At 38.5% G+C, this 139,222-nt stretch overlaps 1 protein-coding gene and 1 non-coding gene across 2 annotated transcripts; one reads left to right on the forward strand and one right to left on the reverse strand.

Annotated features, from left to right (window-relative positions):
- Window positions 1–38,781: 38,781 nt before the first annotated feature.
- Window positions 38,782–115,270, reverse strand: SLC15A5 (solute carrier family 15 member 5). Its single transcript, XM_002918716.2, is given in 9 exon segments — window positions 38,782–39,372; window positions 44,107–44,215; window positions 62,480–62,608; window positions 71,350–71,538; window positions 85,392–85,578; window positions 90,102–90,322; window positions 100,659–100,828; window positions 110,704–110,926; window positions 114,910–115,270. Coding segments are annotated over 9 exon segments (1,737 nt in total). The 3' UTR covers window positions 38,782–39,224.
- Window positions 59,289–59,395, forward strand: LOC117796868. Its single transcript, XR_004621571.1, has one exon. It is a non-coding gene; the product is annotated as a U6 spliceosomal RNA (small nuclear RNA).
- Window positions 115,271–139,222: the final 23,952 nt, after the last annotated feature.

The raw sequence follows: 139,222 nt of genomic DNA on the forward strand, positions 1-139,222 counted from the left end.
TGTGAAGACAGAAGTAATGGAATTGAGGTTGGGCTCATAGACAGTGGGCTTGATATCAAGGATGATGATTGTGATACTGTGACTACAACAGCCACTGCCAGCACGAATAACTATATGCTGATAGTTTACCAAGTATTCCCTGTCATCTCTGTTAATTCTCATTAAAAAGTCGTAAAGTACTTATTCCATTTTACAGACAAAAGCATACACTCAGATGAATCAAGTCACTAGTATAAGGCCATATTACAAGTAAATTGACTTAGCCTCTATGAATCCACATCCCCTGTCACTTTGTATAAGATGATTGACCCTTTATGTCAGGGTCCCAGGCTATCAGGGTGCTGTGCAGAGTGGCCCGGGGGAGCAGAAATTGTTTCTGGATAGTCAACAGCATTTACTACAGGATGCCTTGAATTGTTTTTTTACGTATGTGTGTTTTCTTCCTTATGAAGTGAAAAACTCCTTGAGAACAATGAACTTGACCTTATTCTCCCTATTCATTGATACAGCTTCAAGGGCAGTATTCGTACCTGCTAGACTAGACAAGTACATTTAGTAATTATTAGTGTTCTAATAAAAATATTGACTAAAAGTTTGCTTTCCATTCAAATAGCTAATTCATGAATTGCTGCCATTTCTTCCCTCTCTAACAGACATATGCAGATTTCACTACTAAACCCATTTCTTTTTCATGCTACTAAATCCCTCTACTGTACCCTATGACCAGCACATCACAGCAAAACTCTTCAGGCAGGGAAGTTCCTGAGTGTGGCTCCTTGCTGACTTGTCGCCCATCACTGTGATCCTCTTTTCTCTCCACGTAGCATGTGGCCTATCTAATGTGCCATACGCTATCCCATTTCTTTTTCTTGTTAGCTTCTCCATTCTTCATATTCTTTGAACTTTATATTTCAAAACTAAATATTTAGCTTATTAAAGGAAGGAGAGACAGAAGGGAAAAGTGGAAGGTTAAAGAGGAATGAGTGAATGAGACAAAAAATTGTTAGATTTTAAAATGTAACTTGTATTTCAAATTAAATTGCATGTCTCATTTTTAATGACTATAAACTTGCCCATAGAATGGAAGCTTAGGTGAGACCAAAGTGTGAGCGCAACGCCTGTCTTTGGCGCTTATGAAGCTGCTTCTGGCAGTATGGAATCTGTCTGGCTCTCCAGTCATACCAGACTCTTTCTTTCCTGGCCTAATCTTTTTAGAAACCAAGTAGGATGGGCTTCAAAGGGGGGGGGCAGCTGAAATTGGCCATGCTGAGATTGAAGTCTTACTCAGTAGTTCTCGATCAGCAGGCTATAACGGAAACATCTTGGAAGCTTTGCAACCCATCCGGCCCACTCTTCCTCTCTCTAATAAGTTATCAGAATGCTGAGTGGGGTGATGATCTGAGCCGAAGGCAGACACTTAACCAACTGAGCCACCCAGGTGCCCAACTAGATTTGTGACTTTGAGTGAACTACATAACCTCTCTCTCCGATCATCTTATTCTCTCATTTGAAAAATGTAGTTAATAATTCCTGGAACACTTAGACAAAATTTGCTGAAATATGTGCTAGACCTGTCTGGTAAAAACTAAAGAACACTGATAAAAGAAATGAAAGAAAACCCAAATAAGAGCAAAGACATATCACATTCATAGATTGGAAGATTTAACGTAGTTGAGAGTAATTCTTTTCAAATTGATATATAGAGTCAATCCAATATTAATAAAAATCTTATTGTGAGTATGATTTTTATAGAAAATGAGAAGTTGATTCTAAAACTTATAAGGAGATCCAAAGGATCTGAAAGAGACAAAAACAATTTTGAAAAAGAGAAAGGAAGATGGAGAACTTAACACTACCTTATTTTAAGACTTACTGTAAAACTCTAGTAACCAATACAGTGTGATCTTGGCATAAGGCCATACAGATCCATGGAACAGCATAGAATCCAGACATATATTATCAATTGATTTTTGACAAAGGTGCCAAGATAATTCAATGGGAGAAAGACAGTCTTTTTAACAAATGGTGCTGGGAAGAGTGCCTGTCTGTATGGGGGGAAAACATGAAGCTCTGCCCTTATTAACTGGAGATGGAGCATAGATCTAAAGACAAGTGGTAAAACATAAAACACCTAGAAGAAAACGTAGAAAAAAATCTTTTAAACATTGGGTGGACAAAGATTTCTTAGGACACAAAAAGCATACAAGAAAATATTTAATACATTTGACCACATCAAAGTTAAAAGCTTCTGTTCTTCAAAACACACCATTGAGAAAATGAAGAGGAAAGCAACCAAAAGAGGGAAAATATTTGCAATATCTAACAAAGAACTTGAATCCAGAATCGATCAATTACTCTTACAACTGACTAGGAGACAAACAACTCTCCAAAATGAGCAAAAGATTTGAACAAAAACTTTTAAAAAGAATATGTATAAAGGCATCTTTACATGTGAAAAGATGCTGAACATTGTTATGTATTAGGAAAATTCAAATTAAAACAGATATGAATACAATTTCACACCCACCCCAGTGGTTAAAATGAGTAGTAAAGGGACACCTGGGTGGCTCAGTTGGTTGAGCATCTGCCTTTGGCTCAGGTCAGGATCCCAGAGTCCTGGAATTGAGTCCCACATCAGGCTCCTTGCTCAGCAGGGAGTCTGCTTCTCCCTCTACCTGCTGCTTCTCCTGCCTGTGAGCTCTCTCTCTGACAAATAAATAAATAAAATATATTTTTTAAAAAGGGTAGTAAAGACTGATAAAAAGACTGATAATTCCTAGTGTTGGTGAGGTTGTGCAGCAACAGAAAAAATAAAAACAGGAAGCAAAAACAAAAACCAGAAAACCCCAACCTCTTACTTTGCTGGTAGGAACAAAATATGGTACAACCACTTTGGAAAACAGTTTGACAGTCTTTATAAGGTTAAATGTACACTTACCATATAACCTAAAACCCCACTCCTAGGTATATGTCCAAGAGAAATAGATGACCACAAAATGTTCATCATAAATGCTCATCGTAGCTTTTTTGGTAATAGACCCGAACTGGAAACTACTCAAATATCTCTCCACAGGTGAATGGAAAAATAATGGTGTGATAGCCATACAATGGGCTAGTACTCAACAACCAAAAGGAATAAACTACTCATACAGCAACATTGAGGAATCTTAAAAGATAATACTGAGAAAAAGAAAACAGACACAAAAGAGTTTGTACTGTATATTTCCATTTAAGTGAAATTCTAGAACAGGCAAAAGTAATCCACACGACAGAAATCAGGTCAGTGATTGCTTTGGATGGGGAAGGGCGAAGGAATTGACTTAACAGCAGTCCAAGGAAATATTTTTGAGATGTTCTATATTTTAGTTTAGATGGTGGTTACGTGATGTTTTCATTTATCAAAACACATCAAACTCTACACTTAAAATATATGCATATTGTTGTTTAAAATTATATCTCAAAATAGTTGACTTCAAAAAAAGCCCGCCTCCTATAATTGCTGTGAGAAAAAAGTTATACACATGTGATATAATATAAATATATATTATATAAATATATAGCAAGTGTCTTGCATAATACAAAATGAATACATGAAATGTATATTTAGTCTACTCTTTACAGTTGTCATCAGGACACTCTGAATGAAATACAAGAATATAAGCTATGATCATTATAAAGTGCGAGCAATTTATAGACAGACTTTGCTAAAACAAACAAACAAAACCCCACACAAATTAGCAAAGCAGTATTTATTTAAGTTCTTCGCTGAAAGTTGGTCAACATTAGTAAAAAAAAAAAAAAGGTTTATTTGTCCTTTTTAAATTTTATATCATTCTAGTACAGTTAACATACAGTTTATTGTTAGTTTCAGATGTACAATATAGTGATTTGACAATTCCACACATCACCCAGCGCTCATCACAACAGGTGCACTCCTTAATCCCCATCACGTATGTATGTATGTGTGTGTGTGTGTGTGTGTGTGTGTGTAGTTTGTATATATATATATATATATATATATATACACACTACAACTTCTTTATCCATTCATCTGTTGATGGACACGGGCTGCTTCCATAGTTTGGCTATTGTAAATAATGCTGCTATAAATATAGGGGTACATGCATCCCTTTGAATTAGTGTTTTTCTATTTTTTTGGTAAATACTCAGTAGTGTGATTACTGGATCGCAGGATAGTCTTGTTTTTAACTTTTTGAGGGCTCGCCATACTGTTTTCCACAATGGTTGCACCAGTTTGCATTCCCACCAAGAGTACAAGAGGGTTCCTTTTTCTCTACATCCTTGTCAACATTTGTTGTTTCTTGTGTTTTTGATTTTAGCCATTCTGACAAGTGTGAGGTGATATCTCATTGTAGTTTTGATTTGCATTGCCCTGATGATGAGTGATGTTGAGTATTTTTTCATGTGTCCATTGGCCATCTGAATATCTGCTTTGTAGAAATGTATGTTTGTGTTTTCTGCTGATTTTTTTTAAAAAATTCATTTATTTGAGAGAGAGAGAGAGTATCTACACATGAGTAAGAGGAAGGGACAGTGGAAGAGAGTCTCGAGCAGACTTCCTGCTGAGCACGGAGCCTGATGTGAGGCTTGACCTCATGACCCTGAGATCATGACCTGAGCCAAAACCAAGAGTCAAACACTTAACCATCTGAGCCACCCAGATGCCCCCTGCTGATTTTTTAATTGGATTATTTGTTTTAAGAGTATTGAGTTGTATAAGTTCTTTATATATTTTGGATACTAACCCTTTACTGGATATGTCATTTGCAAATATCTTCTCCCATTTGGTAGGTTGCCTGTTAGTTTTGTTGATTGTTTCCTTCACTGTGAAGATGCTTTTTATTTTGATGTAGTCCCAATAGTTTGTTTGCTTCTATTTCCCTTGCCTCAGGAAACATATCTAAAAAATGTTGCTACGGCTGATGTCAGAGACATTCCTGCTGGTGCTCTCTTCTAGGATTTTTATAGTATCAGGTCTCACATTTAGGTCTTTGATCCATTTTGAATTTATTTTTGTGTATGGTATAAGGTGGTTCTGTTTCATAGTTTTGCATGTTCCCGATCAGTTTTCCCAACACCATTTGTTGAAGACACTGTCTTTTCCCCACTGGGTATTCTTTCCTTCTTTGTCAAAGATTAATTGATCATAATATTTTTCCTTTAGATGCTTCATTTTGAAGAATCTGGAAGATATCCTTTACTATGCATTGGCGCCATACCCACACTAAGCACATGAGTGTTATGACATCAGGTACAGATGGACCACCAGAATGAAGGTGGGAAATTGGAAGTGGGCCAGTAGTAGGAAGTGATGCTGGACACCTTTGTGAGGCAGACTCTGAATGAATTAGAAAGCAATCTGTCCAGAAAAATAGGGTTATGGATTCGTACCCTCTTCTGGGTTCTGTACGTTTATGATAGGCTAACAATAAGATTGTCCTGAATGTGGTAATGGACTTGACTCATGTAGCTTTCCAAGTACTAAATGATCTTAGATTTAGGCAAAGAACACAAACGTACAAAATGTTTACAGGATAGCTTGAAAAATATTTGTAGTTTTAATTGTTCAATGTTTGATATATTTTCAGAGTTAATTTTTCTAGTTAAAATCATCTAATCAATCAACCACACACCAACCAACTGCAACATAAAAACTAGATGCTATTTTAGGCTGCAAAGATAATGGTCTCTTCACTAAAATGGCACAAGCTGCATGACTTTGGACATGTTGCTTCACCTTCTGGAGCTCATTTTCCCCAACTTTCAAATGGCTCTTACCTTATAATACTTCTGTGAAGAGCTAATGCACAGATGGTACTTAGAACAAGATCTAGCACTTGGTACATGTAAATTAAATGTGAGCTACTAATTATTACTAATTCTTTCTGGGAGACTAAGGTGGAGATTTCTGTGTGAAGTAGGAGGCTGGGCGAGACGATCTCTAAAATTTCTTCTAATTCTATTGGGAAACATCCTTCTTTTTAGAGGCTTACAGATCATTGTCTTGAGTGTGGAATTCTCTTCCATGAAGACTTTGAAACAGTAAGCCCATCTGGGTATGATTTCACATGACTTACCAGGCTGGTTTAAATACTTGCACAGGAAACTGGCTTTTCTCTCCAGCAAGTCCTTAATCCATTGTTCCTGGGTCATTTTTCATCTGTGATATTCTCAGAGAGAAAAAGAGTAGGACACAATACCTCTTTCTGTTGTTTTCCCAAGCATTGTACAAAAGGGTGTAGTTACATGCTATGACAGCTTATTAGAACATATTGACTAACAATCTAACATAGAAAATTCTTGGGTCCCTGGGTGGCTCAGTTGGTTAAGCCTCTGCCTTTGGCTCAGGTCATGATCCCAAGGTCCTGGGATCGAGTCCCATGTGGGGCTCCCTGCTCAGCAGGGAGTCTGCTTCTCCCTTTCCCTCAGCCCCACCCCCCTGCTCATGCCTTCTCTCTCAAATAAAATCTTTAAAAAAATAAAATAAAATACAGAGATCTCCGCTCAACTATTAATTAATAAGTACTTATAGAATGTATGCTATGACATAACCATTATGTGAAGCATTGGAAACATACTCATCATTTAAAATCCAAGTTAAATACTATGTAAAAAAAAAATCTGATCCGGATGTGTATCATGACCCTTGGCTGTGTTACCAAGCCCCTCCAAATTAATGCTTTTCTTTGTCTTGGACTCAGCCAGGCAGTGCTTCTTGTCTCCGTTGGGGTGAACTTTGTCTTGGCTAGGAAGCCCTGCTTCTGGATGTAGTTGGGTGTTGGCAGGAGCTGTGGGTGACTGGGCCACATCTCTCTCATGTTTCATCAGACAAGCCTGGGCTTATCGTCACTGCAGAATCTGGGGTTTAAGAGAAAGACGCCAGAGCCTAGGTTTAGAACATCATCCTTTTCACCAAATTCTGTTTCACCAAAGCAAATCACAAGTCCAGCCCAGGTTCAAGACTTGGGGAAACTGATTCCATCTCTTCAGGGGAAGATCTACCAAGTCACATTGCAAAGAGCACAGATACAAGGGAGGCCAGTGTTTGGGGCCGTCCATGCAATCTATCCACCACCAGATGCAAACACCAAATAGATGAGAAGTGCTAGTGTAACCCTTTTAAAGAGGCAGACACTCTGCAGGACAGTGTAAGAGATTAACCATATTCACTGTACAAAGCTGCTCAGAACTAATGGAAAGGTAAGCCACACTGGGGTTCTGCCAACCTGACTTTTTTTTTTTTTTCTCAGCGTTCCCAACAGATGTCCAATAAGCTGACAAATATATAACAATTTTAAAACAGCACATGATATCAATGATAAAATTATAGTGTCCAGAGTAATTTAACTGGAGGTGTCAGAGTAAATAGCCAGCAGTGTGAATGTTCTAGAGGTATGCCGATTAATTATATAGTATGAGAACCAGGGACTTCTGTTTACAGACAAGGAGTTAAACTCTCACAGCAGCGCTAGAGAAGACTTTTGAATTAATGGCTAATTTCAAACAAAGCATTTAATGTCACCACTTGAAATGTTTCAGTAATAATTCAAATGGTCTAATTCTAAGCCACTTATGATTAAATTTCAAATATGCTAAGGTATTATTAGACATTTATGGGAAAAATCATTTTTCCCCTGCAAATTAAATGTTCTTCTGTGACAACGATTCAAGTTATGATGGGGGGAGTCCCTGTTTCCTTTTAATTATAGCCCAAACACTTACACGGATAAAGCGGAGCCATTATTAACGAAGTGCAAAATATCTCAATATCTATCCCTCTCCCCCTCCCCCTCGGTTTTCTTTTTAATCCCATAAAAGCATCTGTCTTTGATTTCAAGTGGAGTACCCGCTGTGCAGGATGCAATGCAAATCCAATTTGTGTGTAACAAAACCAAATGGGCTGAAATGAACTCTGCATTTTAAAGATGTTTTTGTTTAATCATTGCCATCACTCGTCTTTAATGAATGCATAATCAAGTTAAACTTCAGGCAAGAAACGGAATGGCTCTTCTTAAGACAGAGAAAGCGAATTCCTGTGATATCCCTCACCACCGATCTGCCTCCTATTCCTGTGTTGGCAGGAAGAAAATAAGAAAGATCTTCAAATGCGTCTTACGGCAAACTGTTGAGAACCATGGCGTGAATGGCGGCACTGCTCATTTTTTTCTGCTTTCTTCAGAAATCATTATGATTATTGTTTAGAGCAGAAAGTGAGATGTGAGATTCCTGGATTCTCATTTCATCCTCCCCTTTTCCACATCTCACAGAAATGGGAGGTGTAATAAAGTGCTCTGGGAGTTTGGGGTAGCATTTCTGTGTCACACACCATCCAGCCTCAAGGTTGGTATCTAATTAGCTAAGTAGAGAGTTTCTGTGTGGTAGTGAAACTTCGGTGGTTCTTTCTTTTGGATGGAGGGAAGCTACTACAAAGACCTCAAGGTGTCAGATCATTTTTGTATCGTCTAACACTGGACAAATAGATCAGTGACAAACAAGGAAGTGGTAGGAGGGAATGTTTCATTCATTTCACAGATGGGAAAGCCAAGCTTGAAATGTGCACTGACTAAGGCGGGGTCGCACGGTTAATAAATGGGAGAGTCCGAGCTGGAACACTGCTCTCTCGGTCCTCAATCTTTCCAGAGCCATCCTGAAATATAACACTGTGTTACAGTAAAGCAGAGATGACAGACATCAAAAAGGGAATACGTAGAAGACTCGTTAGGTCCGTGTACGTGAGCTTTGTATTTAAGGTGAATGAGGGTGGCGTAGGGTTGAGTGCATTGTATAAATGTATACTTTTTTGTTGTCAAGCAAAAATCTAGGGATTTGTGAGAGTGCCAGAAAGCAGCACTTCATTTCTTCTGATTATTTTTAATGGTGAAGAATTAGGATTGGCTTTATTTATAGCTGAGAGTCTCCATGGTAGGATTTCTAAAACTCTGAGACGGGCAGTTTGAACACCTGCCATTATGTTTGAAATTCCAACATTGCAAGTTATTTTTATGTGATAGAGCATTGCCTCCTTTAGGGAAAAATTCATTTGGACCACTAATACTGTGAACCAGCATCTGTCCTTTACCCTTACATTTCCAAAGATTCATTAATTTCCTTTCTGATTAGGAACATGTCCCTGGGAGCAGCGCCCTGTGATTGTATACCACGATGGTTTGATGATTGATGGGAAGGTTAAGTAAGGTTGGAGAAATGCTTACAGGCCAAGCCTGTTAAGACCCGTGGTGACTATTGTGGAAAACCAGGGGATGGACCAACCCTGACAAAACCGCAAAGCTAGATGCACTTATCTGCAACTTTTTTGAGGGCGAGTGCTCGTCGGTTAAGCCGCTCAGAGGGCAGATACAACGATGCGATGCGTGTTCCAAAGATTTGGTCTTAGGACTTCCCTTATCCTTGTCCTTGATCTGTTTATCTTGTCCTCCACTTATACGGGTTCTATTCAGATAAGGATATGAATGTTGAGTTTTGAAAGGTATTAAAATTTCCCATGTGACGGGAGGAAAAATTATAAGCATAATAATTAAACTGCATTCTAAGGAGAACAATATGACATGATATTTTTTATTGACCAAACTCTTTGATCCCATGACAGAACAGCACCAAACAGCTTTCAATAATATTGTTCTAGAGAGGTTAAAAGACACATGTGTTCTCTCCTCACTGAAAAAATTTCAATTCCCACATTGTGCTCGCTGGTCAATGAGACCTCTTCACCCCTCTAACTTTTGCATTTTTTTTTCCTACTGCCAAAAGGAAGACTTCTTCAGTATCTGTATACCTTGCACATGCAGAGGCCAGAAGGTCAGCCATGTAAATGGACTGAGTCAAACAGCTTATTATGTTCAGAATCTTTTTTTTTTGGAAGGTAATGTCGTCCCGTACTTTGCTTTAATATGCTAGATCATTTTGAGCAGCGGACTCTGACCCGGGTACCAGAAATAAATTTATTTGGGGGAGATATACTTGCCCGTTGAACTCTAAATACAAGTAACTGGCTATCAAAGGATCCCGGTCATGAGAGTTTAAAAATAGTTAAAACCAAAACTCTTTAGCATTCTTTGCAGTACAAGGGTTTATATCAAATCCTAGCGTATCATTGTAGTGATAATTCAGCTGTTATCAACCTAGGTGGCCACTGGATGTCCCCACTCTTCCTCAAATGCAGCCAAGGCATCCCTTAATTGGCAGTTACAAAAACAATGCATTTTGCAAGGAACCTTTAGAAAGATCCTGCAAGAAGAGTTCTGGTGTGCTTAGCAGCCTTGTTTGCCCCTGGCAACAGCAGGGTGGGCTAGAAATGGTGACTTAGAGACTGAGTTGAGTGGAAGGAATTCTCTGGGTCATGTCACTCTGCGTCATGCATATTTACTTCCGTGTCCTCTTCAGTGACTAGCTTTTCTAAAAAGCTTTAAAACAGAAGTAAGTCTGTGGATACTTCTATTATAATTCACGCAGGTGAAACAAGTATGACTGGGGAAGGGTGAGAACATGGGAGAGTGCCAACCTTGCAAAATACATGAAAAACTGCCTCCTGGGAGTGCAGGATAGCAAGCCTAGGACATTCTTCAGCACAGTGGAAACTCTGAATTTTGATCACTCAGTATTCTGAGCAGTTGGACCAAACCAGGTAATGGCTATAGGACAAATGACTGCACTTTAAATTTGGAGTTAGGACACCGGGATTTGAATCTTATTAGTAGCTCTGTGCCATTGGACAAGTATGCTTTGTTTTTCTGAACCTCTCCTGTCCTTGTTTGTAACATGGAGAGAGTAGTCCCGTCTTCAGATTTGTTGAGAGGCTTCAGTGACATTTTGTATATATGAAGGAGCCCAGGACATAGTGCTTACAGAATAGATGTCAAACATATTAGAAATTTGAGATGCAATGAAAAGTTGAAAAAGGACTTTACATCTTCAAAACACCTAGGTCTAGTTAAACTGGAAAATAGAAGGATTTAGTTTTACTTCCAATATAGTTTATGATCTACTTGGAATTAATGAAAATTTGTTTCACCACATCAACTCTCCCTTTACAGTGGCAGGGAGGGAGAATAATGCAAGCTACTGATGCTTCACCTAAACAGAAAGGCCTTGGAAAGTAGAACCCTCTTAAAAAAAAAAAGTGCTGTGGATACCTTGTTACTTTTCAGGATTTTTTTAGAGAGGGAAAGGCAGGGCAAATGAAATGAGGTGTGTTTTTTCTTTTTTTGTTTTTTTGTTTGTTTGTTTGTTTTTTTAACTGAACAAGAAGCTGAAGCACAGAATGCTGCTCAAAGTTGAAGAAGGATTTTGCACCATTAATCGCATGACTGATGCGGTAGAATTTACGTTTGTTCTAGAACCATGGTCCGAAACGTTCAGAGAATTATGGAAAACTGGGAATTTTCCTCTCTGAACAGGGTTGGTAAGGCTCCCAAATGAAGTCCCGTTTCTCTAATTCTCTTCTACCACCAGACTCTTTTATTTTCATTTAGGGGAAACAATAACACTTGCTTGTAACTAAGGAGAAGTCCTGGCACACAGTTCCTGCTGGGAAAACAGTATTGGAGCTCATCTACAGGGAGACGCTTTCTCATGCTCACTTCCAAGCACTGACTACCAGGCTACTAATTAGTATTTCTCAGAGGAAGAAGCTGACTCTTTTTTTTTTTTTTTTTTGGTTATGTATTCTCTACAATAATACCAATGTTTCTATATAGTTTAGCCAAAAAAAAAAAAAAAAATCGGAGAGTATTTCTGTCATTGGCAGCTTAAGTAAAAGTTATTTCGGAGATACTGTTTGATTTGAATGACTGAGAGTAAGATTCAAAGGCTTTTGTTAGCTTTGGTTTGGTTGAGAGTGATTCTAAGCTGCTGAGAGGTTTGATAGTTCAGGGGTTAGGTGGGTGAAGAACTAATACTTCTCAGGGTTTGTGGCCAAGGTACAACTTTGTAAATTGGCTTTAGTTATCCCACTGACAGGTGTTATTTGCTAGAGAGACAGAGAGCAAGAGAGAGAACACGGAGAGGGAGAAGCAGACTCCCCACTGAGCAGGGAGCCCGATGCAGGGCTTGATCCCAGACACTGAGATCATGACCTGAGCCGAATCTGACTGAGCCGCCCAGGTGCCCTGCCATTGAGAGATTTTATTGACCATATTTTATAAAAAGAATCCACCCACAATGTAACCTTGCAAGGTGCTCCATAGAATGAATTACAGTCTCTGCTACCCTTAAGATCTTCGGACCTAAGAACCAGACGTGAGTTAGCCAAGAACTGGAGTAAGTCTCACTGACGTTTTCCTTTTTTGGAAACTAATACTAGTCTTGATTATTAGTTAGGCATTCAAGAAATGCCAATGGAAAAAAAAATAGTGCCCATTACAAATAAAAATGATGCCCTTGAAATTAGTTTTCCAGTTTGGGTAATAAGCTTGACTTTATCTATCCACACTGTTTCTCCCAATTCCCCATATTGTTTAGCTGTTTTTAGTTGGGAAGAATGCTGAATAAATAAGGAAAGGGTAGAAGTAAAACTGCCAAGCAAAGTTGGCTCTTCTGTCTGAGAAGTGAACTGCAGTCTAATTAGCTCTAACTAGCTGAGCTAACCAATCATAGAAGTCTAAACTGAGCTCAAACTTTTGTATGTATCAGAATCATCTGAACAGCTTGTTTAAAGCACAGCCTTGGGCATCATCCTCCAAAATTTTAATTCAGTGGATCTACGGTAGGACCGAAGAATTTGCATTTTTAGTGAGGACTACTGTGATTCATCCTCAGATGGTTCTGGGGCCAGACTTTGAGGAACAATGGTAAGTGATACCCCAATCATTTGAATTCATTGGAAGCTAGTTAGGATGCAATGAAGAAGCAAAGCTTTACCTTCCTTCTAAGGGATGGGGAAACTGAGGGAGAAAGGGGACAGGGAGGAAATGTAGCTGGCTAGATGACTGTAGTGTTGATTGTGAAAGTCATACATCCTGGAAATGTATGACTTTCTTTTTTCATTAGATAACTACTTCCCATTGTCCACTTGCGACTGCCCACCACATATCCCATAGAGTTGCTAGGAGGAGGACGTGGGAGAGTATAAGTGAAGGTGCTCAGAACAGTGCTCAGAACTAAAGCCTGGCCCTTAGTAAGTGCTTGATAAAAGTTAGCTATTACTACTCTTGCTTCCGATTCAGCGCTTTTCTGGGAAGGAAAGGGGATGCAGGTGGAGCTGGGAAAATGAGCTCACGCAGAATAGAAGAAAAAAAATCTAGAGCTTGTGAGCTCTTAAATTGTGCCAAACCATTTTGTCACTAGATTTCAGTTATTTTAAGATAAGATATCTCTATCTTGTAAACTTGTCTGTATTTTAACTACATTTGCAGTATTTGTTTTTTATTTTGGTTTTGCTTTGCTTCTTGGGAAAGTCCTGTGTGAAAAGATTCTAATGCTGACGTAAAGAGAGCAGTGCCCTAGAGCATTCATTCTTGGGCTTGCGGGGGGTCTCTGAAGTAAAATTTTGCCTATATGTACTTACGTGCTTTTGTGGATACCGGGTAAGAAATTTTTGTCTACCAGATTCTGGGAGAGTACTGGGATACCAGAAAGGTTAACAATCATCCCCTGAGAGCCAGCTTACCTGTGACCTTTTCCTGACCTCACTTTCTGTGACCCGAGGTGAGTGGTTGTCAACCAAGGGCAGCTTTGCTCCTTGCTCTGGGGGCACATGGCAATGTGTTGAGGTAGGTTTGGTTCTATAAGTAGTGGGTGCTACTAGCGTGCATGGGTAGAGGCCGGGGGGCTTGCAAAAAATCCTGCAGTACATAGGCAACCACTTACAATGAGCAATTATCTGATCCGAAGTGTCAATAGTGTCAAGGCTGAGAAACCTTGTCCTAGAGGTAAGATCAGCAGAAGCCCAGCTGGGGATTGGACGCAGATCTGGTGAAGCCGGGTTAAGTGAGAAGCAGCAGAGCTGGGGACAAGGGAGGTCGTCACTCCTTTCCTTTTGAGCTATTCCTTTAACAATGGTATGGGCTTCCCATCAGCACAATGCCAGATGCCAATGGCAGCTAATCTTTGTTTGGGTACAGGATACTCCTACCAACACTCTCTTTGGGCCTTCATGACTCGCAGCTGTGGGGGTACACTCCCGCCATGTCGTCTTACCACTTACCCTGCTCATAGGTCAGGTATTAGGATCCCTAGAAATTTGGATGTTTGATTCAGAAGCAGGCAAATTTTAATTTCTTCTTTTGTAGTGTAGCTTTTATCAGGGGAGACATTTCCTCACTTGGGTAACGGAGTCCCAATAATAATTAGCAGTAATTGAGATCCAGGTAGGAACTTTCGTAGAAAGGCTGACAACTCAATCACTCACACTGGTGACCTGGGGACTAGTCTCATAGGTCCTTGTTTAGTCACATGAATGAAGAAGAGGGAGGCAGAATTGAATGAGATTATTGTTAGTTTTCAGGAAGCATTGCATTTGTTGTAAGCAGTTGGAAAACTATTTATCTGGACTAAATGCCATGAGCCAAATACAACACACACACACACACGCACACACACACGCACACACACACATGCGCGCGCGCACACACACACACGCGCGCGCGCACACACACGCACACACACACACACACACGCACTCCCACTTTTCTTAAGGAGAATCTGAGCTCTACCTAATTATACACTGAGATCAGAGGGTCAGCAGGATTATTCTTTGAATAATATATAGGTTCTGTCTAGTAGCCTGGGGACAAGATCACATGTGTCCCAGTCATGTCCCTAGAGTGTCTTTGCGTGACTCTTACTTAACTTTCCTTCAGTTTCTCCATTATTAAAATGACCTAAACCTTTATTGTTTTCTGTTCTGTGAAAGCTCTCCCATACCTCTGGAGAACTACGTTTGGAGGGGAGGCTAACATCAGAGAGAGCTGTGAAGTTTAGAGAGACATGAATTTATTAGCATTCTAGAGTCATATCCTGGTTTTCTGGGGGAAATAGAGTAAGTGTGGGAGAGAAAATCATTTAGACAATGAGGACATCCTTTTACATGGATCACAGATGAGAAAAAAATTCAGTGGGAAAAAAAACCCTGAAAGAGCCAGGGTACCTGCCATGGAAAATAAGATGTAAGACTTTGGCTTTGTCATATAAACCTGGGGAATAGATGCCAATCAAAGTTCACAGAATTTTGACAGTTTCTCTCTAACATTCCTCAGGAGAGTACAGAATAAGAAGTCATCTGGATTGATAAGGACAAGTTTTCCATAATCCGGGACAAATGTGGTAGATGCCAAAGCTATAAGAGTGTCAGTAATCTTTGCCCTGTTGTTCTTGTGATTTTTCCATGAGGAGACAAAAGAAAGAATTATCTGGATTCTAGTTCCAGCTTTGCCACTCACTAGCTGGAAAAAAAAAGGTTCTTCATATGCCAAGAAGAATCCCAGACAACTTTCTGTGACAGAAATTTCTATGAGAGGGGTGCCTGGGTGGCTCAGTCGGCTAATTGTCTGCCTTCGGCTCAGGTCATGTGGGATCGAGTCCCATGTCGGGCTTCTTGCTCTGCCTCCCATTCCCCCTGCTTGTGCCCTCTCTCTCTCTCCGTCTCTGACAAATAAATAAATAAAATCTTAAATAGAAAAAGTTTCTAAGATAAATAGAGTAAAATTTCTGTAATCCATACCCCTGGGGCTCCCCAGTTTTAAACAAAATCTCCAGCTTGGACCTTCCCCTGGCTGAATTTATCATGAGCATTATTTACTGCTATAAGTCCCAAGCTTGAGTCTACACTGCTGTCACTCCAGGCAGTAGGACACATCCAATCCTTTTGGCAAAACCTATAGACTCACTAGAAGCCTGTTTGCATAGAGGCCCATCAACATTTTATATTCTCTGTCCATGGTAGAAATTCTTGAAGAAGAGAGTGCTAGACACCCAAGCTTGCTCTACTAGCCTTGGTAGTGGAAAAGGTTTTGAATACATAGTGGTGTCCATTATTTTTAGTTTCCTGTTGCCACTAGCAACTCCATGAGACCTAAGGGTGCCTGGCTGCTCTGCTTTGGTATTTGAGAGACAGGGTAGAACACAAAATGGGCAAGGCCTTTGGTAGGGAACAGAAGTGGGGCTTCTGTGAATTGAGGGAGTAAGAATACAGAATCTGAAAGGCTCTCGCAGAGTTACATTATCAGGAGCTGTCAGGGTACCCAGGGGCTCTGACAAGGGGATCTGGCAGTGGTGATACCTGGAGTGGTCCTGGGGATTCTGGGAAGGAGGACTCTTATGGTTAGTGGCCTCACTGTGGGTACAGGCTGCCATTGTGCTAGTGAGATCCTCTTGAGGGGCTTTTTAGGAACTATGTGTGTATGAAAGAGATGTCACACTACAGCGTGTACTCCATGTGAGGTGGAGAAGCTTCTTCTGCGAGAACCTGGGAGGTTCCCTTGGGGGAGACTTTGAGTAAGGGGCAGGAGCTCCAACAACCACAGGTCCAGGGGGCAATTGTACAAACATGGTGTATAACTGTAAATGTGAGCCCCTGTTTTCACTCTCCCTCCTGCTCCTCTAATAGCACCCCTCCACACCAGCCTCCTCCCTCCAACCACCCCCTATTCCCGGTGCTGAAAAACCACTGAGTCAGAAGTGAAATCTCATGGGAAGTCTGAATAGAACTGAGTTAAGTAGTTGCAGTGCTCGTTACTGCATGTCTGAAAGCAGTTCTTACGTAATAGTTAGAAATAGAAATGCTTTCAGGGGGTTTAAGATAATTTGATTGTAAATTTTAGATGATAATGGTAAAATGCAAGGAAAATATTAAAAGATGCATCCGAATGGAATATCCTGGAATAGAACTTGTACACATACTGTAACTTCTGGGAAGAGAGACATAGCATATGGTGAGCTACACAACCTTACTTGGTGATCCTTCCTAGCTTGGAACAGAAAATCATCAACCTAACTTCTGTGACTTTTCCACGTTTAAAATCATGTACAGGGGTGCCTGGGTGGCTCAGATGTTAAGCGTCTGCCTTAGGCTCAGGGCGTGATCCCAGAGTCCTGGGATCAAGACCCACATCAGGCTCCTCCACTGGAAACCTGCTTCTTCGTCTCCCACTCCCCCTGCCTGTGTTCCCTCTCTCACTGGCTATCTCTCTCTCTGTCAAATAAATAAATAAAATCTTAAAAAAAATAAAATCATGTACAATTTCTTAATTGTGCTGAGCTTTCTACCCTGACGTCCTAGGTCAAGACCACTATAATGATCTCTAATCTTTATTTTATTTTTGCTTCCTTGCACCCTATTTTGGGTGACTATACCCCAATTTTTCTTTGGCAAACTACTCTATTCCTAACTTTCTGTACCTGTCCTTCATTCCAATGGAGTAGTTGCAATCTCCAACTTCAGAGATGGGCACTGGGATAGAGCTCTGTGTAATTAGGGAATTATATTACTCTAGTTGCAGTGATTGATTCAGAAATGGGCATATGATCCATTGGAATCAATGGGATATCCTGAGACAATCGTTGGAAGTTTTGAGAAAGAACTCTGGCTTGTTTCTGCAGCCATCTAGGAACCATGATGTAAGAGCCTGGCTGAGAGATCGTAAAGCCAACATGGGGGCAAGCAGAAGCAGATAATGAGAAAAGAGACATTGATTTTTGATGCTATCTTGAGCTTTCCATAACATTATATCAAGGGACGAGAACTAGTTTTACGTGTGTATGTCCTGTGCAGGCGCACAGGGCTCCATGCTCAGAAGGATGCTGTACTTGAGTTTTATGCTCAGCCGTCGTCTTGAAAATCTGAATGCATTATATTCTTTAACTTGTGTTTTGTAAGTGAGGTCCAGTGGAACAATGGAATGTGTGGGTGAACACAGGAATACATGTAAATGCGTCTGCTCTCCTTGCCACCCCACCTGTGTATAGCATTCATGATGAACCAGAAACACAGAATTCCAGTAAACTCCACAATGTACAGAGGCTCAGGGAGACTCAAAGCGAGTACAAGGTAAGCCTGTGGTGTCTGTGACTGAGCAGGCAGGGGGATGCTGATGGTCCAGGGAGGCATGCCATCCCTCTGAATCAGAACTCACTTAGAATGCAGAAAGCAAGCAAGGACATCCTAAAAAAACACAAACAACCAAGCAACCCTGTCAGGAGTTTTCTTGCTTGCGTATTACTTCCCCATATTAGTTAACCATTACTCTGAAAAATGATCACTAGAAGGAATGGGAAAGAAAGAGCAACTTTTAGTTCCATACTCATCAGTAAATGTAGGATGGAGTGTTGGTAGAATTTATGTGTCTCAAGAAGTAAAATAGAAATAGTTGAGTTAGTTTCTGCAGTGTTTCCACTATTCTTGTAAGATTGATATGGATATGCATGTACAGGCTATGACATACGAGTTGTGCCATTTTGGTGATTCTGCATGTGAGTTAAGTGCTCTTACATTTGCATTTAAAACCGGCATTGCACAATCTAGAGGTGAATGGTAAAATTCATGCTAATAATTTAACATTTTAATTTTTCTCTGCTTAGAATGACTTAAGTAGCAAAAAGTAAAAACAAAAATGCCCCCAAAACCTGAACAACAAAACCACCATGATAAGTTGGAGGGAGACAAAAAAGGAAAAAAAGCCTGATGTTTTAGTAGCATTTGTGGTGGTTTTTTGTTTGATTGTTTGTTTTTGTTTTTGTTTTGTTGTTGTTGCTGCTGCTTTTTGAACCAGGAGCACCACAGTTTCATTTTTCACTAGGCTTTGCCAATTATAGCCAGCCCTGCGAGGGACTGGTATGAGTTTGCTAGGGATCCTATAACAAAACACCAGACTCGGTGGCTGAAACAAGTGAAGTTATTTTCTCATGGATCTGGAGGCTACAAATCCAAGATCAAGTTGCCGTCACGATTGGCTTCCTCTGAGGCCTTTTCCTTGGCTTGCAGATGGCCACCATCTTGCTGCCTCTTCACAGGGTTGGCCCTCTGTGCATGTTTACCCTGGTATGTTTGTCCAAATTTCCTCTTCTTGTAAGGACACCAGTCAAATGGTATTAAGGCCCACTCACCTAATGACCTCATTTAACCTTAACTACCTCTTTAAAGTACCTTTCCAAGTACAGTCACATTTTGAGATTCCGAGGGGGAGGGCTTCAACGTATGAATTTTGAGGGGCTACGATTTAGTCCATAACTAGGCTTTTCAATGGCATGAGCAATAAATTTCCTTTTTTAAATGTCAGCTGTGTCAGGGGGCTTGCAGCTGGTGTATTAAATGAAGAATACGCAGAGTATGAGCCGCCGAATGAGGGGGCATCAGCTACACCCATGGGGTGGCAGGTAGCTTCCTCAGCATCTGAGCTTCCACTTTGGGGAAGTAAAATCCTGAGAGTCATTTTGATTGAAGGTGCAGTTTCAATACACTCACTCAAAAGAAATAAAATCACAAGATTTATTACACAGAAATCCCAGAAGCGGGGCAGAGTGCAATGAGCCCTAGGAGAGGGCAGTCCTCCGTCCCAGGTCATGAGCAAGCAGGAGACAGAACGGAGAAGGAAGCACCTGTTACTTATAAGGTGGTAAGGGCAGAGTTCCCTAACTTCTCGTGGGCTCAACCACAGTGGTTATTTTAATAGATGCCCTGGGAAAACCAAAGCAGGAACTTGTGGTGGGAATCCTAAGCTCAGGTCCTTATCTAAATGTCCAGACTCTGGGTGTGAGCAGGTCATACAGTAAATGCTTAGGCAGCAAAATAGTTGTTTTCTCATCCCATCAAGGTAGGTTTCAGTGTTTTTTTTTTTTTTTTTTTTTTTTTTTTTTGTCACGTAGAACTTAAAAGAGTCTAACTGAGACTGCTTCCCAGTGCAGCCTCTCAGCTCCTACTCCTCAGTATTCTGTTCTCTGTGGACAAACTATTTTTAATGCTCTTAAGAGACTTGGAGATGAGGGAAGAGAGACAGACAACGTTGTCATAAGGTGCAACCAGCTGTTTGTTAAAATATACCTTCACATTTTGTGCATGAAGTTCAGAAAATATTAGTGGTAGTAGAGGTCAGGTATCAGCTGCTTCATTCTGTAAATAGTAGAACAAAGCTTGGGGAAGTCACATTAAATCTAGATAGCTTGGTGAGCAAATACTAGAACCCACATCTCCTGAAGCCTAGGTCAGGATTCTTTCCGTTCTACTCAGTAATACTTAGCTCCAGTGCCCATGCCTAGTACTGAGATGGAGCGCATAATTTTGATCCCTGAATTGGCTCACTTGTTTGATAAAAACCTCACCGCTCAGGTGGTGTTTGCAAATTTTTTTTAAACAAATGATCATTTGAATGAAAAATGTACCAAATACACAAAAAAGGTACGAAGATCCCCGGCTAAATTCAAACTAGCAAAATATGTGCAATAGAAGAGTGTTTTCTCATTTTAAAACAACTTCTTTTATGGAAGTAATGCAAATGCATGCATTTCTCATTCAGGAGAAATCACAAATGCTACAATCTAAACTGAGATCTTTGTAGATGTGACTTCAGTTACGGTATGTGCAAGGTGATCAATAATTATAGAAGGCAACTTCTCTAAGGCAATATTGGGCTGCGGAGCCAGGACTGAGATTTGAAATTTAGAACACCCTCTACTCATCCCCTGGAGTTAATTCTACATGCAGGGCATAGACTTTGGTCTCAAGAACGAACAGGGAGCAGAAAAACACTATTTTACTTGCACGGTTTTCTAAAGAGGAATCACGTACGGGGTGGATGGATATTTTTTATTTATTGAATGTTCACAGCATTTCTTATTGGTGTCTCTAAGCAGCAGCACCTAGATCAATAGGAAGGCATAAAGTTGCAAGACGGGAATGAAAAATGAGATTAAGAGTAATGTTTGTAAAAATGCTAAGATACCTTCTTGAGAGACAGTGGAGGCTGGGTGACCGACTCTCTCAAGCTCCCCTCTCTTCTTCCATGATAGCACTGATGCTGTGGCCTCCTTAAGAAAGCTCTTTCTAAAGTGTGGAAAAATATAAGGCATCGTAGAAATTGAGACAGGGATAGAATGAGATTTCAAGGGAAATGACCATTTGGTCAAAGTTGAGGTATTTGTCACTGTCCTAAATACCTCTGACTATAAAGTAATTTGGCTTTTTTTTTTTTTTTGGCTTGGTTCTGGTTTTCCCCAAATATACTAATATATCCAAGTAAATGTTTTCATGCAAAATAGTCACCTTGACAATGCATGTATTACTACATAGTAGCCATTGCTTAAAACATCTTTGGGATTGCCTTTATTCTTTGAATATTTTCAGAGCTAATAAACATGTGTCTGTTGATTTCTGGAAACTGCCAGAAGTTTGGAAGTGCCAAGTTTGGTGAATAAAGCCATGATTTAAGCAAATCATCTTTTTTCTTTTTTTTCTTTATTGTACAATTGCTAATCAAACATGGAGAGTCAATATGAACTAAGGGAATTGATTTTCTTGTATTGTTTATAAAACGATGCTGAAGGGTTAAGAAAGAGTTGAACAATGACAACACCATAAATAGAACTTCTGAAGGTGGCTATTATGAAGGGTCTAATATTCAAGTACATCTGGTTATTTTTGCAAACACATACATATACATACAAATACACACAGAGCTTACATACAGGTTGTACTATTTTCAATTGTCTTGGTAGTGTAAAAAATATAATTTTATGTGATTCAACTAAATATACATTCCAAGACACCATTACTCCCTGGTTATAAACATTACAAACTAAGTCAATTCCGAGTTTTCTCTGTTTCTGATTGAAGCACCAACAAGTCATAATTTCTGCTTCTTCTCAGGGCTAAGGTGTGATGTTTTCGTAGTCTCATAGCAACAGTGAAGAGATAGTGTCTACTCCTTGGTCTTTACCTGTCCTGCACTGGTCTCTCCTGAGATAAGCAGTTGTCCCATTTGGTCCTGTATGCTGCTTCGTACTTCTGTGCCCCCTCAACATGACTGCAGGGTCCATTTGGGGGCACTTGTTCTCTCTTTTACTCTGTTCTCTGTTTCAGAGCTAACATCTGTTCCTGAAAAGGTGAGGAAGGAGAAAGAGTCAGTGTACCTCCCATTCCTTTTGGATTGCTGCAGACCGGGAGAAATCTTGGGCCCTCTACCCTAGGCATCCCACGAAGCCATTCAGTTCCACAGCTGCCTTCTTTGGTGGTTTGGAAAAAAAGCCATATAAAGATGTGCCTGGTGTGCAAACAGGATCCCTATGAATATTTTTTGATCCACTGACGGGATGAATGCAGATGTTGTTTCCCAGAGTTCCAGAAGGGAAATCAGGAATGTGTTTTCTCTTCTTTTGGATTCCACAAACTAAACAAAGGTTCTATTGTTTTCTCCACTCTCTTTGAAACTGTTCCTGAAGTAGGAATGGGGGGAAGAGGATGAAGCCCTTCCGAGAAACCTGGCAAGAATAAATCTAGATCTCCAAGGACTCCGTGTATCAATGTAGTCACTTGAGGAGGCTACCAAGTGTCCCACCTTATTTCGTTAAATTATACTTACCTTTTAAGGTCTAGATGAGCCCTACCCTTAATTCTCCTCTGGACTGTGTGCTCCATGAGGAATCTTCTCTGTTTTTATCATCTTCCTATTACCAGGTACTATACTCGGCATATAAGCAGCCAATATGTATCTTTGAAATAATTAATGTGAATGTGAATAACTGAACTATTTGAACCAGTATATCTGGACATTTCAGAGGGTTACTGGTATTTTCTAGATTTTGGTAGTTTAGTTATCTCAGAAGACCGGGATTATTGTCTTAGTCCCAGCTGCATCTTTACAAATCTGGAGATAGTGGGTTAAGAGGGAAATGTAACTATTCCCAAGTTAATACCCCTTATTGAGCCCAAAACTCAGGGACATGATCTGGTTTTAAGATACCATTTATTTAGCTTTTCAGATAGTTAGTTAAAAAATTTAGTTTTGCACACAATTAAGGTCCTATTAGAGTGCTTTGGGACAACTTGAGATTTAACAAAGTCAGCAATCATATGTAAATTTTTGGTTATATAACCAACAATCCATTTCTTACACTCCAGATTCCTCAGTGACCATAAATGACTTTGAAAGGAAGAGTAATCCTCACCAACTTGTACAGGGAAATCTCCAGTGGACACTTCCCACAGTGAAGATTAGGAATGGCTGGTAAATCTTTAATGGACAATTGGCTCCACTCTTCATGGGTTTATGAGAACAGCTGCACCAAGCTTACTAAATTGAAATGTTCTGCATTCTGATAAGATGGGTCAACTTTTGTCTTCCTTCCTTCCTCTCTTTCTTCTTTCCTTTCTCCCTCCCTCTCTTCCTCTATTTCTTCGTTTGTCCCCTCATTCTTTATTTTTATTTTCCTTATTACATTTCTAGTCATCCTGTCTTTAACCTAGTTAACTAGATTTGCACAGAAGTAATTCTACTTATGATGGGCACGTGTGGGGGAGAGAATAGTGCATATTTCCATTTATTTAAGCTGTGCCCATATCCAACTTAGCTGTACGTAAGAGCTAACATTTTTTAAGGTTAAAGAATACATTTCAAGAAAAGTAACAGTTGTCTGGAATTTCCTCTGGACATATACCTTCCTTTTATCAGTTACCAAAGACAGAGTTTTTTACATCCTCAGAGTCAAGACAAAAATTTATCATGTGCATGCAGTATTCCATCTTTATTAACTTAGTTAATTGCAATGAGACAGTACAGCCAATGTGAAGGGTGGGAGTTAGAAGATGTCAGTCCTTTATCTTAGATTTGGGAAAGATTATTGAACTATGGTTTTGAAATCTGGAGCTTCTTTCACTGGGGCAAACATGCATTCAGTTTTTTTTCTTATTTCCTTTCCCTTAATTTTGACAGTGAATCTTCCAAAGAGATGAAGACTGGATTATCAAGATGCATTTGTTAAACAACTAATTGTGTATGTCACTGACAGGCTGATAGCATTTATAGCACACTTAAAAAAATTGGAATATTTTAAACATACACAGAAAGAGTGAGGATGGCATTTGCACCCCGTATGCACCTTATGCGCCCAACCCTAGGTCCAACATTTGTTAACTCACAGCCAAATTTGATTGATCGCAATTTTTCCAGTTTCCCCTCACCTTAAATTATTCTGAAGAAAATATTAGACATCACAGCATTTCATCCATCTGTATTTCTATGTGGATATTCAAAATGATACAAATTATTTGAAAAAACATAACATCATGTCATTATTACACCTAAAAATTAACAGTGATTCCTAGATTATTAAATGTTGTCAGTGTTCAATTTACCTCATTCCCCCCCCCACATTTGTGTATTGAATCAGAATCTAACTAAGTCCAAACATTGAAATTGATATGATTTTTAACTTCCTTTCTAAAACTTTTACTTTGTTGTACAGGATACTGACCCTTTTAACAAATATTTAAGTGTACAGTACATTCTTGTTGACTATGGGTGCCCTGTCTTACAGCAGACCTCTAGAGCAGATTCATGTGTTTAACTGAAAGCTTATGCTGATTAGTAAGTTCCTATTTCCCCTTCCCACAGCCCCTGGTAATCATCATTCCATTCTTTGATTCTATGAGTTTAACTATCTTTGATATTTTCTCCCATTCTGTAGGTCGCCTTTTCATTTTTTGATAGTTTCCTTTGCTGTGTAGAAGGCATTTTAGTTTCATGTGGTCCCACTTGTTTATTCTTATTTTTGTTGCCTGTGGTATTCATGTCATATCCATAAAATCATTACCCAAACAAATGTCATTAAACTGTTCCCCTGTTTTCTCTTAGAAGTTTCACAGATCCAGGTCTTACATTTAAGTGTTTATCCATTTTGAGCTGATTTTTGTGCATAGTGTAAGATAAGGGTTTAACTTCATTCATGTAGATACCCAGTTTTCCTAACACCGTTTGTTGAAGACACTGTCCTTTTTCCATCGTGTGTTATTGGCATCCTTGTCAAAGATCAGTTGACCCTAGGTGTGTGGATTTATTTCAGGTCTCTCTATTCAGTTTCATTGGTGGGAATACTGTAGTTTTGTGATATGTTTTAAAATCAGGAAATCAATGTCTTGTTTTTAGTATAGAAGTCTTTCACTCCTTAATTAAGTTTATTACTAAGTATCTTATTCTTTTTGTTATTGTAAATGAGATTGTTTTTCTAATTTCTTTTTCAGATAGTTTGTTGCTAGGATAGGAAAACAGAACTAATTTTTGTTTGTTGATTTTGTATCCTGCAAATTTATTAGTTCTAAAAGTTTTTTTATGGAGTTTTGGGGTTTTCCATATTTAAGATCATGCCATCTGCAAACAAAAACAATTTCACATCTTCCTTTCTGATTTTGATGCCTTTTATTTCTTTTTCTTGCCTATTTGGTCTTGCTATGATTTCCAATACTATGTTGAATAGAAGTGATGAGAGTGGGTATCCTTGGCTTGCTCCTGATCTTAGAGGAGAAATTTTCAGTGTTTGACCATGGAGTTGGTGTTACCTGTGAACTTTTCATACATGGCCTTTATTTTGTTGAAGTAATTCCTTTCTATTTCTAGTTTATTTAGGATTTTTATTATGAAAAGATGTGTTGAATTTTGTCAAATGCTTTTACTGCCTCTTTTGAGATAATCATGTAATTTTTATCCTTTATTATGTTAATGTGGTGTATCAAATTAATTCACTTTCATATGTTGAACTATCTTTGTATCCCAGGGATAAATACCACTTGGTTATGGTGATCTTTGCAATGTGGTGTGTTGGATTTGGTTTGCTAGTTTTGTTATCGAGGATTTTTGCATCTACATTTATCTGGAATATGGGCCTGGAAATTGGCCTGGAATAATTTTCTTTTTTCTTTCTTTCTTTCTTTCTTTCTTTCTTTCTTTCTTTCTTTCTTTCTTTCTTTCTTTTTCTTTCTTTCTTTTCTTCCTTCCTTCCTTCCTTCCTTCCTTCCTTCCTTCCTTCCTTCTTTCTTTTCTTTTCTTTTCTTTTCTTTTCTTTTCTTTTCTTTTCTTTTCTTTTCTTCTTTTCTTTCTCTTTGTCTGGCTTTGCTGGCAGGGTAATTTGGCTCCATGAAATGACTCTGAGGTATTCTCTTCTCTTCAAGGACTTGAAAGAGTGTGAGAAGCATTGGTATTAATTCTTCTTTAAGTGTTTGGTGTAATTCACCAGTGAAACCATCTGGTCCTGAGCTTTTCTTTGTTGGGAAGTTTTGATTACTCCATACTAGTTATAGGTCCCTTCAGACTTTCTGTTTCTATATGACTCAGTCTTGGTAGGTTGTATGTTTCTAGAAGTTTATCCATTTTCTCTAGGTTATCCAGTTTGTTGGTGTATAATTATACAGTGTTCTCTAAATTCCTTTTTATTTCTGTGGCATCAGTTGTAATGTCTCCTCGTTTCTTCCCAGGCAGTGGCATCTACCTTACTGTGGCATTTATTGCCATGAATTCCCCTTAGTACTGCTTTTGCTGCATTCTAAAAGTTTGGGTATGTTGTGTTTTCACTTTTGTTTGTCTTGATGTATTTTCTAACTTCCTTTTTTAATCTTTTCCCTTGACCCAATGGTTCAAGAGTGTGTTGTTTGTATAGCATAATGTATAAAATTGTCGTATCATTACATTGTACATCTGAAACTAATGTAACATTGTGTGTCAGCTATACTTTAACAAAAAAAAGGACCATGTTGCTTAATTTTTGAAAATTTTTTATATTATTATTATTATTTATTTGAGAGAGGAGTGAGAGAGAGCACGAGAAAGGGGAGGGTCAGAGGGAGAAGCAGCCTCCCCGCTGAGCAGAGAGCCTGATGATCATGACCTGAGCTGAAGGCAGTGGCGTAACCAACTGAGGCACCCAGATGCCCCATATTGCTTAATTTTTACATATTTGTGAGTTTTCCAGTTTTCCTTCAGCTATCGATACCTAGTTTAGTTCTATGTGCTCAGAAAAGATGTATGGCAAAACAGTAATCTTAAATTTGTTAAGACTTATTTTGTGACTTAACATGTGATCTATCCTGGAAAAAGACCCATGTGCACTTGAGAAAAATGGTGTCTTGCTGCCCTTGGGTGCAATGTTCTGTCTAGGTCCATTTGGTCTACAGGTTAGTCAAGTACTTTAGTCCTTATTGATCTTCTGTTTGGATGTTCTGTCCATTATTGGAAGTAAGGTATTGAAGTATCCTACTATTATTGTATTCATGTCTATTTCTCTTTTCAATTTTGTCATTGTTTTATATATTTAGGTGTTCTCATGTTGGGCATAGTTGTCCCTTTTGTGACAGTTTTTGACTAAAGTCTATTTGAACTGATGTAACTGTAACCATCTCTGCTTTATTTTGGTTACCATTTGTATGGAATATCTTTTTCTAATAGACAGCATATAGTTGGATCTTGTTCTTTATCCATTCAGCTATTCTATGTGTTTTGTTGTTTGTTTCTGTAAGTCTTTTAGTTCTTTGTCTATTTTTTCTTCTCTTGTCATCTTCCTTTGTGCTTTGTTGATTTTTTGTATTGATATCTGCCTTTTGCACAGGACAAATAGGGGAGTTGAGTGGGGATGTGGTGGGAGTCTGTGTCTTTCAAGTTCTTGACAGTGACAGTTTCTGCAGTTCCTTCAGGAATGTAGTATTGCTTTTGGTTTGCTATTTTCTGCCATAGAGCCCATCCTAATGGATTCCACTTGGCCTTTCTCACCATAATAACCCTTACCCTACAGGTCAGGAAGCTAATGTGAGCATTATGCCAGCAGCTAAGTATGTCTGTTCCAATTATTCATTCTGGAACTGGAGAAATAACCACCAAATGGGCTTGGGGACCCACTGACACACTGTGATTCATCTTCTGGCACCTGTTAGTCCCTATTCTGTCTTGTGGGCCACTGTGATATTTTGGGTCTCCTGGAATGAGTTCAAAGCCAGTATCTAGTGGTCTTCCCAATATCTGATTATTTCCTTTCCCCCCACGTACAGGCACTCCGGTAAAAGGCAGTAGATCCCTTTTGGGGAAAGCTGAGAGGAAAATTAACAGTACTGCATGTCTGTAGTGTACTGTGTTTCTTTCTCAAGGGGACCTGGACTCCCTTTCATCTAAGTATTCTGGGTCTGTAAACTGGCTCAAGCCTGAAAATTGATCAAATGGCTATGACTCTCTGTTTTATGATCCAAGTTAGACTTTTGTGCACTTAACCTAGAATTTTTCTGCTTATACAGGGTGAATAGAATTTGGTATTTCATGTCTAGGAACATCATGAGATCAGCTACTCAATTACAAAAGTCTGCATGAGTCGCGCTATTCTGATTGCCACTTTGACTCTGCTGTCCATTATGGTAACTATGCCCAACCTGTCTTTGGTGGTTGAGTGCTGCCAGTTGGCTCCAGTCACTCCTATTGTATTTAGATTTCCCAATTCAGTGACTACAGTTCCCACTGTAAATTTTTACCTACCAAGAAGAGTGATCACAGAGCTCTTCAAGGATATTGGAGCTCCCTCACAAACGTATTTATAATAGTATTGTGAAAGGTATGTCTTCTGGATCCTTCCAGTATGGGTGAGTAGGTCTTAAATGACAAATCCATGCTAATATTCCAGTCTCCCTAAGCCCTTGAATCCCTTCTTATACATTAAACCAAGTCAGGCTGGGCTTTTCCGGTTTGTTCACTGTGGGCCATTCTTTGGTTCATGTTTCAGACAACCAAATGAAGAAATTGTTAGAAAGCCTTTTCTAACTTTCTGAGTTGCGCTACATGCACAATCTTGGCTTAGTGAACCCATATCAATAAATTCTACCTGACCCAGCTTTATATTCCTTCTACCATTTTCCCACATCCTTAGTGTCCATACCCACAGATATTCCCTGATTTTCTGTCTGTATAAATCAGAAAACTCATGTAGTTCTTCTGGAAGGTAGTGCATCTCTTCATGGAACACATGCTGTACCTCATCTCTAGGGGTCTACTGGTACTTGAGTATAGTTATAGGTCTAGAAGCATAGAGGGGTGATGGGGTGGGTCATGGGGATACTCAGCATTAGCTTGCAAGGAAACTGCCTCAGGGAGGCCATTACGGTTTCTTCAGGCAATGCAGACTGAGGTGGAAAGGCCAATACTATAATGGGTGAAAAGGCTGATTCCACTGAAGGTGGGGAGACCACTTCCCCTGGTAAAGATTCATCAGAATTTAGTTTCAATGTCCCCAGTTTCATCAAAGTCGTCCTAACTGTCCCTGTTTCAGTCTGCAGGATCCCATTCTTTCCCAATCAATGCCCTCACTTTAATAGTAGACACCCTGAGAAGCTCTGAGTTCAGCTTGGGTTGTAACTCAATCACCAAAATCACAGGATGGTTCTGCATTTGATTTTCAGCACTACAGAAGATAGGGGTCTCCTTTGGGGCACATCAAGAAACTCTTAGGTCATTTATGGAGTGCTTGAACAGGGAATTCAAACCTCTTAGCTCATCTTTTTCTTGCACTATTTTGTCCAGCAACATTAGGAGTAACCAGCCAATGTCATTATATTCATTACGGAGTTACCTAGTTTCTTGGTTCATGTAGGTATTTGATTAGGAGTACCCCATGCAGATGTTCTGGCTGGGTCATGCTGTGGGTTTTCAGTGTTCTCTTGATAACTATTGGAAACAGAGTCATTAGCATCTTTACATCTAGTCAGGTTAGAGAGCCAATTCCAGAAACTCTGGAACCAATTCAGAAAACTCATTCTTAATGTCCTGTCCCTCTAGAACCACTTTTCGTACCAAAATCTGTATTTGTCAGGGCTTTCTAGAAAAAGAGAGCTAATGGGATATGGAGATTAATTATGAAGAACTGGCTCACGCAATTATGGAAGCTGAGAAATCTCACAACCTGTGGTCTGTAAGTTGGAGACCCAGGGTATGATTCTAGTCCAAGACCAAAGGCCTGGGAACCAGAGGTATAAATCTCAGTCTGAGTTCAGGAGACCAATGTTCCAGCTCAGGAGGCTGGCAGGAAGGGGATGAATCCTCCCTTCCTTCACCTTTTGTTTTATGCAAGCCCTCAATGAATTGAATGATGTCTACTCACATCAGGGAAGACAATCTACTTTACTGAGTCCACTGATTTAAATGCTAATCTCATCTGGAAACATCCTCATAGACACACCTAGAAATAGTGTTTAATCTGGGCACTTTGTGGCCCAGTCAAGTTGACACATAAAATTAGCCATCACAGTTCCTTTCCATCTTATATACTGATTATCTGTATGAATTTCTAGCTCCATTTATTATTCAATTATGAGTACCAAGGAAGTGAAGACTTGCTAATTGTGTATCTGAAGAAATTCCAAATTCCATGAAGTGAAGACTTGTTATGATGAATCAACAGGGACTTTTTGTTCTGCTGAATGAGATTTCTACTTCTCAATCTTTTCTAGCTCTCAAATTGAAAGAATTTAGGGTCTGGTATCAAGGTGATTGGTATTAATGGTTAACAATTTTATTTGGAGTAAAATAAATAGGAAAGACAGAATCTTTTTAGTTTTCCTGCAATAATGGTGAGGAAAATCATATTAATTAATATATATCTGTGAATGGTTTGGGGGGTATAGAAGATGCCCAGTGAATAATTGCCGATTAAAGAGGAGGAGAAAATAGTAGCTGATTCATTTTTACTGATCATCTCTATGTCTGAGGGTCTTTGCCACATGCATTATACATGTTGACGTACAAAGTATTGTGAAGAATATGTTCTGACCCTATTTTGCATATGTAGAAACTAAGGCTCAGAGAGATTAAATGACTTGTCAAAGGCTGCCCAGCTACTAGCATGCAGAGACTTAATTCAATTCCAGTCCTGACTTCAAAGCCTATGTATTTTTTACCCTACCAGCATTTCCAATGTATAGCGAGGAAGATCAATGCAGAGAAGTATTCTCTGAGTAAAAGACTGTGTGGCTACATGCACTTAGAAAACTCTGCATAAGTACCGCACGCTAACCGACTGCGCCACTGGAGCATTAGAAAACTCTGGATAGGAAATTTGTTTCTTAGCGATTCCTAATGTATGCAATAAAACTTCTGAGAACTCCTGAGGAAATTAAATTGTTTGCTAAATCTAGCATTTGACTATGGACACTTTTGTTCTTTCATAATTCTTCGGAGAATTCACAGTTTACTGAGCGAGGCTAAGAGTCAAAAGTCAGGGAAGCTTCACTAGCTAAACAGATGTTATCTATGGGTAAGTTGGATCACCTCTTTGAGCCTGGATTTCCTCATTTATGAAATAAAAAATTGGCCAGATGTTTCATAAGGTCTTTTTTAAGTATAAATGACTGATGACCCTGATTCATTTTTAACATGAACAAAATCCACTGTGTCTTGTATAGATCACTGGCAAGTAGCCTGAAATCTCCACTCAGTTTCCTACAGGACACCTAAAATTGATTATATACAAACATGTTTCTATCCTGTTCCCCCATCCTCCTGTATTTATTTATTTCTCTATTTTATTAAGTGGCATTAATAGTCACTTAGTTGCTTGCCGGAAGCCCGTTAATGATCCTGGACTCCTTTTCCTTTGTCATAACCACCTCCAATCATTATTAAGTGTGGTCATTAAATGTGTGGGCTTCAGTGTGAGACTCTAGAACTCCCAGTTCTAGTTGTAGGAAAATGGGCATGGAGCTTTACTTCCCTGTGTCTCAGTTTTCTTATATAAAAAATGAACACAATAATTCCAAGTTTATAAAGTTTTTGTCAAAAATACACGAGATAATTAAATGCACAGTAGAGATTCAAAAAATGGGTTCTTCTTCTTATTCTGCCTTTGAATTTCTTCTGTTCTTCCCCTCTTCCCCATGCCCAGTACTGCCAACATAACCTCAGACCTCATTATCTTACAGTATTCACTTACATGGAGTCACCAACCCAGGCTAACTCCTGTCTAGTCCCCACCAATTTATCCTCTACATTTCTGACTGAGCTTTCTTTTTGAATCACAAATCTGTCATACTATTCTGCCCTTGAATCTTGCATTCCAGTCAAACAACTGTTCCAGTCAGAAGTCCAAATGACTTGTAATTTTCAGACTGAGCTGCGATGGTTCACAGTTGGTAATTTGCTTGTGCCACTTTCTGATGTTACCTGGAATGCCCCTGCCACTGCCCTTTGTTTGTCTAACACATACCTGTTCATCTTTAAACTTAAAATGTTCGCAGTGACATTTCTGGTCCCAGATGCATTTCTAGGAACTTGCTACTTCTCATGAAGAAATGGAGCCTATTACTTCTCTTTTTAAGTCTAGACAACACTTTCTGACATCTCAGCAAACAAAATCAGTGTAGGCGATGCTGTGTAGCCCCTGAGGCTTGGTCTTAAAAGGCAACAGGGTTTATGCTTGGCTCGCTTTCTTTTTGTGTGTGTGTGTGTGGGGTGGCGGCAGGGGGCACGGATGCTTGCTCTTGGATATCAGCCACCAAGCTCCGAAGAAGCCCAGAGTAGCCCATATAGAGACATAACTTGAAGAAGACCACATGGAGAGGAAGAGAGGCTCCTAGGGAATAGCCAGCATCAACTGAGGGCTGGATCTCAACCTTTCTCCCCCCCCATATATGTATGTATATATACTCAATATATATGTATATATTCTCTTTCTCTCTCTATATATATATATATTCTCTCTCTCCCTCCCTCTCTCTTCTTCCTATTTATAGAGATCAAGGTATTTTATGCATATATAGAGAGATGGTGTATATATAAATATAAATATATGTATGTATGTATATATGTGGAGATAATATATCTCACAAAATATATCTGCACAAAAATCCCTGCCTTCACGGACCATATATTCCCTATAGCTTGTGGCCATGTGTAGGACATAAGGATACTATATAGTAAAAGAGATGTCCTCAATGAAGCCAGAAGAGAGGAAAGTATCCTTTTAGATAGATTTACTCATTAATGTGAAAAATCATTTACAATTTAGCATGAATTAGAAGAGGAAGCTGGAAGGAGAGAAGCGCTTGGATTTTTTCCACCTGCTCATCTAGCCAGTGAACTTCATGGACAGTTATGCATTCAAGCTTCTTTGTAATTGAAGCCTTCTCTTGTGTGCTGCATATGGCGATCTCGGCTAGCCGTATGGGATGTGACTCCTGCTTCAAGAGTAATGCTGAAGTTTGTAGCACTCGCTGCCGTGGTGGGAAGCAGACTGTTGTTGAAGTGTTATTATTAATGAGGATTACTGCTGGACAGCTTGAACTAGAGGATAATTTATTCTCCGCGAACTTCTAATTGCAGTAAAATGGTTCATTCACTGCCACACTTGTCCGTCTTGTTTGCTCCTGTCTTTCAGGCACGGTTGGCTGCAGTGAAATAAGGCAGAGCTGCATGAGCCGCACGAGAAACAAAGTCTGCATTTCTGGAGACCCCGCGGAAACTGGTCAGGGAGCTTTCACTCGTGTAAGAGAGGCTTGGGAAAATGATGCAAAGCGGTCTGGCATTCTCACGGGGGTGATAATCAATTCATGAGAAGCAAGGCGCCTACTATGCGCACTGCATTATGCCGAAATGGGAAATGAGTTTCCAGATGGCCTCTCACTGCTCTCGCTTTTGAAGCTCACACTTTCTCTCTGGCATTTCTGCTAGAGAGCTCTTTCTCTTATTTTAAAATTTAGCATACCCTTTGCGTTCTCTCATTTTGTTTCCAGAGATTGCCTTGGGAAAATGAAAACTGCCTGTGATAATGACGTGTGTGCTTTCTTGGTAGGATCTTTGATGTTATGGTGACTTCCTCCTGATATTTGCCAAATGTCTGCCTCTCATTGATTCCATTTTTCTCCATCTTTTATCCCTGGTAGAACGACTGCCTTGCTCTTTGCATAAATGTCATTATATGCGCTCCTGACTTGCCGCTACCATGGTAATAGACATTTGTCATAGACTCATTACTGTATTTATAAGAGATTTGGTCACTTGTGGTTTAGCAGGCTTAGGAAACAACCGGATTCCCAGCCAATAAAATGATGCAAACCTGTCTAAGATGGACGATAGAGTACGGTTTGGTTACTATTATTATTTAATAGTTAGTAAGGTCTCTGAGTGGACTGGTGACGGTGTATCAGCTCGGGAAGTGATCTTGGCTGTCAAATAGCATCCATTCTGCTGTAGACAATCTTAATGAGACAGCCAGAGAGAGAGAGGGGCAGAAAGAGACCGAGAGAGAGAAGGAGAGAACAAGGCAGAGAGACTGAGTCTTGCCATCATTATCCTTGATTATCTTTGACTGTTTCAAACTTATGGATAATAGGCCTGGAGGAACCCCAGGCAATGTCTGTATAGATGCTAAGGAGGTGGAGGGCCTAGGTGACCTCAGGCTCCCATCTTGATCTAGCAATGAGTGCTTTGTATGAGGAACAGGTGGCTTACATTGTGATGTAAGGGCCACTGGGAAAGTAGCCATACAATAGTTATTGGATAGATGTACCCATTCACTGCCACAGAGCCTGAAATTCTGCCCTTAGAGTCATGCCTTTGGCTTTAAGCCAGAGACAGTAATTATTCACAGAAGGGGAGGATGGGAAGCACAAGTCAGAGGTGTTAAGAATTGCTCACTGAGAATCAATCTAGCCATTACTTACGGAAGAAGTTATATTCTTATGTGGTGGGACAGAAAAAGGTTGGAATCCACTGGGCTAAGGCATCACCTTCCCTGGAATCCCCCTGAGATTGTACAAAAATCTACTATAGACAACAGCTTACTGAGAGGCAGTATGTAGAGAGGGCTAGACCCTGGATTTTGTAGCCGGACTCCCCAGGTCTAAATGTTTACTCTGTCCATAGTCCCTGTATAATCTTTGGAAAGTCATTACCTTCTCTAGGCTTCATATATATATAATTTTTTACTTGTAAAATGGATTAACAACTGTACTTAGCTCATAGGGTTATTGTGATGATTAAATGAGCTAATATACCAAACTGTTCACTTAAAACAGTGACTTACGCTGAGCAAGCACTACAGGAGTCTTTACAATTATTAACATTTTGGGGGGTAAATTTGTTTTTCTCAAATTGTTGTTTTCCAAGGCAGTTTGGAATTGACCGTAGCACATCCAGAACATTTTGATGAAAAGAGAAGGAAAAGATGTTTTGAGCCTAAGACCCCCCCCCACCCCAGTCACTCTGGGTGGCTCTTTTCAGTGGAGGACAGTGCATGGCCTCACAAAAGCTGAGCAAGGAAGAAGAGATGTTAGAAAGACCCTTGCTTTTTGTTAACCATTTTGTCAGGGTCTCTAACCGAGCCATAATCTTTCCTCTCGTTCTTGTTTCCTTTTAGATGAGGAAGAGAGCGATTCGTGTAAGTGGTTGGGGATGAGCCTGTGTTGGTGACATTGTGAGTGCTGTTTGTTGAAGTTGCTGGCACTTTAGAGACAGAAAGACCAAGGTTCAAGTTCTGTCTGTGACATCTACTCTCTCTGTGAGTCTTGATAAATCACTTAACGTCTCAGAGCTGCAATCCCTCATGTACCAAATGGGCATGCCAAAATGTGCCGACCTCCCAGAGGGGTGGCACTAATCAGATGTGATGATACGTGTGACAGCAACCTGTAAACTGTAAAGGGTGACATAGATGTGAGTTATTATTATTCGCAGTCCTTTTAATTGCCCTGTTCTCTACCAGCAGACCTGCCTTTCAGCAGCACCTGTGCGCTGTCAGCACTTGGCCGTTGATTTTATTTGAGGGCTTTACTCGTAAGCCTATAACTGGTAATTGCATGCCGGCTTCTCGAGCCGTGGAGGTGGAACATGCCCATTGTCGGACTGGTCCAGGGAACTAATGCTGAAGCTCTCTGTTTCCATGAGACAAGGAATCCTGGCAGTGCTCGGGAGGGGGGATGCTCTCTCCTCGATTTGTGAATCACACCATATGAATAGGAAACTTTTTGGTATCATGAGCTGTTTTGGGGTGATACTGTTTCTCTGATGGTCGATCAAACAGTTTCAGAAACGACAAGAATTAGAGGTTGGCCAGGGTGGAATGAATGCTGTAAATCAAGATTACCTGAGGGGATAGGAGAGATAAGGGATTACGTTGAGTAAAGAGGTAACAAGGGGACAATATCCAAGGAGCTTGGAAAAATTTACCAACTTGCAAGAGCAGATTTCTGAGTACCACAAAAGAAAAAAAAATCATTCTGATGGAGACATTTTCACTAGCAAATTCATGTACTAAGATTATGGTTTTCTTAATTTCGTGTATCAGCTCACTGCAGTGATGTTTGGCTGCCTTGGATTGAAGTGTTACAAGAAAAAAAGGAAGAGGAAAGAGATGTCACTGTCAGTTGTGGACAGAATCAGATGGGGTCAGATCTGTGCTCTGCGGGTCACGGAAAACATTTTCAAATACCTTGCCTTTCAGGTCTCGATCATGGACAAAAATAGAGCCCAGAAGGGGCTTCTTAGGGAAGACTTCATTTTCCTGATCTTTCACAACTGAAAAATGGAGCAAATGAGTGTCTGGGTACAGACCCTTGGCACCAAGTGACTGGGAGTAAATGGAACACTGCAGGGACACAGAACTTTGCCCGCCGCTGAGCATATTACCCGAGAAATACAGTACAGACCCAGCAGGCTTCTGCAAACAACACATCCCTTTAAGTTAATTGGTGTTATATAGAAGCTGAAATGCTCCGCTTATTTACAAAGCTACAGATTTATGTAAAGCAAAACCAATTACACGTAATGCCTAAACTGTTCCAGGTGCTCAATGATAATGTTGCTAGGCTCTAGAGAAGAAACTGCAGTGTGAATGCATCCTGTTCCGAATGGAGGCATGTGTAGTTACCGCAATTTAGCTAATCACAAGTGTCAACCCCAATGTGAGAATTCCAAGCTCTTTTGGTGCTTGCTTTGGGTCAACTTTATAATTCAGTAGATCTCTTTTCATCTCTAAGGACGAGTGAAAGCATAATGAGCGCTTTTTTCTATTATGATGTAGAAATTAGGGAGATGAAGGCAAATTTTAAAAAAAACTACACACGCAACAAAATAAAACAGACCCTTATTCTAATGGGGAGAGAGACTGCCAGAGCGCCTCACTGTACTAAGGTGAGGTGTTTAAAGGTTTTCTGGTATTTTGGATGTTCGTTAAACCCAAATTGCAAATGTGGCTTTTAAACTTTTGCAGCAAAGAAAACCTCTAAGACATATCGAGGGGTTGGCCTCACTGTTTTGCCAGAGAAGAAATACAAAACAAGAAAGATTTGGAAAAGTTACAGGGCAAGAATTCGTGTATGTAAGAGCTAGTCTTTTTATTTGTCCTCAAAACAAACAAGCAAACAAAAAATTGTTTGAGTAAGAGAAACACCTGGTGCTTTACAGCTGCTCTTTTGCAATTAAAAATGCATATCATATCTAATCAAGATGAATAAATCTTTTATTGTACAGATCTAAAATATTTTAGGTATACACAAGGGAGATGCTTAATTGCAGAACCATTTGCAATCAGCTGATAAACCTACCTATCCTATCCACTGTGAACTGTCCTAGAAAGCAGTGGTGTTTATACTTTAGGGAGCACAAGAATGATTTGGGTGTGTTTGTTAAAACCACTGAGTCCTGGGGGCGCCTGGGTAGCTCAGTCGTTAAGCGTCTGCCTTCGGCTCAGGGCATGATCCCAGGGTCCTGGGATCGAGCCCCACGTCGGGCTCCCTGCTCTGCTGGGATCCTGCTTCTTCCTGTCCCACTCCCCCTGCTTGTGTTCCCTCTCTCACTGGCTGTCTCTCTTTCTGTCAAATAAATAAATAAAATCTTAAACAAAACAAAACAAAAAAAACCACTGAGTCCTGGAGAAAGAGTTGGGTTAAAGCAGTCTTTAGGAGGGGCCAGAAAATTTTCCTAAAGCAGGCGACCCTCAAGCAAACTTTGACAAGCACTGCTACAAAGGCTTGGGGCATGAGTTTTATTTTACATTAGTTTATTATTTATTTTATTTTATTTTTTTAGAGAGGGAGATACAGGGATTTGGGGAGGGACCGAGGGAGAGGGAGAGAATCTTTTTTTTTTTTTTTTAAGATTTTATTTATTTATTTGACAGAGATAGAGACAGCCAGCGAGAGAGGGAACACAAGCAGGGGGAGTGGGAGAGGAAGAAGCAGGCTCATAGCAGAGGAGCCTGATGTGGGGCTCAATCCCATAACGCCGGGATCATGCCCTGAACCGAAGGCAGACGCTTAACCGCTGTGCCAGCCAGGCGCCCCTGGGAGAGAGAGAATCTTAAGCAGACTCCACACCTAGTGTGGAGCCCAATGTGGGGCTCGATCTCACGACCTTGAGACCATGACCTGAGCTGAAACCAAGAGTTGGATGCTTGATCGACTGAGTCACCCAGGTGTCCCAGTTCATTATTTTTAATATGCATTTCCACATTTTTTTGTTTATACAGGAAGAATCTCTTTTAGAAGACGATTTTGTGAATGTATCTGAATTGGTAGCACTGAAGACCAAAAGATGTCAGTTGGGTTAGGGAATTGCTTTAAGCTTCTCTTTTTGATTTATCACTTACCCTCAACACTCGTTTCACTTTCTCCAATTTCCCTTTTTCCTTTAAATCATTCCATCATTTACCTTTATTTTATAACTTCTTCAGTATGTGAATATTCTTTCTTTGTTAAAGATCTCTATTTTAGTTAACTTTGCTTTTCAATTCAGAGAAAATTTCCTTCCTTCCTATCTTGATAGTGTAACATCAGGATCAAATACAGTAAAATCACATCAAGGTTTATTATTTAGTCAGACATAGACAGTGTATGATCATAAGGACTGGCATTTAATAAGTGCTCAATAAATGTGTAGAAAGGAGGAATGTTAACATACGATTATTTTGATTCTATTAGCACATTAAAACTAACAAATATCATTTATATTGCTCGTAGTGGCTGAACCATTATTGTAAAAAGTTATAAAATATTGTAATGTGCATGAAATTGTCCTTTTGTTCTCATGGAGTATCACAGGCTTTGAAATTAACTGTAATATATAATGTGTTAATGCAAAAGGCATAATAGTTTACTAGAGGAGTCATAATTAGTCTTTATAAATAAAGTACACAGATAATAGTCATGAAGTCCCACCCATACATGTTTGTTCTTAAACTAAAACGCGTAAGATGTTCAGCTGAAGAAAACAATGAATACTTTGCTCGTAAGACAGGTAGAGTCAAATGTAGTTTCATAGGGCTGTCTCCCAAAGATCAATACTTGGAGAAAATTCCTGCGTACTGCCATAAAATGTCAGAGACTTTTCATGGAGGAGAAGTGTTTCTTCATGATTACTTCCACTGATGTTCTGGGCGTTAAAATGATTTAGATTACAATACCTAAAAAAGAAAAAAAGAAAGCTTTTTTTAGGACCAGATGTAGATGACTTGATAAATCATTTGCTTTCTTCCTGTGCTTGTCTACCTTTTATTATGGGCCATAGATACTGGCACAACAGTGATGATTATTTAAGAGAACTGCTCACCAGAACAGTCTTTATAAAATGACAAAAGGAGTTTTAGGTCATATTAAGGTGTCCCATAAGGACATTTAGATGGCGCTCTTTCGCAACCTGCAATGAGTGACAAAGCGCGACAGACTGGAAAGTCTGAAACCCTGTCAACTTGACAATGTTCCTGGAGGCCAGGACTCAGGAAAGGCTTATCAGATGCATGAGGGCTTTGTAATTTCGGTGTTGAACCTATGTGGAAAACACCACTGTCGAAGAAACCCATGGATACATTTCTAGAATGTGTACCCTTTACCCCTGACCCGAGGAACACCTGGTTTTCCTGAGTGTCTTCTAAGTATTGGGCACCAGACTAGGGCACTATCCCCACCCTAACTACTGAATTCTCACTCTAACCCTGGAAGAATGAAATTATCCCCATTTCACAGATAGGAAAACTAAAGTTCTAAGAGGTTAAATAGCTCCTTGGGGCTCATATGAATAGTAGTTGGCAGAGTCTGGGTTTGAAATTAGAGCTCTCTTATTCAGAATCCTGGCCTTTTGGCCCTATGGTGCACGACTTCTAAAGACACATTATTTTCATAAACACCTTTGGGTAAACTTCTGGAGGATTTGAATTTCAGACTGCTTTATTCACTGCGATGTTCTTAGTGCCTCGACCGGTGCCTCGTACACAGCAGATGCTCAAAAAATATTTGTTGAACAAGAATATGGGCTACAGGTTCAGTTTTATCAAATGCATGTAAGCCTCCAAAGTTTCCAAAGTTCATTTTACCTTCTTTCCCCCCCAATATACTGCTCAAAGTAACTGTAGGAGAAGAACATGCTTTTGTCTCTGATTTATGTTGCTTTCAGTAACTGTTACAGGTTATGCACTAAAGATGACTGGTATCATTGACAAAATTAGTGCAATGGTACAACTTTATTTTATTTATTTTATTTTTTAAGATTTTATTTATTTATTTGACAGAGAGAGAGACAACCAGTGAGAGAGGGAACACAAGCAGGGGGAGTGGGACAGGAAGAAGCAGGCTCTCAGCAGAGGAGCCTGATATAGGGCTCGATCCCAGGACCCCGGGATCACGCCCTGAGCTGAAGGCAGACGTTTAACGACTGCGCCATCCAGGCGCCCCAATGGTACAACTTTAAGATGTGTTTTAAAACATTGGAGGAAGAGTGGTGTTGTTATAAAAACAAACACCTTTTTGCCCCTCTCCCTAAAACATCTGTAATATCTTTTTATTTTAGTATCTGATGTAGGATACACATTTATATTCAGCACTATAGAGATGTTTATATAATACTTTTCAGCTAAGGAAAGACATTTCACCTACCTACTTCCTTCACCCCCCCACTGGAGACCTTCACGTATGACATGTTACCATGCCCTATTTCAGATTTGATGAAAGAGGACCCTAATAAAAGACAGAGAGGGCTGTTTTTTGTTTTGCAGTGTGTGTGTATGTGTGTGTGTTTGTTTTTTGTACAAATGAAAAATAAGTCTGGCCTGACATTCACAGGTAATCCCTAACTGTACTCAGTTAGGTGATATCCCAGTGACCCTGACAAGATTTCTTTGGCTCTAGGGCTGACACTAGGATTCCATCAAATTCATGAAATTCGTGGTGGAGCTGCCCTCAGGTGCCAGCAGAGATCTGTATATTGGTGAGGATGCTGTTTCATAATAATATACTGTCCTCAAAATTTTAGGGACAAGAATGACTTGGGATTGTTCTTCTCTTGATAGATTTGCCACTGTTATCTGGCTCTGAACCCCATTGGGTTTGGTCAAAATTGGATTGTGACTGAATGTTTATTGTAATCAAGCACTATGTGATTCCTAAATGTATCTCAATAATACCGCCCCTAGAATACTTGTGTTTTCTCCTGTGTCTTTGCATACTTTCTGTTTGTTAGTGTTTGACAGTCACAATCAGAATAGAAATAAATCAGAATCATTCAGTCCTCATGATAGACACTGCTGTCCTGCTACTGTAAGTTCCATATGATTTCTTGCCTGACTTCTGGCTTGGCGCATGCGTCCCACCCCAGCGGGCAAGAGGTACCCAGGGTGATGTGTGTCTTTGCACTAATGTAAGTTGGTTTTAGCTGCTTGACCTTTACTGGCAAATTTTCCAGACTCTTTCCTTCTGATATGTGACACCTGTTCTTTCCCTATGGCGTGGTGGGTATGGTTACTTTAACTGAAGGGACTGGTTTCTTCCCGACCCTCCAGACTCAAGGGGCTGTCACAGAGCAGGTAGAGCGCTCCTCTAAGGCACTTAGAAATAGCACACTACACGAGAGAAAGTGTTTATAAACAAACACATTTGGTTTTGAATCCTAGGTGTGTGAACCTAGTCAATTTACTTACCTAGATTCTCACTTTGATTTTCTTATTTATAAAGGAAAGTGATAAGATTTAGGTAACAGAGGGGTGGTGGAGATTAAATGTTATTTGTGTGTCTTGCATGCTGCCCAAGAGAAAGAAGTGCTCAATGCTTGGAAAATTAATTTCTTCCCTTCCTGCTTTGTTTTATCCTCTCTCTCTCTTTTTTCCCCTTTCCTCAAAAAGTATACAGGAAAAAAAGGGGGCGAAGTACAGGGAACTAGAGAAGATATGCTAAGAATCAGATTTATTTCTAAATAAATTTTCTATTATCACTTAGTCCATTCTCATTTTTGGTTGCTCCAATATTTCGTGCTTTGTATAATTTTATTCTTGCTTCCTTCTCTGCACCCCACTCCACCATCTTTCACTTCTTTATAGTAATTCACATGTTCAACAATCACAGAGAAGGAATCACCCTTAAATAATTTGATTTGAGCACTAGATATTAGCTCCATGTAGACTGGTACTCCGCCTTCTTCAGTTCTATTTTTTCTAGTGCCTGGAACAATGCTGAGTATTTGGTTGAATGAGTGAATGAATGAATGAATGAATGAATGTGTAAATCCCTGAGCTAATAGATTCTGGGTCCAGTGCTAGTTCTTCCATGAATTCAGCCCATAATCCTGGTCATCTTGGCCACACCTCTGCATGAGTCTAGAAGAAGAATTAAAAAGAGGAAGCAGGGGGCATAAGGCAAAGTATGAGGCCATTGGGTTTACTGTAGCTAACATTTTGAGCGTTTTCTCATCCTCACAACAACTTCATGACACAATGACTGTTCCTATTATTTCATTTTACAAATGAAGAAATGGGCTTAGCAAGGTTAAATACCTTGCTGACGTTTGTACAGCTAAGTTGTAGAACTGGAGTCACCTGGGCTAACTTGAAAGTTTGCCTTTTAAACTACTTTATGAAAAGACAAGGGTCAGATCTTATAGTGGGAGAAAAAGTAAAAAAGTTGAGAAACTACAGGTTTATGTGAATTGGTAGATGGGCACCACTATATGTTTGGAGGCAATGGATGGAGGGGAGAGATGCTTTGCCTTCACCTTCAGTTGTCATTGATGGCTATTTTGCTACCAAGCTGAGGACATTCCTGTTGGATTCTTCTGCAAGAGTCTCTGATACTCTAATTTGGTTTTCAATCCAAGAATGAGATAGGTGTTTTAGAGAAACTATACATTGTGGGGGGTTAATTCAATAACTTACACACTGTGGAAGGTGAGAGATTTGAAAATCCAGGGAGCCATTAAGACTTTTGACTTTGTCATAATGGGATTTAAGTGCCTCTCTCTCATACTGGACAATAAGCTCCATGAGAGCAGGAGTATAATAGCACGAAACATTTATTGACTTGCTGACTTAGTGTCCTTCTAGTTTACTGTAGTCCCCATCACATGATGGCTAGTTCCAACAGAGATTTATTCAATGAATAAAAGAATGATTTAGGTAAGGGAGAAGTGACAATGATAGGATAAAATCTGACTAAATAGATAAATGAATGGAGGAAAATGAGAAAAATAAAGATCTCTGTAGTTTCCACAATGTGGTGGACATTGTGCTCGGCCCTTTACCAAAATTCATATCCCTAAAGCCCACAAGATGTTGGTATTCTTGATTTTATTTTACAAGTATAAAAACAGAGGCTCAGAGAGGTTAGACAGTTTGCTCAAAAGTACACAGCTATCCAAGAATATGTCTGTGTGAGAGAGAGGTGGGCTGGCAATGGATGGATGGTAGATGATACATATTAAACCACTGAATGGTCTCAGGTGATTGACTAAATGATTTTGCAGTTTGTTATTGACCTTGAAATGGTCACTGCTGATTTAAAGGCCTGAATGGAATCCAAATCTTAAGCATCATTAGATTTCTAGCTATTTGTTTAATGATATTTGCTTTTAATGATAATGACTCATTCATTCTTATTATCAATATGGTTATTTCTAATTCTAAAATGGTACTCTACAGTGGAGAAAAAATACCTTCCTTCAGAACATGTTTTAGAATCGAATAAAGCACTATTTTATTATAAGGATCAATGGCAAAAGTAAAGTCTAAATTGAACTTTCTTGCTCCGAATAATCTGTTAAATTTCTCTACTATGCTAATGTGTCCAGTCATGGCATACAAGATTCCCATTGGCCCAGTGATGGTTCCCAGATCAATATTTCATGGACTCGGAAATTGCTCATCTTACCACACACTTACCTTTGTGAAACACTCCAGAATCCCAGGACGTTCAACAACGTTAATGATGCCAAAAAGAAGAAGAAGCTTTCTAAATTGCCTTTGTTTAATGTGTTTGGAAACCAATTGCCTGTTTGGAACAAATGTAATTGTTATTCAACTGCAGAGTTGTAAGTTTCTGTGAATGTTTTATCATTCATACAGATTTATTCGCTTCAATAATATCTACAATAATATCTACAAAGCAAAAAAGCTCATCTGAAACTCATTGTCAAAATTCATTTAATTCTGTAATTAACAGTAAAATGACAAGTAAAGCACCCCAAATATTTTGAAGGTCACAAAATCTGAATTTGCATAACACAATATAGGTTCAGAAGAACTGAGCTATAAAAGTCACCCTGATTACGCTAATTTACCAGAACCGTGTATATATATCTTATTCATCCTTATATGTCTAGTATCTAGAACAGTGCCTGACATATAGGAATTGTTCAGTGAATATACATTGAGTGAATGAAAACTGTTTACCAGAGCCTGTTGCATATTCTAATTGTAAGGTTAGTGACATAATACATGTAGATTCCAGATGTTACTTTATTTTGACAACTTAGATAAATCCAGTATCACCTCATTGTAATATCACAGACCCTATTGGTCAAATTACTTGCAATCTCTGGTTGACATGAAGGTATTTTTTTGACCTGATAAGTAATGCCTTCAAATTAATACTTCTAAATAAGATACCCCCACTTTCTTATGATGTCAAACTGCTATATACAAAACTATCACATGAGTATATATAAAACTATTTAGGATTCAAGGCAATTGTTTTTACTTCACTGCTAGATTTTGACTTTTGCCTTGGATCTTTGCTATAATTCTCTCTTTCTTTCCATATCCAACTACATATCTATATGGATCATCTCTATTTCCACACACACTCAATTTTCCTTCAATGGGTTTGAGATACTATTATTTAATACATTATATGAAATAATGTATTATATATGGAATGCTTATTTTTATGCAGTACTTTTTAAACAATGGGATCTTAGTATTAACAAATATATATAATACCACAGAATGTTAAAAAGATTGTTCAAAAGGCAAAAATCTGTCTTTGTGGAGAGAACTTCAATTCAGTTGCAGTTCTGAATGGGCAAAATATTTCCCAAAAAAGTTATGTATTATGAGAACAAGAATTGATCTTCTTTGAGCAGGCAGATGCCAAGGTTTTGGCATTTTCTTGCTTTTTTATAGGAGCAGCTCCTACAGTGGGTTGTGAGGAGGGGTGTGGGACTAGAGCAATCAGTCTCTGTACCAATAAGACTTATCTTCAGTGCTGTCTTTGGTACATGGGTTGTGAGTTGCTTCTTGACCTAGAAAATGGTTCTTGGCCTTTCCTTTGACAGTACATACTTTTAAATGAGATTTGAATTAAATGCTCTGTTCAGGGTTGATAGTCAGCAAGTACATAAGTATGACAGCTTTGATTCATTGTGCCACTTCCCATTTAAAGCTGTTTCTCTTCTGTCATTTAACAATGACTATTATTGTGGACCAACCATGAAAATTAGCTTGTGTCTTGGACCTATAATTGAAATCTGGTATTGAGTTGAAAGCTATGTGGTGATTTCTACTTCCCTATTTTATTAATTTGTGTTCCATTACAATAGAAATGTATGGTGTTATTGCTGTATTGACATAATGCGTTCATCTGATAGGAGTAGCTTCATAGAATGTTTCCCTCTGTGTTTGCCTATTGGGTCTATGTAGCTTGCTCTGTGTGTGTGTGTGCGCGCACACACACACAGAAACTAAACACTTGATTGTACTTGAATGGGGGGAGTTGGGGTGGAAGTCAAGGTAAGGTGAGATAACATCACACATATTTTCAGGAAGAACTAAACCACCTTGCTAAGCTTATTCAAACAGTGCTATTTCCTTACTTCTCTTGAATTAATATCCCAATCATATTTCTGTCCTTTTCATTTCACATCAGCACTTTGCATGTGATGCGATTAGACCATTGTATCATCGTGTTTCTCTGGCTAGAGTAAGAGGAGTTTGTACAGAGTATGTGAAGCCTCAGAATTAACATGACATTAATTTTTCTTGGAGCATGAATTTTGGTCCATAATAAGTAATTGAAAAGGCTATCTTTTTATTATAACAAAGTCAGATGAGGGAGAAGAATATAAATTTTGTAAGATCTTAAAAGGTAAAACATAATATTTCTAAAAAAAAAATTATGCAATTGCAGCAAATACCAGCCTATCCTGATACTGCACCAGCTTGCCCTGCGCATGCCCATGTGCTTGTAACTGTCGCTGGGGGTACTGTGGTGGGCACAAATGAGAAGCGCGGTGACTTGGAATGGGCATGTGGGGTGACGGGAGGATGTCAAGCTGGAAAGGTTAGAGAAAGGCAGTGGGAATTTATTAGTAACACAAAACATTTTGTGAGTGGAGTTATTTAAAAAATAAAATGAAAGATTGCCATATAACCTATTCAAACTCCTGATAACATTTCTATAGTCCTTGAATATCATTTTTAGTGTTCAACTTCCTTCCTAATGCCGATCTTCATGCTAGCCCCATATTTTTGCCTTACTTAGCTATAATTTTACATTCCCTATGTAGCTAATTTACATGGTGAGTTCCAAGGTAAGGAGGACAGTCATCTGAATTGATAGCATGGAATACACACTAGCATCAAGTTGGACAGAGAGATACTTCATGAAACGTAAAATTTGTTTTATTAGTATAGAGATTATCAGTCTATGTAAAGAGATAGCTTTGGGTGTGAAGAGACATAGAAAAAGCATGGGCTTTGGAGGCAGAGAGATTTTGAAGTCAAATACTGTCTCCATTATTTAATAGTCTTGTTTTGGGGCATTTGCCCAATCGGACCACTTCAGCCTCGGTTTCTCCTCTCTAAAATGACAATACCACGTTTCTCACTGAGCTGTTATGAGACGTAAAAGAGGTAATAGATGTCAAGGGTTGGTCACAGAAGAGGCACTCCATAAACTTTAGATTATCACCACCCCCATGCCTTAGAAGTGGCTCATACAAAATCATGTAGCCTGAGCTTGATCTTGGACCCTTTTCCAATCAGATATTTCTTCATGTTCTTCATGTGCCATTTTTTTTTTAATCATTATCCCAGGACTGGTTGTAAAATGTTCCATTTAACATTGCCAGTTGACTCAGCTCTTAGGTACTATAACTTTATTTTAGTAGCTTATAAACTTTTATTGTCGTAATTCACATTTGTGCCATTTTTCATCTGACATTTCTAGTAGCTGATTGAAATCTGGGGCATCCTTGCAAAAGGAGACAAAGAGAAGACATTAGGTCTAGAATGGGATGAACTAAACTGCTCCGGATCTTTACTTGGGTGGGTAGGAAGGCTAATAACGCTAGAAAAAGTACATCGCATAAACAGTGGGGGACAGTAAGTGCCATATGTTAATACTCACAGTGGACCCTAGTTAAGTACTTTTTAATAGTATAACCAGCCTAGTTAGCAATGAGTGTAGGACCACTGAGTAATAGAACATTCACAAAGTACTTTGCATGGCTCAGAAGTTCTCCAAATATTTCTTGTTTAGTTAGATCTATTTGTTCATTTGAAAATCATTCGTTAAGAAGTTTTCATGTACCAGGAAATGGGCATTCCAAGTTCCTTAAGTAAAAAGAGGTCATAGATTAGTAGGGGAGACATGCAAACAGATAATTACTCTGGAGTATTAGACCTTATAGATACTAAGTAAAATGTTTCTATTTATTTTAAATTATCATGGTCATTTTAGAGACAAAAGGACTGTGGAATTATCTAGACTAGTTCTTGTATTTTACAGATTAAGAGTGAAGGTGCATATGGCCCTTCTCTTCACTACGTCTGTATCTTTGGGGTAAACACCCAGTAGTGCAATTGCTGGGTCATAAGGGTAGCTCAATTTTTAACTTTTTAAGGGACCTCCACACTGTTTTCCAGAGTGGCTGTACCAACTTGCATTCCCACCAACAATGTAGGAGGGATCCCCTTTCTCCACATCCTCTCCAACAATTGTTGTTTCTTGCCTTGTCTATCTTTGCCATTCTAACTGGCGTAAGGTGGTATCTCAGTGTGGTTTTGATTTGAATTTCCCTGATGGCTANACACTGGGTGTTATGTGCAACTAATGAATCATCGAACTTTACATCGGAAACCGGGGATGTACTGTATGGTGACTAACATAATATAATAAAAAAATAAAGAAAAAAAAAAGAGTGAAGGTGCAGAGAGGTAAACTGAGGCACTGCTCAGTAGAAGAACCCTCATCTTCTTACAACTGCACTACTAAAGCCCCCATTGATGCTAATAGAAATATGTTACTATAAACAACACAGATTTGAGTCTCACAAGGCCCCTAAGTCCTAACCACATACTTCTCTGCTCTTTCAGATACACTCCCCACCCAGTGGGAAGTCCTCCCTACCTGGCTAGCTCCCCTGTTCTTCGGACCAGCTGCCTGCTACTGGTTTCACCTCCTTCCCAGCCTTCAACACTATTCAAACAGGCGATCACATCCTCCTGCAGGACCCAAGAGGTGCCTCCCTGTTTTGTTACTATCAAGCCTGCTCTCCACAGACCCTTGTTTACTCCACTCCCAAGTGCAGCCCCATATGGCACTGTGTGGCACTTTCTGTTCCCTGGGCAGTGAGTATATGTGCCTAATAAACTGCTGTCAGTCCATCGCTCAGGTCAGGTGTCCTATTCTCAGCCATCTTACCCTACTTAGGTTGAGGATCCCTTCCACACCAAACAGGTGAATAGGAGGTGATCAGAACATGCCCCCACACAGAAATCAAGGTCCGTTCTAAACCATATAGATGCTGTTGCTCCAATGCATAATTACTGCTTGGGGGAGGAGAAGTAGCAGTTCCATATTCCATTCTGATCAGTACCCAACACCAAGTACCTCGGCTTCTAGTACCTCCTTAAACCATAAGACGAGAAGCAATGGAAGCATGACCATCAGGGTGCACCACATTCTGGTAATACAGCTCCCAAAGGAGAGCTTATAGATGAAGGCGATTTTTAGAGAGCACCCGATAGTCATGTATGCTTGAAACCGGTTTACGGTCACATCATTTGATCAGATTGTTGGGCAACCAGAAAATGGCGTAAAATTCTCACTCCAGCCAAGCAGTCTGCTCATCATAGTAACTTGGGTTTTAATGGGAGCACTTTCATGGAAGACTTTATTAAAAATATGGAAAATGACAGAGGCTAAGGGAATCCACACATATTCTGCATTGGTAAATACTGCCTCTCAGTAAATCTCTTCTTTCGGGGATGACTAAATAGAATAACTACCCTGTATTCCAGTAATCACACTACTGGGTATTTACTAAAAAGAATACAAAAAACACTAATTCAAAGGGATACATATACCCCTTATGTTTATAGCAGCATTTTTTATAATAGCCAAACTATGGAAGCAGTCTTTGTCCATCAATAGATACATGAATGGATAAAGAAGATGGTGTGTGTGTATGAACATATATATATATATAAACATTATTCATCCATAAAAAAGAATGAAATATTGCCATTTGCAATGACATGGATGGACCTAGAGAGTATAATGCTAAGTGAAATCAGTCAGTCAGAGAAAGACAAATACCATATGATTTCACTCATATGTGGAATTTAAGAAACAAAACAAGTGAATAAGGGAAAATAGGAATAAACTTAAAAACAGACTCTTAACTATAGAGAACAAACTGGTGGTTACCAGAGGGGAGGTGGGGGGTAGTGTGAGATAGGTAAAGGGGATTAAGAGTACACCGGTAAAGAATACCCTTTAATTATTATCCTTCTAAACCAACAAGTATGCTTGATAAAAAATAAGAAAGAGTCATATGAAGATTATGAACAGGATAAAATGTGACTGTCTTCTGGTATTAACATGGCTCCAAAGTTCTGTGTCCTGGTAAAGATGCAAAACATAGGAGTTAATATGGGAAAAAAATGATTTTAAAAAATTATAATTAAGATTAGATAATTTTGCTATAAACCTAAAATAAACTAAAATACTCTCATAAATTTACTAAGAAAGTTTAAGTTGTTGAATGTAAGGCACAGACATAAATGTTAATAATCCCCTATGTAGTAGTGATTATGTCAGTGAGTTGTAATGAGGGAAAAGGAGTCTGTTCATAACAGCAAAAAGAAAAAGAGCATAAAACGCCCACAATAGATATAACAAATATTCAGGATATATACGAAGAAAAGAAAATCTTACTGAATCGAATTGTTTAACACTGAATAAATAAAAAATTATGTTATATACTTAGGTGGAACACTAAAGATTATAAAAGCTTTATTTTTTTCATTAATGAACAAGGTTTACTTATTTAATTAAATAAAAATGAGATTTGGGGAAAACTGATAAAATGCTTCTAAAATTCACCTGGAAATATATACCCCAGGAAATAAGATTTTTACAAATGAAGACTAACTATAAGAAGTACGATTAGCAATAGTTGATATGTAATATATATTATAAAGTGTAATAATTAAAGAGAGGGTGATGTTAAGCTAAAATCAAGAGGCAGCTGACAGGCAGAGCCCTGAGACAGCCCTGAATCTCCTAAGAACTAAAAATGTATTAAAGTATTTATTACTGATTAGTTTCATTCCACTTATCCTATGGCAGTGGAGTATTTATGGTCTAACTTTTCACAACAAATATCAAGCTATACTGTGAAATTTGGTTATTTGAAGGAAATAAGTGTTCATCTAACACATAAGTAAAGTTCACATGGATGAGACTATTATATCCAAAATACAAAACTACTGAAATTTCTACAACCATAGATAAATGCAATGATATGAATCACAACAAAAAAGGTTGATAGATTTGATTACATGTATCAGCAAAACTTGTGCAAAACAAACTCATCTATGAAATTATAATGCTAACTTAAAACTAGGAAAATATTAGCAACAAATTTGACTATATGATAATATCCCTAAAGTTAAAAAAACCATTTAAAATAAAAAATAAAATAAAAAATAAACAGGACAAATAGGCCAAAAGAAAAAATGGGCAAATAGTATGATCAAGCATTTCATGAATGCGAAAAGATAAAAGTATTCATACCATTAGAAATTTCAGTTTTCCGTTTTGAAAAAATACAAATTAAAGTAATAATGCAATATAATTTTTGCCACTCATTAACAAAAGTCAAAATATTATTATGCGTAAGGCTGTGGCTAACACATTGAGACAAGTATTATTCTGCAGTGGTGGCATAATTGATGCAGCCTTTTAGAAAACAATTTGTCTTTACTTCTCAATACTCTTTAAAATGTTTATCCTTATTGAATGAGCAATCCCATTTTCAGGATGCTAGAAAAAAAAAGTGAGCTTAATTTTTTTTGCATGGAAATATGCTCACGATATTTTTAATGGGAAAAAAGTGGGTACTTGATATGATTTTTTTTATTGAACATACAGCAGCATTTATTCAATTTTGTTTAAAATCTCTATATAAATTTAATACTCATGCACACATGCATGCAAATAAAAAAATATTGGAAAAGAATTTACCCAAATAATAATTGCCATCATCTTGTTGGTCTTTCTCCCTCCCTTTAGAGTTTGGATTTATTTCATCATATATTACCTTTACAGCAAAAAATAATATTTTAAAACCATTTCATCAAGCATACTTTTGGAAAACTCTGACTTCCCCAAGTCACTTCTGGTTTATGATAAAACAACGGAAAAGGGTGGTTTTCTATCACAAACTACCCTTCTTCCGCAATTGAAGTATTGAATAGCAGTCTTGATGCTGTGACTCGGAAGTTATGTGCTATTTATAAAACCGTCCTAAGATATTATTATGGAAATCATAACATTCCAAGTAACAATAACCAGTCTGTTCTGAAACCTGAGATTCACTCACTTTAGTGATATGTCACTATACTTCCCACTGGAACCCTCAATTTACCAAATATCTCAAATATACATGGCATTATTTTAAGTGCTATGACATACCGCTTTTGATTAGAAGCAGATTTCTGCTATGTCTTTTCAGAGGAAGAGTCAGTCATTCCCCTTTTTACCAACACTGTTTTATTTTGAACATAATGGAACTTTGAAAATATTAAAATGTGCCTTTTGGAATCTCTTCAAATGAGAGTTGGGTACAGCGAGCCATGATTTCCCCTCAGACTTTGTTAGACCTATTTTTTAAGTTATTTTTTGTAATGCTGGTGATCTAGCAAACGTCCAGACTTGTTGAGACAGAACGGAAATGGGTTTTATACCTTCCTTTATCCCTCGCTTCACTATGTGCGAAGAAGTATGTAATTAAAAACGTGTACCAGCCATTCTCCAGGATGGACGCGCTTCTTCGCCACGGGAAATAAACTCTGGTGAAGCAAAAGGAGCTTGGGAATCAGGAATCCAGCCCTGCTGTAAGATTTGGGCAACTTATATAACTTTCTAGGTTCATTTTCTGCTTACGTGGGATGAGGCTACAAACATCTACCCCCAAAGAATTGTTGTGAAGATTTAATGAAATAATATATTTGCAAAATACATATAGCAAGGTCTGCATATAACTGACACTTAATAAATGTTAATTTCTTTCCTTCCTCCTTTCAGTAACCTGATTTAAATGCTTCATTTGAGATTCATAGCTCTCCTACCTGAGTTAATTTTTAAAACACATTAATTTTCATGATACCTGAAGGAAATAATATCTAACAACTATATGCTAACTTTGGCTTTTCTACCACTTTTTCGTATTTGTCTAATAAGTACCCAAATTAGTATTACCCTCAATTTACAGATGAGGAAACAGAGGTGCAGAGAGGCTGAACTGCCTGCCTAAAGTCATGCAAAGGAGACAGAGTAATTATTTGTCGATTGAATGGGTGAATGGAGGTTGGGCCCCAAATCTGCACATGCTTGATACCTTGCTCTCATAACAATGTCTGCATTGAGACTTTAATTTGCATTTGTACTTCTTGGGAATTGTGGATAAAAATGAAGTTAGGTTGCTGTTTCCAGGAAGGGACACTGTGTCTTTCAAAACTGTAGAGAAATCGCTGTGCATTGTTCACCTGAACTGCAGAAAGAACGAGCATGGGTGATATTTGGGATAACAGGCTTTCTTATAAGGGTGAGTTTATTCTCTTGAAGAGCGTTGGGAGGTAAAAACCCATCAAGATAGTGTGTTCTCATGATGATTTCAATGAATTATCATGGAAATGAGTTTTAGAAGAGAGGTAATGCTTTGTGATAATAGCCCGATAATGCCATTAGCTATGAACTGTAATTGTAATAGCATTAGTCAAATGAATATATCTGATATTAATTTGAGTGTCAAATATTTCTATAAGGTTCTTCTTGTTAATTAAACATCAGCCTTGGTATTATTAATTCACTTTCTGGCCAGTGCTGGCACATAGTAGGAACCCAATAGGTATTTGTGAACTGAATTTACAAGTCAACCTAGAAGTGGAGCTATTTAAAATAGTAAAATACTGGGTTTAAATAACATCACGGATATAGCAGGAACTGATTTTGCCCAGTATCTGCTTATTTGTACAGTCTGTTCTCTGATTTGTAGATTCAGTTAGCTAATGATGTAGACTTATTCATTTCAGAATTTGAAAAGATATCCACCCCCTTCTCTCTTGCATATTTGGAGGGAAATCGTATATAAGATTTGTTTCACATTACTTTAATTCAGGAGTAGAGTTTGTGCCTTTCTTCCTGTCTTGTGGTCTTTAGACCATTTAAAAATCCACCGGACAGCTTCATAACTGCATTGGACGCCTGAATGTCACTGGACAAAATCATGCTTTAGGTCCTTTGGTATCACTCTTCATGATTACCAGTACCAACTGGGCCTTCAGCACTGCCCGCAATCTTAATGGCTTCTCTTCTAAATCATCTGTTCTTGCTCTTGCGATAGCACATTCTTAGCTCCCTGCTCTAACTATTCCTCATTTTCATCCCAATCTCCTTTTGCTCTCGTGAATGGCTCGCTGCATACTTCATAAAGAAAACTGAGAGTCTGGAAAGGTAGGTGCCAGCATCTTCCCAATACCAGAACCACACGTCTGTTTGCCTGGGCACCCACCCTTCCCATTCTCTCTTCTGTGTGAGTGCAGGAAGGAAGCATCCACCCCTAGGAAGAAGTCAATCTCCCTTCTTTCTCATGCATTTTTAGCTTCTCAATCTACCAGATGTTTTCTTTCACCACTTTAATATGCCCAAGTATCTCTCGATATAAAAAAGTACCTTGAACTCACACCTAACCTCCCAGATAAAATACAGGACTCACCATTAAATTCAAATTTCAGAACAACAATGAATTATTTTTTAGGATAACCATGTCTTAAACATCGCACAGATAATTTTTTGGTGTAAAGTATGTTCACAATATTGCATGGGACATGCTTGTACCCCAAAAAAAGTATTCATTGTTTACCTGAAATTCAAGTTTAACTTGTTGTTCTGTACTTTTATTTGCTAAATCTGCCAAATTTACCCACATACCCATGTAGCCCCTACTTTATCTCTTAAATCTTCGTCATTGCCAAGTTCCTTAAAAAAGTTGTTTGAATGTGATACCTTTACTTACTCACTTCCTAGATGTTCTTTACCCCACTCCAATCTGGTTTTTATTCCCTTCTCACCACTGAAATGATTCTTGGTAAAGTTTTCAGTGATCATAATATTGCTAAATCTACAGATTTTTTCCGTTCTTCATTTTACTTGATCTCACAGTAGGATTTTACCTAGCTTATCATTTCCTATTTGAAACAATCCTCTCTTTTATCATCAGTAAATAAATATATGCATACACACAGACACACATGCATACCCGTGCACGCACGTGTGTTTGTGAGTGTGTGTGTGTGTGTGTTCTCCCTCACTTCTCTGGCTGCTGCTTTTCTTTCTTTGGCGGGCCATTCCTTCTCCATCTAAACTGTAATATGCGGCTTTTCAGGTCTAAGTACTGGGCTCCTTTTGCCCTCATTCTCAGTATTCACACTAGGTAATTTAATTCACTTCTATGGCTACCAATGCTATTTTTGTGCCAAAGATTCACATATTTATATATCTAACCCAGATCCTTTTACTGAGGTCTAGATATTTCTATTTGGATGTCTCACTGGTATGCCAAAATTAATGTGCTAAAAAATGAACAGGTGACAAGTTTCCCAATCTGTTTGCCTTCTAGTCTTCTCCATTTAGCAAAGGGAATTTTGTCCACCCAGTTGCTCTTGGCAGAATTTGGATGCTTCCTTGATACCCCTCCTCTCTCCTGCATCCTACCACCTCCTCACTCCACTGGACACTATTGATTCTACCTCTAAAATCAAGCTTATATCCATTGATTTCTCTCCATCTGCCTACTTTCTTCCTAGTTCATCACTACTCTAGACTCGCCTGGGTTAAAGTGTACACTTCTCCCAAACCATTCTTCTTCCCTTCTAACTTATACTACATCCGTAGTGATTTTAAAACAAATAGATCATGTCACTTGCCTGGTGCCTTTATGATTTCATATTACATTCAAGTTAAAAAAAATTCCTATAAGCCAAAGGTCCTGCATAATTTTGCATCTGTCTAATTCCTCAACCTGACTTCATGTGATTTCCTCCCATTTGCTGTTTATTTTCAGATTACTGATTTTTGAGTTCTTCTGATGCACCTAGTATTTCTTTACTTCCAGGCCTTGGTATATGTACTCTCTGCCAGAAATACTTTACACCAAGCCAAATACCACCATCCTTCTGATGTCAATTTCAGTAGTATTTCCAGGCACTCTTAGTATGAGCATCAGTGCATATCTAATTCCATCTAGACTTGTGTGTTTTCAGTGCAAAGGAAGCTCCACTAATGACATGGGTCCATGAGGCCAAGAAGAATCTCAGAGTACTGCTTTATTTCATCTCATCCCAATTCGGACCTGGAATTGAATGGGATACCTGATGTCCTCATTTATGGAATACATTCTTTTTTGAAGAATTATTAAAGTGCTATACCAGATCATCATACCCATGATAATTCTAGCCTACTTGGAAAAAGTTGAGATCCCACTCAATTTAGAATAGCAACAACACAAATCATTGTTTCTGTGCACTTTTATTAACCTGATACTTTATATCTATTTCCTCTAGTCCTTCTAGAAATCTTGGAAGCTAAGTTATTAGTGACACCATTTTAGAGAAGGAGAAATTGAGACTCAGAAAAGTTAAGTAATGTGGTCAAGATCTCACAGCTTGTTAAGGGCTGAGTTGAATTTGAATTCAGATTTGTCTGACTCAGAAATCTGCCCTTTCTACCTCTGGTGAGCCAACAGCAATGAATAGTTGCTTACCACAATATAGTGGGTATTTTGAACTCTGCTTTGATACTGTTATGAACCCTGAGGCCTCTGAGGAGCTCCAAGGGTCTCTGTGGGGGCCAAAGCTTGGGGACATAGGATAAGTTGTACCTGAGATTCATAACCTCATTGTACAAGGAGGATTCTGAAACTGCTTCTGACTGAAGACCATGAGTAGGATTTGCCTGCGAGAGTTGGTGGGGGCCTGTCAAGTAAGCTCCAAGTACACTGGAATGAATTTTAAGAAAATATCTCTCAGAAAACAGGCATGGACCCATGGAATCCAGTTAAATAGCTTTCCAGGTGCACAAATATTTTCTTTCAAGTTTACTGCAAATGTAAATTCCTATTTCAAGAGTGACTCCATGATTCATGCTGACATGGCTGTCAGTGGTCTCAATAATCACAGAGAGTCAAATGAGAATTTTAAAAGATCACTTTTTTTAATTTAAAATGATCTTGATGGGAATCAAACAGCTAAATTCTTTGCTCCTTTCCTGAATTCTAGGAGGAAGGACGAACAGGGACAAGAAGATGTATTCCTTCACTTCTTGATTCTGCCCAATTATCCTTTTTCCCGTAGACATTTTGCTTTGGATCTTTCAATCACCTGCACGTCCATAACTAAGATGTCCCTTTCCACTGAATTCTGTTTTGTTATTTTTGTCAAAAAGTAAGCTCGAACCCATGAGTGTGAGAAAATTGATCTGGTTGCTAATGGGATATAGTGGAAATAAGCAGCTTGACTGACTTCACTCCCTCATATTAGCGTTACTACTTTTAGAGAAACTATTCCTGAAACGATTAGTGTAGGAGGATGGGTTTAGTCTTGTATCTTCTCCTTTAAAGCACTCAGAGTTAGAGATCCCAGAAGGATCAGTCTTCTCACTTGTACTGAAAATGTCACTCTAACAGTTATCTGTCTGCACAGTCAAGTTTTGAGAAATCTTTTGAATTTACCGCATTCACACCATTCTCCATCACGGTGCTAAAAATGACTAATGCGGCTTGGAGACTGGGAGACTGTGAGAGCCGATCGTCTCTCCCAATCATACACCAACACTCACACACACTCACATACACACATGCTCAGCTGACATGAATCCTTAAAGGTTTAAAATATCTTATATGCTAAATGGAATGCAGAGGCGTGCGGGATGCTTAAGTACATAGTTACAGTGATGGTGTCACTCTGGTGGGTTCTGTCAAAAAAAATTGGTCTGGTTGTTTAACTAAAAGACTGGTCTTGTTTTTAACCAAAGGGGCCACTATAATATATGACTTTATTTTCTATTTAAAAAAACCTCTGGTATGAAAATGATCAAATGCATTATTTAATTTTATCCTCTCGTCATCTCTGAGAAAAGTGGGGTGCAGCATTCCCTTTTTCAAATAAGAGGAAATAGTCTTAGGGAAGATGATGACCTACCGAATGTCATGCATACAAAGGATCACTCTTTTTTAGGGGCCCTAACTAGTCACATAAGCCAAGTTAGGGTCACAAGAACCAAATCCTCTAAATAAACATCATTTCCTTCCTTCCTTCCTTTTTTTTTTTTTTTAAGATTTTTTTTAAATTTATTTATTTGACAGAAAGAGAGACAGCCAGCGAGAGAGGGAACACAAGCAGGAGAGGAAGGAGCAGGGAGCCCGATGCGGGGCTCAATCCCAGGACTCTGGGATCATGCCCTGAGCTGAAGGCAGACGCTTAACGACTGAGCCACCCAGGCGCCCCCATCATTTCCTCTCTTGATGAATGCTATTCTGATGGCTAAAGGGATTTTCATAAACGCAGATATATCCTGCTCCCAGAAAAACATATGACAAAGTCTCCTGTGATGTCATTCAGGGAATGATGGAGAAGTGCCTGGGCTGAATGATAGTAATTAGATGAAGTGGGAGCTGATTACATCCAAAAGGGGAAGATTAGTTGATAACCGGCAGTGAGTGAGGTCTCTAGGAACTTTCCACAAGGCTCTATTTTTGGTCCTGTCCAATTCACCAATTTGGTCAATTATCTGAAAGAAGTCTAGGCACTTGCTTACTAAGTTTGCAGATGACACAAAGCTAGTAAAGAAGTAAATATTAGTAATAAACTGGGTGACAGAATCAAGTTTTTAAAATGTATGTTATTTAAAATGATGAGTTGACATGTATCAAGGATAAAGATAAAGTCTTACATTTAATTAGAAAAAAAATTGTGGTAAGAGGAGTCAAACTGAACTGAGAGTAACTGTTACAAACAAAATTTAAAAAAAGCCTCAGGTTTTCATTAACCATAAGCCCAGTGCCACTACTGAAAAAGTCAACACAATCTCTGTTGGCATTCAGAGAGAGAGAGAGAGAGAGGGAGAGAGAGACACTAGGTTGATAACAGTAACATCTTGAGTATTGTGTTTAATCCTAAGCCATACTATTGGACCATAGCCATCTTTACTGAGCACCTACTGTGTGTGTTAATTACGTAATCTTGATAGCAGCATGATGAACTATGTATTGCTGTTACTGGCATAGAAACTGAGAACACATTCCTAGACTGTCTGGATTTGAACATCATACCTCATTATGTCTCCGAAGATTTATCAAACATTGGAGGAGTTGGTATGGATAGAAAATTAGACTTACTCTGTGGAACATAGTGATTAGCAGATGGGCAGACACAGGTTACATTCAAAGCAGAGAATTTTTCTGGGTGTTAGATGATGCAGGTATTTCTAGATTTGGGTACAATGTTAGCCTAGATGGCCTCTGACATTAATATCCAGTAGTAAGATTCTGATTTATTGGGTGCTTGCTTCGGCAGCACATATGCTAAAATTGGAATGATACAGAGAAGATTAGCACGGCCCCTGAGCAAGGATGACATGCAAGTTTGTGAAGTGTTCCATATTTTTTGAGCCCTGGGTGTTATATGCAACTGATGAATCATTGAACTCTACATCTGAAACTAATGATGTATTTTATGTTGGCTAATTGAATTTAAATAAAAAAAGATTCTAATATATTGGGATAGGACTTAATGTAACACAATATTATTATGAACAGCAGCAACAACAAAAACCTCTCAAAGAAGAAGTAAATCAAATTAATTAGTGGTAATTTAAATGGTGTTCTCTTGAATACAAGTTTAGAGAGCACCCCACTCACATTGATGTAGCTAAGATATCCTCGCCATTTGTCCTTGGTAAACTTTGTCAAATTACATAAACTTTTGTTTACCCATATTTTGTTATATCTAGAATATTATCAATAATATCCAACGTGCAGACCCCCATCCGAAAAGGTTGTATTGCAGAAATAACAAGTGTCATTAAAAGGCCCTTACACTAGGTGACTCTTAATAGCTGTTTGGTGTATTAAAAGCAATGCTGATGTTGGTTTCAGAACACTGAAAGGGTCAGATCTCTGTCAGATACTAGTTGCGATGATTTGACCACTTTGTTTTCTTTTTTCTGTCTTCTTATATTTCAAAAATAAGGATAAGATTGCCTTTATATGATTGTTGCAATAAATGCAATAATGTAAGTAACAGTTCCTACCATATTAATCAGATTCTCAAGAAAAATGTAGGTTTTCAATGAAATGGATTGCAAGAATAATTGGGTGTAATAGAGAATTTGCCTGGCCTTTGCCCTGGTTCCTGTTTGGTAAACACTAAACCCTTTGAGTTTCCGGAGTAACTGGAATGCCTTCGTCATTCATAGCAGGCCTCTCCAGCCCCACCTGATGGTTTATGCTAATGCGAGGACACATTAGGGGCCTGCCAGCCAGGAAAACTAAGCACATGATTAGAGGGTTGAGGCTTTGAGCCATGTGATAGCCCAACCTCCAGAGGGAAGAGGCTGGAGGCTGTGTTCAATCACATGGCCAATGGTGCAATCAATCCTGTATACATCATAAAACCTCAATGAAAATTCTGCACTCTGAAGTTCAAGCAAGCTTCCCTGGTTGGCCATATTCTGCATAGCGTCACACATTGGTGTGCCAGTTGGCCACTGCATCCCTGAGGATGAAAGAGGTTTCACTTTTGGAACCCTCTTAGACCTTGCTCTGATTTGTATTTTTTGCTATCATAAAGCTGTAATCATAAGTACTGTGCTTTTCTGAGTTCTGTGAGTCATTCTAGCAAATTATTGGTGGGGACCTCCGCATTTATAGCCAGCTTATCAGAAGTGACCGTGGTCGTGGGGAATCTCTGAACTTGTGGCTAATGACGAAAGTGAGCACAGTCTTGTGAAGTTCGGCCCAACTGGGTACGTTCCTCAAACATACGTATGAAAAATGTAGATTTATATCAAAGATAAACTGATAGTAATATTTGACTTCATAGTTCTTCTAGAATATGGAAAATGTGGTTTGATTATAGACATTTTTAAAAGCAAATTTTCAGGGCGCCTGGATGGCTCAGTGGCTTAAGTGTCTGTCTTTGGCTCAGGTCATGATCCCAGGGTCCTGGGATCGAGCCCTGCATCAGGCTCCCTGCTCAATGGGGAGTCTGCTTCTCCCTCTTCCTCTGCCTCTCTCCCCTGCTCATGCTCTCTCTCTCTCTCAAATAAATAAAATCTTTCAAAAAAAATAATAAAAGCAGATTTTCATCTTCATTGAGTAATGTTGAAGAAAATAAACATATGCCGAACACTAAGATGTTTAGGTAGAGATATAGGTAAGACTTTTCCAGGTTATCTTATAAAATTCTAATACCAGTGCTTTGTCCCTTGTTTATACATAAAGAATCTAACCACCAGAGCAGTCAACAACTTGCTGCTGTTCACATGGTTGTTACGATGGTTTGAATTTTCGTGCTTTGAGAAATGGAACCATATCTCACAAATTCCGTGTAGCACAGAGCCTGGCACACAGTAAGCAGTCAATACACACTTGTTTCACTTTCTCAGTTAACTAAGACAAGGGCAATAATTCATCTTATTAACAATCAATCAAGGATTGTACATTTGTTCCCTAGAACTCTACTCTACCTACCAGCAAATTTATCCTTCTTAATTTGACTTGTTCTCTACACCCCTGGAAATTTTTTGAGGATTTGGGAGTGTTTATTTCCTTGTCATGGTATCCCCAGTGTCCAGCATGGTACCTGCCACAAAGTGGGTCTTCCATAAATATTTTTTGAATGAAGATAGTGTTAAAAAGAATTTCTCATTCATAGAAGCTAATTTTTCCGTAGTTTGAAAGTAAGTAAATTAAATTTGTTACAGGAAAATACAAACCAATGCTTTCTTTACATGATTTTAAGTGCACACTGTAAGTACCTTTGAAAGTAGAGAATAGGCTTGTAGTATTTTCATAAAGTAAGCAAAAGTAAATTTAAAAAAAATGTTAAGCCATGTTAACATCTTAGAACAAATAAAGGAAAAAGCCTGTGGATTTAAAATACAGCCAAAGACATTTCACCATGACATCTAATCATTGTCATTCTGTCGATTTTTCTGTCAGCACATGTATGAGTAGCACTTTCTTATTGTACGTGAATTTTTCAGATGGGGTGTTTCTCCTGATCAATTTCTATGGGAAAAATTTTCCAAGACTATTTGCTATTCAATTCACGGTTTCTTTTTGATTGCATAGACATGATTTCTGAAAAATCCCAGGGAAAAAAGATCATCCAGATACCCCATTATCTATGCCAGCTATGAGGCATTACTGAATATGACCTTACTGAAAGATCTAATAAGACTATAATGACTGATTTGTTTTAAAATACACTAAAGAAAGACAGCGGACAGGGTCTCATGAGAAGTGACATTCTGTAATTACCTCCTCCTATCAAAAGAAAAACAATTCCCAGAAATTAATGAATACAGCAAGAGTCTATTTCCTATCTTAATTCTATCTTAATTGCAAAAGTGGATCAATTAAAAAAAGACTACACTGGCAAAGCCCTCCTTTTAAGATTTTGTCTCCCAATTCTCTAGTCATCAAATCAATATACATATATAAGCATACCATGAACCTATTTTTACCTTCTGAGATGAGATATACCAACTCCACCAGCAATGCCCCCATGAAACAACCAAATCCATTGAACAGTGTCGAAAAATTCATAGAGGTTCCTCTGATGGTACTCGGAACAAGTCCGTATATCACAGACACTGAAAGGAAAAGAGAAAGTCAAAATTTAGACATTCTCTGTAAAATACTTCCATAGATATTATTCAAATCAGTGTTGATTATACCTCAAAGAAAGCTTACTGATAAAGGCAAAATTTGGGTTGGACTTTGTTAGAGTTACAATAGTAAAGCATACTATGATGGTACAATTTAGGTATATCTAAAAGGAGTAAAATACGGCAAAACATACTCTTGTATAGCTGCAAGAAAAATTTAATTACTTGGTGATTTGAGTGTCCCAACATATTTACCCAAATTTGAATTTCACCCCGATTTGAATATTTCTTAATTTTGGATTGAGGTGAGGCTTGTACTGGGTACTATGACAATCTAGTAATAAGGTCTATGATTCTGTGATTCCAAGTAAATCATTAGTTTCCCTACAGAAAACTTGAATTTATCATATAAAATTAGCATGGGGGTTAAGAGGATGGGTCTGGAGTTAGACAAGATTTTGCTAAAATCCCAAGTCAATTATTTATTACCTATGTAACTTTAAGTAATTACTTAAACTTTCCAAGCTTCAGTGTTCCTCTCTATAAAATGGGAATAATATCATCACTCACTTGCAGAGGGGCTGTGGTTCTTACTCGCTATAATGTATGTATAATCCCATAATGTATGTAAAATGCTGACTTGTAGGAACAGAATCAGGTTGGCTATTTTTAACAGTATTAATCTTACCAAGTCAAATGGCTCCTTCTTGTGCAAAGTGCCTTACATGCATTTAAATTATCCTATTTAAGGAGAGGTTACCTAAAGAGAGACTAGAGCTTAAGCTTTGGGTCTCCAAAAAGATTATCTTTCTTCCCCCAAGTCATTGTTGCAAGTGGCAAGTGGCAAGCAGTTGAAAAAAAAATCATGGAGGAAATTTTTTTTTTTTAAATTTCAATTACAAATAATTTTTTTGAACAGACTCAATTATAGAGAACAAACTGATGGTTGCTGGAGGCGAGGGGTTGGGGGATGGGTGAAATAGGTAATGGGGATTAGGGAGCACACCTGTGATGAGTACCAGGTGATGTATGAACTCGCTGAATCACCATATTATACACCTGAAATTAATATAACACTGTATGTTAATTAACTGAAATTCAAATAAAAACTTAAAAAGCCCCCCCCAAATTTTTCTGGGTATCAGACATAGATGAAAATGAGTATATCTGATTTTATACATATGATATTAACTATATTAAAATATGCATGGCAACCTTAGGGGTACATGCTAAAATATTTACAACATTTATCATAATATGGTATCTGGGATTTGCTTCAAAATTATACAACGAGGAGGAAGAGAGTGTGCAAGTGAGGGTAGAGATGAGACAAGTTTGGCTGGCTTGAGAATGATTGAAGCTGGAACGTGAACACACAGGAGTTTATTGCAGTAATCTCTCTTTCGTATTATGTGTGGCGAAAAATTGGAAGGAAATACATAAAATAACAGGAATGGTGTTAGCTTTGAGTGGTTGAATTATTGGATTTTTAATTTTCCTTCTCCTTACTCTTTTGTACTTTGCGCAAATTTGTCTACAGGGAGAGATCATAAATAAACATTAAAGTTCATTTAAAAAAGAAAAGTGGTGATAGAAAACCAATATACCGGAGAGGTTAACCTTTAGTTTCCTTTTCTTTCTTCTTTTCTTTCTTTTTTTTTTTTAGACAGGGGAGGGGCAGAGGGAGAGGGAGGAAGAGAGAATCTCAAGCAAGCTCCACACCCAGCAGGGAGCCCAACTCGGGGCTTGATCTCATGACTCAGAGATCATGACCCTGAGATCATGACCTGAGCTGCAATGAAGAGTTGGATGCTTAACTGACTGAGCCACCCAGGCACCCCTTAGTTTCCTTTTCTAGAAAGAGATCTCATTATCTCCTCCCTTCTCTCTCGGGAAAATGTCACCCTGGTTTACGTGCCCTCTACCCCAGAAAAACTCTGCATTTGTTCAGCCCACTTAAATAAACTAACGAATACATAATGTCCACGTACTCATGTACCTTCCTAGCATTCATTTAACATTTCTGTCTTGGTTTCTGCATATCCTCCACATGTTTCTATTTATCATCCAAAGAACATTCAAAGGAGTCGCTTGTCTGTGCTCCAGGAAACGGGCTGCACGTGGAGGCTGAGGCTGCCCTCAGCTCAGGCACTGAGCATCCTTCCTAGATGTTCCACTCTGGGCAGGCAGAGAGCAGAGACGTGCGTGACGCTAAGGGCAGCGCTAAACAGGCACTTAACACCACAAATACTTATTGGAGGTGAAGATAATGATGGTGATAAATAAAGTGCTGTGGAGAAGGACTTCAAATATCAGTGGCAAGGGGCCGTGGGTACCCCAGCTCTCGTGTGGAGTGCAAAACACCCTGAGGAGCCCGAGGCCAAGCTCACAAGGTTTTGTTTTTTTCAGGAAGATCTGGGGGATGGTATGAGGGAAACGCCGAAGAGGCTTTGGGAAGAAATGATTCACTGTTATAAAAAGGAATTGGCTTATGAACTTTCCTTTCTATAAATATGAGGAGACAAACAATGGGCAGAAAGACGAAGTAGGCCGATTTCTTTCCCTGAGAAAAAGCAGAACGTACAAGCCCATTATTACTCTGCTAGTTAATTATTAATCCTATGCTTTTCTCTTGCTAGAACTTCTGGTGCGGTATATAATTCATGAACACACTTTGCCAGCTCTCTGCCTGCTGGTTAATCTCTCTTTGGTGTCATTTTAGTCGTTTTGAAAGCCTCCGGTTCCCTTTTAGAGGACTTAGCTTTTCAAGTCCTCGTATCTCCATTTTCAGGCACCGACTCGCATGCTCTGGTCTCTTTCGACTTTAGTGATCATCAACCTGATTTTTTAGGCTCTGCGGTACTTCTTTTAGCACATAATAGCATACATAGTATCCACAAGTCTGCCACTCTTCCCCAATTCTCATTTTACCGTGAAGACACAGTAAAAAAGATTCGGTGTGTGGGAAAGCTGGCCTTGCCAAGGAGGGCTGAAATGTGCCTCCAGGTGGAGGCTGGTTAGTGTTTGCAAAGTTACCCCTCACAGCATCTGTGGAATCTACAGACTGTGGGGCTATAAGCACCTTCCTGAGGCCCTCCCTGGTCCTGGGGACTCATTGCTGAAATTTCTTTCACTCCGGTTGTTCTTAAACTGTTAAATGTGCTGATAATGTGTGGTGAGAAGTTATTTCGAACGTGGGTAAGAGAAGTACCTCCGTCCCAGAAAACGGAATTTGATTCTGTTACCCACTTTCACATCATCATTCCTTCCTCATCCCTAAAAAGCTTCAGCTTATTGTTTCTGATTTTATCAGTATTATTCGATGGTATCACCTCATATTTCTCATTTGTGCAGTTGTCTGTTAATCTCTAGGACATTTTCCTCTGTTATTCAAAGTCATCAGCTCCTTTCTCCTCGTCACGTTCTCCAGATCTATTCCTGCCTTAGTTCCTGGCAATTTTATCATATATAGAGGTCACCCTTCGAGACTTCCATCCTGCTAGATCTTGGTTTCTCAGTTCCTTGACCTTCATATATAGAGGTCACCCTTCGAGACTTCCATCCTTGACCTTCTTTCTAATGTCCTCCTCCTCCACTCTACCTTAGCCACTCTACCTTAGCCATTCATTACCATGGTCACACCCTGAACCTTGCTCCTCAGACCAGGAGTTGGTGAACTACCATCAGGTAAGGTTCCAGCTGCCGCCTATTTATAAATAAAGTTTTATTGGAACACAGCCACACCCATTCATTAGGTATGCCTATGATGGCTCATATACCACAGTGACTGAGTTAAGTAGTTGTAACAGAGACTGTCTGGTGTGAAAAGCCTAACTGTTTATAATCTGACACTTTTCAGCAAATGTTTGCCAACCCATGCCCTAGGCCAGTAATTGTAAGCGCTCCATAATCTCAACTTTGTGCAACCCCCTCTGATTATAACCTCCTGCCTTCCCAGTTTACTGTCTGCTACTCAACCACAAAAATGCTTAGACTCCTTTAGGACCTCCACTCCATCGCTCCTTTCATTATTCTTACCTCTTTCATGCCCTTTATGTTCCTACTACTCTTTTTAGCTGAGTTAAGTTCCATAGTTAATTGTTATGATCATATTCTTTCACATACCCTCATTCCCTTGCTTTTCTCTTGCTTTCTGGAAATTGATTGGCTCAACAATTCACTCTCTGCCATCTCTGCTCTTAGATCCATGCAGCCTAATGTTTCTGGAAGAAAAACACATAACCATGTTGACCAACTCATTTTAAATTCCGGACCACACACCTCAAAGGTCTCCTAATGCACCCTGGCAATGTTCTAGATCTCCCTAGTTCATTCACTCTCGCATTGTCTCAGACAACAATTTCATACCTCTGCTCTCTCCTCAAACCCCCCAACTATACTCTCCCATCCTTACTCAGAGCTCATGGCCTGACATCCTACTTCACTGAAAAAAAAATCAACTAGCTGGAAGAGAATTTCCATAGGAATCTCCACACCTGTTTATGCACCCATGAGTTTCTGCACCTTCATACTCTCCCTCCAAACTGTTACCATTGATGAACTATCTTACTACTATCTAAAGCCACGTTCTCAACTTGTAAATTAGATCTCAACCTTTCTATTTGCAGTAATTTCCCCTCCCAATGCCATCGACTTTCCCTCTCTCTTTTTAAAAAAATTTTCCCCTCCTTTGAATCATTCCCACCAACATGCTGTATGATGCCATTATCTTTCCTTCCTCAAACATAAATAAAAAACTCATTCTTAACCCCATCCCTTTGTCAGCTACTGTCCCATTTCTTCTCTTTTGCAGCAAAATTCTTCACATAAATTATCTATAGTTCTTCTCTTCTCATTATCCCTTAAACTCATTCTAAAGAGGCTTTTGTGCATTCCCATATCCCACATAAGAAAGCTTTTTTCCAGACCACCAATAATGGCCAAATTCTCAGCCAATTCTTAGTCCTCATCTTATTTGATGTATTAACATCATTTAACACGGATGAACACTCCTTCCTTGATAACATTTCTTCATATGACTTCTGAGATACTGCTCTCTTGGTTTTGCTTTTTCTTGCTTGTCACTTCTTTTCTCTCGTCTTTGCAAATTTCTCATCTTCTTTTAATGTCTTAATGATGATGTGCTTCAGGGTCGAGTTTCTGAATCCTCTTGTCTATACTGACTCCCAATGTGCCCTAACTCTCTTGGTGATCTCAACTAATCCCATTGCTTTAAACACCATTGATGTGCTTATGACTCTCAAATTTGCTATATCTGCTAGCTCAATATGAAAATATAGACTTGGATATCCAATTCTCTATTTGTCGCCTCGATCTGACATCTTGTTCGTGTCCAAAATGAAACTGGTGATCTTCTCCTCAAAGCTTGTTCTGCCTGTAGCCTTTTGTCTCTCTGTAGATGCCAACTCCATCCTTCCAGGTGCTCAGGCCATAAATTTTGACGTCATCATTAACTCCTCTCTTTTTCTCATACCCTATTGTTCCTTCATTAAAATATAACTAAACTTGGATTATTTCTCACGACCCACACTGCTACTATTCTGGTCTGAGGCTCTCATTGTCTTCGCTTAATTCATCTATCTTCTATCCTTTTCCTCACTGTACTATATTCTTAATCTATCCTTTTCTTCAAGGTAGGATATTCTCCACAGCAGAGAGAAAGATTCTTTAAAAGTGTAAATAACATCATGTCATTCTTTTTCCCGTTTCACTCAGAGCCCAGGTCTTTACAATGGCCATTCTGAGTCATCTCTTCCTAGTTTCTCTCTTCCTCACTCTCCTCCAACTTCATGAGACCCCTTCCACTTCTTTGCCAGATATACTCCCATCTTTGCATTTGATGACTCCCTTGGTAACAGCAATATTCTTTTCCAGACATCCATGTGGCTGACTCCCTCAACTTTTTCGAGTCCTTGTGTATTACCTCTCATTGAGGTCTGTCCTGATCTATCTCTTAATGCTTCAGTCTGCTGCCTCCTACGCTTGGCGCTCCTGACCCTCCTTATCCCGCTCTATCTTTTCTTTTTCTATAGTACTCATCACCCAACATGTTCTCTAATTTAATTAGGTATTACATTTATTTTTTATTGTCTTTCTCCCTTTGGTAGAATGTAGGTACTACAATGGCAGAAATTTTCATCTTTTTTTTTTTTTTAATTGATTTGCCTTAAGGTTCTAAAGTAGTGTCAGGCCTACTGTAGGTACCAACACAGTATTTTTTGAATAAGTAAAACAAACACGGGTTATGAGACAGCTGGGGTATACATTGCTGTAATTAAGACATAGTTTGAAAAGTTTTCTGTGTGTGTGTGTGTGTGTTTCTTGTAGCTCATCTCTTAGGTATAACGTGATTTAGCGTGGTAAACAATGTCCATTGAAATTAGGGGAGAAATCCACTGTGCTTCCTTGCTCAATGCCATCAGTGTAGGACATTGTCAGGAATTTGAATGATATATTTTTATTGTGCTCACATAGAAATAGCTGTATATTTTATTCTCATTTGTTTATTCAGTATATTTATTAATCATCTTCTCTGTACATGCACTTTAAGGAAGAAAGAACATTAGAACCTAAGGATAGACAATAAGGATAAGAATCTTGATTTAAAGCCTGCACATTCTCATGGTGAGAGAGAAGCAGTAAACATACACATATAAATACGATAATTGCAGGTCCTGACAAGTGCTATTAGAAAAAATGGAACAGGGTAATAGAGTGAAAGTGATAAGATCACCTAGACAGCCTCTTTGAGGAGATAATCTTTGAGAAAATTTGATGCTGAGAAGAAGCCAGACACCTGAAAACAGAGGAAAGGGGATTCTAGGTTGAGAGAAGAGCAAACACAAAGGCCTTGGGATGAAAATAAGTTTGACGCTTTAGAAACACAGAATGAAGATCATTAAAGTTCTAGGGGAGTGGTCAGGGGGAATAATGTTATAAAATGTAGTTGGAGCCGTACAAGAGGCGAAACCATGTACAGTCTTATTCACCATTTAAGGAGTTTATCTCCAAAATCCTATTGAGAAATTTGAAGCAGGGGAATGGTAGGACTTCTTTTGCAAAGAGCATGATGGCTATTTTGGAGAATGGACTCCTGGGGCAGGAGAAGAAGCAGGGAGACAAGTTAGGAGGTTCTGATAGAATTGGTGAGATAATGGTGACCACATAGACTGATGCGGGACTTGATCCTGGAACTCCGGGATCATGACCTGAGCCAAAGGCAGACGCTTAACTGACTGAGCCACCTAGGTGCTCCAAATAAATAAGTCTTTTTAAAAAAGAGACCTAATAGACATCTATGATTATAATTCCATAAACTTTCTTTCTTTTTTTTTTTTTTTTCATTCTTGAAAGGCGGACCGTGGCATGCAGCACCTCACTTGGATGTGTCTGGAGCCTTAGAAACCTGACTACCCTACATTCTCCTACAAATGGACACTGAGAGCTTGTTTGGAGGTTCTAGCAATGGAATGCAGCTACTCACATACCCTTGACTGAAGAATGTTCCTCCTCTGTGAGGTAAGTCATCCTTTTCCACCAAGTCTGCAGCTTTGGGAGGGAAGGAAGGGGACACCTGCCTAGTCAACCAGATCAGCCGAAACAACCCTGAAGATCGATGGGGTGACAGATGTTACAGTCAGATCACCTACACATCCTATACAGAGTTTATTAATTGCTTTTATTTTTACCTTTTTCAGTGAATTGCTTTGGTATCATATATGTATACACATGTGTGCATATATATGTATGTCCTTATTAAATATGTGTATTTAAGGAATTTGGAAATAACTGAAGATAATAGAATAATTGAAGATTTTGGACGAGTGAAATGATCAGAACTGTCATTTAGGATGATTGAAGGTCGTGTGCTGGTTGATAGAGTGGGAGGGATAGTGGAGGTAGGAAGATAGGTAGTAAAAAACTAATCTTGGTGAAGTATAATGATTTACAATCAGGGCTCCCACTGCAGGGAAATATAAAGAAGGTAAAAAATGAGATGCAATAGATTACACTGATAAACACACACACACACACACACACACTGCTGTATTGCAAGAAGTCACTGAACTACCTTGATGAATTTGAAAATGGCTAGTTTAATTAATATCAGCAATCTAGATAATCCAGAAAACCCTTGATATTTAATAAAGTTATTTTGAACCTGTCTTATGAAACACTAGTGATCACACTTAATTTAGTGTAACTTAATTTAAAGACATTGAATTATCTGGAAAATTGGCTCACATTTTCATTTCATTTGCATGTTTATACACTCTCAGAGTACCTTATAAATGTCATTTTTGGAGGCAGTATCTACATGAGTTTCTCTGCGAGTGGGAGGGCGGGAGGTGGGAAGAAGAAGACAGAGAGGAGAGTTTTCGTCTGAGTGTATTGGACTTGTCTTCTAGGTTGTAGCAGTTTTTCCTCCTGTTGTGTATTTGACCAAATAGTTACTGCCTTTAACTAAGTTTGTAAATCTTTCCTTCCATCTACATTCAGGTAGAATTAATAATTGTTCTGTATCTGGCAGAGGAATGAAGAGAAATTAAACCTTTTTTTTTAAATGAGGGTGATAAATAGGCTTGTGCTGAAGCATTGTGGGAAATCTCCAGGGAGTGAATAGGTCGCCAGCCGCTTGAGGTGATGTGTTCTGTGTAAAGGCTCGGTGGGCTGCCCTTATGTGAGGTGATGAATTCGTTACTCACCGGCTGGGTTGACCAGTGTTTCAGCCACTCCAAGTAAAACGTACTGAAGAACCAGGTGGAAACAGGGCATGGAAGAAACGGTGAGGACGTTGCCTGAAAGAGGCTGCTCCACTGGAGGGAAGTGTTTTCTCCGTATTTAAAAGAAGCCAGCTACCATCACAGACAAGGCGGCAGAAAGATTTCCAGCGACTGAAGGAAAATAGTGCAGACAAAAAAGAAAGAAAAAAAGAAAGAGCCCCAAATCAGTGCAAGAGGCCATAACATTTCTTACACGTTGACACTCGGGGATGTTTGCTCAATATTTTTTGCCTTGGGAATATCCAGCTGCCAGCTAACTGTGTTATCTGGCTATGCTATGCTTCGATTCCGGTCTCTCAGCAACAGCTGCACTGACTCCCTATTTCCCGACTTACTGCTTGGAGGGCCTCTGGAAAGTTAGTTAACCTCATGATCACTTTTCTGAGCTCTAAGATGGGGTTAATGATGCTTACCTTTGTAGGGCGAGTATGAGATTAAATCAGATACCGTGCTGGCATTGTTATAACAGCTCCTGGTAGCAATAGGGAGCAATTATTGAAGATAAAGCAATAGTTTTGAATTTTTGTCCTCAGATAAGATATATTATTTTTCATGACTTTAAGATTTATAGGAGTCAAAAATAGTTTGGGGGAAATTTAAAATAAAGTGATCTCGTCACAAGGTTTTAATCATTTAAAAATGGTTTGGAATAATCTGTATTATCAGTCCTCAGTTTTCTGACATTTCTCTGATCTTTGCAGAGAATTAAAGACTAGAAACTTTTGTTTAGAAAAAAAAATAGTAAAGGTGAATAGCTAGATAAAGAGTATAAATGAAAGCAATTATTCAAAAAGTCGTCTTGCTCGTCTTTTCCTTTTACTCTTGAGGAATTATCTAGAAAATTTTGGATGAAAATGAGCAGGGATTTTGTTATGATTTTGTTATAGTTTATATCCCCTGCAACCATTCCATTTTCTCAATTTATCATTCATATTACTGGACTTAATCCCATCTTTAGAGCAGAGGCAACCTTGAGCTTGATGGAATTTACTTGAAATTTAGAGATAGTCACATTTTGCTAACTTGCATAAAATTTCAGATAAGGCAAAGCTTTCAATTCAAAAAAATCAATCTAATGTTTAAATAGCTTAGTGTTTGTTTTGGTTGATAGAGAAACTGGTAGGTAAATTTTTTGATTATATCTCAGTATTTAAATGTATCTGTAAAGTCTGCTCTTTACTGAGTCTCTAAGAAATAGAAGGTGTGAAAAAAGGGGGAAATCTGAATAACAGAAAATTTGAGGAATTTTTAATTTATTTTTATTTGAAATTAGGTTCCATAAAGGCTCATTCATAGTGGGGTCGAGATTTTGGTTCTTTAAACAGCTCATATAAAAAATTTGAGTCTCAACATTATCTACTTTTAAGATGACGTTCATCACATAATTGCATTTATTTAGATTACTTGGCACATTATACACTCGTCAGAAAAAGAGCTAATACGTCAATTCAATTTAGTATTTACTGTCTTCCTGCTCTATGCAAGGCAGTATGTTAGGCACAGTTGGAGATAGAAAATTATCTGTTCTCAGTCATTGCAGACTCATATTCTGTTGGGGAATCTAAGAAGAAGAACTTATTTCTAGCTGGGGAGGTGAGAGAAATAAGTTTATGCTTTAGAGAAAGGAGGGTGTCCGTATGAAAAAGTGAGGGCGGCATCGTTGGCATGAACAAAAGTACAGAGTTATAAAACATTTGGACAGTTTTCAGAATAGTGAGAAACAAGTTATTTGGGAATTGGGGGACAAGATAGATTGGGGTCAGATCATAAGAAGCATTTAATATATTTTTAAGGAATTTGTAAATTGCTCTGAATCACTGAAGATGCGAGACCCAAGTGAAATGATTAGAACTGTCATTTGGGATGATTACTCTAAAGGCTTTGTGCTGGTTGATAGAATGGGAGAGATAGTGGAGGTGGGAACATAGTTAGGAAGTTAAAAAAATAATATTGATAAATTACAATGGGGCTTAAGTTACAGTCCTGGCTCCCACTTCCAGGAAACATAGACAATAGAAACATAAAATGCAATAGATTCCACTGATAAAATCATAGCAAGATCAAAGAGGAAGCAGATGTCAATGTTGAGTGTAAGTCCAGGTGACTGGAAAGATGGTAGTGCCAATAATATAAATGAGAACCCATGACAGGGAGAAAATGAATTTGATTTTGAGTTGAGGTAGAGGCACAAAGAGATAATTTAAAGAGAAGTGCTCAGAAAACAGCTGAAAATATGAATCATAGGTCAGAAGACAGGTTGAGTCAAGAGATAAAGATTAATGAATCATCTACATGGAATGGAAATTTAAGGTCAGGTGAAATTAAAAAATACTGGGGAGCGAAGGAAGAGAACATCTAAGCAATGCTTTTAAACATATTTGCATTTGGGGGCAAAAAAAAAAGTGCTAAAACTATGGAAAGAAAGGCCAGAAAGATAAGTAATCTGTAAGGGAAGGTTTCAAAGAGGTGGTTATACAAAACAGAACTTCTGATCTTTCCTCTACTTTTTCTTCACTCTTCCCCATCTCCACCAGTACCTTCACATACTCAAGGCAGAAATCTGGGATCCTCTGTCTTTCCCCCATCTCCAAATATATTATTAAGTTATCCAGATTCTATTTCAAAATATATTGTGAATTAACCTGCTTCACTTCATAGCCACTGCCATCATTTTAGTCCAAGTCATTATTATTTTTAACCCAGAGTATGTGCAATACCATATTTAATGGTCTTCCTGTTGTCACTCTTGCCCACCTGTACCCTATTAAGCACCTAACAGTCAGGGAGATCTTATAAAAATGCAAATTCAATGTTACTCTTCTGCTTAAATTCTGTCTGTAGGTTTTCATACAGTTAAGATGAAATCCCAAATCTTCAACATGGCCTTTATATTGCCTGTACTTATCATCTCTCTCTAATTGGTTGCTACTTTCTCTTCTCCGACCATTTTTCAGCCACATTTTTTGTTTTTCTTGACTATCTTAAATTCATTCCCACCTTAGAGCCTTTGCTTTGCTCTTCTGAAACATTTTTCCCTACTCTTTACTCACCCACGTTCGCCATTGATATTCAGCATATTGCTGGAAGACCTAGCCAGAACCATTAGGCAAGAAGAAGAAATAAAAAGGTATCCAAACTCATCAAGTTATGTACATTGAATATGCACAGCTTTTGTAGATCAATCATACCTCAATAGAGCTTTTTTTTTTGAAAGAGACTTATTTGGGGGCACCTGGGTGGCTTAGTTGGCTAAGTGACCTACTCTTGATTTCAGCTCAGGTTATGACCTAAGGATTGTAGTGTTGAATCCGGTGGCGGGCTCCATGCTGTGGGTGGAGACTGCTTGGGATTCCCTATCTCCCTCTGCCCCTCCCCCACAACTTGCTTGCAAGCAAGCATGCGTGCTCTCTCTCTCTCTCAAAAAAAAAATTTTTTTTTAAGATTTTATTTATTTATTTATTTATTTGACAGAGAGAGAGAGCCAGTGAGAGAGGGAACACAAGCAAGGGGAGTGGGAGAGGAAGAAGCAGTCTCCCAGTGGAGGAGCCTGATGTGGGACTCGATCCCAGAACACCGGGATCACGCCCTGAGCCGAAGGCAGATGCCCAACGACTGCGCCACCCAGGCACCCCTCAAAAAAATTATTAAAGAGACTTATTTGGATTATTTTAGGAGGGTCCAACCCCTACTGTAATCAATAAGAATTGAAATACAGAGAAAATGAAGAAGAGAAAGTTATATTTAAAAAAGAAAAAGAAAAAGAAAAGTTATCTGATTGAGAGAACAGTGAGGATACCTGTGAATAGGGCAATGGTTGAAAAGACCTTTACCAGGGTACAATAACATGACATCTTCGAATATCACTGATAGAGAGAGTGCTCCAGTTGGGAAAAGAGGTCAAAAACACAGGAAAGAGCATCTGAAGGGCACTAGGCTTTTCAACAGTCCTTCAATCCTGTGGATCACAATCAGAACAATAGCTTCAAAATTATGAAGGAAAATTATTTTCAACCTAGAATTCTGTGTACAGTCGATTAATCAAGTGTAAGGGTAAAAAGACTTTCAGTCATATAAATTCTTGGAAAATTATACTTTCCAAATACCCTTTCTTAGGAAGTTGCTAAAAAATAAATGATAATGAAAGAGGAAGTCAAGAAAGAGGAAGAGGTAATTAGAGATCTAACAAAAAAGAGCACCATGCAGCCCATCTAGTGGGCCATCGTCAAGACAGAGAACAGGACACAGAAGTCCGCAAGAAGATCTCCAGAGGAAGAGGGGCTTCTAGTATATGACCTTACGTGTTTTAGCGCTGGGACAAAGTAGTGGTAGTGTGGTGAAACTGGTAAAGCAGTTTGAAACTTAACCATCCTTTTAAATGGTGTGTTATATTTTATTTAATCAATATATTAGCCTTTATGTAATCATTCCCTTATTCTTTTTTTTTTTTAATTTTTTTTTTATTTATTTATTCAACAGAGATAGAGACAGCCAGCGAGAGAGGGAACACAAGCAGGGGGAGTGGGAGAGGAAGAAGCAGGCTCATAGCAGAGGAGCCTGATGTGGGGCTCGATCCCATAACGCCGGGATCATGCCCTGAGCCGAAGGCAGATGCTTAACTGCTGTGCCACCCAGGCACCCCCAGAAAATAAATTTTTATATGAGAAAATTGATCAAATTCTTTGGTTTAGCCATGAGTTTGTGTGTGTGTGTGTAAAACTGATCAACGATTTAAATCAAACTATTTCTATAATCTTATTATTTAGCAGTATTCACTTAGACAAACACCATAAAATTTGAAAATGATTTGCCTCTGGGAACCATGACTGGGTGGCGGAGAAAGCCAGACTAGAGAACATAACTTGCTATTAAAGGGCTTTCGGCATTATTTGTTTGCTAATCTAACATGTTTCCTGAATCTAAGATGAATTAAACTATAAGAAGAAACATGTTTCTATGTATCACCAAGAAGGGAAAAAAATGCTGCCAATCCATTATAATATGTAACCCAATTTCATTTTATTTTTTTATTTTTTAAAAAGATTTTATTTATTTATTTGACAGAGAGAGACAGCCAGCAAGAGAGGGAACACAAGCCGGGGGAGTGGGAGAGGAAGAAGCAGGCTCCTAGCGTAGAAGCCTGATATGGGGCTTGATCCCATAATGCCGGGATCACGCCCTGAGCCAAAGCAGACGCTTAACGACTGCGCCACCCAGGCGCCCCTGTAACCCAATTTTAGAGATGAATCTTTACGTACATATAGTGTTGCTATGGACTGAGTTATGTTCCTTCAAAATAGTGTATTGAAGTCTTAACCACCAATGTGATTATTTGAAGACAGGAGTTTTAGAGAGGTAATTAAGGTTCAATGAGGGCATAAGAGTGGGGCCCTAATCCAATAGGACTGGTGTCCTTAGAAGAAGAGAAAAAGGCACCATGTCCATGCATGCATAGAGGAAAAGCCATGTGAGGACCTAGTGAGGAGATGGCCATCCACAAGCCAAGAAAAGAAAAGCCTTAGGAAAAACCTAGTCTTCCTACACCTTGTCCTTGGCCTTATACCATCTAGAACTGTGAGAAAACAATTTCTGTTGTTTAAGTCACCTAGTCATTTTGTTATGGCAGCCTGAGCAAACTGACGCAGCTATATTCAGGCATGACATAAGACTTAAGTTGTACCAATTGCACAAACTGTATTGTCCATGATAATCATATGAACTGTAGGGGCGCCTGGGTGGCTCAGTCATTAAGCGTTTGCCTTTGGCTCAGGGTGTGATCCCAGAGTCCTGGGATCCAGCCTCGCGTTGGGCTTCTCCTCTGTGAGCCTTCTTCTTCCTCTCCCTGCCTGTTCCCTCTCTTGCTGGCTGTCTCTCTCTCTGTCGAATAAATAAATAAAATCTTTAAAAACAAACAAACAAACAAACAAACAAACATACGAACTGTAAAGAAAGTGTTGAGGTAGGTAAGAATAAGGTTTCAAACTTTCTTGTTTCAGAATTTGAATTCTATGAGAATCTTCTCTGATGCCCCTTATCCTAACTACTTTAGGGTAATCTAGATAAAAAACATCACCCCCCCTTTTCTTGGTTATAACCTTGTACTATGTAAACAAGGTTATATTTTACTCAGAATAGTTGATAGCATTTGAGGCAGTAGCTTAGACAAGATACCTGCATTTTTTTTTTTCTGTAAAAGCCCGATAATAAACATTTTTGAGTTTATGGGACAAAAAGGCAAAATTTTGAAGTTACGAAAGTAATTTATGCAACAAGAGGTAGAATATGTTTCTACAAATATTTTATGGATGAAATTCAAAATAATAATTCTTTGGGGAAGGTGATGGAATTTCACTTAACCGGGGTTTAAAGTTACTGGTTCTTATCATTGGATCAAGAGCAAACGTTCATCTGTGAAAATAATTCTTAGTTTGCCGGCCATGTAAAAACAAATGATGGGGGGCGCCTGGGTGGCACAGTGGTTAAGCATCTGCCTTCGGCTCAGGGCATGATCCCAGTGTTATGGGTTCGAGCCCCACATCAGGCTCCTCTGCTATGAGCCTGCTTCTTCCTCTCCCACTCCCCCTGCTTGTGTTTCCTCTCTCGCGGGCTGTCTCTGTCTCTGTCGAATAAATAAATAAAATCTTTAAAAAAAAAAATGATGGGCCAGATTTGGCCCTGGCTTAGCCATCAGCTTTTATTGCCTACTCCTGAATTTGAGCTCTGACCGGATGAGAAAGAGTGGCAGTTTTTCCTGGGCTCCTGCTGCCTGTACACAGGCATGAACCGTGACAGAGCAGTTTCATGGCCTCTTTATCTGTCCTTGATACTCAAACTGTAGTCCCTGACCAGCAGCGTATGTAGCACCTGGGAGCTTGCTAGACCTCCAGCATCTCAGGCTCCACCTTCGAAAGACTGAGTCAGATCTGCATTTAAATAAGAAGCCTTGGAGATTCCCATACGCATTAAACTTTGAGAAGTACTGCCCTAGCATAAAGCACTATGAGAACTAATCTAGCAAAATCCAATGAAAGATGGTCCTCCAGACAATTTCAAGCGAAGTGCAAATATTTAACTCATTTACCCAGATATTTTAGGGCAAAGCATATTTTTTACCTGAAGGATCTAGATAACTACATTTGCTTTTTATTTGCTACTGCACTCTGATGCTAGTGAAAAATGACTTTCTTAAAATTCAAAACAAAGTTTGATTACAACCTAAATTTAATCCATTCCGTTTTTATTCTTAACTTCTATGAGATCATAACTCGTCCAAAGCAGAGCACAGTTTATCAGAATGTACACATTTTAAACCTCCAGCAGATCTGTATTTACAAGATAAAGCACATGGTTCCAAAGGAGATACTCTATTCGGATAAATAATGCATGTTTTAATATTGGCTGTGGGGTTGTAGACAAGTCTGTAAGAGTCTTGAAGCTCTTATAGTTTATTCTATTACTCTGCCATGTAATAATTTTCCGAATTAGACCACAGTGAAATAAAGGAAAGTCAGAATTTATTCAAACGTTGCTGTTTCATCTTGAAGCGAAATCTAATACTAAAAAAATAGATATGTTAAGATTCTTCAATTATTCGTTAAATTTACTGACTGAGAAAACTACGGGTTTTTTTTATGGGTAGTCTGATGTATGAGTCTCTGATACGTAACACAACTGTGAGTATGAAATTCTATTGAGCCATGATCCATGATTTTGGCCAATTCCCAGAACAGGAAATTTGCTCATGTGAGAACATACAGGTGTCCATAAACCACTCTTGGAGACAGCTATGACTTTATTGTCGTATGTGTCTGCTGCTTTTGCAGAAGATATTACTGACTCACTACAAAAATGGCGTGTTTTTAACTTTCATTGTTCCTATTAGTGGTATGTTCCTATATTTGAACGGAGGTATTCGTATTCTGTCTTTTGTTTCCCTTTAGACCACCAGAACTCATTTCAGGAGAGTCCACTTCAGGTGGTGTTTTATGTCTAAACATGGAGCAGATAACTCATTTACATAGAAATCAGATGCACAAGTGTTATCTGTAAGATATCGATTATTGCTTCAATTGGTGTACAAGCTGGTCTACTTGACTTCAAAGTTAGTCCATTGTTGATGTCCACTGTAAAAATAAGAACTTGAGAACACTAATGTGCTTTTATGAAACAAATGAACAATCGAATAAATGAATGATCTAGGCTAGATGTTTACACATTACTTCTTTTAGTATTTAGAGTTCCTTCGAGCAGATATTTTCAATGGGTATGCACTGATTTTCTTTTTGGAAAAAAATGCATCAGTTCTAAAACTGTAATAATGAAAAAAGTGGTTTTACTAAAATAATCCTTTCTTCTTTTAAAATTTTATTTATTTATTTGACAGAGAGTGAGAGAGAGTGAGCACGAGCAGGGGGAGAGGCAGAGGGAGAGGGAGAATTCCCCACTGAGCAGGGAGCCAGATGTGGAACTCGATCCCAGGACCCTGGGATCATGACCTGAGCCGAGGGCAGACGCTTAACCGACTGAGCCACCCAGGTGTCCTAAAATAATCCTATTTTCAATGAAGGTGATTGGACCTCTGACTCAATTTTTAATTTATCAAGCACTTTGGCTCCAATCAAAAAAGGAACTTTTTTTTTTTTAAAGATTTTATTTATTTATTTGATAGAGAGAGAGACAGACAGCGAGAGAGGGAACACAGCAGGGGAGTGGGAGAGGAAGAAGCAGGCTCACAGCAGAGGAGCCTGATGTGGGGCTCGGATGCCAGGACTCTGGGATCACGCCCTGAGCTGAAGGCAGACGCTTAACAACTTAGCCACCCAGGTGCCCCAAAAAAGAAAACTTTTAGAGCATGTGTGCAAGTGTGGATAGGGGCAGAAGGAGAGAATCTTCAAGCAGACTCCACGCTGCTGTGGAGCCCCAGGTGGGGCACATTCTCATGTCCCATGAGATCATGACCTGAGCCAAACCAAGAGTTGGCTGCTTAACTGATTGAGCCACCCAGGCGCCCTCAGAAAGGAACCTGTTATTACTGTCAATTATTAGAACAAGTACAGTTACTGGTTATGTAAAAAGTGACCAACACCTTGGTTGTCCCTTTATCATAAAGGACTTGGGGTTAAAATTTGAATTTTCAAGCTTTTGTTTTAAAGAGGAAGGCCTGGGAGATGTTTGAAAATACTTCATCCACATTTCAATTTAAATGTTATTTAAAAGCCAAGATAATTGCTACCTACTGTGTTATACACTTCTGCTTTATGTAAGACTTAATAACAATCTTAATTAGGCTAATTTTAGTCAGATTAATACTTGTGTATGTCAGCACTAACTACTAAATACCACATACTGTAGGATTTTAATTAACACTAAGGAAAGGAAGTGCTCATCGTATAAACATTTTTGAACTGAAAAAGGCTAAAATGAAGTATGTCCAATTATGACAGAGCATAAATCACAATATCACTGATTTTAGATTTTAGGTGAATTAAGGTTGACTTGTAAACAGATAAATCTGCTCACATGTAGTGTTAGGAAAATACAGTCTTGGTAAAACTCTGAGCATATCAAGCCTCTGACTTTCACAGTTCTGGAAGGTTTGAAGATTCTTTATAGTTGGTACTGTGATATACTTTTTGATTTCTTTAGGTGATAAAGTCAAAACGGTCATATCTTGAATCAGAAACCCTTCTCTCGTTGCATTGTTTATGAGCTAGATAGAAAAGATAAGTTTATTTTTTCCTTTATTAAATTTCTAGTTTGACCAACTAAGTGAGATTTCCCCATCCCTCATTCTTGGCCTGGGCTGTGATTATCCATGTCAAACACTAGGCATGTGCACTGTCTGTACCATCTGCCTCCTGAAACATGACAGTCCCTGGAAGGGGAATGACGAATGTGGAAGAGAGTGCGGGGTCTAACTGCCCGTTGTAGTGATGAAAGGATTTGTTTTCATTCATTGAAGAGCCTTAATTAGAAATAGTAGTAAGGGGGCGCCTGGGTGGCCCAGTCGGTTAAGTGGCTGCCTTCGGCTCAGGACATGATCCTAGAGTCCCAGGATCTAGTCCCACATCGTGGTCCCTGCTCAGTGGGGAGTCTGCTTCTCACTCTGTCCCTCATCTGGCTCTTGTGCTCTCTCTCACTCTCTCTCTCAAATAAATAAAATCTTTCAAAAAAAAAAAAAGAAAGAAAAGAAAGAAAGAAAGAAAGAAAGAAAGAAAGAAAGAAAGAAAGAAATAGTAGTAAGGGGGCACCTCGGTGACTCAGTTGGTTAAGCATCTGCCTTTGGCTCAGGTCACGATCCGAGGGGATCCAGCCCTGCATCGAGCCCCACACTGGATCCTCTGCTCAGGAGGGAGTCTTCTTCTCCCTCTCCCTCTGTGCTCTTTCTTTCTCTCACTCTCCCTCAAGCAAATAAATACAGTCTTAAAAAAAAAAAGAAATAGCAGTAAGGATTCCAAATTAACAATGATAATTTACCTGCTATCACCTAACAATTACTTACAGCTGGTAAGTGGAATAATAATATAATAATAATTAATAATAACACTGCTGCAATGGTGTTAGAATGAGAACACCTGAATTCAAATGGCACTTACTCTCTTTTAGACCCTTGACCTATTAAATGACAGTTTATCATGAGCCTAAATGGGATATGTATAAGAAGGGGCCTAGGTTCAAATTAGGAACTCATAAATATTTGTTCACAAGTTATATACTTATATACATCATTCACATTTTTTTAAAAAGATTTTATTTATTTATTTATTTGACAGAGATAGAGACAGCCAGCGAGAGAGGAAACACAAGNGTACTTATATACATCATTCACATTTTTTTAAAAAGATTTTATTTATTTATTCGACAGAGATAGAGACAGCCAGCGAGAGAGGAAACACAAGCAGGGGGAGTGGGAGAGGAAGAACAGGCTCATAGTAGAGGAGCCTGATGTGGGGCTTGATCCCATAACGCCAGGATCACGCCCTGAGCCGAAGGCAGACACTCAACCGCTGTGCCACCCAGGTGCCCCCATCATTCACATTTTTAAGGCACTTGGGTTGAAAGTGAGAGGAGATTTTAATATTGGACTAATTCAGTTATGTAAATTACTACCAAAAAAGTAGCCTACGTTTGTGCTTGTATGTCCTGATAAAACTTGTTAATCTTCCATAATCATAAGCAGAATACGAAGAACTGAAGCAAACATCTAGTTTTAAAAGATGCATATCATCACACTTTTTTTATATTCCCATAGCAAAATATTATGCAAATAAATGAACCAGTATGTAAATGAACAAATGAATGGAGTCTGGCTTAGAAACAGTCGAATTCAGTATTCTGTACTCAGAGGAACATAGCTCATTTTTTTTTTTAAATGAGTCTAGTTTTTCCTTTTTCTTGTCCAACAAGTCTGTTACCAATCTTGAAGGGGAATATTTAGTTCATATATATGAGATATGTTAGGTAACTCTGCCTAACTTTCCTCCATCCATAAAAAACATACCCCTTTTAAAGAATAGAAAGGATTTTAAATATGTAAGAGTGGAGAATTGTCCAAGAGAAAGTTGCCCATATTTAAAATGAATTTAAGATATCTTATTCTCAGGGAAACTTCTAACGTATTTCTTTCAGCCATGCTGTATAGTATATTTTCCTAAAATGGCCTGATTTAAAAAAAAAAACAACTAGTAATTAAGCATAATTTGAGACCCCAGACTGGATTTCCATTATACTGTACAAGACTGCTGAAGTTTTTGGCCATTTGCAATATGAATTACCCAAATTTTGTCCTGTATTCATTCTGTTTTAATAGTGTCCTTGCTGGGGACGCCTGGGTGACTCAATCGGTTAAGCCTCCACTCTCGGTTTCAGCTCAGATCATGGTCTCAGGGTCATGAAATTGAACCCTGCATCAGGCTCCACATGCAGCACAGAGCCTGTGTAAGAGTCTCTCTTTCTCCCATTGCCCCTCCCCACATGCATTCTCTCTCTCTCTCTCTCAAATAAATAAATAAATAAATATAGAAAATCTTAAAAAAAAAACCAGTCTACTTTCTGAGGGTATGTACGATGTCTTGCTTTTTGCTTATATCTTGAAATAGTGTTGGACATTCACTAAACACTGGTTTTAGAATTTCTACATTGGCAGACCAAAAAGCACCTTTTAAGACTTAAGGATTGTCAAAACCTAGTAAGATTTATAGTTTGCCTAAACCAATTACGATAAATAATGTTGGGGTTAGCGGCTTATGAACTCAATCAAAAAAGGTTATTTGCTAAAGGCCTCTATAATTGGAGATAACAACATACACTGCGGTAAGTTCAGTCACTTTGAGTTCTTTTCAAAAACAAATCTAACCTGTGATGTGATCTGAGGTGATCTGGTTGATGGCTTTGGTAAATAACAAGAAGCATGCTCTCTAAAAGTAACTTCTACAGAGAAATAGCCAAAAAAACATAATAATGGGTTACTAAAAGGCTGTATGGTCTCCACTCATCTCTAAAAGGGAGGAATTAAGAATAAGAACAGGTTAACCAAGAGAAGAGAACCTTCTAGAGTTATATCTCAAGTAGACCATAAGACATTAGGTTACCATTATATGATATTTCTTAAGTTTCAAATCACCCTTGCTTTCTGTTTATGCACACCAGTTAGACCTGCCCCCTACACATGATGGTTCAGTACTAGTTAACGTTTACAGAGTTTTCACTATGTGTCCAGACTATGCTCCAGGCACCAACATCATCCGGAGTGATATTGAAAGTCTTCCAGAACAGAGGGACCCCAAATTGTTTGAGGGTCTGCTCCTGGGTGAACAAAATAAGTGAACTAGAAGACAAGGAAGGTTAGGCGGCTTTTCAGGGTCACGCAGCAGGAGCTCAGCAGCAGAGAGGCTGAGGCCCCGATCTCTGATTCTTAGGTTGAGCCTGGTTTGGCCATACTAATCCTTGTCCCCTGTTTCTTGGCGGTGCCTGAGGGACCTCAGCGAGGCAGAGGCAGAGTGTGATCAGAATGGACTTCAGCTCCTTCCTTCTCTCCCACCGCAATTGGAGAATTTTTATTTTATGGGCTATTGCTTGTGTTCTGAGTAAGATGACCTACTTTTTTTCCCTTTCAAAAATGAAAGTTGAACTTTAGTGTTCTCACTATAACAAGAAAGCAGCGCTATGTGAGGTGAAGGGTGTGTTAACTAACCTGATTGTGGTAAACACAATGTGTACTTGTCTCAAATCATCACATCGTACACCTCAAATTTCCACAATATTATATGTTAATTAAGCTGGAAGATCAATAAAGCTGGAAAAAATGCTTGAAAATATTTACTATATATCTCACTCTATGAATGAGTATTACATTGAAATTCTGAATCACAGTACTAATTTTTAATAAATTTTGCTACTGGTTCAGAAGTTAATGCCTCCCAAGTATAGTCAGGCATTATTTTTTGGGTTTGTTAACCATTGTTAATTTTTTTTTTTAAGATTTTATTTATTTCTTTCAGACAGAGAGAGAGAGAGCGCGTGCAAGCATGAGCAGGCTCCTGACTGAGCAGGGAATCAATCCCAGGATGCTGAGATCATGACCTGAGCCAAAGGTAGACACTTAACCAACTGAGCCACCCAGGCGTGCCAACCTGTGTTAATTTTTAAGAACATACTCAGCATTGACTTAGGAGTAAGGACCACCTCACTCGAGGAAAGACAGGACATTTGGTAGTACAGGAAGTTTCACCAGGTCTTTATATCAGCTCTGTCCTCTGAGGCAGCATACACAGATGGGAAGAAAATGGGCCACTGATGTCTGTGTAGAGACTTGAGGAGCTGGGTTCAAATTCATTTTCTTCCCAACAAATTGGGAAGAACAATATATGTTCTACTCCAGAACATATAGCTAGCTTAGATCTTAGCAGAGTGTTTTTTTATTTTAAAAAGTTGCAAACAATTCACTTGAGATGCTAAGTTGTACTTACTAATACACGCCAACAGAAAAGATCCATCTCTCTTCGAGGGCAAGAGGCAGGTGCTGAAATACTCCAGACAGGGGGCCAGAATTAATAGTGGTAGGGTGTTGACGACATTCATTACCGCAACTGGCAGAAGAAATCCATCCAAATTCAGGTTTGAATTCATGGTCTGCACATAATATCCTGAAGGAATCTGTATTGAGGGGAAAGCGGCCAGGCATTATGAGGGTGGTTTAACTCTGGAGAAAGCATCTTGCAGCAGATGCCTTGCCCCTCGCAAGTACTCTGTGACAGACGAGTGGCATGCTCCCCAATTATCAGCTGACAAAGGGCAGTATGATCTCTGTTTAGTCTGTTGACAATACACCTGATTCTTCATGGAAGAATCTTCTGTTATACCATCTGACTTCTTAATTTTCCTGTGGAAAGTAAAGATGGCCCTAATTTTGTGCTTAGGATGACACATAAGAGATCAAATAACTTACTAAAAAAATATAACTTTGCATATAAGCAAACAGACTTTTTCCCAAAACAATAAATTAAAAACCAGTAGAAAGTGTTAAGGATGTTTGTTTTTACCCTGATGAAAATAATTGGGGGCTAGAAAAAATCCTTTGTATAGTATCTAGTTTGGTGGCAAAATAGATAGGAATGATTTTTAATAAAAAGAGGGGCCCAGTATAGAAACACAGTACTTGTCATAGGCTGCCTTTGTTGGCTCCTTGGATGGGCTTCACTTCTAAAATGAGCCAAGTAGCATGAAAAAAAATACACTTGGGTTTACACTCTCGTTTTAACCTAAGTGTGTGACACTAGTGGACCACAAAGGAAGCTGTGTGAAAAAGGGTTGCGTAATAAACTAACAGATAAGAAATGAAAAACAAACAAACAAAATCCCCCAAAACCAAAAAGCCAAAACAAAGAAAACCTCTACCCCATCCCAAACCCTCAGTGTAGTGTCAGAATTTCTTCATTTTTATTTTTATTTATTTTATTATTATTTTTTAAAGATTTTATTTATTTATTTGACAGAGATAGAGACAGCCAGCGAGAGAGGGAACACAAGCAGGGGGAGTAGGAGAGGAAGAAGCAGGCTTATAGCAGAGGAGCCTGATGTGGGGCTCGATCCCATAACGCCAGGATCACGCCCTGAGCCGAAGGCAGACACTTAACTGCTGTGCCACCCAGGCGCCCCTCTTCATTTTTAAAATAACCCTAATCCTAAGTAAAAGCATAACCTGAGCTTGGAGCCTCTTGAAGTATTCCAACCTCTTGTTAAAAATCACAGTGTCGGGGCGCCTGAGTGGCACAGCGGTTAACCGTCTGCCTTCGGCTCAGGGCGTGATCCCGGCGTTGTGGGATCGAGCCCCACATCAGGCTCCTCAGCTAGGAGCCTGCTTCTTCCTCTCCCACTCCCTCCTGCTTGTGTTCCCTCTCTCGCTGGCTGCATCTCTCTCTGTCAAATAAATAAAATAAAATAAATCTTTAAAAAAAAAATCACAGTGTCACAGGAAAGGCGGCATCTCTTTGCTTTTCTAGTTTGTGAACTTGGTTGCAGTCACTCATCATTATCACTCACAGTGCATAGCATTTCTCTGATTCCCAGTGGAACACAAAACTGCTAAGTCCCTTGGAAAGGAAGTCAAACTGAGTCTTGTCCTTAAGGAATGGATTCTCCAAACCATTTTTTCTTGCTGTGCGTGCGCTATGTTAGGATTTCTGCCTTATTGCCATGTTGGGAGAGAAGCCCTGCTCAACTGTCCAGATGAGAACTTTCTGTTGGAGACGTTTCACTGACTGTTATCAGTTGTTCAATTCGAGAGGGCATAAGAAGAGTCAGAGTCCTAAGTACAGCTGTTAACGAGCACACCGCTTGTAAAACGAGCCTCTTGCTATGTTAACTACTTAAACCCAGGAATGGACCACATTTGCACAGACATTCTTTCTCTCTCTTTAAAATTTGTCCTGGTGATAACTCATCTTCCAATCTTTAATTTGACCTTTATGATTACAAACAAGGATTGCTTTGGTTGGGTGCAGATGGCAAGACTGAAGGGAACATTAGCTAGTTCTGCCCTACTTCAGTAAAATTATTAAGCACGTATCCCCCAATCAGAGGAAAATGAATGATGTTTTTTAAAGAAAAGTGCTGGCAGCAGATCTGCTCAAAGACTGAAAGCCTCCCAGCATAACTTGGAAGTTTCTGTTACTGATTTCAAATGAGAATTATTGTTAATAGGAATAAAGTTATTATCGGCATGAATCACAGACACAGAAACCTGTTAACTTAATAATGTGGTGAATGTACTATTAATCTTTAGTGAAGCAATATTAATATATTGCCTAATCTAAGAAAAGGCTCCAGTGTCTTGAAAGCTTGAAATCATTTCTGCTTCTGCCTCAAGTTCTGAAATCATCCCCTTTTAAAATTTTAAATACTTTTATTTCATACAAGCCTCTGAGTATTCAGAAATAATTGCTGTCAATAGAGATTCATTTTCACCTTTGAGTGGCCAGTAATGTCAAATGGCAACATCGTCAGCCTTAATATCAACATATTTTAAATGTATGTCTTGGAACTGAAGGTCAATAATGGCTACTAAATTTAAAATATGGAATTCAAGGATGTTTTATTCTTGGTACTTTGATCACCTTTATGCTGGTGATTATTTCATCTGAAGGTAAAAATCTAATTTCAGCCTATCCCATTGGAAGTTTCCTCTGCCTCCCTTGAGAAGTACATTCTAAGCTTTTTTTTTTTAATTTTCTGGCATAACATTACAGTGTATAATTTTGGAACCTACAGATCTATATCAGGAATTTTTAACCCAGCTGCCAGAGAGGCATTGTGGGTAATAACAAACTGTGGGTGTTGATACCAGCACTGAGTCAGGAGGCCATATATTAGTGGGGTGACTGCAAGCAAGTTACAGGTTACTTCATGTCTCTGAGCCTCGGATTTAGGATCATATAACAGATGTTGTAAGCTTGCTGTGGGGATTAAATTAGATACTGTGAAATCATCTTTTAGGAGCTATGTCCCATATATAGGTGATCAATACATAGTAGTTTTTGTTCTTTGCAATGCCTGAGCATCTAGATTTGGTGAGATAGTTAAAATTCAGTTTATTGAAATTTATGGTAATTTATGTCAAATTAAAAAATTTATGAGTTTGCAGAAGAGACTCAAATTTAACCCAAAAACAAAAAAAAAACAAAAAGAAAGCAAGTGTCACTGCATTTCAAAGATAAAGAATCAGTAATTTATGCTATTTGTACAGAAAGTTCGAGGTTAGGTATGGACTACCTGGTAATTTTGTGCTTATTATTAATTTTGCCCGTTTAAGATGTTCTTTATGATACTGAAGATTATGTATATGGGTAATATTTTTGTGTTTTTGTGCTGGCTCCTATTGTGGAGTCAGGAGGGAAGTTGAATCTGCTAAATTAACCTAGCTTTCATGCAGTTTATAGCAAGGATTCTTGGCAATTTTTTTGCAAAGGGCCAGATAGAAAATATTCCCACATACTGATTCTGTTGCAACCACTCAAACCTGCTGTTTTCATGCATCAGGAGACATAGTATGACAAATGAACAAGAATGGCTGTGTTCCAATAAAACTTTATTGGCCCCGAATTTTGAATTTGGTATGATTTTCATGTGTCATAAAATATTTTTTCTTTTGATTTTTTTCAAGCATATAAAATTTAAAAACCTTTTTATCTTGCAGGACATGCAAAAAAAAAAAAAAACACGAGAGAGAGAGAGAGAGAGAGAGAAAAGCAGCAAGCTGGATTTGGCCTGCAGGCAGTAATTTGCTGACCCCTGGTCAGTTAGAGCAAATATTGTCCTGAGAGTCAACAGGTAGATTTGTTTTTCCTCTATTATTAACTGTGTGACTTAGCTATCCTTTCCATTATCACTTAATTTTTCTGAGCCTCAGTTTCCTCTTCAACAAATGAAGTAGTTGAGTAAGTTAATCTCTAAGTTTCTTTTCAGCTCTATTGCTCTATGATTTACAAATATAACTCACTCATTAGCCATCTAGATTCCAGGTTAGCAGCAAATATAGTCCTGAATTTCTTCAAAGACTTTGGAGTCACTTATATTTCTTCATAAGTTCATCTTTGCCCATTATCATATTAAAATTGTTTTTTAATCATTTATATTTATGAAAGGTACTTTGGACTTGCTATTTTCCCTCTAATTTCTCCACAGCATAGGGACTGAATCACTAACGAACTAAGGGTGGGTGGGGGAAATAATCACTTGCTCATTAGAACATACACTTGAGTATAGGGGAGGTGGTACTTAAATCCGTCAAGTTATCTACATGTTAGTACTAGCTTTTAAAAGCTTAATGAAAGAGGCAGGCAAACCTTTGGTTGAAAAAAGCTGGGTAATTGCCCATAGATCTGATATTTTTGTGCATTGCTCTTATGCCTTGTGACTGTGCATTCTGAAATGTCTGCATCTTCTGAAAGACATTTCCAGTTTTACAGGAGAAACAACATACTGTGTTCTCCTCAGTATGCCTCTGCCTGACCCCACTTGTCTCTTGAAATTAGAGCCTGTAATGATGAGAAACATTTATAGGATAACTGCTTGACAGAGTGTATGAGAAGAATTTGATGGGATGAAAATAAATATTTACATGTAATGTTCACATACAATCATTTTATTATTGTGGAGTAGTACTCATTACCCTTCCTTACCTGCATAATGCATATCCTGTAAAGGAGCTGAAAAATGAAGAGAGGGAGAAGGGTGAAGAAAGGTTTTGTATTTTCCACATGGAGCTCATTGTAGCAACCGCCATTTTTTTTCTTGGCATGGTCTAACCAGCTTGTCACATCTCCAGCAAGACGCCAATAGCGCAGACAGCATATTTTCAGTGCATTAATGAACACCCCAAAGGTTGTCAGGAGGGAGCAACCTGCAAGTAATTCAAGATATTATGTATCAGTGAAGGAATTGTTCTTCAATTTTCCAAGACTTCCATCAGAAAGATGACAATTGCAAGGATGAAGGGCAGTAAAGTGACTGAGAAGGTTTTAGCATCCAAGGAGTTGAATTCAAAGGAATATGCTTCTGACAAGGGTTCTGGCATCCTGGTGACCAGCCCAAGATGGTGCCTGACAGCTAATGTAAAAAATGAAAAAGGTAAGATCAATGGGAACATGCTAAAAAGGAAAGAAAGGTGACAAAATAAAACACCAAAGTAAGAAATTCCACAATCTCTTAGAAGTCTAACTCATTAATGAATAAGACAACCAGAACTTTCTTTTACAGTCTTAACACAAAGGACTAGTACTATTTCTTAATATAAGTGGCTATATAAATCATCCTCACTCATCAGGTAGAGGGTGGTTTCTTATTTTGACATGGAGATGAAGTGAAATGTATTCTCAGCTTTGACGTTATCCTTGAATTTCAGACCTAAGGTTAAACCTTGAACTCTTCAAATGACTTTATACATGTTGATAGTGTCACTAAAAGTTCAGATTGGATTAGCTGGCTTTTGACTTTTCCAGTAGTTTCCTCTGGGTTTATATGGCTGTCACTTCAGCATCCGAAGCATTTTATTGCTTCAGAATTTAGCAGTCACTTACTGCTCGTGATTTGCAACCTCACTGTTGCTTCTCTGATCATCTTTCAGATTCCACCTGTTCTTTGACTCCATTAGGACTTCCTGATACAATGACAGATAAGGTACCCCCCCCCACTTTGAGTTAGCAGTTTAGCTGTGCCACCATAATTTTTCATAGTACTCCTCCCTTGACCAAATAAATCCTTCCACTAAATACATAGGCACCAAACCACGGTTGTAGGATAATTGGTAAAATAAATGTAAAAATGTTTGAGTTTCTCCAAGGAAGGCTGCTATAGAAATTCAAAGGATAGTTTGGTGGTTATTTTGTTTATGTTCAAATTTCCCCTAATAAAATGCTGCATGAAATACATTCTAACCAAATCCATATAAATGCCATCGAGTATTGGTTTTTATATTTAAATAAAGAATATTTATTAATATTTCTTTTTATGGTTATAGAGTGATTATATTGATTTGATCTCTTTTAAGAGTTTTAATAGACCTATTATGTCAGCCTTTGATTAATTGAAGAAGCTGGGGGCCTGGTAATTGAATATGGAACCTTTCACCTCTAAGTCACTGAATCAAATCCAGCCCAAATTGGTAGTGACCAAGAATGATAATAGCAGTGGCTTTTTGCTGGCCTCTGTGAAGTGTGTTGAGGTCAAGTGGAAGTATGTCAGAATAATTGCATCTCCTATGGGCTCATACCTGTGGTCACTATTGCCTCTTTTTAGTCACTATTGCCAGACATAGAGGAAAGCCCAGGGACTGAGAACACCACGGGAACAGAAGCCCCTGTGGATGGTTGTATCTCTTAGGAAAGAAGAGGAACATATTTTTATTATTGTGGGAAGAATTGCTCTATTATAAGACTTTCCTAGCTATTTCAATTAGTTTACTTAAGACTTCAGTAAAATGAGAACTGAGAATGCCTTGATGAACAGTCTGGAGACTGAATTTGAACAGGTCTGGGCTAGGAGGCTTAACTTCCTGACATTTCCTTATGATCTTGTCTCTGTTGCTCATCAGTCTGTTCTTGGCTCAACTTTTGCAAAACAGTGCTGTGTAGTTGGGAGTGTTATTCCTGGTATTAATCCAACTTACTCTATGCTTTCGAATAGGCTTTATGATGAATTGATCGCTATTCATAGGATGAAAAACTATTTCCAAAGACATTCTTCCCAATTTCCCCTCTTTTTTTAAATTCAGGCGCTTATATTGAGTACATGTTTTGAACACATCATTACATTTTTGTTGAAGCAGATTACTATTGGTTGCAAGATGAATTGGCATCTCCTCTTAATGCATGGTAAATTGATACCTGCAATCTTATTAAACAGTTAAATACCTTTATCATATTATTTCTAAAGAGAAATAGTTTAGATTATTGCTTCTTAAAGTAGCTGTATTAAAAAAACATTTTTTAAAAAAGTCTCAACCATTGTAGTCATTACATTTTAAGATAACCATAAAGATAACCTAAAGAATAAAATAAAACAAAGGCATATAAAATATAAGTCTTGATATTTTTATTATTGGATTCAACAGATGTAGACTCTAACTTTCTATAAATACTTCTACATGTTTTCTCTCAATGTCTGTATTTATTTTGTTGCATACCAGTAACAAGCACTTCATTGATCAGCCCTGCTCCATGGACAAGGCTTTGAGTAGCACTGGCTTCAACTAAATACACACTTTGAAAAGTGAGTTTTATTTAAACAAGTAAAGTTATATCTGATAGGGTGATATGACACCACAAAAACAAAATGGTTATGAACAAGGAATGATTGAACGTGAATGAGGTATAAAATATTAGCTAGGATGGGGCGACATATAACTGATTCCAAACAAATGTGAATATGAAATCATTCATTCATTCAACATATTAAGTACCTACTATGTACCAAGGGCTTTTTGGGCCCTGAGAATATAATAGTGAGCAGGACCTATAAATCTCTGTTTTCTTTCTGGTGGGGGAGACATTAAATAAGCAGAAAAATATTAGGCAGGTTCAATGATGGAAGCAAAATGGGTCGATATGAGAGACACTCATTATGGAGACTGCAGAAAGAGTTGAAATGTGAACTGCGGATTGAATGACTGGAAGTAGGCAAAAGACAGGAGAAAGCATGTGCCAGGCATCTCATAGGGTAGAAATAAGCTGAGGAGCACCTGGGTGGCTCAGTTGGTTAAGCATCTGACTTCGGCTCAGGTCATGATCTTAGTGTCCCGGGATGGAGCCCTGTGTCAGGCTCCCTGCTCAGTGGGGAGTCTGCTTGTCTCCCTCCCTCTGCCCCTTCCCCTGCTTATGCTCTCTCGGTCTCTCTCTAAAATAAAATAAAATAAAATAATCTTGAAAAAAAAAAAGTTAGAGAAGTTCAGGATCCCTAAAGGCCACTGAGGCAGTAGCTTAGTTAGTAAGAAGATTGGAAGGAGATGAGGTCCAAGAGTTGGTCAAGGATCAGACTTTACAGGCTAAATTAAGGAGCTTGGAGTTTGTCCTTAGTGTTATGGGAAAGCATTAAGGAATTTTATGCAGAGGGGAGATATTGTAGAATGTATACATTTAAAGAGTTACTCTAGAAATCTGATAGTGGTGTGGATAATAGAAAACCAAGAGGGGAAGCTGAGAGAGGCCAAGAGGTAGTGGCGACTTGGACGTCGTGATAGCAATGAAGGCAGTGGACAGAATGGCATGTGTGTTTGAACAACCAGCAGTATTTTATGATGGGGGGTAGTTTGAAGAAATGAGAAATTTGAGGATGACTACTTATTTTTCCCTTAAAATACTGGGTGTTGGTGATATACACTGAGATGGAGAAGACAAGAAAGAGGCTGGGTTGCCGTTGGGTGAATCAGGAGTTGAGTTTTGGTGAGGTTAAGTTTGAGAGGAGCATTAGATAACCAAGTTAAAATGTTGATGCCTGGGGTGCCTGCGTGGCACAGTGGTTAAGCATCTGCCTTCGGCTCAGGGCATGATCCCGGCGTTATGGGATCGAGCCCCACATCAGGCTCCTCTGCTATGAGCCTGCTTCTTCCTCTCCCACTCCCCCTTTGTGTTCCTTCTCTCGCTGGCTGTCTCTATCTCTGTCGAATAAATAAATAAAATCTTTAAAAAAAAATGTTGATGCCTGACTTCAAGAAATGTGTGAAAAGTTCTTGTCTTCTAATGCCATATTTTCTGTTCTTTTCATTTTTGAGGGCTTATACCTTTTTGTCCTTGTATTTTTGTTTTAATGAGGTTTTGAAAGATAGAATTAAATATATGTGGTCAATCCATGATTTGATTAGAAGTCTTATTCCTAAATTTCAAATACACACGCACATATATATGAAATATATATATATATATGAAGGGAGAGGGGAGGTAAACTGTGTAGAAATGTTTTAAATTGAAAAATAAAAGTTTTCTACCATAAAAAAAATGTTGACTAGAAGTTGGATATATGAGTTTCAAGATGAGGCTGATATGAACTTGAGTGTTTAGTATATATTTAGCATTAAAAGTGGGATTAGAGATTACTTATGGAAAGAGGGTGTGAAGCTATGGGGTCCAGGGAATGAACCCTAGGGCTTCCCATCAGTTAGAAGACTATCAGAGGAGAAAAGAGAAGACTTTCAAGGAGATTGAGAAGTGGGCGGTGTGCTATATTGATTTTAAGTCAGAGGGAAAGAAGGCAGAGAAGTAGTAATCCTAAATGGATCAGCTGACCTGGAAAGGAGTCATAAGCTAGTTCGAGAGGGTGAGAAAAGGAGCTGTACAGTCATCTGTCTGCCCAAGGAAAGCAACAGTTGCCCCATCAAACCGGAGAGTTATTCCTGAATGTTAGGAGAGATACCCTGTTGAAAACATCTCTGTCTAAACTTCACACCACCTCCTTGGATTAATCCATTAGACTTAATAGAAAATTCATGCCTTCTGTACAAATAATTTGGGGTGTCATGTAGACTTCACTTTTAAAAAAATCCCTTGTCATTATAATTTTCAAATTGCTTTTCTGCACCAGGAACAGAAATGGGAAGTTGAAAAAAAAAAAGGAATGAAAATGCAACTGAGACTTCAAGCTCCAGTTTAAATGTGCATGGCAAACACACCAGGCGTGCACATTTTAAAATAAAACAGATGAGCTATTTTAAATGTTTTATTGCAAAACTTAAAGATTGTAGCTATTACTATTAAAAAAAACTTTAGAAAGCAATTTTTCTATTCTTTGTACCTTCAAGTCCTTGGCTCTGATGTTCTGCTCCTCTGACCTTGATCTAATCATGAATATCTGTGCTACTTAATTATAATAAAAAAAAGCCTACATTGCACTCTAGATGGTAGATGCACATTTTTTCTTCTTTGGTCACCTGCCAGTTCTCAAAATTATAGCAGTGGGAAGAAATGCAAATGAAGGCCGTGCTTGACAGCTAAACATAATGGAATGCATGGTCCACATTTGAAAAGTTACCTTAAAATAAAAGTTAGCATATAAAAAATCATTTCTTTAAGGTCACCTATGGCTTTGAATTACAGCTTTGAGGAATTTCCAATTTAGTCATCAGAGAGGAAGAAGCCAAAATAAGGATTATATACTTTGCTAGAGGGAAGACAGAGTTTTACTTCACCGTTGGGTGATCTTATAACTTGGAAATAGAAAACAAAACAAAACTGAAAACTGCGAAGTATTTAGTTTATGGAGTATTGTGTAAAGTAAACACCTCGGGAACATTTTCTCTTATACTTTTCATTACGACTAATAAAATTTTTCTCATGAATTTCCATAGAAAGTTTACTTCATCATATGTTAAAATATGTAACATACGGACTACAATAGGTTGGTAGTGAACGGTTGATTATATATATCTGTATTACTTGAAGAGTTATATTTCTTTATTCAGATAAATATATTCTCAAATAGGAGATCGGGAAGCAAATGGATGGATGCCATATAGGTATTTAGAAATTTTGTATCTAAAATTATGTGTGTGTGTGTGTGTGTGTATACACACATGTGTATTATATATATACAATAAATTCATATTCACAAAACCCCAGAGTTATTTGCTAATTATGCACTCCAGAAATGGCTAAGTTGTCTTTCCATGAAATTTTATGCTTTACAGTTTTTTTTTTGTTTGTTTTTTTTTTTTTTGCTATGCGGGGCTGACAAAACCATCCCTCAGATACCTTTCTGCATATTGAACTCATTCCACAGATTGCCAGGAGGATGTGCACTGCTTAGCTGTGATCCACAGACCACAGAGCTCTAAGAAATGGGGGCAACATGCTGTCATAAAATGAGCTGTACACTGGGCGTTGTATGTAAGTGGTAAAGCACTGAATTCTACTCCTGAAAACAATGTTGCACTGTGTATTAACTAACTTGAACTCAAATAAAAAAAATAAAATTAAATAAATAAATAAATAAATAAATAAATAAATAAATAAATAAATAAAATGAGCTCTAGCCTGAGAGAAATAAGGCCTGGTTTCTGGTTCCACGTCAGCCATTTTCTATGAGGTAAGTTATTTAGTTTAATTATGCCTTGGTTTCTGCCCTTGGTTTACCAATAACAAACACAAGCATTCAGCATATTCCAAGCATTTGTAAGACACAGGAATACCTACTTGTATTCACAGGTAAATCATTTCAACATAATATGGCAGATCAAATGGCAAAGATATGCTGAAGTTGCCAGAGGAGCAGAGCAAAGCATATGGAGCCTGAGTTATGAAAAGATACACGGTTCCCTTCCTACTGACTTCACAGGTGGGGGGTGAAAATGAAGCAACGTTGGTGAAGGTGCTCAACTGGTAAAAATACCCATTGTATCACTCTTACTGGTAGTAGTTGTATAGAGAAGTAGTAGAGACAGTGGTAGTAGTAAAAGGAAAATATATGAGAAATTAAGCTCAGGATTAGACAAGATAGATAGACTGACCAAAGGAACAGAGTAGAAACACCATAAGTGCAAGTGTCTGTATACGATGAAGGTGATGTCTCAAATTAGTGGGGAAAATACAGACTTTTAAATAAGTGAGTTTGGGTAACTTGGTAGTTATATAGAAAAAAGATAAAATTGAATTCACTCTTAAAACTATTTTATTTTTTAAAAAGATTTAATTAATTAATTCGAGAGAGAGCAAGTGGAGGAGCAGAGGGAGAGGGAGAGAGAGAATCTCAAGCAGACTCCATGCTGATCATGGAGCCCAATGCGGGGCTTGATCCCACAACCCCAAAATCATGACCAGAGCCAAAATCAAGAGTAGGAGGCTTAATTGACTGAGCCACTGAGGTCCCCCATAACCTATTTTAATATAACTTCCAAATGGGTCAGAGATGTAAGGGTAAAAAAAAAAAAAGAAAGGATATGAATACTGAAGAATATGAGTGAATATCTGTATAATCTGGGAGTAAGGAAAACTTTTCCAACATAATTCAAAATCTAGAAGCAATAGGGAGATAGATAAATTTATTATAAGCATAATGCCCCACCAAAAAAGACAAACTTAAAAATCTTGTGTGTAGAAAAAAACACAAAGTTAAAAGATATATGACAATTGGAGAATAATAATTTGCAGCTTTTATCATAGACAAAGGGTTAACATCTACAATATAGAGAAATCTTTAAAAATCAAAAGAAAAAGTCCACAATCCTATTGAAAAAAAAATGGACTAGATGTATGAACAGGTAGTTCACTAAAAGAAATACAAATTGTTCTAAGCAATGAAAAGATGTTCAACTTTTCTCCAAATAAAAGAAATGTTGGTTAAAACTTTTGCAAGATACCATTTTCCACCCTCAAGTTGTCAAAAATCCAAAAGTTGGACAACATGATTCTGCTGGAAAGACTATGGGAAACAGGCATTTTCATACATTTTTGGTGGAAACACAATGGTACAACCACTGTGGAAGGGAATTTGCCAAAATACAGCAAAATTGTATGTAGATTTACTTTTTGACTTAACAATCCTACTTCTAAGAATCTATCCTTAAGCTAGGGGGGAAAAAGTGCAAAGAGAGGATTACATCACACTATTCATTAGAATCTGCTTAACATAGCAAAAGCAAAAAAACAAACAAACAAACAAAAAAAAAACCCAACCTGAATGTCTACAATATGAGGCTGGTAAGATAAACAGTGGTTCATGCACAATGGAGTATCAGGCAGCTACAAAAAGGAATGGGGCATATTTTTATGTACAACTATGAAACAATCCCCAGTTTACATTAAATGAGAAAAGCAGGTGAGAAGAGTGAATAATATGCTATTGCTTATATAAGGAGGGGAGAAAATATATACATGGAGACATATACACACATAAAAATTTTAGTATCTTCCCTTATTACAAAAATGGAAAGATAATTCTTTAAAAATACGGAAATGGACACCTAAGGGAATAGGAGAGGTTATAGGACTATAAATAGACTTTGTTTTCTATGTGAATTTTAGATACGTGAAACTATTCCCATGGCTTAAAATTAAATTTTAAAAATATGTCTAAGTATAAAGAAAAATGGAACAAATACATTTAATTGTACATAAAGTTAGTGACATAACCAGACAGAGAAAACCTATAATAAGTAACTTTAGAACATCATAATTTTGCTGTACATTCCTAGGGATTATAACATAAAGAAGAAAAAGAAACCCTGTGAGAATCTTGAATATGGTTTTCAATAACCATACTGGGGGCACCAGTGTCAGTCTGACTACTGAACCTTCAAGATAAAACAAATGTGCAGAGGTATTGCTGTCATTGAGAACTGAGATTCTTGGCCTGCAAAGTAGGAGAAAAAGATCTGAGTTTGATAGGATAAGGAAAAACCCTTCAGCACTGGTTTTGATTAAGTATTAGTATAATCTAAAATGTACGTTATTTGGGAAAGAAAAAAATAATAACATTTTCTAGTTTTGTGCATGGAAAAGCCCAGGAACTGTGATAGATTAAGTAGCATTGAGCATCCTCATAGCCAAGATTATAGTCCCTAAATACCAATATCCACAGAAAGGAAACACTGTTGTTTTGGAGAAAGAGAAGATTCCAAGTTCAGGGAAGGAAATGATGATCATAGAATATGTTGTACCAGAAAGCAAGAAAACCATGAAAGACAATGGAGGCTTGTCTGAAGGACTCAGACACCAACATGAAGAGGACCTCACTACCCAGATATGGAGCAATTTGAGGATTGATAACTGTAGTGGATTGAAACTTACCGAAAATTTTAAGTCTATAAATTAATAATAATAGTTAAAAAAAAATCAACCAGCAGGTCACCTCTGAAAGATACTGAAGCTCAACTCTTAATTTGAAAGTCTAAAACTAGAGGAAAAGAATTAAACATTTTTTTTCTTTTTCTTATATAAACTGTACTTCTGTGTAACTGAATAGTTAATGAGGCACTATTTCTCTTTATAGAATTACTTCAGCTAATAATGGAGGAATCAATATAGACTATCACTGCCCTGCAACCCACAGTGGGGTATGGACTTGGGCAGAAATCATCACTAGGTGCGTATAATCAGACATCTCTCCTCTTCATTGAAGTCCATGACACCACCAATGCAGGAATTTTGTAAAAAAAAAAATCTTAATCTGGTCAAGCATCTTTCAGACAATTAAAAGGAATTAAGAAGGAGAAACACCTGTTGCATGCCAACTTGTGGATGTAATCAATGAAATCCAGACTATGAGAAATGCTCTGTAGAATATTCAGACTTCTTTAAAAAAAATTGAAAAGAGACAAAAATGAAAGAGGACTATAGATGATGTAAGGGGCATATCTGCCATTTGGAATGCATGGGCCTTATTTGGATTTGATTTGAACAACACAAAATACACAAATTTAAAAAATGGAAACAGATTTTAACGGTGAGCGGCTAACTCAAGGTATTAAATTCTCTGTCTTCCATTGTGTGTATGTATGTAATAATGACATTGTGAATTTTTTTTAGAGTATTTCATTTACACACTGGCACACAAAGTAAATGCTATAATATTTTTAATATTTTTTTAATTTGAATTTTAGTTAGCTAACATACAGTGCAATATTGGTTTCAGGAGCAGAATTCAGTGATTCATCACTTACCTACAACAGCCGGTGCTCATCCCAACAAGGGTGAGTCTTAATGCCCTTCCCCCATCTAGCCCATCCCCCACCCATCTCCCGCCATCCTCCCTCAGTTTGTTCTCTAAAGAGTCTTTTATGATTTGTCCCCCTTCCTCCTTTTTTTCTTTTCCCCCTTCCCCTATGTTTATCTGTTTTCTTTCTTAAATTCCACATCTGAGTGGTATGATCATAGGGTATTTGTCTTTCTCTGACTGACTTATTTCATTTAGAAGTGCTATAATTAATTATTGCTTCAAAATGACCAGGCGGGATGGAGAATGAGTGAGTGGAGTTGATGATAGCTGAAGCTGAGAGTGCATACGTGATTTTTTTTCTATTTTTGTTTTGTTTAAAACATCCAATTATTGAACTGTTTTGAACAAGGGAAACCTAAAAGATGTTAGAGATCATTGATATTCTTGCAGACTTTGTTGCTCACAAGGGTAGTAACTGGCAAAATCTACAAATTCTGTGAGTTGAAAGAGAAGTTACAGGGGATCAAAGACAAAAGAAGATCAAGTAGATCAAGAAAACTGTAAGAATCAAAAAATTAATGTAAGTGTGATTTACTTACATTTTTCTGGCTGATAAATCAAGTTACAGTGCATCATATGAAGAGTCATCAAAGCCATAAGTGTAGACATAAAGGGAATGAGTAAAACTAGGGCCCAGGCCCCTGAATGCTGGATGTAAGATATTCCCAGAAAGACAACAGTTGCTTTCAGGTTCATGATCCAACAAAACCTGTGATACACAGACAGAAATAAGAAGACCATTCAGTCACTTCAGAGAACAATTGCCAATTTCAATGCTTTGCTATAAATGTAAGTTATGAAGTGGTGGCCTGTTGCTGAACTAGAATTTGCAAATACTGTTTATTAGACTTCTGTTTTGTTTTGTTTTGTTTTTTTTGAAGATTTTATTTATCTGAGAGAGAGAGAAGGAGCAGGGGGAGGAACAGAGAGAGAGGGAGAAGCAGACTCCCCAACTAGTGGGGAGCCCGACATGGGGCTTGATCCCAGGATCATGACCTGAGCTGAAGGCAGGCGCCTAACCGACTGAGCCACCCGGGCGCCCCTGTTTATTAGACTTCTTAATAAATGTATACATATCAGCTGTAGAGTCTTATCAGTTTTGTTATCTTTGTTTCATTCTTTTTTAGAACACGTCTGAAAAGAATGTGTTCTCTTCTCTGAGGTAGCAGTTGACAAACCTTTTCTGCAAAGGGCTGCATAGTAAATATTTCAGGCTTTGCGGGTCATACTGTCTCTACAGCAACCCCTCAACTACGTGCTGTGGCAGTAGAGAAGCCACAGACAATACTTAATCAAACGTGCCTAATGAATCCAGAAAGGGTTGCATGGTTAAAGAGTTGACTCTTCCAATTTTTCCACTTTTCAAAGTATAAGTAAACTCAGAACTACTTTGGTTATACCCAGACCATGCATTAAGCCAAAGAAATGAGTGGGATTTGAATAAAACTTTCAGTACCTCTTCCTAACAATAGTATCACAGCTAAGCACCTGTAGCAGCAGTCTGGTTTGTAATTTCGGGGAAATAATCTGTACCTCTCAACCTTTCATTGGATCTAAATCCCTGCTGTTAGAATCCCATTGCAGAGTTGGGGTCATAACATTAATTTAAAAAGTTTCTGAGGTAAAATTAAATACAATAAAATACTTGCTTGAATGTATAGTTTTACGATTTCTGGTAAATTTTTCATTTGGGCAAACACTAATAGATCTGCGTTTTAGAACACGTAACATTATCACTAAGGTTTAAAGGGCCTATCTGGTTAGATAAAGCCCACTCAGGATTCCAGGATAATCTCTTCTTTGATTAATTTAAAATCAAATTATTAGAGACTTTTTTTTTTAAAGATTTTATTTATTTGAGAGAGAGAGAGAGGGAGAGAGTGTGTGTGCATGAGTGGCAGAAAGGGCAGAGGTAGAGGGAGGGAGATCCTCAAGCAGACTCCCCAGTGAGCAAGGAGCCTGAGGGGTTCAGTCCCATGACCCCGACATCATAACCTGAGCCAAAACCAAGACTTGGATGCTTACCTGACTGAGCCACCCAGGTGCCCCTAGAGACTTCAATTACATTGCAAAATCCCTTCGCTTTTGTCATATAACAACATAATATGGGGTTGATATCGTGCCATATTCTATTGAAGGAGTCAGGTCACAGGTTGTGCCCAGACTCTAGGGGATGGGTCTGTCAAGAATGTGACCACTCAGGCTCATCCTGTGACACTTCCTCTAAATGTTCTAATTGTTCCATCCTTCCTTCTTTCCCTCCCTCCTCCCTTCTTCCCTCTCTCCTTCCTTCCTTCCTTCCTTCCTTCCTTCCTTCCTTCCTTCCTTCCTTCCTCCCTCCCTCCCTTCTACCCTTTTTTCTTCCCTTCCCTTCTCTTCCCTTTTTTTTTCTTCCTCTAAGTGAGAGAAGAAACAGAGTCAACTGGTAAGAATGGCTATGGGGGAGGGGATATCGAAGGTGTGAGGGGAAAAGAAAAGGTCAGAACTTATCTAAAGGAGGAGGAGGAGAAATATTGGATGCTGGTTACTTGCTACATAATGCTAAGAGGCCCACTTGAGGTTGGTCATGAACATAGTGCCATGCTTGTTTCTTTGTTTGTTTTTAAGATTTTATGTATTTATTTGAGAGAGAGAGATGGAGTGTGAGAGAGAGTGAGCATGAGCAAGGGGGAAGGGCAGAGGGAGAGAGAGAAGCAGGCTCATTGCTCAGCGGGGAGCTGGATGCGGAGTAGATCCCAGGACCCCAGGATCATGGATTTGAGTGACAACTCTGATAATCACATGTTCTGTGTCATAGGCTCTCTGGAATTCTGGGTCTTTATCTTTAAAATAGGGATCATACCCTCTAGACAGGGTTTTTTTTAAAGATTTTATTTATTTATTCGACAGAGATAGAGACAGCCAGCAAGAGAGGGAACACAAGCAGGGGGAGTGGGAGAGGAAGAAGCAGGCTCATAGCAGAGGAGCCTGATGTGGGGCTCGATCCCAGAACGCCGGGATCACACCCTGAGCCGAAGGCAGACGGTTAACCGCTGTGCCACCCAGGCGCCCCGAGGCAGGGTTTTTGTAAAGATTGAGTGAAGAACAGAGACTATAGCTTCACTGTCCTGAGCTAACGTCGTCGTGTTCTTCACTTTTCTTCAATCTTGATTTCAGAAACAAAATGAGCAGTGAAGTTGGAGCACAGTGAGCAAGGAATAGAGCGTTTGAAGAGATGATCAGCAAGTCAATGCGATCCAGATCGTGCAGGGCCTTGAAGTCCATAGTAAGGAGTTTGGTTTTTATTCTTAGTACATTGGGAAGCCATTTGAAGGCAATTGATCATGGGGCTGGAATGGTCTGCTTTTAAATGGAAAAAAAGAAAGGATTATTGTGTCAGGTCTATGCATAGGGCCTGGTAAGGAGACCCATCACAGCTACTGTAGTCTGGAGGGGAGATAGGAGTGAACTGGAGTGGGGGTAGCAAACTCAAGGGAGACAGGGAGATCAGCGTGTGATGTATATTTGGAAAGGAGACATGTGCCCAGCTAGCCTTGTCCCTTTGCTGTCCTATAAACACAGTTGCTCATTTTCATTCCTGTAACTTTTTTTTTTTAAGATTTTATTTATTTATTTGAGAGAGAGAGTGCAAGCACAAGCAGGGGGGAAAGGCAGAGGGATAGAGAAAGGGAGAATGAGACTCTCAGCTGAGCAGGGAGCCTGCCACAGGTCTTGATTCCAGGACCCTGAGATCATGACCTAAGCCTGAGGCAGATACTTAACCAACTGAGCCACCCAGGTGCTCCCATCCCTATAACTTTTCTCACTTAACCAAAGTCCCATGTCAAGTCTCTTTTCCTTCATTCAATATTCTCTTGAATAGAAATTCTCTGAACTTCTGAAACAATCCATTCCGCAATGACTTCACTTTTGTCAGTTTTGTCTTCTCACAGATTGTCGAGTTCCCTGACAGCAGCAACACCTTATTCTTTGTCTCCACGGGACATAACGTGGTTCTAAGCCCACAACATAGGGAGAGTAAATAATTGATGAATAACATGGCATCTCATAAAAATCAAGCGATCAAACAACAACATATAAAAACAAATTTTCAATAATTGACTTAGGAAAGTAATCAAACATCAAACATGGCCATGCTGAGGAACCTGGTTTGCTATAATCCACTACCAGAGACTTGTCACAGCGCAGGTGAGATGCAAAGCTAGAGTTTGGTAGGACAACTGGATAGAGTTCCTAAGCTCAGTCTCGGGTCATCCTGTCCTGCTGTTGTGCGCTACATGCTTGAGTTGTGGCTGTGGCAACTGGGAGAAGCCGGAGCTGCAAGCAGGGTTACAGTTCTTACAATCTTTGGGAAACTCTTTTTTTAAATGTTCAATATTGCTGAGAAAATCCGAGAGGACATTGTGTGGCTCCTCGGAACACCACGTGGTGATGTAAACTAAATCGCTCTAAAGAGGGTCAAGGAAAATTACAATTATTCCAAGACTTAAATCTTGTGAAAGGCAGTTAGAAACAAAAGAATTACAGTGTTGAATAGCTGTGTATAGGAAGAGATTTCACACCAAGTACTAAATGTATTTTAACAAATGCCATCCAGCCTATTTGATTGTGTAATTTTCTGGAAGAATTACCTAGTACAGGCATGTTTTATATATGTCTTTATTGATCCATGGACAGGATATGCCATAGATAATTAAGGGTGGAATTGTGTATGTATCAACTGTAAAAAAATAAAAGAAATAAAAATCCACAGTCTTCAAACTCACCATTAAGTCTCCTTTCATCTCATAGCTCACTAGCAAATTGAATATATAAAGCACCTCTCACACAGAAAGTCAGAGAGCAAAGCACTAAAGCAAAATAAATACCAGTGATTAAGGAAAATTGAAAGCAGCAGTAAAAATATGTTTCTTTAGTCTACTTTTAAATACAGACTGGGAACTGCAAATAACTGGGAGTACATATAAGTCTATTTTTTTTTTTTTGTCTTCGTGATTCTATGGTATTGAATACAAATAAGGAAAAGAAAACTTGTCGATGCAAATCTCAGCAATCCTTTTGAGATTATTTCTTTTAAATATTCGCCTTTACTTATTTAGTAATCATGATTAAAGCTGCTCAAATACTTTGTCATTTCTTAGGCTGCCCCATTTTGACATACTTAAGAGTTATTTTCAGTGATTTTAGGTAAAATGGTTTAAATTGGTTTTTCTTAACCTGAGAAGATACCAAGAGGGAAGGCAAGCTCTTGGGTCTTCAAGGTAATTTACAGAGTTCAGGGAGAATATTTTATTCTGCATTGAATAATATTGAGATAATTCATCAGGGGATTTGTGGTTCTTCAATGGGATAAAATTGTTCAGAAAACTCAAGGAAACACTTGGGTGCTGATATCCTGGTAGATGGTGGTTGTCAATGGTTGCTTCTTTTAGCATAACCATTGACCCATTGAAGTATTTCAAAGAATACTCTGGCGGCCATGAATTTAGAGAAAAAAGAAGCAAATGGAAATTTTGCAGTTCTAAATACTATTTATCTATGATTTTTTTTCAACACTGCAGTTAAAGAAAGGCATTTAATGAAGGAAGAGTGTTGGTTTTGGTGAATAGACAGCATGATTAAAGTTAAAGGTATATTTTTAATTAAGAAATTTAGAAGAATGTTTCACTTTTTCTCTCTTGCTCTCCTTGCCTCTGCTTCTTTTAACTTATTCTCATTCCCTTTCTCTCTTGGATCCTCCCTTCCTTTTTTTTTTTTTCCCCCTCAACATCCCAACTGTAAGAACTGTTCCTGTATATCATTTTCTTATTTCCTTAATTTATGATCTTTAGACAACTGCATGTTTACTGATGAAAATAGGTCCCTACTCATGTACCTACCAAGTTGAAAAGTGACCAAGCAGGGCTTAAGGAAAGGAAGGAGCAGTAAGACAGATAAGAAATTTGCCTTTCTTTCTTTTTTTCCTCAATATTCTTTGGTTTCCACAATTATGTGTTGGAGAGGAATTCTGAGTGTATTTCCTGAAAGCTTACAACTTTGGCAAAAGTAAAGAAGGGGGTGTCTGTTGTTATTAGAGTGGGTGGGTAGCATTTGTGAAGCTTGGCTAGAGCTCATGCAAATAGAATTTTGGAAGGTTTAGAGATTTTTTTTTTAAAGCTATTTACAAGCTATTTCTCAGTATGCAATTCAGATGATATTTTGAGTATTAATACAATTATTCCATGCACTACTTTGATTTTATTGGCTGAAATGTACCTTATAAATGGTGATTTTACTATTGCAGAATTAAGTAGATTCGTATTTTATTTCTCTTCTCAAGGATTAGGTAGAATTTCTCAATCAGATAGATTTCTAAGAGCGGTGCAAAATTGCTATGAATCGTCAAAACTTTCCAAAGCCACCTAGCATCCAGTATGTGTGCTCAAATGATGTTCAATTCCATTTCTTTACAAAGTTATCTCTAGACCACGTTAGTATCCCCTTTCCATATATCTCTGGAATTGTTTTCAAAATTCTGAAGCACTTGATAAAAGTGGTATACATTCCCCAGCTATGCTTCCAGGAAATTCTGATCTTGGAAGTTGTGGGTGGGGTCTGGGAAACATTTTTAAATAAAGCCCTGAAGTGATTCTGAAAATTAGGCAACTGCTTGAGAGCAGTAGTTCTTAAACCTGATTACTTAGGCGGCTTAAAAAAAAAAAATCCTGGTCTCTGGATCTTGCCTCAAACCAATATATATGGAAACTTTGATACCAAGGCCCAGGAATCTGTATTTTTAAGAGTCCTCGGGTGGCTTTTATGTGCATCCAGGATTGAGAATCGCTGCTTTCAAACAACACTCAAGTGACTATTAAAACAGCTTCTGAAAAAAGCATTCCGTGGGATAATAAATTTTACCTCTAGTGTTTCCTTAAAAGTTATTAAATTCAAGTAAGTATTAATATTAGAACATTTTAGTGTGAGACAAATATGTTGAGTCAATCTGAGTACCAGAAATATTCAAAATTTTTGGGATAGAATAAGTTAGTCTCTAGATTTTTTTCAAGAACTCTACCAATATTCTACTTGGACTTTTAAATCATGTATAATTCACTCTGGTAACTAGTTAGGAACAGACTATGATATGCAGATTGGATGCAAATTACCAGGTGAAGTAAGTAGAGAAATGTGGAAGCAAGATTTGAAGTTAATTGCAGTAGAATTTAAAATTATGGTTATAGACAGACTTAATTATCCACCTTTCTTTTTGCTTCCAGAAAAGATTCTGCACAGGTGTATTTACCTAGATGATCTCCAGTGTGGTGACTCTTAATTGCACACCTCAGATCTTGGAAAATGCTGAAAGAGCCAGGTTCTATTCTAGATAACTGCACAAGGATGTTGGAAGATTATTATGCCTCTTGATTTCAGGGAGTTTAGCTTTATTCTTTCAATAAGGTACATAGTTGAGGAAGATCCAGTACCAGATGGCAATGTTGGCTGGGAGTGGTTTTCTCACCTACACTTGGCAGCTCTACTCGGAAGTGGTGCTTTCCATGCTCGAGACTTCTAGTCTATACTATTGAACATAATCACCGGGAAGCTTTAGGTGGTATAGATGCAATGACACATCTCATAAAAGGTCCTGTAACTAGGAACATCTGACATCTGTGCTGAAAATAGAACCGCATGCAGGCTTCAAGTGGCTACGGATTCAAGTGGTATGCTGTTTTTTAAAGACACCACTGAAATTCATTATATTAACCAAGCTTGTAATTTTTAGAGGCATTTTTGACATGGAGAAATAGATTTTAAATTAATGTTCCCCATTTAAAGATGGCCACCACCTAAACGGGTTCCCTCTTACCCAGAATTTAGACAATGATTTTAGCTGATTTGTCGTTTAATAACAATAGCTACCCTAATTGAAATACCCATGATGTGCTAGGATACCTTGTATATAAGCTATACAACCGCCGTCCAGTGTATTCCCATTTTGTGGATGATGGACTGGTGCCTGGATTGGTTAAGGGACTTGCCAAAAAGCACAAAAACTCCTGTGACAGAGCCAGGATCCTGTCAGCCTTCTGACTGCCCAGTAGGGTCTCTGTTCATCTTGCCACCCACCCCTGCAGTACAGACAGCCATAGAGTTAATATTCTTTTCTATAAATTACAAAGAGCAGTTGCCCATAGAAGTTGCCCTGTAGCTTGGTACTATAAACTTAAAAAAAAAAACCCAAAAATGGAAACAACCAGATTCAGCCTTCAAGAAGCTTACCATCCAAAGAGTCTTTTATCAAATTAGAGTAACACCTTGGTTCCTCATGCACATTTCTAGGTGCTTTTTTTTTTTTTTTTAAAAGATTCCATTTATTTATTTGAGAGAGAGCACATGCACAGGGAGGGGCAGAGGGAGAAGCAGACTCCCCACTGAGCAGGGAGCCTGATGCCAGCCTTGATTCCAGGACCTTGGGATCATAACCTGAGCCAAAGGCAAATGCTTAACCGACTGAGCCACCCAGGTGCCCTACATTTCTAGGTGCTTTAACTTGACGTTTTAAAAATTCTGCATGATTCTTTTCTTTTTTTTAAAGATGTGTTTATTTATTTTTGGGGGGGAGAGAGAGAAAGCACTTGAGTGTGATGAGGAGGGGCAGAGGGAGAGGGAGAAAGAGAATCTCAGCAGACTCCCCACTGAACAGGGAGCTGATACTGGCTAGATCTCTTGACCCTGAGATCATGACCTGAGCCGGAAACCAAGAGGTGGATGTTCAACCAAAGGAGCCATCCAGGCGCCCCTGCATGATTCTTTTTATTAGAGATTTTAGTGAAATTAGAAAATAATAAGAAACCACATTGAAATGTGTTCCTCCTAAATTTGGCCTGGCTCCTCACTGCTGCAGAAATTCATTTTCACCCCACTCCCCATCCCCCCTTTAAAGGCCTAAAGTACAAAACCATTGGGAGTCCCCCCTTTCCCAAAGGAAATATTTCATTCATATAATGTCTCCTTTGTAATCAACACTGAGAAATGTCACTTTGATTAAACACAACTCTGAATGACTAAGACCACAGTACAATAAATTCTCCAGAGCTATCTTTCAGAACAACTGATTGCTCTCCAGTCTTAATCCTCCAGAGTCTTATTTAATCAAAATGATGTTGCTAATTAAGGATTAAAACCTCCGAATAGAATAAAAAAGAAGGATTTTTCTTTCTCCTTTGGGCAGGTCAAGGAGGCAGAATTTGCTATATGGAAGTAAAGAGTCCCTTCCACCTTTGGAAAACTGCATTATTTTCTGACATTTGGACTGAATCCAAGATAGGCCTGAGTGCTTTGTAATATTAATGTAATTAGAGGTAGGGGGAGGAGGGAAGGAAGGAAGGAAGGAAGGAAGGAAGGAAGGAAGGAAGGAAGGAAGGAAAGAAGGAAGGAAGGAAGGAAGAAAGGAAGGAAGGAAGCAAGGAAGGAAGAAAGGAAAAGAAAAAGAAAGAAAGAAAAGAAAGAAGAGAAGAAAGAAAGGAAAGGGAAAGAAAAGAAAGAAAAGGGGAGGGAGAAAAAAGGAAAGAAACTGCCTTGGATAGTTATATATACAGAGATTATTTATGCTAAATTTTTTTCATTTAATGCTTTAAATATGAGTTTTCTTTAAACGTTTTGTCTGATTCTGTCTGTGCAATGAGTTTTTCCATTGCTAACATTGGTGGAAAGACAGAATATTTAGAAAAATGTTGACAATTAATTTCACAGAAAAGAAGGAACAAAAGAATGTATCTCAGATCTCCTTGACATTCACTGATGGATAATAACACCAAAATACTCTACCTGAAGATCGAATTTTTTTTTTGAATTTGTATTTGATAATAAAAATTGGTTCCTTAAAGCCACATAAAACTGTGTAAGAATTCACTGGGAGAGAAAAAGATTCACAGAAAGGTGGTTTGATTTTCATGGAATACAAACACTTAGGTGTTAAGGGTAAAGTGGATGCCAAACAGAAGTGCTTGTAAAATACTTTTTCTGTCCTTTTTGTCTTCTCTCTGCACGGTCCTGTGAATTTATAATCTCTGTCAAATTCATCTCTTCCAGTGTAGACAGAACTAATAACAGCTACCACTTATGATTACCTACTACGTGCCAGGTTCTCTGCCTGCAAAACACACATCCTTGCCTCTAATTAAACCCAATAAGAGGTATTATTGATAACCCTTCACAAATGATTAAACTGAAACTTATAGAGAATAAATGACTTTACCAAGGTCAGATAGCTTGTGTTAAGTAGAGTCGAGGTCTGTTTGGCTCCAGAGCCACCTTCTGTTCAGTATGACAAGCCACTTCACACTTATTTGTAAGGTAAATGTATCCATGTGTTCCAGAAGGTGCTGGTAAGCCACGTTGGTCTGTACCTGACTCCTAGGCTCCCACACTTACTGGCTGATTCATTGTCACAGGCACTGTCCCATCGTCACATGACCCAGGCCAGTCAATGACAAACACTGACTTACTACCATCAAAACGGGACCAGAGAGCAAACAATGAGAAATCCCAGAAGGGAGAGGAATGTCATAAGCCTCATTTCACTCCTAGCCCAGTGCTACTTACCAGTTAAAAAAAGACATTTGTTTCTGGGATCCATACTCCTGAAGGCCGTAAGCGCCCGGTGGACAGACGATGGCTCTCATTCCGCCTGTGCCAAGGCAGATGGCCAATAGTGCCATGTAAAACAGCCTCTTCTGCTCCTTTTTTGGTATATTATTAATCATATGGTGAGTGCCTATATAGAAATCTTCCAAGGGAAAAGCAGCCACAGATAACAAAGCAGTGCCTGTAGATAGAGAAAAAAAATAGAATAAATACGGCATAGACCAAGTGAATCACCAAACCACATTATAAATAAGGTTTTTCCTCTGCAAGGAGCATCATTATGTGATTGTGTTGGTGAAATATTTGTTGGTCACTGCAATTCTGAAGATAGCATGATTTTTCTAAATTTGAAAATTTTCTTCACTATGTGTTTTAATTAATCCAGAGGCCTAGTCTTCCCCCCTTAAACTTGACCTATCTTCTCTCTCAGAATGTATAAACAAATCATGTCCATTTTAACAAAATTTGGAAATATATCATATAAGAAACAAGAGATGCCTGTAATCTCACCCCCCAAAGAAAACCAGTTAGTAAGGGTTATTCTCAGTCGCTAGAGTGATAGAAAACTCGATGATCTCAGACTTGTCAGGAGCCTGTTAAAGAAAATGTTTTACAGAGAACATTATCATCGCGGTAAGAAGAACATAGATCTCTTTTCCTTTTCTACTTCTCTTTCTCCTTTTCATGCCCTTTGATTTCTCTCACTTCTTATGGTCCTGAGCAGAGCCATCTTGGCGCACACAGAAGTGAGACAGTGAGGTGGGTGATTTGGTACTAGGTGGGAGGCGGGGGAGGACAGGAAGGCACAAGGGGTTGGAGTTAAGCTTCTTCTCACTTCCAACTCACAGGCACTACGCTTGAACACGTTCCTTGTTTAATAGAAATTTTGATTCATTTCCATACTTTTGCTAAGCTCTTTAAATTCTGTAAAACATTTTTATGTATTATTTGTTTCATCTTGGAAAAACTTTGTGATGTCAGAAGATAGATTTTCTTATTCCAATTTTTCAAAAAAAAAAAAAAACAACAAACCCAAGTTCAGTGAGGTTAAGTGATTTGCCCAATGTTACAGAGTAACCCAGATATAGTCTGCCACTTTTCATAATTTCTAACAACTGGTCAAATCATCCTTTTTTTTTTTTTTTTGGTCAATTTGATTAGTGAAAAATGGCTTCCCCTGTTACTTTTGTCCTACATTTTGTTAATTTGACGTTCATGTTTTTGGTATGATTTTTTATATGGTGGCTGTATGTGCTTAGTTTTCTCAATTGGTCTATAAGTTCCTTAAAGGCAGAAATTGGGTCTAATGTTTTATCTCCCTTACGGTGGCTTTTACAGTCTGAAGAATATATGTGCTCAATAGGTGGTAACAAATTGATTTACTATGAGAGTGGGCCCTTTAAATTACCGAGTTTGAAATGTTTCCTATTAAGTTTGGCCAGGTATGATACCAACTGCTTTCTCTCTCCCACTCAGTCCTCCTTGTCTCTGGAAGTGTGATGTGAGGCCTGGCGAGGCTAAAGGTTATCCCGAGGGGGTGGGCAGAAGAGTTTCTTCTTGCAGCAGCCCTATACTTAAAGACAAAGCACTTTTAGTGGTACCTTTGTGTAAATTGGAAAGACACTCTACTTCCATCTTTTGAGAAAATGTAATATACTGATTTCATTAGATCAAAGCTTTATTTTTATCTGTTGTAAAATTGAAGTCATAAAAATACAAGTCTATGACATGTATGATAGACGGTCTCCTCTCTGATGTGTGCTGTATTGTGCACTGCCTAACCAGCACGCACACTGGATATCTCTGTGTGAAACACCAGGCTGGGTCATATCCTCTGCTAGGTGGTGGGGGTCCACTGGCTTTCCTCTCCAGGAGCTAGTGAGTCCATCAGAGAAGACTATCCAGTGGAAATTAGATTATAATGTGGTAAGTGAAATTATAGAGGTATGATTAGAATGTGGTTGAGCAAGGTGGGTCTTGAAGGAAGGACAGGATTTTGGGGATAGAAAGATAAAGGAAGGTTGACAATTTCAGGCATAGAAAAATAAGCATAAGTAACATTAGAGAAGTAAGGGATTAGAGGCAACCAAAAGTTCAGCATGGTTGGGGTCATATATTGAGACAAAAACCTGGAAAGGTAAATTTGGGACAGATTGTAAAGATTCTTATGTACAAAATTGAATTTTATTTTTTAGATAATAGAGCCGATACATAGATTTATTTTATAGATTTATATTGAGATTTATATAGATATATAGAGATTTATTCTTATTTATTCTTAGCGTTAGTAGAAAGGTGTATGGATTGGAGTCATACTGACGTCTGATAGCCCAGTAAATAGGCCATTGTAATGGTCACGAAAAAGAAAGCTGCATTTTTGAGCTAAGGGTTAGCATTTGAAACAGAAGCATTTGAAACACATTTTTGATAGAACCTCTGTTACACAGCGACTGGTTGGAATTTGATGGCAGCCATGAGTGGGGGGCAGAAAGGAAGTACCTTTTAGTAAGAAAATGAATGGATGTGGAGTTGACTTAGGTCTTTTATTTGTCAAATTCTAAAATTGGGACTCAGTCCTAGTCTGATGGCTTACACGGGAATTTAGACTGATAGGAATTGCCATGTTAAACAAGAAGTTGCCAAGTGCCATGGATATGGCCTGTTACCAAGCCAAGAAAAGTAAATCATTCAGACACTTGCTTAAATGTCTCCTTATCAGAAACCATTCCCTGATACAGAACAGCAACCATGTCACTGTGTAGTCTGCCCTGTCTCCCCCTTATCCACCTATATTTTTCATCACAGCACTGCTGAGCACCTGACATAATATCATTTGCTTGTTTATTTTCTCTTTTCCACACTGGAAAGTCAATGTTGGCAGAGAAGAGACTGCTTTCTTTTCTGTTGCATTCCCAGATCCTGGGATAATGCCAGAGTGGTCACTGAAGAATATTTGTTGAATGTGGAATAAATATTTGCCATGCAGTGACTTCGTTTTTACTTAACAAAACTGACTTGGTGAAGAGTTGTGAGTTTGCCTCACCCTCTCATTGGTGAATGGTAAGTGGTAATTTATTACCTGCCTGAAATTGGGGGATATGATGAATACCTGATATCCATCCTTCCTCATTTATCTTCTCCCCTGTCCCCAAACCTGCATTTCTGCTACATTTCACAGTGTTGGTGAACCACATACTAGCTTCCTAAGTTCCTCAGCTCAGAAACTCGGGTAATTTCTGTTCCTCCATCATATTTGTGCTCTCATTTAGTTGCCAAGTTTTTATGGTTTTTCACATGTTCTCTCCTGGATTGACACTTCTCCTAGACCATCCTCCTGAGATGTTCTGGTCTCCCTCTATTTAACCTCTCACTGTGGTTGCCTATCCTGCTTATTGAAGAAAAACATTTCCCAGATGTTTTCATCATATCTTCAGTGACTCCTTGCTGTCCAGAAGAACAACTTGAACTTTTTAGCCCCAAATTCTAGACTGTTCATAACTTACTTTCTATACCTTGTCAACCAATCTTGGTATTTCCCCCCAAATTTCTCATGATCACTTCACTCCCGAAGTTTTGTAGATATATTTATTTTTTTCTATGTAAAGAAGCTTAGTGTAGCGTTTGAATTCATTCATTTATTTCGCATGTAGCCATAGTTCATAATATAGAAATCATGTCTCCGTACACAACCTTAATTACCCTGTGACTAATTAAAAACCACCTTTTGATGAAAACATTCTTCAATTATTTTACATGAACTTCAAAAACCTTTTTAGCACATTTCATCTTGGTTGTGAAGCAAATGAACTTCATGTCTCACAGAAGAGTTTGTCATGGATTTGGGCTTGGGGTAGGAAGGGGGGAAAGGAGGGTGTTTGAAGGAGTACAGAAGACAGATATGTGAAGAGATAATTACGATAAAACACAATCAGTGCAACAATATAGGCATCAAAGCATCCACACATACACACACACACACACACACACACACGTTTACTAGCATCCCTCAAATAATACAGGAAACAAAGTAAATTGGAACAACATTCTTACCTCATTTATCACATTTTACACTAAGAGCAAGATAAGGATAAGAGAGAGTAAAAATTCTAACAAAAAGCTATTCAATTAAGTTGCAAAACGATCCAGTCAGAAGAGGACACTCACCTAGAAAATGTAGACATAAGCTAGCGTATACCAGTTTGTTTCTTCCTAGACAGACATCAGCAAGCCATCCCGCAAACATAGGGCTAAGTATTGAAGTTCCAATAAAACACAAGTTCAAAATGGCTGCCTGGTAATTGGGGTAGCCAAGCTTGACAGTGCAAAAGGGGATCATATTGCAGACGACTTCAAAGAAAGTGAACCTCTCACACACCTCCACCAGAAGCAAACAGATTCCAACCCGAATTTTTTTCACAGCGTATGCTGAAGAGAAAAAACCAGTATGTCTAAGAGTTTTCTCCTTCTCGGGGCTGTGATGTAAGGAAACTTTCTCATCCGTTGTTTTGAAGTCTGTAACAGACATGACTACCCTCCTTGAAGGCAACTTATGTCGTGTTTTGAACTTGGTGATTTTTTTACTCCCACCCTTCTAATGAAAAAAATAAATAAGATCTTTGCTTTGAATTTCACAACTGCATGCTAAAGCTGCATAAGGTTTTTTGCACATTAACATGGAGGAGCACGGGAGAGGAGACACAAGTATTTAAATGTTCACGGTAGCCCAGTGTAGCCAAATCTGATTTGTTTGTCTAATTATTTAGAGGCTAATTAGGCTCTGCCTCCAACCTTATATTGTATTACATGAATCCTGTTGCATACGTGTGGAAAGTCATCTGCCTCACACTGATAAAGGTTTAAATACTGAGGCAAAAGAAGCAGTTTTTCAGGAGAATTTGAGCGCTAGATCAAGAAATAATTTAAGTCTAATAATTTCTGATACTTTAATTAAACAAGCCAGAACAGCACCAAGAGATAAAGCGCGAAAGGAAATCTGTTTTGAGGGGGCAGGACACCTTATCATTATTACATTTTTTGTTATTTTTGGTTGGAATTCTGATAAGAAAGCTAATTAGGTAACAAAAGGGCTAGTACATTTAGGTAACAAGCAGAGTTTGCAAGAAAGTAATTTAAGTGCACTAATGAAAGGAGAAAATATTAAACAAAAACTCTTTTCCTTTAAGTTGACCCCATGCTTGTAGAACAGCCTCTCGGAGGAAATCAGAATCAAAAGGTGCTTTTTGACTCCTTATTATGAAGTCAGCAGCAGGGATGCCGCAGCCATCCTACACATGCTTTGGGGAATATTGGATCTGGTATCACCCTGACCTTCCTCCAGCTGGGTGAATGGAAGTTAGCATTCTATTTTGGAAAGCAGGAGGGCACCAATTAAGCTAAAAAAGCAGCAGCAAAAGAGAACTCTTGAACATTTAGGGATTTAGCTGCAAGGACATAGGAAGACAAGGAGATGGAACTCTTGGGTTCAAGTCATAATAATTCAACACACAGGGAGTGAGTATAGGAATGCAAACTTTATATTGGAGTCAGAAGCAAAAGAGTGATAAGGGCTTTTGACTCTGATTCTTATCTTCTGACCGGAGAGATTGGGAGCAAACACTCTGCTTCAATTCCTTCTAATAGTTTCATTCTATTTTCATCTGCTCAGCATCACTTCCCCCTCTTAGGTAACAATGCCCTATTTTTTTTTCCTTGTGTCGAGTGATCATGCAATTTATTATCTCAACTTGGACGCTTCTGTGAGTGAAAATGAAGCTATTTATAGTTATTCCTGAAAAATAGATACAAACGGGGACCACCTAGGGTAAGACGCAACACACATCTTACCTTTGGGGAATAACTTCCCTCTATTCCATGAGATCCTGGTGGGGTTTTCTTCTGGCCAAAGGAATCAACACATGGTCCAAGGCAATCCTCTTACATTTTTTCCCCAAGAATTTTAATCATGAGGGGAGCGACTCCAGTTTGGAATTGGAAGCTGAGTTATTCAGATGGCAGCTGTCAGAAAAGGGACTGTTTCTGAGGTTCTGATGGAAAAGTCAGTGTCATCCTGGTTCTTATCCTTCAGGAGACATGATTAGCTTTTCCTCTGTAAAGGGCTCACTTTCCATCAGTTGTAGTTTGCCTAAGGCAGCCATGTTTGATTTCTGTGCTTGGCAGAGAACCCTAAGTGATACTTTACGTTGTTGTTTGCCCCAGATGCAGAGAAAGTTTTTCCCCAGCCACTGGGTATATATTTAACTGGCACCCGACAAAGTACTCCTGCAGGATTATATCATAAGTAGGGTAGTCCTAACCCTTTCCAGGGCCTGCTGATAAGCGTGTTTGAATTCTTCAGCTACAGTGTGTGCCCTTGTCTCCAAACAGGCCACAGGTAGTGGCAACCTGTGGTTTGGAGATGGTTGAGTCAGGGAGAGCAACAGCATTTGCTGAGTAGAGTTAAAGCAATGGGAAAACACCTCTTTTTTACTGCTATTTCTCAATACCAAGCCCAGGGGGAGCATAAAGGACAACTACCAGTTCCACTTGAGAATAACACTTGGCAGGGAATACTGAATACCATCATCTTTATCAACAAACTTGAGCCCTTGAGTGGAGGCTTACGCATCCTTTAGCTTCGTGTGTACTTCCACCTGCCCCAGACCTCAGGCTTGCTCTCTTTCTGCCTCCACCTCCCTTAATAAAATCACATTTTTCCTCCATTTTAATAGCAATGTATGTACACTGGACCCAACGTGGAAAATAATCTAGAAATAGAAATAAAGCGAAAGTTTTCGCAGAAATTTATTTTGATGTTTCCCCCCAAGACTATTTTTTATTAATAGACTTTAAATATTTAAATTATATAATTATATGCAACTACTGTATAATGCATTTTCTATCCCTTTTGTAGGTAATTTAACATTCTGCTATGAAGTCTTTGTGAACATAAATTTTTATGGTTGTATTAATAGATACATCATTCACTTAACTATTCCTCCATTTTTGGTTGCTTAATTTTGTCTTAGATCAGTTATAACCCAGATGTTCTTTAACTTTTGATTATAAATGCACATCTAAAAGAAAAAAACACCTTTATAAACAATGCTGGAATGAATATTTGTTCATAAAACTTCCCCCATTCCCACATTATATTCTTTAAAAAATTTTTCTTTCAATTGGAGTTAGCATACAGTGTAATATTCATTTCAGGTGTACAGTTTAGTGATTCCACACTTACATATAACACCCAGTGCTCATCACAAGGCACTCCTTAATCCCCATCACCTCTTTAACCTGTCCCCCCACTATCCATCTGGTAATCCTTAGTTGTTCTCTATAGTTAAGAGTCTGCTTCTTAGTTTTCCTCTCTCTTGTTTCCCCCTGTGATCGTTTGTTTTTTCCACAATCGCCAAATTATGTAAAGAGCCCAAGTGTCCATCAACTGACAAATAGAGAGATCTTATATATACTCTGCCATCAAAAGAATGAAATTTTGCCATTTGCAACAATGTGAATGGAACTAGAGGGTGTTATGCTAAGCGAAATAAGTCAGTCAGAGAAAGACAAATACCATATGATTTCACTCATATGTGGAATTTAAGAAACCCACATTATATTCGTAGGCCAGTATTTAACAGTATTACTGGGTTAAAATGTGGGAAAGTTTTCAGGCGTGTTGATATAAGTCAAATTGCAATACAAACTTCAGGCATTTTTTTTTTTAATTGAAAAGCCCATGTTGTTTTTGGAATGCAAAGACTATACTTAACACTAGAATTCTTTTTTTTTTTTTTTTTTTTTAGATTTTATTTTCTTATTTTGACAGAGAGAGAGAGGGAGAGGGAGGAACAGAAGGAGAGGGAGATGCAGGCTCCCCACCAATCAGGGAGCCTGACCCGGGGATCATGACCTGAGCTGAAGCCAGACGTTTAACCAACTGAGCCACCCAGGTGCCCCAACACTAGAATTCTTCACTGGAGAAATGAAAGTCATAAGTCAATGTGTGGGGTGATAATGTTGACCCTACTTAACAGGTATTGGAAAATGTATCTTATTTAATATGGAAAATTAGTCAGAGGCTCATTTGATGAGCTAATGATCTTCCATGGTTTTTACTAAGCATCCAGAGTGTGAATGCATCAGATCCCATGAGGGCTGCAGGAACGTACCAGACGTGGAAGCCCTGCTTTTAAGGAGGCTGTTTTTAGCAATGAAGGATTATAAAGTATTTTTATAATCTCCAAGTTGACTATAGATTTTGAGAAAACTGTAGTATTTTCTAAAATGGTTTTACAATGTGTTACTGTAACACTTTCAAATTTTATGTACATTTGCGGAATGACTTTTCATAGGTCCTGTAAACACTTAATAAGCATTTTTAAGGGAAGAGCTTTTCTAACTCAATAATTCTCTGTATATGATAAGCACAAAGGTTATTTGAAGATATTTATTCTTTTAGGCCTATCAACTCCATTATTCCGTTGACTATAAAGTTTGGTAGAAAACCGGTTTGAGCATTGTCAAGCACATGAAGGACTGGTCTTAACTATAACTTAATTATTAAAAATTGGGCATCAAAGACTTGGAGTGAAATTTTTCCTGCATTGTTCAAGCTGTAAAGTGGAAATGCAAAGGTACATATAGGGCTGTAGTTTTGTTTTAGGAAAGACATTCTCTGTGTTAGTCTTTACTCTTCCATTACACAGAGGTTCTGGCAATTGTGTGTGTTTCTGCCCCGATCCTTCTATCTAATGTGAAGGAGAATTACTTCAGACTCCAGCAGATAATAGCTCATGCAGTCCCAAGTATGAAGAAAATGTTCCATTCTTCTTTTTCTGAGGATAACTAAGAATGAAGGCCATTGTACTCCTAAGGGGATTTTCTTCCTTACCACTAATGACTGTTATGAATTTTGCTATTGCACTGAAATCTACGTAGAAGGTGTATTTGTATAAAGTAAGACGAGAATGATTTATCACATTTATACTGTAATAATTTTATATGTCAATTTGGCTGGGCCATAGTGCCCAGATAATTTGGCCAAACAATATTCTGGATGTCTTTGTGAAGGCATTTTTGGATGAGATTTACGTTTTAATCACTGACTTTAAGTAAAGGAGATTGCTTGATCCCATCAATTGAAGGCCAGAAGAGAACAAAAGGCTGACTCCCCTAAGCAAGAGGTGATCCTTAAGGAGATTGCCTTTGGACTTCCCGGTAATACTGGCTCTTCCTGGTTTTCAGCAGACAGCCTTTGCTCCAGCACTGTAAATTTCTCCTGAGTCTCAAGCCTCCCAGAGTCCTCAATCAGATTTTGGACTCAGGAAGCTTCCACAATCATGTGAGCCCATTCCTTAAAATAAATCTCTTACTGCATTAATGTGTATCCTTTTGGTTCTGTTTCTCTGGAGAACCCTGACTGATAGACACCATCCACACCATCCCCCTTTTTCTGTCTTGTCTTTCTGTTTTGATCATGAAGGAAAAACAAAGACGTCCTTAAGAATGGAGTCGATAGCTCCCAAATCTACATGTGTAACCAAAACATTTGTCCTGAGTTTCTGATTAGCTGACGGACATCTCCATCTAGATTTCTGCTGAAAAATTCAAACTCATCACATCCTATGCTAACTCATCATCTTCTTTCCAAGCCCTCCTCCTCTCTTGCTCTACCTTCTTTAAAATCACCACCTACTCAGATATTCTAACTGGAAAACTGTGCGATGTCTTAGACTTTTTCTTTAGTGTTTCCTTACCTATTTTGTCTACCTTTTCACAGGAAATATTTACTGAGTTCTTACCACGTGCCAGGCTCTATCTAGACTTTGAGAGAAGGGAAATACTGTCAACTCAACCTTCTAAATATTTCACAAATCCATCTTTTTCTTCTTCACCTTTTCTGCTCTGATCTAAATTTGAACTTTTACCCTTTCTCCCCTTCTCACGGCCTCCAGTACGGCTTCCTTTGATCTCAACCCCAGTCACATGTACATTAGTTTCACCTGTTTGCCATACCTGTGGAATCTCTTATCCCTCTGCTTGTTCCGATTTTTTCTTATTATATTATTTCCTTAGTAGTATTGGTTAGAATGATTTGTTCTTTAAAATCAAGTAAGTCTATTTAACAGGAAATTTTAATTATTACTATAAATGGCATCACTTGCCATAATAGAAGGTAAAATAAATATAATAATCCTAATTAAAAATAATGGCTAATGTTTTTTAAGTGCTTTTTTGGTCAGGCTCTATTCTAAGAATTAATTCATTTATCTTTGAAACCATTTGGTGATGTAAATGCTAGTTTTATGAACCCCATTTTACAGTTATGGAAACTGAGGCACAGAATACAATTAACTTATTCAGGATAATTAATTATAGAGCAGAGACTTCAACCTGGGTGCTCTGACTCCAGAGCTTACACTGAACAGAGGCTTTTTCTTTTCTACAATAAAAATATGGAAAGATATTATACAAAAAAACCACCTCCCCCCCCCACAGACTTCTACCCTATTTAATGCCCAAGCTACATATCACCTAAAATCATTTCCAATTCCAAGATATTGGGAAACATTCTTCTATTTAATTCTCCCTAAACCTTCCAGAAACTTTTATTTTGAATTTGACCAATGTGCTCCTGTGCTTCCTTCAAGTCTGTGAACAACTCCTTTAGACTAAGTGATTAAATTAAACATTCTTTGCTGGCACATGAGGCCTCTGCTGATCAGGTTGCTGCCTTGTGACGAGAACCTTCCCTTGCCAGTCTGCGGTGGAGCTGGATCACATGCTCACAGTTTCATGACTAGGCTCTGCTCTTTCATCTTTTCATGCTTCTCACATGCCATTGCTTCTGCCTGGAACACTTTTCCACTCAGGGAGCCTCTTTTCATTCCTTAAAACTCAGCTTTAAGTATCACATCCTCAGTAGAGTCTCCTCTGATTCTCAGAGTCTTTTCTGTGCTCTTAAAACACTGTATCTCTTTCTCTCTCTCTCTCGATACATATGTTATGTTATATTAATTAGCTTGCATGACTCTTTTCCTCACTGACTATGAGATCTTGGAGAACAGGAGCAGTTTCTTATTTGTCTTTACACCCCCGCTGCCTAGCACACTGCCTGGAATGTACTCGTTGTTTAAGCATGTGTCTAGGGGCTGAGAGCGGCTGTGCCGTTTGCCATATTCAGACACAAATAACCTGTATTCCATCAGAGTTTTGCAAGGAGTGCTATTTGTGTAGTTTTTCCCAGTCTGCTACCAGGATCTTGACTCTAATAACTGGGTGAAATCTACTTGAAGCCTATATATTAAAACATTTTGAATGGATAAATGACTTCCCAAATGAAGAAATGAAAGAATGGTTTAGGATTACACGTCCTTGGGACGTTATGACGGAAACAAAAACAATCCTATGCACCAGTGGACCTTATCTGACTGTGACCAAATATTTATTAAGCGCCTAGTTGAAGCCAGGCCCTGAGGATCCCATGATGACAAAACACCAGGCTTGGTTTTCCAGGGCTTACAATGTAGTAAGGAATATTATCAAGCAAGAACTACAGTCCAGTGAGCTGTGTGCCATGATGGAGGAAAGAGAAATTGCCACAGAGCGTACAGCAGAGCTGGGACCCCAACCTCAGCAAGTTCACAGAAAGGTTCCCATTGAAGCAATATCTCTGCTTGGGTTCTTCTGAGGGACAGAATTCAGCCTGGGGAAAATATGGAAGGTGAGGGGTGCATCTAACAGAGAGCTTTTACTCTTGAAGGACCTAAGAAGTTATTTTTAATGCTTTGAGGCAAGAGCAGATTCAGAAGGTGTGGATCAGGGAGCTGCAAGGATTTGGAGAGACATGAGTGTTAAAGCTAAAAAGATAAGAAAAAAACATCATAAATGGCTTTATGAGACAGAATTTTGACCGGTTCTTGAAGTCATTTTTCTTCCATATGACAGACTTATCTAAGTAGAATGAATTTCTACCAGAAGCAAGGTATGAAGGACTAAAGTTTTTCATACAAATAATTTTTTTTCCTACTCAAGATCAGAAGTATGGGTATGAGTTAAGAGGTACTGGCAAGACCCAATAATTTCTAGCTACTTCTTTTTCCCACCACCACCACCTAAAGTACTCGTATAGTAATCTAGGCAAAAATAAATGCAAAAAAATACTAGGATTTGATAGAAAATCAGACACAGAAACTTTAGGGCTCCTTGGATGTGTGGCATGAGGAAGTAAGGGCATTAAGGATGATGGGCAGCTTGTTAGTGTAGACAAGTCAGTGGATAGTTTTGTTATGCAGCACAAAGGAACAGACCTGGGGTAAAGGAAAATGACTTTACTGTATGACAGATCGAATTTGAGGCCCCAACAGCATATTCAATTGGCCATGAAAGAGGGGAATCCAATTTGCTTTCTTCGTGCATGTGGAAAGAGTTACTTCTTGCTTTAAGCCCAGGTGAAAGGTATCTTCCAATGAAGCTTTGTATAACAATATTAAACATTCCCAAAGCAAAGAAAGCTTAGAACATTGCTTTCTAGTTAATCACCTCTATTGAGTGCCATTTAAATTTCATGAGAATTTATGGGGCACTACGCCACCCCCAAGGAAGGGGCCTAGTGAAGGCTGTAGGAGACTGTAGCAAATGCTAAACATAAGCTAGAACAATAACCTTTTTCTGGAGAAAAAGCTAAAGTTTTTAATAAAATAGGAAAATGGACATGCTTTAGTTGTTTTAAAATTAATTACAAAATACGAATCTAATTTAATTTTAATTTCTTTGAGTCACTTCCTCTTATTTCTTGCAGTAAACTAAACAATGTGGCTGTTATTTTAACACTAGATTATATTTTCATTAAAAGAAAAATGAAAGCAGTTGGATCATGTGCTATGTTAATCAATGAGAAGGTGAAACCAATTCTCTGTCATTCATCTCAGATTTGGGTTTTGCCTGCACCAGTTTTGGGGAAAATATGTAGGAGGAAATAATTAAATTCTGTAGCACTGGTCTTGAAAACTTAACATAATGATGAATGTTAAACCCTCCACTCTCGCCCCCCCACTCTTAAACCAGTCGTTTGCTTAGAATATGAGCTTGGCCATAAGTTAACAGACCTGATTTAAAGGAATGATGGCGCCCTTAAGGAAGGTGTCTTACCATTGTTGGGGGAGGATTGCAGATGGTGGATACACAGATAGGACTGGCGATATCTCATTTTAGAAACCCATAATTTTAGACCAACTATCCTTTAATTTCAAAATTATATAATGTTAGATCTGGAAGAGGGCATTTTGGCCAAGCTCCTTGTTTCACAGTGTTTTACAGCTGAAGGTCTGAGAGGTGAAATGACTAGTCTAAGCTATTTTAACTAATTAATAGCCTATCCTGCCATAAATTCATGTCCTTTTGCTGCCAGTCTAATTTTATTTTTATAACATTACAGTTGGGTGAAAATATATCTTAGAGCTTTGAAGTTTGAGTACTTCGAAAATTAGAAACTGACCTGGAACAATAGAGCTTATGCTCAATCAAATCTATAATATTGTAGAAATGCTTTTAGACCCAGTTCTCCCACTGTCTACACAAATGTGTACAATAAAATTTTTAGGACCTCTGTTTTCTTAAACAGTGACTAAGGGCCTTGGAGTAGATGAGATTTAAAGCCCTTTCTGGTTCTCTGATTCTAATTTCCCTTGCTAAACACCTTGGAAATTTACAAGAAATATATCCCTTTCACAATAGTAATGGAATTGTCTTCCCATAAATTTTTCCCTTTGTATATGTAAACTATTCAGAGGGCATAAGTAAGATTTAACTTTTGAAAAAGATACAATTACCTTGGTTATGGCTACATTTCTATCTTCGTAGTACTATCCCTGTGGATCCCATTTGAGAGGTGGGGAAGGTGGAAAGCAAAGGAAGAGCTTCTACTTGGCTCTCTTTCTCTGGCCTGGAGTTAATTTCAAAAATTTATACAAAGAGAAAAAAAAAACAGAAAATTTAAAAATATATAGCTATAAATAGCACTTTGGTTCTGATTTTATTGTTTTTTCAAACGCTGCAAATTTTATTCTGGGGACTTTATTCAAACACATGTAATTACCTAAGCTAAGCAGTTTTTCATACTTTCAAAGCTCTTGCATTATTGCACCTGTACGACGGCTTTATAATTCAGTAGTAATTGAACAGCAATTATTTTTCATGATGCATGTACATTTTTATATCAGATTGTTGGCAGATATTCTTTATGATGATGTCGTTTTCACTAATGAGGAAATTAGAGCGGGTTATCTCATAGAGTGAGATGTCTTTTTCTGATTCATTTCCTAGCTCTTGATACAGATTTTAGAAAAGTTTTTGTATTGTAAAACAGCATCCACAAATGGGAACAATGTTATCTCTAAAACCATGGAGGGTAAGGGGAGTGTTGAACTATTTTGTAGGAATAGTTAGATCCTATCTGTCTTGTCCATATAATGAACTCTGATATTAAACTCATATATGCAACTATGTATCTATTTAAATTATAAAATTCCAAGAGAACAAAGACCAAACCTTTCAAGGTTTTCACAAACAGCGTGAAAACTGTCAAAGAAAAAGACACAGATCTGGCCTGTGGAATTCATAGTCTGATGGTACAGATTGAAATAAATATAAAATTAGAAAACAGTGACAACTGTTCTCATAGAAGGATGCACAGGGCACTATGGGATAACAGATAAAATACACCTTAATGTGATTGTATTCAAAAAGATTTCATTGAAATCTCAATGAAGGGGCTCCTGGGCGGCTCAGTCGTTAAACGTCTGCCTTCGGCTCAGGGCGTGATCCCAGAGTTCTGGGATCGAGCCCGACATCAGGCTCTTCCACTGGGAGCCTGCTTCTTCCTCTCCCACTCCCCCTGCTTGTGGTACCCTCTCTCACTGGCTGTCTCTCTCTCTCGGTCAAATAAATAAATAAAATCTTAAAAAAAAAAAAAAAAGAAATCTCAATGAAGAGCAATGGGTTACCAGGCCAAGAAAGAAGGGAAGTGCATTCTGGGAAGAGGGAGGAGTGAGTCACAGGCAATAATACGTGAAACCAAAGAGAGAGTTTGAGAACTGCAGATATTTTGATGGTACTAGAGCACAATGAAAAGAAGGGGTGCTGAAAGATAAGTTAGATGAGGTGAAATTGTGGAGCCTTTTGTCATGATAAAGAGCATAGCTTTTATTCCAAAGTTAGGAGAATGCCATCAAAAGTTTCCACCTATGGATTGATGGAGTCAGAACTATATTCTAGGGAGCAATGAGGAACATGTTTCTAGCAGCAATGTGAAGAATGGACAGGAGGCCATAGAAACTGGTTAGTATAGAAGCAATCTTGGTGATAAGTGATGAGAGTCTATTTAGGGGTATTTTTATTTTTTTTTTTTTAAGATTTTATTGATTTATTTGACAGAGATAGAGACAGTCAGCGAGAGAGGGAACACAAGCAGGGGGAGTGGGAGAGGAAGAAGCAGGCTCTCAGCAGAGGAGCCTGACGTGGGGCTCGATCCCGGAGCCGGGATCACGCCCTGAGCCGAAGGCAGACGCTTAACCGCTGTGCCACCCAGGCGCCCCTAGGGGTATTTTTAAACATCTGTTTATACCAAGATGCTTTTTGTTTCAGCATAGTGGTTTTCTTCATTTGATATTAAATATATATTAGTAGTAGTGGCTGAGTGTGTGGGGGTGCACATCCACCCCCAGCGAACCGAGAGCATTCTGGCACTGCCCTTGATAGCCGGCAGAGGGCGCATGTCCACTGATACACTGAATTCTGAGTGCTCTGTGCTGAGCCCAACAGCCAACACGGGCAAGCAAACTCAACATTACTGAGCCATACGGAGCACCTGCACATTCTTTTGGAGGACTGCAGTGTATGCACAGTGAGGAAAGAGCTTCATTTCCTCCAGACCTCCTGAAGAGATACCACAGTGGCTACTGGACAATGTGAGGAGGACTTCAGTGTGGAAAATTCTCCCTGTCCCCATTCCAACCGACGAGGTGGCTGTGTGTTTTAGAATTTCCAGGACATTTTCTTTTTTTCTTGTTCTTTTTGTATTGAATTGTAATTAACATACAGTGTTATTTTAGTTTCAGGTATACAATATAATGATTCCACATTTCTATACATTACTCTGTGCTCATCACTAGTGTACTCTTAATCTCCTTTATCTGTTTCACCCATCCCCCACCCACCTCCCCTTTGGTAACCACCAGTTTGTTCTCTGCATTTAAGAGTCTGTTTTTTTTCTTTGTTTGCTTGTCTCTCTTTTTTGTTGTTGTTGTTGGTTTATTTTTTTTTAAAACATGTGAGTGAAATCATCTGGTATTTGTCTATCTGACTTCTTTCTCTTAGTATTATACCCTTCGGGTCCATTCATGTTGTTATGAATGGCAAGATTTCATTCATTTTTTATGACCAATATTCCGTTATATATACTACATCTTCCTTATTCACTCATCTATGGATGGACAGTTGGATTACTTCCGTATCTTGGCTATTGCAAATAATGCTGCAGTAAACGTAGGGGTGCGCATAGCTTTTTAAATTAGTGTTTTTGTTTTCTTGGGCTAAATACTCAACGGTGAAATTACTGGATCATATGGTAATTCTGTTCTCTATTTTTGATTTTCAAAGAAATTTTCATACTGTTTCCCACAGTGGTTGCACCAATTTGCTTTTCCACCAAGAGTGCCCAAGGGTTCCTTTTTCTCCACATCCTTGATAACACTTGTTATTTCTTGTCTTTTTGATTCTAGCCATTCTGACAGGTATAAGAGGTATAAGATGATATCTCATTGTAGTTTTGATTTGCATTTCCTGATGATTGGTGATGGTATACATCTTTTCATATGTCTATTTAAGGGTGTTTTAATGGGGATAGAAAACAGGGTACACATTAGTGAGTCATTAAAGAGGGAAATGTATAAATATTTCTGGCTGATTTAAATACCTGTGCTAGAGGAGGAGAAATCAATTTTGACTCCCAGGCTTCTGGTTGGAGAAATGTCACAATGATGTTTCCTAAGACACAGGTTGGTGGAGGGACTTTGTGGTGGGAAACTTGATGGGATTGAGGAAAATAATGAATTAAGTTTGTTATGAGGCTTTTGAGAAGCCTATGGATCATACAGAAAGAGATATCCAGTATATTCGTATCTGAAGTTATGCAGGCAAACATGGACCAGAGATACAGATTGAGTCATCTATTTACCGATGCTAGATGGAAACATAAAAGTGATTGATGCCTTTCAAGAAGGGTGGGGAGAGAAAAACAAAGGCAATACGAAACATCTTGGAGAGTTTTAATATTTAAGACAGAAAAAGAGTTGTGTAAGTGGAAATGTAGGAAGAAAGTGGGAATGGCAGCAAGGGTGGGATTGCCCAGTAGATTTAAAAAGAACTGAATTTCAAATGTCAAGTTAGATGAGAAATAAAATGTACCTTATGTGACTTAATATCTTTGATGAGGAACCAATTTCATTGGTACATTATAATGTAAGTGCTATACTGAAGGTGTTTTCCAAGTGCTCAGATTGTGTTACTTGATACTTATATAAGATGCCTATATAAGAGGTGAGGTGAGGAGACAATCCATTGATATTTGAGCTGGGCCTGAACAAAGTGGGAACTTGTCTTTTGGAGAAGGTGAAAAAGAATTCTATCCAGAGTATGAGCAAAACCCTGAAGTCTGATACTGGAATATTTGGGTGACTGTGTGGCTGAGAATAACCTGGTCTTCCCCCTCCTCCAGGCCTCACTTTTCCACATGTGCCAATCACCCTGATCAAACTGAAGCAGAAACCAATTGGTGAGGGAGCTTCAGAAACAGAGTTTTCACAGGGCAGACCCCAGTGATACAGGGATAAGTAGGAGAAAAGCCGGGAATGAGCAAGTAATAATAGAGATGGACAGAAAGAGTAACTCAAAAGACATGCCTTAGATATTGATGCCCAAAAATGCTGACTGGTTGGAATGGCCTGGGGATAATGGTCCCAGAAGGATGCATAAAAGATGACTTCATTCCCCCTTTTCTGGGCCCCCACACCCATTTGGATGAATGATGTTTAACTGGGATAGAAAATACAGAAGAAAGAGCCGGTTGGGGCCAGATATTGAGCTTGAATATAGGCATATGGTTGAAGTTACTGAGAAACATTCAGATGTCGATAGAAGAAATATGGGCCTGGGGCACAAGAATATGAGCTGTAATGATGTTGATTTGGGAATCATCAATGTATAGATTATCATTAGAGTGAAGAGAATAGATGAGGTCATCCAGGAAAGTTGTGTATAGGAAGAAAAGAAGACCACAAAGGACACTTCCTTGTGGGGGGCTTGACAATTCTGGATTAGATATTTATAATATCTGCTCTCATGAACCATCCTTCTAGATACTGATGTCATTGTTGCCAAGGATATCCATGGTAAGTAGGTTAGTGAAGTGAAAGACTGAAGTTATTGTAATATTGCTAAGTATTCTAATATTTCTTTTTAAAAAGAACTTCAGGTATGGAGAGAAAGAAAGGTTTAGATTGTTTAATTCTTTATTTGCTTGTATTTTTATCGTTTTTAACAAAAATAGCCACACAGATGATTTGGGTTGACTCATTTCACCTCATCATCTAATTTCCAAATACCTCGTTTTTTTTGACTTGTGTACTTATAGTCATACCCAGTTAACCTGCTTTAAAGAATCTACTTTGGGCCTTACTTTGGCCACCTCTACTGAGAGAAATCAATGACTATTTCCTGAATCTCTTTGTGCTGTGCTGACAGTCTCCATTTAACACCCAGAGAGCACAGAACATTTAGTTGTTGCATTCCCTTACATTTGCAATTCATTTTCTGTGTCAATTCATTTGGCTGATATTATAAAAATCATTTTAAACCTAGTTTAACTTTTCTTTTTTAACGTTTGGCTTATTCATAATTTTATGAGCTATAAATTTTATTGCATTGTGAATTGCCTTTCCCATCTGCAGATAACTCTGAGGAAGTCCTTGGAGGAATTGCTTAGGATGTGGTAAAGAATGAAAAGGAAGAGACTTCTGTTGTGATTTGGTTCATGTTAGGCCAAAATGTATCCTTGAGTCGAAAATGACCAGGAAGGAAAGATTTGGGCTCTGTAAATCTAGTTTTATTTGAAGTATTCACTCTAGCTGAACAGGTAAATGCTGTCCACAACATGCAAAATGAATATAAAATGTAATACAATTGCATGGTTTACTGAAAACAATAGCTCTAACTAATTCATATAAAGTCTTTCTCAGCGAAAGATATTCTTCAGTGTGAATTATCCAGATAAGTTGTCAACAAGAACTAAAATGATGAGAAAACGCAAGTTTCTAGGGGTGTGTGTGTGTGTGTGAAATACTGATTTAATCTTGGTATGGGTTAAGGCTGGGGTTATTATGATCATACCAAATATTTATTGAAGGTTTTGGGATTTCCACACCCATATTTTATTATTAAGGCAGAAGCAGAAATATGTAGAAGAAAAATGATACTGATTGGTTTCATGTTGGGTTTACTTATATTGACAGAGTTGAAATGACTCAAAGGGTATTAAAAAACAGCAACAATGAATTTTGAGTCCAAGTTCATTCGATTTGTTGATTCAGCACAAATATAATTTTATCTGATCACTAACTATTTAAACTTACTGTTTTTATATTTCCGATTGTGTATAATTATTCCTCTTGCGAGTTTGGAGAGGTCCAATATCAGATTATTAAGAAGTAGGAGATCCTAGATTTGAATATTGCTCTCCTGGCTCAAGCCTCACTCTTAATTTTGCTGCCTTGTAGACACTGTCTGTCCATGATACATATTTTCACTATGTCCATAAACACCAACATGTCACCAGTATAGGGCCTTTTCCTGAGCTTTTTCTTCTGTCTAGAATGCTTTTCCCCTAGATAACTGCATGTCTAACTTCTTCACTTCCAACAAGACTTTCCTCAGATACCATCTTCTCAATTAGGCATACGCTGAGCTTCCTCTTTAAAATTGCTTTCTGTTTCCCCACTCATACATTAGGGTGACCAACTTGTCCTGGTTTGCCTGGGATTTTTCTGGTTTTAACAATGCAAGTCCCACATCCTAAGAAACCCCCGCAGCCTAATATAACTTAATCTGCCTAAGTTTTTAACCTATCTATCCATCCATCCATCCATTTATCTATCTATCCACACAAATACCACACAAACATGTACACACACACACACACACACACAGAAACACACACACACTTAATTGAATAGTTCCCTATTGTAGAATTAAGTTCCATAATATCAGGAGGCTTTGCTATTCCCCACCCCACCCCACCCAACCCCCAACAGAAACATCCAGTGGCCTCAAAGTAGTGCTCAAAGAATACTTGTTAAATGAATGAGAAAATTTATATGTCAGGGCAGATTAGTAAAAATTAGAATAGAAAGGCCATGTTGATATTCCATCTGTTCAAATAGCGACCAGAATTATGTTCTGATTCTTATCATTGTCCTAGCTCGTAGTTACAGGTAAACTCTGAATGAGTCAGAGTTTCCAAATGTAATGCCTTAAATACTGGTAGTTTGAAATGAAAATTGAGATTTATATAATGAAAATGCTGATTCATATCAGAATTGTGCTACAGGATAATCAGATTGGATAGAAACTTCCAGTGTGTCTCAGTCTGTTGTAGACACTGAAAGAAAAATAAAGCAAAGAGAAGAAAATAATGGGCCTAAAAGAGCATTATAGAACTAGCTTGGCATCTGACTTTAAAGAAGGCATGGAACAGTAAGTACTAGCAGATTTAGATTCAAATTCAATCAACCAAAACGTGCTTAGGCACTTTTATATGTAGCATACAGGTATATGTTATCCAGTGAAACAAAACAAAACACCAGAACACAAATGTAACAAACCTGGGTGTGTTTTTAGATGGTGTTGGGAAGGAAAATTTTTCATTTTTCATCTACTCTTCAAAGATTCTTCCGGCTTGTCTAAGAATTAAGTTGACGTGAGACAGACTAACAAAACAAAACAAAACAAAATCAAATTTAATTTCATGTTTTGGGAATCCCACTTACATTAGGGGTTCAAAAACAGAAAGGCAAAATGAGGTATATATGCCATCCTGTGCTGAGGAATGGGAGAGGGGCCTGGGGCTTCAAAGGGGAGGAGGGCAATTCACAGGGCAATAAGAAGAGCAGATGTTTAGTAATTAGATGTTCACTCTGCCATACAGATGGGTCACTCTGATAAAATTTATCTCTGGTAATAATTCTAATTCTGGAAAAGACATCCAATTTATGTTCCTCTAGGTAGTAAAGGGAGGGGCAAAAGTTTCTCTTGAGACCACAAGATCTCCATTTGAGCCTTTAGCTCAAAATAATCTACATTGTGGGCATTCTTGCTCAGAATCCCTTCAATGCTGTCAATGCAGGTACTACAAGTAAAAACGAAGACATTAGCCCAGGAAAGTTGCATGATTTACCATGATTATTCAGAGAGTCTCTCCCTACACGTCTTTGTTACGTTTTCTTTTTAGCTTGTGTCCTGGCCCCGTGGCTAAGCACAGTTACCTTTCATTTTTCCCCTGCTCCTTTCTCATTTAAACTTCTGTGGTTTGGGATATTTCTCCTCTTTCACTATCTTCTTCCACATCCGGTCCATCATCAGGCTGTATCCATTTTACCTTCAGGTATTTTTCAGATTGTCTCCTCTTTCTTATCCTTAGTGTTCCTTAATCAGGCTTTTATTATCCCTTGCCATAATTATTGTAAGAGATTTCCTGTTGATTTCCCTGTCTCTACATTGGTAACATTACAATCCCTTCTCTGTTTAGCTGCCATCGTCCTCTCTTTACCCTGTCAGTCTCCAGGATGAAGTCCTTGCTCCTTAAGAAGACTCACGTTGCTCACCATAATCTGGCCTCTCCTTCTCCCTTCAGGGCTCTCTCTGCTTCAACACTGAACTACTCATAGTTCCCAACACAGCTCTGGCCTTACTTTCTTTCCTTTGGCCCATGAAGTTTCCCATTTTGTGAATACTGTCCTCTCCAGTTGGCTACGTTTTCTTCACATTTCCAGATTTATTTCAGTTTTCCTGTCCTTTAGGAAGATGTCCCTGTGCTTCAGTCCATGACAGGTGACATGTTCTTTCTCTGGGCTTCCATTTCACTGTACTTCAAAATCTTACATTATTACTATCTATTTATATCTCCTTTCCCCACTTTGTCCTTCTGTCTTGAAAACATGGATGGAGTCTTATTCCTCTTAAAATTGACAGCATCTGGCAAAATACTTGCTGATCAAATAACTGTTTATTGAATGATTGAATAAATGAATGAATGTTTATATGGCTTCACTCTTATCAGCAGTACGTCTATGGGCATGCTTGAGTCATTCATTGATCAGCAAAGGACTTCCTTTTAACTCTCTTTTCAAAGGAGTCTCTTTTGTTTCTCTCCTGGAGAATCTTTTACTTCGACACCTGACAAATGAGTCACACCTCAGCTGTAATGAAATTTTCCTTCTACTGCCAATTCTCTGTTCCTCATGGAAGGATCCATGTTAAAACTTTTTACTTTATTCCCTTCAGACTATTGTAATAGTTTTTTGGCTGGTGTCCCAGCACACATAATTAACAGACTTCATTTGGTATGAAATGTTGTCGCTAAAATCCAATCCAACACTGGATCAAATAAGCACATAACTCTGGTTTTTGTGTCATCAAAATTAAAGATGGAAAATTATTATTAGTTCCGCATAGACTCATTCCTCCTGGGAATTAAGGCAAAATTATTCCCCTCTGGTGTTTTGTCCACTGAGTTTCAGCGAATCAAGCAACAGGTCCTCTACTATTTCCCTTGGGAGATTCTTTCATTGTCAAATAGAAGTGATTAAAAAGAAGAAGGAAAAGAAGAAAAAAAACCCCTTCAACTTATATTAGCTTTTCTTAACTTTTTTCTTTCTAGCCTCCGCTCAGTTGCATTCTGAAGCATCTGTACATGATGGAGTGTATCTTTTGGCCAAAAGGTTTATTTTCCTTTGTGATGCTTGTTGAAGGCATTGCCTTTATAATGACCCATTTAATCCCAGTCACTTGGAAATGAGTTAAATACTGCCTCCTTTACACAATCTAAATTGGTTTAACATCTTTCAACACAAGTTATTTGTGTAATTCCCTGCACATGCTAATGTATACACCTCAATCTGACTACATAGACATCAGGTCCAAACAAATGATTTCAGGGGCCCCGGAGTGAATTACTGTATTGATCTATTCAATAGACCTAAAATGCTTGTTTGGATTTGGAAGTCACTCGCAATCAGCCACATTTTAGTGGAAGGTTCAGTCTGGGAATGACTTAGTAGTAGGATGCAAAGCCATTGCCTAACCACCTATTAGGCATCAGTATTCCAGAAGTTTCCCCTAAAGATTTTCTCGACTAGCAGGCTTTGCTCTGAGACTTGATGTCAATTTTCTCCATTAAAATAAGTCTTGAAATTAGATTATGGTCACAGGGGAGAATTTTCCCATGAAAATCTCTTCACAGTTACATACTACATTCATTAGGGAGGAGTTTAACACAGGGGAAAGGAAGCTTGCTGGAATTTGAAGCCAGATGGACTTCCATTCAAATACCAATTCTTCCACCTTCTAGTGAAACATTAAAAATGTTATTTGCCTTTCTAAATCTCTGATTTCTCATTTAAAATTTGGGAATGGTAAAATAATGCTCAAATGATTGTTGTGGGGATTAAATGAAATAACATTGGTAGTGTATCTTGGCACATGGTAGACTCTGAATAAAATTTTTATTTCTTTCTCCCCTTCCATAGTCTTGCTAGGAAGACTATTCTACTACATACATCAATGAGGATGTGTTGGAAAATGGGGATGAACATCTGGGATAAATTTAATATGTATTTTATAGAGATAGGAAATCAAGGTACAGTTTATGTTTAATTATTAATAAATTACCACAAATGCCATTAAATAGAAAGTTCCATAGAAGTTTAAGATACTACTGCTACCACTAATATTATCCACTTAGTGATTCGTCACATCCCTTAATAGCTTCCTCTTCACCAATAAAACCCTTCAAACTTTTTTTTCCAATGTATCTTTCTGTATCCTCAAATATTATTTGGGGCACCTCAATCTTGCCTGTTTGTGTCAATAGTATGTAAATGTATCGTACTAAAAAGTTATCTCATATGTTCTGGAGGCCCTTTTTCCCCTTCTTATTTACAATCACTTGGTCAATAATATTAATTAAGCTCTTGGAGCAAACGAAGTGTGTGTGTGTGTGTGTGTGTGTGTGTGTGTGTTGTTTTGGGGGTGCATGGATGTGTCGAGCAAAATGTGAAATAAAGAAGCATTATGCCATTTAATTGGGTCCTGTCTCCAAAGCTTCCATCATTCTCCAGGCTGATTTTTGAAGTCTTTGAAGCTCTATTATTTGTTTTGTGTTACTGTATATCTTTGTTGCTTAAGTAAAAGACAGTGGATTCTTTGGACTTAGGATGTGGGTGTGGTATGGGGATCCAGCAGGAGTGGCCCAGCCTCACACTACCAGATGGATTTCTTGCTAGTCTGGGTCACGAACTGGGAGGCCAGTTTGATTGAGGTCCTATAGGAAACCCAGGAGAGGATGAACTGCTGTGTGGATTGTGGTCTTTAGTACATGAGCTGTAAAAAAACTGGTGGTGTCAAGGATTTCTAGATTGTGTTTCAAGCTAAGTTATGATTCAGTAAAGAGAATCCATCCTTTTTTCACTCTCTGATTTGTTTTCCCACCCAAAAAAGTTTTTTTTTTGCTGCCTTAGCATTTAAGTTGCATGTTATATTTAAAGAGGTTTTCTAACTTTTTTTCCTTAAATAACTCTGTGAGACAGATCAAAATCAACCCTGGTTGAAGAAAAATAGTTCCTAGAGGCAGATGTTTACTTTAACTTGTTTCTATCTAGAAATAAGCTCTGATCCCATTAAAAGAAGTGTCACAGCAGTATTAATTAGGTTATTTTTACATAAATCTGCATTAATATCCAAGACCTTACTCCAGGTATGCAAAATAAAGTAGCATTAATTAATTAGTGCTATGTCTGTCAACTACATTCAAGCCCAAGATCCAAAGCGTGGAAGTGGCTGAAACACACAACAGGTATATAAACCAATTAGTGCTAATTCATGCTTAGAGGAGACGCATAAAGCAAGTTTTCATACACGCACACACAAAGGAGGATGTCACAAATAGATACCCTCATGTTTGTAGGTGGAAACATGACCACTCCCTTTCCACTCCTCTCTGCCCCCCCCACCCCAAAGAGACATGTCATAAATAACAACAAACACACACAGGCTGGAGGGACAGAGAGCCTTTGTCAAGAACTTAATAAGGCCTCCATATACATTTTTGCAAATTGTATTATTATTTTTAGTTTTTAAATATGCCCCACTCTCAAACACTCGGTGCAGAATTAAATGAGATGGGGGTAGGGAGCTGAATTATTCTCCATTGGTATATTGTGGGGTTGTGGGGGGTGGTTTGAGAGGGAGGCAGAGGGAAGGGAAGGACAAGGGAGGAAAGGAGGGAGTAGCAAGGAGGTCTAAGCAGTAAGGAAGGCAGAAATCCTGCAAAGGCTGACTGTATACTTTGATTCACCAGAGCAGACGTATTACATGGGGAAAGATTATAGAACAAGAAGAAGACAAAACTTGGGGGAAAACTGTAATTTATGAAAACAAGGAAGAAAAAGTGCCCATGAAGGAGATTAAAAGCAAGTTTTCCTTTTCCTGAATACCCTCCACCTTCTTTTTTTTTTTTTTTTAAGATTTTGTTTATTTATTCAACAGAGAGAGAGACAGCCAGCAAGAGAGGGAACACAAGCAGGGGGAGTGGGAGAGGAAGAAGCAGGCTCATAACGGAGGAGCCTGATGTGGGGCTCGATCCCATAATGCCGGGATCACGCCCTGAGCCGAAGGCAGACGTTCAACCGCTGTGCCACCCAGGCGCCCCATTCTCCACCTTCTTAATTTTCGTAGTACTGACACAGCACATAGCTCAGAGTGTGGTTATCTCCCTTCTGGACCATCGCTAACACCTTTTCTCTGTGCTCTGGATTTTGAGAAAAATTGGAAGCAACCTTATTTTCACCAGGGGGAGAATTAAGAGAGAGCTTGTGTTACATTCACATATGAATATTACGCAGCAGGTAAATTGAGTGAACTCAATTAACAAGGAAAAAAACCTCAAAAACGTAAGGATGAATGGGGGAAAATGTGCAAAATGATATATCCAGTAAGATACCATGCATATAAAGTTTAAAAACTAAAAAAAAAATCAGTTATTATCATGGATACATACATAGGAATGGGAATGATAAACAGGAATTTCGGGATAGAGGTTATGTTGGGAGACAGAGTAGAGAGAATGGGATTGGGTACAGTTGAGACACGGGCTACAGCTCTATCTTCAATATCATATCACTCCCTTTCTTTTCTGTAGGAATAGAACTTGCACCTGAGTTTACAAGGGCACTTGGCTGCCTAACTAGAGATGATGTTTTCTGGTCTCACTTGTAGCCATTGTATGCTCATATGACTAAATTCTCCGTAGTCTAATTCGAAGCGATGTGTGTGACTCCCCAGTTGCTTCCTTAGAGGAAATTGCTTGTCTTTGCGTCTTCTTCCCCTTTCCTAAGTGCTGGAATATGGGCATAATACTGGTAATCTACTCTCAACCCTGAGGACATGGGGCAGGGGTCCTTGGGCCAACAGCCTCATCCGATGCATATAATAGTAATTCATTAATGTTCATTCCTATGTCTTATTTTAGTGTGTGAATACACCATGGTTTATCCTGTTGAGGGACATTTAGATCATTTCCTGTTTGGGGCTATTAAGAGTATCCTTATATAAGTCTCCTTCCTCAAAGATGAGAGTTCCTCTGTGGTATGTTCTGTCTTTAGTCTGTTTGGGCTACTATAACAAAAATACTGTAATCTGGGTGGCTAACAGACTAACATTGATTTTTCACAGTTCTGGAGGCTGGGAAGTCCAAGATCAAGGTGACAGCAGTCAGTGTCTGATGAGGACCCAGCTTCGAGATGGCCACCTTTCCTCTGTGCTCTTACATGGCGGAAGGGGCAAGGCAACTTTTCGTAGTTGCTTTTATAAGGGCACTAATCACTCAGGGCTCCAGACTCACAAACTAAATCACCTCCCAAAGGCCCTACCTCCTAATATTATCACCTTGGGAATTAGGTTTCAATATATGAATCTGGGGGAGACACAAACATTCAGACCATGGCATATATATTTAGGAATGGGATTGATGAATCATAGGATATGTCTATGTTCAATTTTCCTTGTACCATCAGAATAAGCTTTTTTTCTAAGTGGCTGTAACAATTTAAATCATCACCAGCAGTGTGTTAGAGATTCTCACCTTGTTTTTGAGTAAATTTTAATTTTTAAATTTATCATTTTAATTTTCACAAAATCAATTATTCACTCTTTTACTATGATCTTAATTTACATTTTTCTGATTACCAATGAGGATAGGGATTTTTTTTTTTTAAAGACTTGACTTGAGAGAGAGAGAGCACGGGAGCAAGAGCAAGGAGAGGGGCTGAGAGAGGGAGAAGCAGACTCCTCATTGAGCAAGGAGCCTGACAGGGGGCTCAATCCCTGCTCCCACTCTGCGATTCTGACCAGGAAACCCACCTCAGCCCTGAAGACAGACACTTAACCTGCTTAACCTACTGAGTCACCCAGGCACCGCCCCAAGGATAAGCATCTTTACATATGCTTGGAGTTATTTGCCTTTGCTGTGAAATGCCCATTCACATTTGTGCTGATTTTTCTGTTGTGTTGTCTTTTGCTTATTGGTTCTTCATATAAATCCTTTGTTCAAAATATGCGTAGCGAAAGTCTCCTGTGATTTGTCTTTTTTTTTTTTAAGATTTTATTTACCTATTTATTTTAGAGAGAGAGAAAGCACGCAGGGAGGAGCAGAGGTGGAGGGAGAGGAAGAGTGAAAGAACCCTAGCAGATTCCATGCTGAGCAGGGAACCCAAGTAGGAACTGGATCTCAGGACCCTGAGATCAAGACCCCACCAGGAACCAAGAGCCTGCCACTTAACCTACTGAGCCAGCCAGGCACCCCTCTGTGATATTTCTTTTTAACTCCTTATGTCTTTTGATGAATTCAAGTTTTTAGATTCAGTGTAGCAATACACCTATCTTTTACTCTATGGTGTGCCAGTTTTATTATCATTTAAGAAATCCCGGCCCTCTGTGGTTGCAAAGATAGTCTATATTTTATTCTTTAATTTCCATAGTTTTACCTTTCATATTTGCCTTAAATCTACAATGAGTAACTGATTTTTGGATATGATATGGGTTAAGAGTCAAATTTAATTAATTTCCGTGTAGATAACCAATTGTCTTAGACCCA

This window comes from Ailuropoda melanoleuca, chromosome 16 (genome assembly GCF_002007445.2).
Source record: "Ailuropoda melanoleuca isolate Jingjing chromosome 16, ASM200744v2, whole genome shotgun sequence".
NCBI classification, from domain to species: domain Eukaryota; kingdom Metazoa; phylum Chordata; class Mammalia; order Carnivora; family Ursidae; genus Ailuropoda; species Ailuropoda melanoleuca.